We start from the raw sequence: 133,281 nt of genomic DNA on the forward strand, positions 1-133,281 counted from the left end.
TACCTGGCTTTGCACTCCCACAGATCTTCTGTCTGCTTGGAAAGCCTATGCTGCTAGTCCTCATTGAGGTGCTTCTGCTGAGCCTCCTTCTCAGTCGTCAGATCTAATTTGAACTGAGCTGTTTTGCCAACTCTTTCTAATGGTGGCTGCTTAGTTCCAACAACTGCTACCTGTTGGGGCCCTAAGGAACCCAGGTGGGCAGGCAAGGAGTGGCTGGGAGGGGAGGGGCAAGTAGGGGCTGGTGACATCGACAGCTACTTGTTTTTACTAGCAGTGTCTGAAACTCTATTCGGGTGTTTCTACTAGCAACATTCTTTCTCTCTAGCTGTACATTCTGCTGCACTACTTTCTGTCTCCCACCAGAGATACCCCTAACAACCCTGGTCATTTTGATTTGTTTTATCATAAAATGCTATTATTATCTCAATCTGACTCCGTCCTCTGCCTACAGTCAAGTACTGCTCAGTAGTCTCCTTTAGTTTAGAGCAGGGGAGTCATATTGGCGGCCCGCAGGCCTGATGGTCACGCACAGGCCACGCCCATCCCAGCTCCGTGAAGGGGGAAAGCATCACGAAATATCACGTGATGGCATTGTGATGCGGCGTGTTTGACACCTGTGGTCTAGAGCTTTGCTTCTAACCCTGCCTGCCAGATATTTTAGATATTCTAAAATATGAGCCGTGGTGGCTCAGTGGTTAGAGTGCAGTACTGCAGGCTACTTCTGCTGCCTGCCAGCTGCCTTCAGTTTGGCAATTCGAATCTCACCAGGCTCAAGGTTGACTCAGCCTTCCATCCTTCGGAGGTGAGTAAAATGAGGACCCAGATTGTTGGGGGACAAGAGGCTGACTCTCTAAACCACTTAGAGAGGGCTGTAAAAGCACTTAGACTTCTATACTGCTAGTGCTATTCTATATATATCCCCTTCTTTTGTACTTTGTTTTTAAAATTAACTGTGATTTCTGTATTCTCATGTTGGCCTATGACCGAATAAAGAAAAACCTAACCATATGTTTCCCAACCTTGGCAACTTTCAGTTGTGTGGACTTCAACTCCCCAAATTCCCATCAGTGGACAAGCTGGCTCTGGAATTCTGGGATTTGAAGTCCACATGCCAGGAAATGAACAAGGCTGGAAATATTAGTCTAGCCACATCACCAGATGCATCACGCCTGCTGAAGTTGTACCAAGACAGCTTCGCATGTGGGAACCCATGCCACCCCATTTTGAAACCTCCATATCAGTGGTGGCATTCAGCCGGTTTGGACCGGTTCGGGTGAACTGGTAGTGGCGACCTGCGGTTGAGGGTGGACCCCCCACCTGCCCCGACTCTATGCCGTCCTATTTAGCCATGGTTTGTAAGCCACACGCACGAGCAAAGTGCATGCGTTGGAGGCCGTGCACATGCGGGGAAGGTGTGTGCGTGAATAAAATGTGCGCCCGCGTTCATATTTTTGGTGTGCGGCAAACCGGTGGTAAAAATATGAGAAACCCACCTCTGCCCCATATCGCTGAGTTCGGTGTTACTCTCTGCTTGCGAGCAACCCAGCGCCTCCCGTTCTGCTTACTGGGCAGGAATACAGAAAACGCTTGGAGGGAGATGAAAGCGTTGGATCTGCTTTTGCATGAAATCTTACTCCGATGAAACTATGACACTTAAAGAATTGTAACGCTGATCTGTCTCTTTCAGAGAGAGTGGATTTAAGTTGCAGTGGGTTGATGACACTCATGCCCTCGGGATCTTTTCCAGTTTGGCAGCAGGTAATTCTGTTTGTCTGTCTGCCTGTCTGTCTGTGTGTACATGCACATATCTTTCCCTTTAGTGCGCAAACTAAAAGCCTGCCGTTGCTTCCTATTTAATGGGTTTGAACATTGGGCACTATCTAATAAAATGAAATTCAAAGGTGAAAATTGAATTGAATTGAATTTATTGCACTTATATGCCGCCCTTTTCCCCGGAGGGGACTCAGGGCGGCTCACAATCCAAGTCAGGGAAGGGGATACAGATAAGGGATAAAAAGACAAACAAAACAATACACAATTTAAAAGCACACAACAACCATACCATTCAAGTGGGGGGGGGGGCAAAAGCTCTTTAGAGTAAGGTTCTACATTTAGGCAAGAAAAACAAAATGCACAGGTACAGTGTACGTGGTACTTTGCTCAACAGTAGTAACTGTGAGAGGGATCTTGGAGTCCTAGTGGACAACCATTTAAATATGAGCCAGCAGTGTGTAGCAACTGCCAAAAAAGCCAACACAGTTCTAGGCTGCATAAACAGAGGGATAGAATCAAGATCACATGAAGTGTTAATCCCACTTTATAATGCCTTGATAAGGCCATACTTAGAATACAGCATTCAGTTTTGGTCGCCACGATTTAGAAAAGATGTGGAGACTCTAGAAAGAGTGCAGAGAAGAGCAACAAAGATGATTAGGGGACTGGAAACTAAAACATACGATGAATGGTTGCAGGAACTGGGTAGGTCTAGTTTAATGAAAAGAAGGACTAGGGGAGACATGATAGCAGTCTTCCAATATCTCAGGGGTTGCCACAAAGAAGAGGGAGTCAAACTATTTTCTGAGGGTAGAACAAGAAGCAATGGGTGGAAACTAATCAAGGAGAGAAGCAACTTAGAACTCAGGAGAAATTTCCTGACAGTTAGAACAATAAATCAATGGAACAGAAGTTGTCTCCAGAAGTTGTGAATGCCCCAACACTGGAAGTCTTTAAGAAGAAGTTGGATAGCCATTTGTCTGAGATGGTGTAGGGTTTCCTGCCTAGGCAAGGGGTTGGACTAGAAGACCTCCAAGGTCCCTTCCAACTCTGCTATTGTACTGTATTGTATTCGATGTTGATGTGTTATCCTCCCATCTCCCTCTGCAAATTGGGTTGTAAGAACTACTTAAGCCATCATACACATTAAGTGTGTTGGTAAAGCCACACTTGGAATACTATGTCCAGTTCTGGCAACTGTGATATAAAAAAGACGTCAATACTTTAGAACAGGGGCGTCAAACTCAAGGTCCGTGGGCCACATCTGGGGCGCAGGGGGATTAGATCTGGCCCGCGGAGCCGCCCTGGAAACAACAGACTGGCCCACAGTGTGCTTGCCCTAGGCCCCCAGATCTGTTTTTGCTGTCAGAGGGCTGCAGGAGACCGTCGCAGCTGAAAATGGGGCCTGCTTCATTTTTGCTGGGCCCGGGAGGGTCCTGAGCTTCGTTTTCACTGGCAAAGTGCTAGCCAAACAAAGTCCTAGCAAAATTGAACCCCACCCCCAGCTCCACCTGGGGTCACCACAGGTGCCCCTAACACGAGTGACATTGAGCTGGCCACACCCACCCTGGCCATGCTCCCATGGCCAGGCCAACCTTCCCCCAGAGGTGGGTTGCTCCTGGTTCGGCCCGGTTCAGCCGAACCGGTAGCGGAACTCAGGCCTGGGTTGCAGAACCGGCAGCGACCTAGGCCTGCCATGCCCCCGAACCCGTTCCCACGCTGCCACTGGGCTGCCACCCTTTTGGTTTTTAGTGATTGTGCGTGCGCAGTTCACTGTAAATTGTGCTGCGCCTGCGCAAAGAACAATTTACATTGAACAATGCACTCACGCGCAGCATGCATCAGGTGGGCTGGGGGAGGGGGTTGCAAACCTGTAATAAAGCTGGCAGCAACCCACCCCTGCCTTCCCCCCGAGGTCAAACACAACCCTCATGTGGCCCTCAGTGAAATTGAGTTTGACACCCTTGGTCTAGAACAGACTTTTCAGACACAAGGCCTGTGGGCCAGATCCTGGGTATTCTTGGGCTACTGCAAGTGAATGCCCAGGTTCCTGGGAACAGGGAAAGGCCCTGTACTTTTATCACCCCCCAAGACAACCTCTAATAACTCTCTTAAATGAGACCGACCTGGAGCATTGAGCTCAAAAGTATCTACTGTGAATTGGTATCTCGAAGGATTCTCTCTCATTTTTCAGCATCTCAAGCCCTGGAACAGAACTATACCTCTGTCAAAATTCGGCCCCTGATCCATGGAACGAGACAGTCGAAAATCAAGGCACTTCAGCGACCAAGTAAGATATGTAACTGGTTTGGCATGTCTCCTCCTAAAAGCAGTGGGAGACTTGTTTGACTTCTGTGCAACTAGAGGTGGCTTTGTGTCACCTTCCTTCTAAATTCTAGCGATGACTTCCCAGCACTAGGAAAGTTCTTGTGGGAGAATAGAATAGAATGGAATGGAGTAAGAACAGGAACAGGACAGAACAACAGAACAGAACAGAACATTTTTTTATTGGCCAAGTGTGATTAGACACACAGGAAATTTGTCTTCGGTGCATATGCTTTCAGTGTAGATAAAAAAATTACATTCACCAAGAATCATAAGATACAGTGCTTAAAGATAGTCTTAGGACACTAAATAAGTAATCAAATTATACTAGAAAACTAAATAAAACAGTATAAACCATAAAGATACAAGCAACAGGTCATAAGTGGGAGAAGATAAGTAATAGGAAGGAAGAGAAGAATAATAGTAATACAGTCTTAGTAAATAGTTTGACAGTGTCGTGGGAATTAGCTGTTCAGCAGAGTGATGGCATTCGGGAAAAAACTATCCTTGTATCTAGTTGTTCTGGTTGTGTCTAGTTGCAGTGCCCTAGAGCAGCGTTTGGTTAGATGGGCCAAAGGAAGGACCAATCTCTCTCTTTTTCCTTTGTTTGGTTTCTGTGTGCAAAAGAGGAAAGCACCTTTTCCACCTGTCATTTCTAGAAGGTAATGATTTAAAAATAATTTTGCTAATAAACTCGTGTCCTGCATTTGAGATGTTGGTGTCTCCGGTAATTTCACAGGTGGCACAGAAACAAAGATGGCTAAGAAACTTCTGAAGAGGCTAACAATTTTTCTGGCTGTCTCACATCTAGAATATTTGGAAAGTAGCTAGGTCTTGTTTAGTTTAGGGAAACAGTTAAGTTGGGATTTGTTGAGAGTATCTATGGTAATAATAGTGAGTGATGCGGTGGCCTAGAGGTGGAGATCTTGCCTCACAATCAGGAGGCTGTGAGTTCAATCCTAGGTAGAGGCAGATATTTCTCTCTCTGGGCACAATAAGAATTTATCTGCTGAATAAAACTCCGTATTGGCGACAGGAAGGGCATCTGGCCAGTAAACACTTTGCTAGCTTCATTCAGTTGACCAGACTTCCCCCCTCAAAGGATTATGGGGGTCATTAAAAGAAGATGATGATCGATTATCATAATAGGGTAAAACCGCTTCAGAAAGGCTACTTACTTTTAGCATCCTGGGAAGCAGTCTTCACTGCTATATAAATGAACTGTGTGTGAAAGTTTAAAATGTCATGGCTCTTCCTTTTGAAACTGATGTCTGGAAGAACGACTGTAGTTTAACATCAAGATTTGAAGAACTTTTTTGATATATATTTGTTGATAAATATAACAACGAGAAGATGTTGTAAGAAAATAGATTAACAGAGTTGGAAGGGACCTGGTAGGTCATCTAGTCCAACTCCCTGTCCAAGCAGGAGACCTTACAACACCATTTCTGACAGATGGCAGTCCAGTCTCTTCTTGAAAGCCTCCAGTGATGAAGCTCCCACGACTTCCAAAGGAAAGCTGATATGATAAGGTTTTAGGTTTAGGTTTTATTCAACTTGTATGCCGCCCTATTCCCGAAGGGACTCAGGGCGGCTAACAAAACCGGAAGGGAAGGGAACAATACAAAAGGAAGAACAAAGACAGACAACAATACAGAACCAGTTTAAAAGGTCTCAACAGACACATCAATTCGAGTGGGGATGGTACTCAGCAGCCCCAGGCCTGCCGGAACAGCCAGGTCTTGATGGCTTTATGGAAAGCCTGAAGGGTAGGGAGGGTCCGAATCTCCACGGGGATATCGTTCCAGAGGACCGGAGCAGCCACAGAGAAGGCCCTCCTCCGGGTGGTCGACAATCGGCATTGGCCGGCAGATGGAATTTGGAGGAGGCCTAATCTGTGGGATCTAATAGGTCTTTGGGAGGTAATTGGCAGGAGGTGGTCTCTCAAGTACCCAGGTCCAATATCATGAAGGGCTTTATAAGTGACGACTAGCACCTTGAAGCGTATCCGGAGACCAATAGGCAGCCAGTGCAGCTCGCGGAGGATAGGTGTAAGGTGGGTGTACCGAGATGCACCCACAATCGCTCGCGCGGCTGCATTCTGGACTAGCTGAAGTCTCCGAACACTCTTCAAGGGCTGCCCCATGTAGAGCGCACTATAAACTACGACTTGTTGGCAGTGTGATTGGTGACCAAACAAGAATCAAATTTGAATCTCGTTCTAATTTGGTCGGTTACGACTGAATTGAAACAAGCCGTAATTCATTGCATTAATGGTATAGTGGCAAACTGTAGCTTGCTGAAAAGCGTATGATTAATTTGCTTTAGAACCGAATGGGGGGAAATATATGAACCCAAAGTTCACTCAGCTTGTTCATGTAGCTCAGTGGTTCCCAAACTTGGCAACTTTAAGACTTGTGGACTTCAACTCCCAGAATTCTCCAGCCAGCTCTGAATTCTGGGAGTTGAAGTCCACAAGTCTTAAAGTTGCCAAGATGGGAACCACTGATGTAGCTGGAAGTGACGATATAATTTATAAAGTCCTCTACGTTTAGATTAGATCTGATCTACGTGATTAAATAAAATGATTTAGGGCTTTAGGCCAGGCTTCCTAAAGCGGCTCCTCCAATTCTTTTCCAATTCTTCTATTCCTTCTCTGCCATCTTTCTCTCTTTTTCCCCCCTTCCCCAGAGCTCCTTCAGCTGGCTAAAGAAAGACCCCAGACAGATACAGCAGTAGCCCGACGACTAGTAACCAGAGCCTTAGGATTACAGCGCAAATACCAGCAGAATTCCGGCTGCCAAGGATTGGAATCGGCAACCACCAACCTGCCAGATTAAAAACCAGAGTGGTTTGAAGTGACTTGGGGTGGCATTAAAACAATGTATACAACCGTGTGATGACGGCGGGTCTCATCTGTTCTTTTTTTTTTTTTTTTGATTGTGTTGGTGTTATTGTTGTTGTTGTTTTGAAGTAGAGATAGGCCGGTGGGGAATAATCACAACTTTATGTGCGTTGTGTTAGAACTGGAAAATTCCCACGCTGGATGGGAAGTTAATCCGTGGGAATTGACGAATGGGACGGAGGCTGATCCCGGAAGGCCCCACAAGAGGGCGCTGTAGCCTAAGAGAAGGGAAGTTCGCCCGCCAACTCAAAGGATTGACAGAAACACCTTGATTGAACACCTTTGTTGGCATGGAAGCGATAGGGCCGATTAGTTTTCAAAAACCTGTTTTCAAAACCGCTCTGCAAAAGTTGGCTGGAAAAACTCAGCATCTCATTGCCGTCGAGAGACAGAATTAAAATTCTTTCAACTGGCATCAAACGTTCTCCTGTCCTCCTCGTGCCTTTTGTCTGTCCTCCCAAACCCGCCGTCCCTTTCAAAGCTCGGGTTACTCTCAGGTTACAAGCTGGAGACAGGGAAATTCTTTGGCCGGGAAGAACATACCGTAGCTTTTGATCAATTGGTCGAATCAATCGCTCGGGTTTCATAACCCACCGAAGAAGCCAGTGGATGCCTTGCCCGGTGTCAGCTTCCAAATACATTTGAGAAACGGCACGTTGGGATTCTTGCGGATTCGAGTTTTGGATTCCCAAGAGATCCTTCAGAGTAAGCAGGGTTGGGATGCAGCTCCTTCAAGCGGAGGTCCTTTTTCCCCGGGGACTTGGGACGGTTCCTGTAGCTCCCGCTTGACTTCAGGAGGATGGCGAAAGTTCTAGAAGCGGGCAACAGTAGCTTCTCGGTGCCCTCTGAAAGCAAGTTCTTGGGACTGAAAGTGCTGCACAGTCCTAGGCCCTTGATGCTCAACCTATGGCACGCCTGCCCGAAGTGGCACACGGAGCCCTTTCACCTGGCACGCATGGCGTTGGCCGTTCCTCTTCTGGGTTTCGGGAGCGCATGCAAGTGTACCAATCAGCTGGTCTTTGTGTGTGCAGCAGTGCCGGAAACCAGAAGAGCTGGTCTTCCATTTTCTGGCATGAGCATGCGTGCCGGGCCAGCTGATCAGCGGAAGTAGGTTTTGCGGGGGGCGCATGCCCCCTGGGCAACTCCTTTTCCCTGATTGTGGCCCAGACACATTCGCGTGCTCAGTTTTTAAGCACTTGGAGCTGCGCGCATGCGTGCTCCCTTTTTAGCATTCATTGCAGAAAGGGTTCACTATTACTGCCCCAGGTGGTAGGAAAAGCAACAGAAAAAAACGGAGGACTGAAATGTAGTTAATGCCCTCTAGCCATTTCCCTCCTGTAAACCATGCAATGGCTTAGATCAAGCATGTCAAACTTGATTTCATTGAGGGCCGCATCAGGGTTGTGTTTGATCTCGAAGTGCAGGGTGTGTGTGTGTGTGTGTGTGTGTTCAGGGTGTATGCGGCCAGTTCAACATCACTCCTGTGATGTTGAAGTGCTGGCAGGACTTTCCTCAGACCCTCCCTCCCTCATTATAACCTACCTTCCTTCCTTTTCTTTTTCCTTCCCTCTTCATTCTCCTTTCTTCTTCCTTCCCCTCTTTCCTTATCTTTCCTTCCTTGCCCTCTTCCCATCTTTTTCTTTGTCTTTCCTCTTTCCCTTTCTCCTTTCCTATCCTTTCTTGGATGCTCAGATGCAAAAGGGAAAACATTACTCTTTTTTGTTTTGCTTTTAGTTTGTTTTGCTAGCCCTCTGCCAGCGAAAACTGACCGGGGGGGGGGGCATGTCCCCCCCCCACTCCATTTTCAGCCTGCAGCCCTCTGCCAGCTAAAACTGACCCTGGGGGTGGGGATGCAGCCCTCCGAGCTACATTATTGCTGGCAGTGGCACTGCGGTTCGGTCCTTTTCTGTTTTTAGGGCAGTCCCATGGGCCAGAACTAAGCACCTCACGGACCAGATCCAGGCCACGGTCTTTGAGTTTGATACCCCTGGCTTAGATGAAGTGGATGAATTGATATTGCAGGATGCAGTCTGGATTGATCACCAGGATCAGAGGTTTCACAATAGAATAGAATAGAATAGAATAGAATAGAATAGAATAACAGTTGGAAGGGACCTTGGAGGTCTTCTAGTCCAACCCCCTGCTTAGGCAGGAAACCCTACACCACTTCAGACAAATGGTTATCCAGCATCTTCTTAAAGTCTTCCAGTGTTGGGGCATTCAAAACTTCTGGAGGCAAGCTGTTCCACTGATTAATTGTTCTAACTTCCAAGAAATTTCTCCTCAGTTCTAAGTTGCTTCTCTCCTTGATTAGTTCCCACCCATTGCTGCTGCTTCTACCCTCAGGTACTTTGGAGAATAGCTTGACTCCCTCTTCTTTGTGGCAGCCCCTGAGATATTGGAACATTGCTGTCATGTCTCCCCTAGTGCTTCTTTTCATTAAACTAGACATACCCTGTTCCTGCAACCGTTCTGCATATGTTTTAGTCTCCAGTCCCCTAATCATCATTGTTGCTCTTCTCTGCACTCTTTCTAGAGTCTCCACATCTTTTCTACATGGTGGCGACCAAAACTGGATGCAGGTTTAGTCTTCCAAATCTCTGTAGTCCATCCTTAGGAAAAATCTCTACCGAAATGTAGAGAGTAGAAGACAGAGAGAGAGAGTAGAACTTCTGCTATAACACATTCCAGTGGAGAGACGTTCCCTGAGGATAGACTCCAACATTAGTCCTAATTAAAAGTAAAATTTTGTTTACTTTCTCAAAACAGTTGCATGGTCCAATCACGGTGGGATCCGGCAACTGGGTAGCATCACTCCGCCTTCTTCCAACCAGTTGTGAGAATGTATTTTGTTTTGGCTACAGAAACCCCTCTATCTTAAATCTGCCCCTCCATATCCCTCAGCCTCAGTGTAGCAACACTGAAGCGGTAAAAATGGCTTCAGTCAGGTCAGCTTCAGGATTGACACCAGTGGTGAAATTCAACATTTTTTACTACCGGTTCTGTGGGTATGGCTTGGTGAGTGTGGCAGGGAAGGATACTGCAAAATCCCCATTCTCTTCCCACTCCTGGGAGAAGGATACTGCAAAATCCCCATTCCCTCCCCATTCTGGTGCCAGCCAGAGATGGTATTTGCTGGTTCTCCGAACTACTCAAAATTTCCTCTTACCTTTTCTTCAGAACCTGTCAGAACCTGCTGAATTTCACCCCTGGTTGACACCTACAGCTGCAAGTTTCTATTTTCAAATTCATGTGGTGGAATGACTTCCCAGCCCTCTCATGCTGGACTACAGGTCTAATTAGATTATGCGTCTAATTAGATTATGTGTCTAATTAGATTATGTGTGAAAAGACTGAAGACACTAAATCATTCATCTGCAGAAGCCAATGACTTGTTTACAGACTCCATTGTTCATTTGTTTTTACAAAAATTAAAATGGTTAACATCTAAGCTGAAATGCTCAGTGATTTGCTCAAATCCTCTTTTGTTTGCTACATTTGGGAACTTAGAAAAATTGAGTTGGGATACTGCTTTGGCCTGTGATGGGCATTCAGTGGTGGGTGAAGACTTACCACCGTTCTAAGAGATGTGGTTTTTCCACTCCACTGGCCAAATCAAGATACTTTTCAGTCTGGATTTTGCTGAGAGTGGTCGTGATTTTGGAGCGTTGCAGAATTAGCACGCTATCATATGCATCTTTTTCTAAGGCCTTGTTACAAGCTTTAAGAGCTATGTTCCTTGGTCAAACTAAATCTGAGTTTCTCCAGTCAAATTAATGGCTGGACAAAAAAAAATGATTCTCAGCCAAAAAGGACATCATTTGCTTATATGTTTATTCCTATTAATGCAAGTAGGTTGAAGTCAAAATTCAGGTGGATGCATCTCTCCCTCTTTGCTGTACCCATTTGGTGTTCTGACGTAGGTTTCACCAAATCACGAAACTGACTCTTTGTCCTGAAAAAGCCTCTTTAATTTGGTTAATGTGAATTCCTAGAATTCACATCCAGCAAAGTCCTGGCAAACAATCTTTCAAGAGTAAATTGCAACCACAGACCTTATCAGTCCTTGGATGGTTGCTAGGCCGATATCTTCCAGACACAACGCTGTACAAGGAAATAGTTGGCAAGGAGACTCTCAGATAAGCAAATCTTCCCACTAATAATACAAACTAATGGTCTCCTGCAACCCCCCCTTTTCACTCCTATTTATTCCCTATGGGAGGGGCCGTTCAGTATCTCCTTGTGCCTTTACTCCTGAGTTGACCCCTGTTCCTTAATTGTTCCCTTCTCCTGGCAGCTCTGCGCGTGCACACACCGGGAACAGGCTCCAGCTGTTCTTCTGCCCCACTGATCTCTGACTCCAAAGGCAACTGATAACTGTCGCACGGCCCTGGTCCCATCTCTACCGCCGACCCTCATCAGAGCCTTCCCCAGACTCCAGGACTGGCCCATGTTCCTCCCCAACCTCCTCACTGCCCGAGTCTGCCACCAGCTCTTCTGGCCATTGGCGGGCCACAACAGTAGGAGTGGCCTCACTGTTTGATTTGTAGAAAGCCACACTGAAGGGCGGTATTGCTAGTAAATGTGATTGTAGCTACCTCAAGGTATTAGGTCCCCAATACAGGTATGCAATATACCTCCTCTAACATTTCAGGACCTTATCTCTTCCCTCCCCCTTTACAACCCCTTGCATCTCTAGGATAAAACCTGAGTAAAAGGGGAGGTTTTTGAACAAACGTTGCTTGAACCCATCCATTCAGAAGAAATTGAATTTGTTGGAGGAGAATTATTTGTGGAATGAGGATCCTTGGTGCTCTCCAAGCTGAGTTGTTTTCTTGCAGATGTTTCATTACTAAACTAGGTAACATCAGCGCACTGCAAGAAAAGAACCCGGCTCAGAGAGCATCAAGGATCTCTCAGATTGGATTTGTCGCAGAAAGTGCAACCTTTTACTAACCATGCTTGACATGGGGAGAGCGAGAGAGAGCAAGGATGAAGGCTGCAAAATGGAGTGGTTAGTTTTCAGGAAGGAAGATTAGTATTGTGGCCCGCCAGTAGATTCGGACAGTGAGGAGTTTGGGGAGGAACAATGGCCAGTCCTGGAGTCTGGGGAAGGCTCGGATGAGGGCTCTGTGTCAGAGGCAGAGAGGGGGCCAAGGCCGTCTTACAGTTATCAGCTGCCTTCAGAGTCAGACATCAGTGAGGCAGAAGAACAGCTGGAGCCTTTTCCCAGTGTGTGCATGTGCAGAGTTGCCAGACAAAAGAAACAGCTAAGGAACAGGGTTTGACTTGGGAGGAAGACCACAAGTGGACAGTGAATGGCCCCTCGCATAGGGAATAAAAGAGGAGCGAAAGGGGAGTGGAGTTTGCAGGAGACAATTAGTTCATTCCTGCATTCTTGTCAAGTATTGCGGCGTCTGAAAGATATCGTCCTGGCCACTCTCTAAGCCTGATAAAGGTCAGTCATTGTGAACTATCTTGGAAGACTGTTTGACGGGACTTTGCTGGAGAGGAATTCACTGTAAATTAAATAAAAGGGGTTTATTGGGATGAGGACTCGGTTTTGCGCTGCTGGGGAAGCCTAGGTCAGAAGAATTAGATTAGTTTTACTAATGTAGAATGAACACTGCCGTTTTCATCTGTCTCCCATTAGGGGAAAAAACATGGCAGGAAACTTCTCTCCAACATCCGTAGTCCTGGTCAGAGAAGACTTGAAGAAGGCTTAGCGCCACATGTTCTTCTCCTCTGTACTATCAAGGCAAAGAGCCACCAATATATTTCTCCCCTTCAGGTTGCCTGCTACCTGTTGTAAACCAATGTTGGACGCCCAGTAAAAATCGTGTTTCCAGATTTCTCAGCCTGGTTTGTTGCTGTAAGAGAGGTTTTTGTTTTGTCATGGTTGTTCTGTGCCCCAATTACTGCCACAACAGTGAGAGGACCCAGGTCATAGTAGCTGTTGGCAGTGCATGCTGCAGGATATTGGTGTTGTTGATTGTGGTGTTTTTCCTCAGCTGCTGTGCATTTTAATCTTCGTATTTATGGCACCATTGCTATTGTTCATCACCCAGTCATTTGTTGAGATGGGTGGCTATACAAGTTGATCAGATAAATAAATAACTACATTTGTATTAGGTATGAGTGTGAGCTCTAGGAAACAAGGCATGTAGCCCATGATATCTGGCATATTAGAGCAGGGATAAGGGAGGGAGGGAGGAAGGGAGGGAGGGAAGGAACGGAGGGAGGGAAGGAACGGAGGCAGGGAAGGAAAGAGGGTGGAAGGAAGAGAGGGAGGGAGGAGGGAAGGAAGAGAGGAACAGGTAGGGAGGAAAGGAAGGAAGAAAAGGGAGAGTGGAAAAAGAGATGAAGGCAGAAATGGAGGGAAGGAATGGAGGGAGGGAAGTAAAGAGGGTGGAAGGAACAGAGGGAAGGAAGAGGAAGGAAGAGAGGAACAGGGAGGGAGGAAAGGAAAGAAGAAAAGGAAGGATGGAAGAAGAGTTGAAGGCAGAAGGGGAAGGGAGGGAGGGAGGGAAAAAGGAACAGAGGGAGAGAGGAGAGGAGGGGCTAGTTCAAACATGGTTTTATGAATAGGCAATTAGCCTTGCTATGCCCATTGTGTGGTAGAGAGATCTGTTGTGGAGAAAACCAGTTCTGAAAGTTTGTTAGTGCTTTTTAAAAGAAAGTAGACCAACGGTCAGCATAACTTCAGTTTATTCATACAACATTTATACCTGTGCAAAATACCATTTTAAAATTCCTCTTAGCTTATCCTCCCAACCAACGTGTCTGGACCAGTTCTCATTTGACAAGTAAAAGAATCAGCGGAGCGAGCAAGAAAAAGGGAGCGGGTGGCTATTAAAAGGGGAAAAAAAGGAAAAATTCACAGTGTCCCTGATCAAGAAGAGTTGCGTGAACGTGGTTTGCCATAAATCTCCACAGTACTGGACGAGACACTCTTTGATAACATGGTTCACCTCTCCAGTTACAGATTTATTTATTTATTGCCTTTCGTAAGGTAGCCAAGGAATGAGTTTTCAAGAAAGGAAGGCTTTAAATCGTTTTATGTTTTATCTTTATGCTTTAGATCAAGGGTGTCAAGCTCAATTTCATTGAGGGCTGCATCAGGGTTGTGCTTGACCTCGGGGCGGGGTGGAGGAGCTGAGGTGGGTGTGGCCAGGGTGGGCGTGGCCAGCTCGACGTCATTCCTGTCGGGGGCGTCTGTGGTGGACTGAGCGTCTGCCAGTGAAAACAGACTCCCGAGCTCCGTTTTTGGCTGCCACGGCCTCCTGCAACCCTCTGGCAGAGGGTTGCAGGAGGCCATGTAAGCCAAGAACAGAGCTCAGGAGTCCATTTTTGTTGGCAGAAGCACCACGGGCCGGTCCTTCGATGTTTTCAGGCAGCCCCATGGGCCAGATCTACTGCATTTTTCAGAGTATAAGATGCTCTGAAGTATAAGACGAACCTAACTTTTGGGAAGCAAAACAAGGGGGAAAAATCTGCTTCTGTCTCCCAGCAATTTGCCTCCTTGCAAAAAAACAGCAAACAGTACAGACAATATACACTTTAGTGTTACATTTCAGACTATACTTGTGTAGATGCTGTTAAAATTGATGTGGCTTTCTGGAGGTACAGTTATTCTTTGCTATTTAAAAGAAGATGCAATAGCACTGGGCCTCTTCAGATCAAGCATTTATTTTAAAAACTTCTTCATTTTGTTAAGCTGTCTAGAACAATAATAAAGCAGTCTTGAAAAAAATAAGTCTAATAAATTGAACATTCTATAGACATTTATGGTTATTGACATCTTGCAGCAAACAGCCTGATTAGCACAAGAAAAAAAATCTGCTTTTGCCTCTTAGCCATTTGCCTTGTGAAACAAACAGCAAGTTTCACTTTCAATTTAAGCCTGCCTCATGATCATCAACTGTTTCAGGCTGCAAGGATTGCTATAGCCTATTGCAGCCTCCGCAAGCCCCATTTTCCCCGTTTGCGGTGAGGCGGTAAATTCAATTTTATCAATTCAATTCAATTTATTAGATTTATAGGCCGCCCAATCCCGGAGGAATTGCTGGGAGGCAGAGGTCAAAGGGTGGGGGATGGTGGGTAGGTGGGCTAGATTCAGTGTATAAGACACACCCAAATTTTCAACCCCTTAGGGGGGGAAAGGTGCGTCTTATACTCCAAAAAATATGGTAAGTACCCCGTGGGCTGGATCTGGGCCCCAGCCCTTGAGTTTGACACCCCTGCTTTAGATACATTGAATTCCTTCTCTCTTATAGTGCTCAAATATGGTAGGTTTAAAGTCTTCATGCAGCAATAGCTAGTAACGTCTGTGGTCAGAGACAAACTATCCTTAGTCACTGATGCTTAAAAGAAACAATAAATTTCACCTTTGAACCTCCAAAAACATCTCTGATTATTATTATTATTTTAGAAGCAAAATGCTGGTGCTCTGATCCCCTGCAGCAAATGTAGTTTGATTTTTCAGTTGCCCCTTTTGTACAGGATCCTAAAATCGAACCCTTGCGGGGTGTTTTTTTTAAAAAGAATCATATGGAAGTACTGTATACAAACTCTCTCTCTTTTCTTTAAACATAAGAAACCAAAAAATATTCAAGTAGGAATGGTTTTCTGGAGTAATTGTTTGACCTCAAACAAACAGAGGCAAACGTGCTTAGCACCACCATACCAGAAGTAGTATTCAGCAGGTTCTGACCAGTTCTGGAGAACTGGTAGCAGAAATTTTGAGTAGTTCAGAGAACCGGCAAATGTTACCTCTGACTGCCCCCCCACCATCTATTACCTGCCTCCCGAGAACCCAGCTAATCGGGAGAGAATGAGGATTTTGCAGTATCCTTCCCCTGGACTGGGGAAGAAATGGAGATTTTACAGTATCCTTCCTCTGGAGTGAGGTGGGAATGGAGATTTTACAGTATCCTTCCCCTGGAGTGGGGTGGGAATGGAGATTTAGCAGTATCCTTCCCCTGGAGTGGGGTGGGAATGGAGATTTTACAGTATCCTTCCCCTGGACTGGGGAGGAAATTGAGATTTTACAGTATCCTTCCTCTGGAGTGGGGAGGGAATGGAGATTTAGCAGTATTCTTCCTCTGGACTGAGGTGGGAATGGAGATTTTACTGTATCCTTCCCATGGAGTGAAGTGGGAATGGAGATTTTACAGTATCCTTCCCATGGAGTGTGGTGGGAATGGAGATTTTACAGTATCCTTCCCATGGAGTGTGGTGGGAATGGAGATTTAGCAGTATCCTTCCCCTGGAGTGGGGTGGGAATGGAGATTTTACAGTATCCTTCCCCTGGAGTGGGGTGGAAATGGAGATTTAGCAGTATTCTTCCTCTGGAGTGAGGTGGGAATGGAGATGTTACCGTATCCTTCCCATGGAGTGAAGTGGGAATGGAGATTTTACAGTATCCTTCCCATGGAGTGTGGTGGGAATGGAGATTTTTCAGTATCCTTCCTATGGAGTGTGGTGGGAATGGATATTTAGCAGTATCCTTCCCCTGGAGTGGGGTGGGAATGGAGATTTAGCAGTATCCTTCCTCTGGAGTGCAGTGGGAATGGACATTTTGCAGTATCCTTCCTCTGGAGTGCAGTGGGAATGGAGATTTAGCAGTATCCTTCCTCTGGAGTGCAGTGGGAATGGACATTTTGCAGTATCCTTCCACTGGAGTGGGGTGGGAATGGAGATTTTACAGTATCCTTCCACTGGACTGGGGAGGAAATGGAGATTTTACAGTATCCTTCCCCTGGAGTGGGGAGGGAATGGAGATTTAGCAGTATCCTTCCTCTAGAAAGGGGAGGGAATGGAGATTTAGCAGTATCCTTCCCCTGGAGTGGGGTGGGAATGGAGATTTAGCAGTATTCTTCCTCTGGACTGCAGTGGGAATGGACATTTTGCAGTATCCTTCCCCTGGACTGGGGAGGAAATGGAGATTTTACAGTAACCTTCCCCTGGAGTTGGGTGGGAATGGAGATTTTACAGTATCCTTCCCCTGGACTGGGGAGGAAATGGAGATTTTACAGTATCCTTCCCCTGGAGTGGGGAGGGAATGGAGATTTTACAGTATCCTTCCTCTGGAGAGGGGAGGGAATGGAAATTTAGCAGTATTCTTCCCCTGGAGTGGGATGGGAATGGAGATTTGACAGTATCCTTCCCCTGGAGTGGGGAGGGAATGGAAATTTAGCAGTATCCTTCCCCTGGAGTGGGATGGGAATGGAGATTTGACAGTATCCTTCCCCTGGAGTGGGGTGGGAATGGAGATTTAGCAGTATCTTTCCTCTGGAGTCGGATGGGAATGGAGATTTTACAGTATCCTTCCCCTGGAGTTGAGTGGGAATGGGCATTTTGCATTATCCTTCCCCTTGGGTGGGGTGTGAATGGAGATTTCCCTGGAGTGGGGTGGGAATGGAGATTTTACAGTAACCATCCCCTGGAGTGGAGTGGGAATGGAGATTTCCCTGGAGTGGGGAGGGAATGGGGATTTTGTAGTATCCTTCCCCTGCCAAACCTACCTAGCCACGCCCACCAAGCCACACCCACAGAACTGGTAGTAAAAAAATGTGAACCCCACCACTGCCCCATACATTTACTAAAGCAAGGGTTGTCATCAAAATGTCAAGATGGTTACAATCACAATGGTTGGGAGTTGTCCCCTTGATTTTTGGAATCCCTTCAAGGACTCTCATGTAAAATGTGTCCTAAGACATTTATTTTTTTTATTCTTACAAGATATCGTAGGATGGTTTGCTGTAATGAATGGGGAAGAGGTCTATCATGGGAAAATCTTGGTGTAATTGATGTATTACTTAATATTGACAGGAAGGAAATATGTGTTGGTGGCACGGACAGAAAAGAGATGGATAAGGCAGGGCAGGTGAACAGCTTACTGCAGGGATGTCAAACTCAATTTCATTGAGGGCCACATCAGAGTTGTTTGACTTTGGGGGGTTGGGTGGGGCATGGCCAGGATGGATGTGGCCAGCTCGACATCACTTGTGTTGGGGGCGCCTATGGTCGCCGGAGCGCTCTGCCAACGAAAATGGAGCACGCAGCCCTCCATACCTCCATTTTTGCTGGCAGAAGCAACGCGGACTGGTCCTTCGCTGTTCCCAGGGGGGTGGGCACTGCGGGCCAGATCTAAGCACCCACTGAGCCAGATCCGCCCCGCGGCCTTGAGTTTGACACCTCTGGTTTAATGTGTTTCAAAAGAAATTCACATTCTCGTGTTTTTTTTTTTTAAACCAAGATGGAAGTTACGATGGTTTCACCTCCCCCCCCACACAAAAATCAAATATCACCCGTGTTCTTGGTAATGTCAGCAGGCTGAAGAAAGGTCACCTCCCACCAGTGGCATAGAGTCCGATGTTTGAACGTCCGCGAGACAAACGACCAAGGCTGAAAGAGAAGTCCTCCAAAAAGGTAACTCTTGAGCAACAAACCCCCTTGCGAGTTGCCTGTCAGGTGCCTCTTGGGACGCTGCGGTGGACCAAAAGGGTGGCGGTGAGAGTTTGCCAGGGTTGACGTACGTGGGGGGGGAAGCAAAGTCGTACAGCTAGTGCAAAACTTTCCTTCTCTTGGAATGGTGTGAAATTTTGAGTCTGCCGCTGCGGTCTCCTCCTGCTGAACGTTGCGAAGTAGGTTTGTAGTAACACCCTTCAAAAATAATTTACAGAGCTAACATGAAACGTTCATGGTTGGTTGCTTGATAACTTCAGTTTTCGGAGCAGTGGTTAGGGAAATCATGGGAAAAGCCCCTCCTTTTTTTTCTTTTTTTTTCTTTTCTTCCTTTATATTAAACAGAGGGCCTACAGTTAAAACACCTGATTGTTCCAAAGTCCACTGAAGTTTTCTTTCTGGTCTGGTTCATAGTAAGAGTTGGCTGTGAGAAGGAGAAAAAAAGTGAAGAGTCAAATAGTACAGTCCACTCGGATAGCTATGGGCAAAAGGTGAAAAACTACAGGTGTTCCTCAACCTACTGTAGGAAGTTAGCACCCACCCCTCTCCTAGAAAAATGAAATATCCTGGGAAAAGGCAGAATATTATATTTACCTGGATAAGAAATGGAGAAACATGCTTTTAGGTAGGAAACAGACTCACTCTTAAGAGCCCCCATCTTTCTCAATGGGCCATTAAAACGCTTCTACATAATAAATATCTCCCCCTTCAGCTCCAGGGTGATGGGATTAAGGCATGATAGTATTAGCCCTTTACCCATCTCACCACAGGGCACCTGGGAAGAAGCAATGCTGAACCAAACTTGGACTCAAGACACCTTACAGAGTTGCCTCTGCATGGCCCCATGGGAGTCTGACAACCAATCAGAATACAAGGTCAAAGGCCAGAGAAGGCATAAAACCAGTGACTTTCAGCATCTCTGCCCCTTTCTCTTCTTCACCCAACATCTGGAAGCATCTGATCCCCCTTTTCTGTTCAGGAGCTCAAACCATGTGATCCTGTCCACCATTAAACCACCTTTCCAAGCAGCCTCCAAGTTTCCATTCCTTTTCCCCACTTGGAACTGAACCCAGAAGGACATTTCTTCCAACACTACAACCACAGTTGGGGACAGAATTTCCATTGGAGTCATGCCCGATTTTTATGACCTTTTTTGCCCTTGACGTTAAACAAATAAATGCAGTTGTTAAGTGAAACAAGCAGGGGAATGTCCAGATAATGCTGATTTTTAACTTTGCTTTTCAAAACAGATGAATTTCCTAGCTGGCATTTGAGACTTTTTGATACATGATGGGGTTCCTGGAAATTTATCCCAAAAACCCCCAAACCCTTGCAGGATTCCAGGATGACCTTTTAAATGGAAGTTTCAGAAACCAATGAACCAACTCTAATCTGATCACAAAATTGTCATAGTTTAACAAATGAACAATTAAATGAATGGGATGTTTAAGTAAAAATTTTAAAAAAATCTTTTTCTTACACTGTTTTGATACAAGCGATTCTATTATTGTAGAGGACTACAGAGACGGCTTGAAAGAAGGAGCATGAGGGCAATTTTATAAACAACACCAGCATAGCCTTGAGAAAGGTGGGGTGAGAAAGAAACTCTAGACTGCTCTGTCTTGATTCTCTTTGGTACAAGAGAGACAGAGACAAAGATAGACAGAGACAGACAGAGAGAGACAGACACATACACACATACACACATACACAGAAACTGAGAAGCAGATAAACATGGAGAAACAGAGAGACAGAGAAAGACAGAGAGAGAGAGAGAGAGAAAGACACAGAGAGAGAGACTGAGAAGCAGATAAACATGGAGAAACAGAGAGACAGAAAGAGAGAGAGAGAGAGAAAGACAGAGAGACAGAGAGAGAGAGAGACTGAGAAGCAGATAAACATGGAGAAACAGAGAGAGAGAGGCAGAGAGAGAGAAAAAGAGGCACACAAACTGAGAGATGGATATACCACATACAGAGAGAGAGACACTCAGAGAGAGGCAGAGAGAGAGACATAGAGAGAGAAAGAGAGAGAGAGAGAGAGAAAGAAACACACACTGAGAAGCAGATAAACACACACACATAGAGAGATAGAGACGCAGAGAGAGAGAGAGACGCAGAGAGAGAGAGGCAGAGAGACAGAGAAAGAGAGAGAGAGAGAGAGAGAGAGAGAGAAAGAAACACTGAGAAGCAGATAAACAGAGAGGGAGAGAGAGAGAGAGACGCAGAGAGAGAGAAAAAGAGGTACACAAACTGAGAGACGGATATACCACACACAGGAAGAGAGAGAGAGAGAGACACGCAGAGAGAGACACACACACAGAGACACACAGAAAGACACACATTCACACAGAGAGAGGCAGAAAGGGAGGAGAAAGTTTGTCAGGCTTTCAAGATCCTACAACTGTCGAGTTTTGATAGGGTTACTACGGTCTGTTTCCTGATCTTGAAGAGCTGAGAACTATTTCATGGATACAAAGCTTATCTCTGCAAGTACTTGTTTAAAAAGAATAAAAGTAAAGTAAAAGCCAAACTTACCTATATGGCAGTTAAACACCCACACACGTAGTGACCCGTACCTGACTTTACAAAGCATAACGTTGTTGGAGTAATCAGACTCTGCCACTTCAAAGTTGGGATTAACAATGATCTGGATAAAGATAACAGGAATGTTAGTGTGATTTAATCGGAGATACGTATAATGGTGATTTGGTGTGTGTAAGAAAAGTTACTTTGATCATGCAGTTGAAGCCCCATCTCTTTTTACACCTCACACCTGAAAAGGGGAGACTTTGATTACCTATCGCTAGCAAACAATTTTCTAGCACAAGCTGATGCAGTCATTGTATTTACTGGAGCTGAAATAGCCCAAGACAGTGGTTCTCACCTTTATTTTTGCCTTTCATAATAATCTTAATAATAATAATCTTAACAACAACAACATGAGATAATAATAAAAATGAGAAGGTGAAGTTTTTGTGGGACTTTTGAATACAAACGGATCGTCATTTGGAGCACAATATGTCAGATATCACAGTTGTAGAGGGCTGAAGTGTACAGTTTATTGATGTCGCTGTTCCAAGAGATGCCAGAGTTGAAGAAAAAGAACTAGAAAAAATGAAATATCGCGACCTGGCCATCGAAACTACACGGCTATGGATGAAGCATGTCACAGTGATACCCATTGTCATTGGGGCACTTGGCACCATGTCCAAGAATTTTACAAGATACATCCACAAATTGCAGCTTCCTGCAATAACACCAGCAGAACTGCAAAAAACTACACTACTTGGAACATCTTATATTTTAAGAAGGTCCTTGGTTGATACCTAGGATGCTGTCAGCAAGCCGTATCAACTATTAGCACCAGTCACTGGTATTTGCAATGCATTTTTGAATGTTCAGTTGGCTGAGATTCATGTTTAATGAATAAAGTATATAATAATAATATCTATATTAAAAAGGCTGTAGGTATGTACTGTATATATGTTGCAGCATAACTCTGGAGTGCTTCAAGCAATTTGAACCAAACTTGGTATACAGATGACTTATCCTCTGGAAACAAATATTTTGTGTGTGTGTGTGTGTGTGTGTGTGTGTGTGTGTGCGTGTGTGTGTGTGTGTATTCCAGCATAACTCTGGAGCGCCTCGAGGTGATATTCTGCCGGTTCTTACCGGTTCAGGCAAACAGGTAGCAGCGGCGGCGGCTGGAGACTCTGCTCACCTGCCTCAACATAATGCGCGACCTTCTGCTCACATTTGTGAGCTGGTAGCAAAGGTAAGTGAATCCCACCACTGACTAGGAGGCAAATCAATGTGACTGACACAGTTACTGTATTCTGAGGATATACTTCCAAGCATATTAAGGTACAGGTAGGCCTCAATTTACAACCACAGTTCAGCCCAAAATTTCTGTTGTTAAGTGAGTTTTGCCCCATTTTGCCACCTTTCTTGCCGTAGTTGTTAAGTGAATCACTGCAGCTGATTAGTAACCCAGATGTTAAGTGAATAGCAACAGCACTTAGAGTTATATACAATGCTTTTACAGCCCTCTCTAAGTGGTTTAGAGTCAACCTCTTGCCCTCAACAATCTGGGTCCTCCTTTTACCCACCTCAGAAGGATGGAAGGCTAAATCAACCTTGAGCCTGGTGAGATTCGAACTGCCAAACTGCAGGCAACTGGCAGGCAGCAGAAGTAGCCTGCAATACTGTACTCTCACCACTGCACCACCATGGCTCTGAAATCTGGCTTCCTCATTGACTTTGCTTGTCAGAAAGTTGCAAAAGGGGACCATGTGACTCCGGGATGCTGCAACCGTCAAAAGTATGAATCAGTTGCCTGAATTTTGATTGCACGATCATGACAGTGCTGCAACTGTGAAAAATGACCACATGTCACTTTTTTTCAGTGCTGCTGTAAATGTGAACGGTCATGAAATGAACTGTTGTAAGTCGAGGACTACCTGTAGTCAACTGGCTGGCAAAGAGAGAGGCTGGGTTACTTATATCCTGCAAACATGGCCTAGGGCAGGGGTCGGCAACCTGCGGCTCTGGAGCCACATGTGGCTCTTTCATCCTTCTGCTGTGGCTCCCTTTTGCAGGTCCGCTCCACAATTGATAGGGCTTTCGATTAGGACAGGTAGAGGAAAAAGGACGCCACGCTAGGAGAAGACTCTATGGTGGGAGAACCAGACTTCTGGTCAGCAGAGGAAAAAGGATGCCGTGCTAGGAGGAGACTCTATGGTGGGAGAACCAGACTTCCAGTTGGCTCCAGAATTGAATGGGGCTTCCTATTAGGACCTTTCTGGCTCTTTGAGTGTTTATGGTTGCTGACCCCTGGCCTAGGGTTACCGTTCACGGGCAGAATCATAGCTTACCCGGAAGATGTAGTCTCCTTGTTTAAGATCAGTAACGTCAATCCACTGGCAATCAATATCATGCCGATACACATCATAGCATCCGACGGAGATCCCTTGCTCTCCAAAGTTTGCACAGTTATACTGCTTCTGCATTCCTAAGAAGGAAGTCAGTGCAAAGATATGGTAGTATCAATGTTTTGGTTGGTCTTTTAACTAAACAACAATAAGAGATATGAGCTATGGATAATGCTTTAGATGAGCATACTGACAGGAACATAGGCTTTGCAGCTGGAAACCCACTTCTGTGCAAGGATCAATGGTCCCCATTTTTAAAATTATGGGACGTTTCAGGTTAACAGAGTTGGGAGGGACCTTGTAGGTCATCTAGTCCAACCCTCTGTCCAAGCAAGAGTCCCTACACCATTTCTGACAGATGGCAGTCCAGTCTTTTCTTGAAAGCTCCCAGGGATGAAGCTCCCACAACTTCTGAAGGCAACTTCTGTTCCATGGGTTGATTGCTCTCACTGTCAGAAAATTCCTCCTTATTTCCAGGTTGAATCTCTCCTGGATCAGTTTCCATCCATTGTGCCTTGTCTGGCCTTCAGGTGCTTTGAAAATAGCTTGACCCACTCTTCTCTGTGGCAGCCCCTCAAATATTGGAAGACTGCTATCATGTCTCCCTGGTCCTTCTCTTCACTAGACTAGCCATGCCTAGTTCCTGCAACCGTTTATCGTATGTTTTAGTCTCCAGTCCCCTGATAAAACCCCTAAAAGTTGCCTGTCATGTCTTTTTTTATTTCCTGAAGGATGAAGCGTATCATGTAAGTAGCCCAAAGGTGCTTCTTCAAAAAGGCAACAGGACTTTTTTGGCTTTTGAAGAATGAGCTGAAGAAGCTTCTTGGATGAGAAGAAAACATTTTCAAATGAATCCCCCTCCCAAGAAAAACCAGTTGCTTTTTTTGGGGGGGGATAGCACCTTTGGAACAATCATAACCCAGATAATTGAGAATCTACCTAGACATAGCAAGCAATTAAATATCCTGTTTAATGGTATCACCAAGAAGGGGTTACACAATGGCAGTTGACTTGGGGGGAGACGTTGTGATGGCGAACCTTTTTCACCTCGGGAGCCAAAAGCACTCATGTGTGAGCTATCACACACGCTAACGTGCCCACCCCCATAATTTAATGCCCCCTGTGCCATGCCCCCTGTGCATGCATGAGTGTAACGCCCCCTGCTGCCCTGAGCATGCACGCACGGCTTTCTTGGACCCTGGGGAGGGTAAAATCAGCCTTCTTCCACCCCCCGGAGGCCTTCCGGAGGCTGGAAACGGCCTGCTTTCTGACTTCCGGTGGGCCTAGTAGGTTCGTTTTTTGCCTTCCCCAGACTACAGAGGCTTTCTAGGAGCCTGGGGAGGGCGAAAAACAGCCCAACACACAAACCAGAAGTTCGGAAACAGACTTCTGGGTTGCCCATTGGGCCGTTTTTCTCCCTTCGGAGGGCAAAAAACAGCCCAAAGCGCAAACTGGAAGTTCGTTCCTGAATTTGCAGGAAACGGCCAAAAATCAAGGCTGACAGGGCAATGCTTCACGTTCCCTAGGAAATGACTCCGCGTGCCACCTGTGCCATAGGTTCGCCATCACGGCCTTAGATTTTCCTCACTTCAATGGAGATATACTAAATCAGATTAGCCCACCATCCTGATTTAACATAAAGCACTTTCCTATATCCTCAGCAGAGATGGGTTGCTCCCAGTTCGGTCCAATTCAGTCAGAGTGGTAGTGGCATTCAGGCCTGGGTTGCAGAACTGGCAGAGACCCAGGCCTGCCACTCCCCTGAACCAGTTTCCTCACCAGTTCCCTGATGGCCGCCATTTTGTTTTTTAGTGACTGCGCCAGAGGTTGGTTCCTATCGGTTCGGACCGGCTCGGCAGAGTAGGTAGTAACTTGGTCAGCCACGTCCCCGAACCAGTTCTCTCAATGATGCTGTATGTTCCTCCATCTTGTTTCCAATTTTTTTTACTACTGCACATGCCTGAAGCGTGTCCCCGAGTGAACCAGCAGTAACAGAAGCCGGAACCCACCCCTGGGCTGTGCATGCGCAGTTCACTGTAAATTGTTCTGTGCATGCACAAAGAACAATTTACATTGAATAGCGCATGCGCGTGGGTTGCAAACCGGTAGCGGTCCATAGAAATGAGTGGCTAGAAGTAATATTTTCTTCAGTCTGAAGGGGAATGTATCATCTTTAAAGATTTATTCCCAGGAATGTCCTGGACTCTCAAGAGCGTTCTTCAACCAGATTTATGGATAGGTTAAACAAAGTATGGTGGAAAGTTGGTTCTCCATTTGATTTTAATAGCAATAGCCATAGTACTCAAAATTATATACCGCTTCACAGTGCTTTTTACAGCCCTCTCTAAACGGTTACACAGTCAGCCTATTGCCCCCAACAATCTGGCTCCTCATTTTACCCACTTTGGAAGGATAGAAGGCTGAGTCAACCTTGAGCCTGGTGAGATTTGGACTGCCAAATTGCAGTCAGCAGAAGTAGCCTGCAGTACTGCACTCTAACTACTGTACCACTGTGGTTCATAATGGTCACGGAGACTCAGCCTTCAACATACAGTATTTTCTATGCTGATGTTATGATGGAAAACAGCTGGGCAGTGGAGGGATTCAATTTTTTTTACTATCAGTTCTGTGGGAGTGACTTGGTGGGTGTCCGGTGACTTAGTGGGCATGGCGTGGTGGGCATGGCAGGGGAAGGATGCTGCAAAATCCACATTCCCTCCCAATCAGCTGGGACTCGGGAGGCAGAGAATAGGTGGGGGCGGGGCCAGCCAGAGGTGGTATTTATCGGTTCTCCGAACTACTCAAAATTTCTGCTACTGGTTCTCCAGAACTGGTCAGAAGCTGCTGAATCCCACCTCTGCATCTGGGGATTAAGGAGTGCTAATCACTGCCATAATTATCAATGCACTGAAATAAGGTTGGAAACACATGTACCGTCTAGGCAGTCAGTGTCCTCCAGGCAAAAGCTGGCTTTGTGGCCTTCGGCAACTTGTGTCCAGTTGCTATCCAACAGATCGTAGTGGGCAAAGACTTCCATGCTGTGGTAATGCCTGTGAAAGCCAGAAAGAAAGCAAATTGCTGAAGGTTGTCAACAAAGCTTTGATGTGTAAACTCAGCATTGATTATGTTAACTGGTTGGATAATGAAACGTCTGCAAGAAAACTACCAAGCTCAGAGAGCACCAACCCCCCCCCACCAAAAACCCTGAGTTACAACTATTGTTTTCTATCGATAAACTCAGCTCTCTGGGGTTTAGTTAGGAAGTCATGGTTAAGGCTGGTGAATCTAGACATTATCTTTATAGAATCAAAGCATATCCGATTGTTGTTGGTTTGAGACATACCAGAATGACAATTTATCATGACTGTGGTATCTCCCCTACCATCTATGTATACAGGGAATTAATTTTTTTGCTAAAATACTATATTAGCCTATCTGGAAGCCTTAGCCACTGCTCATCCAAATTTACTACTGGTTAACCCAGGGGTTGTCAACTTAAACATTCAAAGAGCCACAAAGGTCCTAACTGGAAGCCTCCCGTTCAATTCTGAAGCCAACCGTTCAATTCTGAAGCCATCATAGAGTCTCCTCCAGTGTGACATCCTTTTTCCTCTATCTGTCCTAACCAAAAGCCCTATCAATTGTGGAGCTGACCGGCAACAGGGAGCTGCAGCAGAGGGATGAAAGAGCCACATGTGGCTCCAGAGCCACAGCTTGCTGACTCCTGGGTTAACCATAAATGCTTTTCATTCAGGTGAAAACACCTCCCAAATGTGACTATTTACTGGATGAATTCCAGCTTGGTGAGTCTAGAAGAAGGAAATAAATACCATATGGAACACAGTTTTGGGGGAATCCTTTTATTTTGTCCCAAGCAATAATATAATTGAATTCATGTGATTTTATAGTCTCAAGTCCATTCCTGTCAACCTCTAGCTGTCTTCAAAAACTGAGAGAATTATGCCTTAGAACAGTGTTTCTTAACTGTGGCAACTTTAATATGTGTGGACCTCAATTCCCAAAATGCTGGTTGGGGAACTCTAGGAGTTGAAATCCACATATATTGAAGTTGCCACATTGAGAAATGCTGCCTCATGAGATTCTTTGGCCTAATGGGCAAGATGATACAGAGCACGGGTGTCAAACTCGCCATGTCATGTTGCCATCACATGATGTTTCGCGATGTTTTTCCCATTCGCGGAGCTGGGGTGGGCCTGCATGTGACGCATCTGGGCAGCAGGCTGCCAGTTTAACACCCCTGATATAGAGAATGGGTCAAGAACCTTAATATATGGAAGATACAGCTCTTGGGCGAGGGGGGGCAGATGTCGTGACGATATGATGTGCTATCTTGGAGCTCCAAGATCGCCATCGATATCTCTGCCGCTGGACAGTCCTTTTGGATCTAAACCATCCCATAGAGATCGTGATAGAGAAGGGCACATCCTGTTGATCTCAGGGACATTGCAAATTCCCTGATTGATCCAGTAGAAGCTCTTTCTTTCGGTGACAGAGAAGCAGCCATTGAAGCTGCTGAAGTTGGGACAGCTCCAGAATGGAAGGAAAGCAGGAGAGAAAGTGTGTTGAATTGGTGAGATAAATTTTGTTATTAGAGAAGAGATCACCCAAAAAAACCAAGATACAGCTCTTTAAAAGCAGGAACATAGGTCTTTTAAATTAAAGGAGTGGTTTGGTGACCTGAGATGGAGCTCTTGCCTCACAATCAGGAAGCTGTGGGTCTGATCCTGGGTACAATGAGAATATATCTGCTGAACAAAACTCCGTATTGGTGACAGGAAAAGCATCCAGCCATTAAACACACTGCTAGCTCCATTCAATTGCCCAGACTCCACTGCACAAGGAATTAGGCAGTTGTTAAAAGATGATGATAGGTTTTTTAAATGAATGCTCGATGGAATTGATAAAAGCCAATAAATCTAGTCTCAGTTTCCACAAAAGTGGAAAAAGTGCCTGCTAAAGTTGCAATTGTCTTGCTCAGAAATGTATTTTTCTTGAAGCTCAATTCATAATTTGGGAATAAACTTAACCCAGCAGTGCTCCACAACACCCTAGATCAAACTAAACAATGAACTCACTTCCAGGGAGATAATCCAGCTGCAGGTACAGTACTCGGTGGGAGGCCTAATTCAAAGATTTAGTTAAGCTTTAAAAGTTTATATAGCTTGAGGGTTGATGACTTGAAGAGCCATCTGCTCCTATTTATCCTGCCTGGCCTTCTTTTCATCGACATAGATTTTAGCAGATGGTTACAAAGGGACCCCCATCTCTTTAAAGTGATGTTCATTGCAACCTGTTTCCCCCCCTCATCTGATACTTGAATGTTTGAAATAGGACTTCAGCTAAATGTGGGACTCTAGAACTGAGCTATGGTTCCTTGCCCAAAACAAAACTATTGTGTGACTATCAATAGGTATTCCTAGTCATTCAGGATATAATTGTCCCAAAGGTGTTTTCTCAAAAGGCCACCGGACTTTCTTTGTTTTTTCTTTGATCCTGAGGGTACAGATAAACCCACAAGTGGCCTCAACAACTCTCAGAAAGAATGCTAATGACCAGATGACTGCAAGGAATATAAATCCTTCCATCCTCCACCACTCAGTCAGAACTGACAAAGATTCTTGGATGAGAAGTGAAACGTCTTCAAGGAAAAAGAAAGTCCAGTTGCCTTTGAAAAAGCACCTTTAGGGCATAAAAAAGGTAAAGGTTCCCCTCGCACATATGTGCTAGTTGTTCCCGGCTCTAGTGGACGGTGCTCATCTCTATTTCAAAGCGGAAGAGCCAGCTCTGTCCAAAGACGTCTCCGTGGTCATGTGGCTAGCATGACTAAATACCAAAGGTGCACGGAACGCTCTTACCTTCCCAACAAAGGCGGTTCCTATTTTTCTACTTGCCTTTTTACATGCTTTCAAACTGTCAGGTTGGCAGAAGCTGGGACAAGTAGCGGAAGCTCAATCCGTTACACGGTGCTAGGGATTTGAACCTTTCTGATCGACAGGTTCAGCATCTTAGCCCCTGAGCCACCATGTCCCATATTGTATGAATATTTGATCCTTTTTGATCAACATGGAATTTATGCTTGCATGGGTGGGTTCATAGGCATCAGGTACATTGTAATCAGCTTTTCTGTCAAATATTGAAAGAGATTCTGGCATCTTGGATGAGGTTTTAATTTTGAATTTGTGCAACAGCCACGATGAATGCCCAGAGAATGTGAACGGCACACTTGCGTGTGCAAAAAACAAGCGTAGAATCAGAAAACAAGCTCATCCTGGTATAAGTTGTGGGAAACTAAGGAACTGCAAGGCAGAGTTAGTTAGCTGATTTGCACCTGAGAAAATAAACCACCAAGGACACTGAACACCTGGAATTCAGTATGGGGAGGTGAGACATTGATCTGTTTATTCTACTTGCATGTGGGGGAAAGCATTCAGATTGCAGTAGAATGCACTCGTGGGCTTGTTGAGTATGACTTTGAACCAATGGCCAACGGTATTTTAATTCAACCTAAGAACTCTTTTTTTTTCCTTGCAGGTCTGTGTTGGTGGTCCTGCATGAGTTGTGTCAACCTTCAGTGGCTTTCCCTTTTTTCCTCCTTCCCATTCTACAAAAGCGAAGATAGAAAGCAAGACTTGCCTGTGGCATTCGTGCCAGATCCAAGCGTGGCGGCCCGTTTTGGGACGGAAGTCAGCCTGCCCGTTATTATGGATCTGGGAGGAGAAGCGGAAGAGTCTCCTGTAACCTGAGGTCACCGAGGTATTGACCGCAGAGGAGGCCAGGCAATTCTCCTCCATGGCGCACTGTAGCACATGCATGGGCCGATCCTCCAGATAGGACGTTTGTTCTACTTCCTTGGCGTTGAGGACGAGATCAGCCGCAGCTGCAGACATGAATAGAGAATAAGGACTTTGCTTTTATTATTTCCGCTGGAGGATTTATAGGCTGCCTTGAAATATGGAAGGTTTCCCAAGAAAACATTTCAAGACTGGTGTGCATCCTAAGATAGGGTTAAGACTCCTATCAGAGTTGCTTCTATTTATGGAAGTTGATGCCTAATGCTATGGCAGAGAGATGTGATATGGACCACTAGTGGGATTCAATTTTTTTTTACTACCAGTTCCATTGGCGTGGCTTGGTAGGCATGGCTTGGTGGGCGTGGCAGGAGAAGGATACTGTAAAATCTCCATTCCCTCCCGATCAGCTGGGACTTGGGAGGCAGAGAATAGATGGGGGTGGGGCCAGTTAGAGGTTATATTTACTGGTTCTCCGAACTATTTAAAATTTCTCCTACCGGTTCTTCAGAACTGGTCAGAACTTGCTGAATACCACCTCTGATATGCACACATTATTATCGGAGGAAGACACCAGCAAAGTGTTTTTATATTATTATCAAGATATCTATCTGGATTTAGCCACTGTGGCGCAGTGGTTAGAGTGCATTACTGTAGGCTACGTCTGCTGATGGCTGCCTGCAGTATGGCAGTTCAAATCCCACCAGGCTCAAGGTTGACTCAGCCTTCCATCCTTCCAAGGTGGGTAAAATGAGGACCCAGATTGTTAAGGGCAAGAGGCTGACTCTGTAAATGGCTTAGAGAGGGCTATAAAGCACTTTGAAGCAATATACCATGTTTCCCCAAAAGTAAGACAGGGTCTTATTTTCTTTTGACCCCCGAAATAAGCAATTAGCCTTAATTTCAGGGAGGTCTTATTATGTTTGAGGTGCAGGAGGTGGCGAACAGGGTCACCTCATGGCTGCTGCTGTGTTGCAATATTTTTTGGGGAGGGCTTATTTTAGCGCATGCACTCAAAAGCCCGATTGGGCTTATTATCCAGGGAGGTCTTATTTTCAGGAAAATAGGGTATAAGTCTAAGTGCTATTGCTTTTGTGTCCTTGTGACATCAGGAGAGAAGCTCAGCTTAAGGAAGTCTTTACGTTAATTCAGATCGCAGTAGAATACATTTGCTGGGGCAAATAGCAGCACTTGGCTCACTTTGGCTGAGCAGAGAAAGCTTGAGAGGTTAGATCTTGTTAGAACTAGAATGGGAAAGCTATGATCCCATCTGGAAAATTGAAGCTGTAAAGTAGGCAATGGTAGATCTTTTCCATTAAGTAAACCACATGGACACAGGACAGCCAGGGATTAGAAACGTGAAGCATTTTTGAGTTTACAATCAGATTTCTCCCTGAAATACTGAACATAGAACATGGAATTACAGGGCTAGAAAAGACCTCAGAGGCCTTCTAATCCAGCCCCCTGCTCAAGGCAAGAGAACTCATACCATCCCCGTCAAATCCAGTCTATTTTTGAAAAGTTCCAGTGATGGAGAACCCACAACTCCAGGAGAAAAGCTATTCCATGGATTAATCGTTCATTATTGACCAATTAACTGAAGATTCTTTACTTGAACATAATTGATTGGTTTCAAAACAGATTTGTTATGCTCACTACGTCACAATAACCAAGGTTATGTAGCATTCACCCTCGTTAAACCCAACAAATCGCTAAAAACATGAACACGCTTGACTGCGGTTTAGATAAACTGGGCTCTAGATGTGAGCTAAGGAAGCCGAAGTGCTTACTTTCTGTGCAGGAAACACCAGCTGAATGGCGTCCGCCTCCCTTGGGGCAGGAGACTTTGGCATCATGAGGGCAGTGTAACAAAGACATTTCCACCCCGGAGCATTTCATCCCACTCATGACCACGTTGTCTGCATCACTGCTTCCATACCAATACCAGGTCTCCTAGTGAGAAATACCAAAGAAAGGAAGGTGATTAAGTATCGATGCTTTGCAGTATTGATGGGCTGGCTGCTAAAGCAAGGTCATGGCACACACTTGAAAGTAAATCAGGAAGACTGGAATTGCGGGGTGGGGTTGGGATGTCTGTCAGGCAAGAACAAAGAATGCTGATCAACAGGAAATATGCATGTGTAAAGCCTATAGCAATTATGGGTAGTTAGAAAGTTGACAAAAATAACAAGGATTAGACAACTTGCAGACCTCAGCCAAGAGATGGTCTGCAGCAAATGAAATGTCTATTAGATAACTCCTGGAGCATTCATTAGGCTTAGGAATGGGACAGCTATAGACCAATAGAACAAATTGTAGAATTATTGCTAAAATGTTTATTAGAGGATATTTCTTATTATTTCACCTTGTTCTGTCTTCTCCTTTAGTGAAATAGCAATAGCAGTTAGACTTATATACCGCTTCATAGGGCTTTCAGCCCTCTCTAAGCAGTTTACAGAGTCAGCATATTGCCCACACAGTCTGGGTCCTCATTTCACCCACCTCGGAAGGATGGAAGGCTGAGTCAACCTTGAGCCGGTGAGATTTGAACCGAGGAACTGCAGCTAGCAGTCAGCTGAAGTGGCTTGCAGTACTGCACTCTAACCACTGCGCCACCTCGGCTCTCAATGTATAAAGCTTCCTTAATCTTTTGTTCTGGGTACTTGGCCTTTCGACCAGGAGCCCTCTTCCTTAGAGTACTCCAATAAAAAGCCATCAGAAAACCTGCACCTCATGTCTACCGTCCATCATTGCCTTCGACACCAGGCTCAGGCCTGAATTGGGAACAATAGTATGTCTTAAATCATTTGTCAGGTTCCGAAGGGTTAAGGAAAACAACCAAACACAGAGACGGTTTGAAAATGCCGTTTATCTTCCTCCAGCACGAACTGGCCAACAAAGCACTAAGGCAATGAATAAATGGTCAGAGCTGACAGCCGGTGGTCCCCTCCACCTTTTATACTTTATTTGATATTTAGGCTAAATGCTCACACACCCATCACCTCGTCACCCAGAGTGAAAACCACCTGGCAATCAGTTATGGGTTGTTCTCAGTCAGTTATCAGTTATGGAGAGTTCTCAGCTGGATTGCATGTGGAGGAGGCAGATCCCCAGCTGGTGAGCACAATTCCTGGCAGCTTCCACTGCTTACCCGCCAGAGCTGACACCACATTTCGCACTTCAGTAACCACTGGAATGGCTGAATTTTAGTTTTGTTTTGCTCAGCCTGGGGGCCTAATGACCAGCTCATTGCACAGTCTTCTTATTTTTTCAGTATCAAACTCATCACGTCATGTTGCCACCACATGACGTTTTGTGAGGTTTCCCCCCTTCACGGAGCTGGGATGGGCGTGGCCTGCGTGTGACTCATCCGCCCACAGGCCACCAGTTTGACACCTCTTGCTTAGGAGAATTCCTGATTTAAAGGCCAGGATTCAAAAATTCAAATTCAGGTTTCCTGTCTACTCTGGAGCAGGCCATCCTTTCCTTCTTTTATTGAGGAAGAGTCTTTAGTGATGTGACCAAAAGAAGGTGAAATGATCCGAAGTAAAACAAATGCAAGTAATGTAAAGCAACATATGAGACGTAATAAAACAAGGGAAATTGAAGCAAATGGTCCAGCACAGTTGAGTTTGTCCAGACAACCCTCTAAAGTTAAAGCTAAGCCTCAAACCTTGTAATACTTAGCCCTAACGGTGGAACAGAACTTGGCAATCTTCCTGGAAATCTTCAATAAAAGGTCTGAAAGTATAAGGCGAACAATTTATAGGTTCTGGCCAAACAACACAGCCAGGAAGAAATGGATATATGAAAGCTGCATACCAAGAATCATAAAGAAGCAGCAGCGTAAAAATGTGAACCACTAATTCAGTAGCCCATTCTGGACATGTATGACAGCACTCACAATATGGAATATTGTCAAAACCTTCCCTACAACTGGCAGGTTTTTTAAAACATTAATAAGGTATCCCAGCAATTGTAGTGGTTGACTGACAACTGATAAAATGTCCAGGAGATGATTTTGTAAACAGCTGCTCCATTATCAGAGGAAAAATCGGCTTCCTTGTCTGTTGGAAAGAAGCATCTTAGATAGAAAGACAGAAAATGCCCTAATGCAGGGGTGTCAAACTCAAGGCCTGTGGGCTGGATCCAGCCCATGGGGTGCTTAGATCTGGCCCACAGGGCCGGTCTGGAGACAGCAAAGGACCAGCCCGAGATGCCTCTGCCACAGAAAATGGAGCTGGGAAGGGCTGTGTGTGCAAAACAAACTAAAAACAAAAGGAAAGGAGAAATTTCCCCTTTTGCATTTGAGCATGCAATAAGGGACAGGAAAGGAGAAAGGGAAAGAGGAAAGGCAAAGAAAAATAAGGAAAAAGGGGAAGAGAGCAAGGAAGGAAAATAAGGAAAGAGGGGAAGGAAGAATGAAGAGGGAAAGAAAGAAGGAAGGAAAGAAGGAAGGAAAGTAGGAAGGAAGGAAGGAAGGAAGGAAGATTATAATGAAAGGGAGGGAGGGTCTCAGGGAAGTCCTGCCTTAGCACTTGACCAACACAGGTATCCCCGACATGAGTCCTGTGTCACACCCACCATGGCCACACCCTGGCCCTCTGAGGTCAAACACAACTCTGATGCGGCCCGCAATGAAATCCAGTTTGACATCCCTGCCCTAATGCATGGGGAATAAACTCATTCTAAATTGAGAATAGCATGGTTGCTGGCATTCTTGCAACTTTGTCCCTTTCGTTTCAATAAATCTTGTTAAAGAAGTCTTTGTGCGCATATGACCTAAAATGATTGGCTGAGTCCGATCCTAACTACAATGGAGAAGCAAAGCAGAATGGCTTTTGACCAAGGTAGACTCTGCTTCTTAGTGAACATTTTATGAGAAAAGCGATGTTCAGAATCCAAACCAGGGTTTAGCTGTTCTAGAAAGTTATACTATGTTCCCTAAGATTCCAGCTGGTTAGTGCAATATTTTAATCAGGGCACAAAAAAGTTTTGGTAGAGGGATGCGCTTGGCTTTTGAGGCTTAGCATAAATAATATGATTACTGTATTCTTATGCCAATAATTTGACCGATTGAGAATGACTACTTAGCCAAGTTCTGCACTGTTTTTTAAACTTCAAATTATCAATGATATCATCAACGACTGGATAGGAAGGCAACATGACTTTTGATCCATCTTTGCAATAACATTTGGAAGTCAGGAAGCATTTCTGATTGGCTAAAGAACCATAAAATTTGGTTTAATAGAACTGAAAATTGTTCCTAGTAGAGATTGTAAATTCCTTCCCTGTCTTGCTGATGTATTTACGATACACACTTTATGCAAGATTCAACCCAATTTAAAAGACTTCCAGGACTGAAAAAGGACCAATCTACTTTTTCAGAAATGGAACTCCCTCCCTTTCAATGGTGGTTCCATCACAAGTCTTCTAATAGCTCCTTAAGCTCCCTGCCTTTAGGTCTAATCAATAGAACAATTAATGATTGGGAGTGACAGATGATTGCCTATTCCAAACCAGCTTTGCTAGTAAAATTGCTAAGGGTTCCAGATGGTAGAACTCCTAATGCCTGTGAGTCCCTTGGACTGCACGACAATCAAACCGGTCAGTCCTAGAGGAGATCAACCCTGACTGCTCTTTAGAAGGCCAGACTCAAATACTTTGGCCACCTAATGAGAAGGAAGGACTCACTGGAGAAGAGCCTCATGCTGGGAACGATGGAGGGCAAAAGAAGAAGAGGACAACAGAGAAGGAGGTGGCTGGATGGAGTTATCGAAGCAGTAGGCATGAACTTCAATGGACTCCAGAGGATGGTAGAGGACAGGAAGGCCTGGAGGAATGTTGTCCATGGGTCGGACATGACTTTGCAACTAACAACAACAACAACCAGATGATGGTACACAGGAAAATGAGATGACAAACACTGCAGTCCTTATCCTACTTCTACATGCTCCTGGCTTTGCATCTAGGGCATGACAGATGCAATCTGCAGACCTGGTCCACCTTTACTTCTTGCTTGGTGTTGAAGGCCCACCCAACATATAGTCAAAATTCAAGGGAAGTTTTGGAGAAGCCTTCAAGCAATACACACCATCTTGCAGCTTGCATATTTTTGACCTAACAGGAAGCAACTCTTTAGACCTTGCATCACCAGATTACCTATTTCTCTGCCAATCTCTCCCCTCCCCTCTCTAAATCCATCCACACTGGCTTGTAATGAGAATGAATTAACCGAATTATGAGTCAATTAGAATGGCATTTTCCTGAGCTCCCAGAGCAACTGAGGCCTGGCCTCTTTCCCGGAAAATACATAACTGCTCAATAATCAGCAAATCAAACTGCTTGGAAATCCCCACCCCCACCCCCACCCCCTCCTCCTGAGTCATGCAAGAACCAAGGATCTGGTCTACTGCGAGTGAATGCCTTTTCCATCAGCAGTTGCCCTGTCCTGAGCATAGGACTGACCAGCTTGGTATCTGCATGTTAGGATCTTTCACCATCTTCTTTTAATGACCCCATAATCTCTTGCGGGGTGGAGTCTGGGCAACTGAATGGAGGTGAGTGTTTACTGGCCGGTTGCTCTTCCTGTTGCCAATGCAGAGTTATATTCAGCAGATAAATTCTCATCATGTCCCAAGAGAGAAATATCTGCCTCTACCTAGGATCAAACTCACAGCCTCTTGATTGTGAGGCGAGAGCTCCACCTCTAGGCCACCGCAACAGTGGTGGGTTCCTACCGGTTCGAACCGGTAGTGACTTGGTGGCCTGGGTCGCTGGAACCGGGAGCGACTCAGGCCTGCCACGTCCCCAAACTGGTTCTCCAGGCAGCAACTATGGCATCACCATCTTCTTTTTTACTTCTGCGCATGCGCAGAGCAATTTTTTATTGCTCTGTGCATGTGTGCGCATTAAGTGCGTGGTGCTTCCATGAGCGAACCGGCAGTAGAGACTGCTGGAACCCACCACTGCACTGCCCCACTCTTGGTAGGATCTTTCATGCTAGAGGATCATTCCAACATTGAACCTGTCAAGTTGACCTTAAATTTGGAGAAGCATATTTACTCTGAACTAGCTATGGGTAAGGACCTTTTGGAGACTCGATTGGCTCCATCACAAACTCTGGAAAATCATACAGGTGATGATCGGTGAAAATCAGTGCAGAGAATCACTCTTAGTATCATCATTTCTCTCGGCAGTCTCTTGACAAATTAATTTATTGCAAAGTGCATTGATTTGAGATTGGCTGGCGTGTGTTATGTCCAAGCTCCAATTCTCAGTGCGGTCGAGTTCCATGATCAATCTATCTGCTTAATCTGTTTTGAGACAGAATTTTTGCCATGATCGTATTGTTACCCACCTAAATAATCCCTTGCTAGATTTCTGCATCTGGAAGTAAGTTCGAACCCCTGCTCCATGACCATGCTGGACTTTTAACCCCATAGTTAATGAGCTTTTCTCTTGGAAATAAAGTGGAGAATGAAGATGCCTGCTTTGGAAGATGCGGTGAAGATCAAGAATCTAGTCACACAGCACATCTTGGAAATGGTTCAGTGGTGGTAGTGGTGGTGGAATCCTGAATGTTATTATTCATTTATTTATTCTGCACATGATTGTAGCCAGGAGACTACAATGCTAATGCAGAGTAGTAATTTAGCTGCCTAAAACTACTAGCCCTGTTTGCTTCATGCTCATACACTATCCAAGGTGAGTCACAGCTGACCAGCTAGCTCCACATTAGAAAGAAAGACAAGCAGCTTTCCTGCAGCATCATGCAGGGCCTTCTCCCTCTCCTAAAGTCACCTGTTGCACCTGGGAAGGTCCAGTGCCAGGAGGATTTTAACTGCAGGAAGTGCCGGCTTATCCCCCACCAAAGTGGTATGGTACCTATTTATCTACTTGCATGTAGCATGCTTTCAAATTGCTAGGTGGAAAGAAGCTGAAGCAGTGACGGAAGCTCACCCTGCCATGCAGTGTGTTGTGGCCCGCCAGTGGCCAGCAGAGCTGGCGGCAGATTCAGACAGTGAGGAGGTTGGGGAGGAACATGGGCAAGTCTTGGAGAAGGCTCTAATGAGGGCACTGAGTTGGAGGCAGAGAGGGGGCCAGAGCTGTATGCCAGCTATTAGCTGCCTTCAGGGTCACACATCATTGAGGCAGACAAACAGCTGGAGCTGTTCCCAGTGTGCACATGCGCAGAGCTGCCAGATGAAGGGAACAGCTAAAGAACAGGGGTCGACTTGGGAGTAAGGCCACAGGTGGACGATGAATGGCCCCTCCCATAGGGAATAAAAGATGAGTGAAAAGGGAGTGGAGTTTGCAGGAGACGATTAGTTCGCTTAATTGGTTCCTGACTCTCTGAGGCTCCTTGCCAAGTTTTGCAGATATCAGCCTGGCAGCTCTCCAAGCCAGATAAGGTCTGTGACTGTAAATCCTCCCTTGAAAGACTTTGCTGGCTGTGAATGAGCAGCATTCACAGGAAATTAATAAAAGGGGTTTTTGTTAGGACAAGGAGTTCGCTTCATGCTCTTGGGAAGCCTCGGTCAGAGCACCGTGCTGTGCTCGAACTGCTGAAGGAAAGGCCATCTCCAGCATCATTAAGCCACTGAGCCACTGCATCACCTAATCCTAAATATGTTAACACTTCAATATAACCAGATGTATAAAAACCAGGCAAGAGAAACAGCAGATTAGTAATGACTGTCCAGTGTTCAGAATCTCTTCTTCATATGCTACCTAAGGAAAATGCTGCTAAGGTCCTAAAAAACAGGAAGTCCCTTGCATCAGGCAGAACCTCATTAAAAATCCCTTCTTGGCATGCAAACCTCCACAAGGTAAGTCTGTTCCATCTATACAGAGGGGCTGTATGCTCCATGAGGTGGGGGGGACAGCCTGGAGCAAACACAAGGACCTCTGTTCCCAAAATAAGCAGATCCAGGGCAAGGAAATGCCTTCTTCCATCAAACAGCATAAGGACCGCTAATGTCAACACGGCAGAGAGATTCGAAACGGGGGGGGGGGGGCATTCGTTGGACATAGTAGTCCTCACCTCCTGAACCAAAAATCGGCTGCTATACAAGAAAATAAACCAGACCTCTGGGCTGGCCCCTTTTAGTGGAGCTGAACTTGCAAGAGGCAAGATTTCCTTTTACTGCTCTCCCCTTTTGGCTTGTGTTCTGGCCCAACCTATTTCCTGGGAAAAAGCTGAAAGAGGAGACAAAGTGAGTCACAACAAGTCCCAGGTCAAGCATGGAGATCCTCATGGAAAAAAAATACATTTCCCAACCATTTTCTGCAGGGAGCTATTTTCCTATGAAACGGAAGTGCTCTCTCTTTCCTGCCACCAAGTTATCACTCACTCACTCCTTCACTCACTCACCCTCCCTCCCTCCCTCCCTCCCTCCCTCCCTACTTATCACCCATCCATCTATCCATCCATCCATCCATCCATCCATCCATCCATCCATCCATCCATCCATCCATCCATATCATCTATCTATGTATGTATCTATGTATGTATCTATGTATGTATGTATGTATGTATGTATGTATGTATGTATGTATGTATGTATCTATCTGTCTATCTATCTATCTATCTATCTATCTATCTATCTATCTATCTATCTATCTATCTATCTATCTATCTATCTACTATCTATCTATCTTCTATCTATCTATCTATCTATCTATCTATCTATCTATCATCTATCTACTATCTATCTATCTATCTATCTATCTATCTATCTATCTATCTATCTATCTATCTATCTATCTATCTATCTATCTATCTATCTACCTACCTACCTACCTACCTACCTACCTACCTACCTATCTATCTCTATCATCTACCTACCTACCTACCTACCTACCTACCTACCTACCTACCTATCATACATACATACATACATACAGACAGACAGACAGACAGACAGACAGACAGACAGACAGACACACAATACCACCTTGAGGCGCTCCAGAGTTATGCTGGAATACACACACACACACACACACACACACGTATGTATGTATGTATGTATGTATGTATGTATGTATGTATGTATGTATATATATCTCCCTCTCATATGGCTTGTCCTTTATAGACTTTTCCAGACAGCAGTGTTAGCTCTTTCCTTTCTTTAATCTTTTACTTATAAAAAGAATTAGCTTGGCAAAAAGATGGAGATTGGGATGTATCCAGTGATGGGGTTCAAATAATTTAACAACCGGTTGTCTGCCCTGATGACCAGCTTGTTAGGCAGGGCAAGGTGGTCATGTGGGTGTGGCCAACTCAACATCGCTGATGTTGATGGGCGCTTCGTCTTAGCTGTGACAATGTAATAAGGGTTAACAGGAGAGGCAGTTTCTGTAAGCAGGGCAATAAAGATTAGGCTAGAAACAACACCAGAATGTTTCCTTCCTGCCCTCTTTACAGGATTAGCCCTGTAGTGCGGAAAAAACAAAAGGAGATTTCTTCCAACAACTGGTTCTCCCAACTGCTTAGAAAGTTAACAACGGGTTCTCCCGAATAGGTGTGAACCAGCTGAATCCCATCACTGGATCTATCTGCAGGATCCACATAATTGCAGTGGTTCTCAACCTGTGGTCACAGGGGGTCCCTGAAAGCTTGGAAAAGATGTCTTGATTTAAATCTTGAATTAAGTCTTGAGGAGGGGGTCTGTGGCCATGGCCTGTGGCCACAAAAGATATTTAAAGGAGTCTGTGGTGAAGGAAAGAGTGAGACCCACTGATGTAAGGCATCAAAATTGACCACAGTAAGCCAGCAGGAATAGGACTTCAGATATAATTGCTATGTCAGCAGGGCTGCCTAACGAATTTACAGCCGAAGATACTGTGTGGAGAAGATAACCTCTCCAGCTGTACCCTCTGAAATATGCGTGGTCCATTTCTCAACGATTGCAAATGATGTCATCTTAAATATCTTTCCAGGTCCTTCGATTTGTAACTTTACTTTCCTTCTTGCTCCCTAGCTACTGTGCTGTGTGGTTTCAGCCACAACTGCTTGGCTTAACAAGAGCGATGAATCGTGGGTTTTTTTTTTTTTTTGGCGCAACAGACATTTGTGGCTTAATGTGGGCCTCCAGAATGTTGGATGTCCAGAACGAAGACTAAATCAATTGAATGGAAAAGTAATTCAAATCAAATGGAATTCAATAGTGTAGTTGAAAGTTTTCACCTCCTTTCTGTCACATTAAATGGTACAATTCAAGGCTACCTTAAAATTAAGGGAGGTGTTAACAATAGCAATAGCAGTTAGACTTATATACCCCTTCATAGGGCTTTCAGCCCTCTCTAAGCGGTTTACAGAGTCAGCATATTGCCCCCAACAACAATCCGGGTCCTCATTTTACCCACCTCGGAAGGATGGAAGGCTGAGTCAACCCTGAGCCGGTGAGATTTGAACAGCTGAACTGCAGAACTGCAGTCAGCTGAAGTAGCCTGCAGTGCTGCATTTAACCACTGCGCCACCTCGGCTCTCAGGGGTGTTCAGGGGTGAAATGCTACCAATTTGCACTGGTCCGTGCGAACCAGTAGGGATGATTGTCATTGGTTCTGTGAACCAGTAATAAAAAATACTTCGGAGGATCGCGCAACTCAACTTTTTATCTGCTTTTTAAAGCAGTTTTTTCCTGCCTATTTGCCTGAACTGGCAGGGAAAAAATGCTTTAAAAAGTGTGTGTGTGTGTGTGTGTGTGTGTGTGGCAGGGGGGGGGGAAGAAAGCTTCCAACAATCGTGTGGATCAGCTGTGAGCTGCACAATCTTTGGAAGCTTTCCCCCCTACTTTTTAAAGCAATTTTTCCCTGTCTATTCGCCCAAGCCGGCTGGAAAAAAATGCTTTAAAAAGGTTCTCACACATGGCACAACTGAACCTTTTTTTCACTTGTTAAAGCATTTTTTTACTATCTATTTGCCTGAACTGGTAGTAAAAAACTGCTTCAAAAAGTGACGATTGCACAGATCAGCTGTGAGCCGCGCGATCACTGGAAACTCTCCGCTAAGGAACAGCTAAGGAACAAGGGCCAACTTGGGAGTAAAGGCATAGGTGGACGATGAATTGCCCCTCCCAAGTGAAATAAAAGAGGAGCAAAAGGGGAGTGGACTTTGTAGGAGACAATTAGTTCACTTAATTGGTTCGTGACTCTCTGAGACTCCTTGCCAGGTTTTGCAGAAATCGGCCTGGCAGCTCTCCAAGCCAGATAAGGTCTGTGACCGTAAATCCTCCCTTGAAAGACTTTGCTGACTGTGAATGCGCAGAATTCACAGTCGATTAATAAAAGGGACTTTTGTCGGGACCAGAAATTTGCTTCAGGCTCTCGGGAAGCCTCAATCAGAACACATATCTCTTCAAAGGAGACAGGAAGGGAAGGAAGGAAGTAGAATACACAGAAATATGGGGAGAAGGATGGAAGGCTAAAGCAGAGGGAAGCAGGACAGACACAAAAGAAAGTTGTATATGATGCCAAGAAAACAAGGAATGTGTTTGTTGTAAATTGGGATTCAGTCAATCCTGGCCTGAATACTGAAAGAATATATCTTTGGATAAGAACTTCTGAAGAGCAATAAATAACAATGAGCATTTGTTTGCACCCATGGAATTAAAACAACCCTGTACCTGGAAAGCATGGCTAGCATAGCCAAGATTTAGCTGGCGACAAACCACCATGGCGTCCATTATATCCCATCCTTCACCGCAGATGGATCCCCATATGAGTGTGCCGTTGTGTTCCTGGAGAATTTCCACAATGCCTTCGTGGTGGGTGCGGCCGCCACTCAAGCGTATCTGCAGAGGACAATTGACAGCTATGAAGGTTATGGTGATTGCCACACTCCAATTTCATCCCCAAAAAGAGACAGAAAGTTGCTGGCAGAATTCTCGGGCCACCACAGGTGCCCCAAACATGAGAGATGTTGAGCTGGCTATGCCCAACTTGTCCATGCCCACCCTAGTTCTCCAAGGTCAAACACAACCCTGATACAATTCTCAATGAAATCGAGTTTCACATCTGATATTCCTCAGATGTAAAGGTAAAGTTTTTCCTCATACATATGTGCTAGTCATTCTCGACTCTAGGGGGCAGTGCTCATCGCTGTTTCAAAACTGAAGAGCCAATGCTGCCCAAAGACGTCTTTGTGGTCATGTGGTTGCCATGACTAAACACCGAAGGTGCATGGAATGCTGTTACCTTCCCACCAAAGGTGGTTTCTGTTTTTCTACTTGCATTTTTATATGCTTTTGAACTGCTAGGTTGGCAGAAGCTGGGACAAATAACAGGAGCTCACTGCATTACGCGGCGCTAGGGATTTGAACCACCAAACAGTTGACCTTTATGATCAACAAGCTCAGTGTCTTAGCCACTGAGCCACCACATCCTCAGATGTACTGAATTATAATTCAATGTCCCTAAGCTACTAGGATAGGATGTGAACTGTAGTCCATCAAGAAGTCATCAAGTTGTGGTTGGGGGTCTCAAACTGAGGTTACATGGCCTCAAACCATGTAACAATTAATGTAATTAATTAATTTATTAATAATATAATAATGTAATTTATTTATTTAATGTAATTAATTAAAAACATGTAACAATTAAGTAATGCCTGAGCAGAAACTCAAAGTGATATTTAAGGCGGATTAATTGTTTTAATGACGGTGTTAGGAAGAAGCTTGGTAAAAACTAGGAAGCGAATTATTTGGAGAAAAGCTGGGATGTTTCTCAAATTATGTTGCGTTCATGGATTTTAAGAGAACCCAGATGTTAAACTGAATGGAACACATGGAGTTTGGCCATGTCCTGGGATGTAAATCTTACAAATTCCCTGAGCTGCCTGCCAGGATGGACTCTGAGCCAGCAGTCTGAAGATGACCTCAATATGGAGGGTTGAGGAAAAGGGCCTCCTGTTTCAAAACCAAATTCAGTAAACATTTTAAGAAGTATCCAAAAAGTCTGATTCATGTGAGCCTTTTCAGGTCACAGCAGCTATTTGAGGAGCTTGCTTGTGTTTTTGGTCCTCTAACAACTGTTTGTGTGTTGCACTTTATACGGTTTTAGCTCTGTTTGCACATGGGTTTACAAATATTACAATGTGCTCAAAGTTGAATTTGACCCCAGGGGTTAGGAGCTGATGTCACAAGCAGTGATCATGCTACCAAGACATAAAAACAAGCCACATCAAAAGACCTTAGCTCTGTTGCTCTGTTTAATGGTAAGGCCAGCCTTACGTGAAGACCACCGCTACTTCTACTATCACTGCTACTATAGCAATTAACTCCCCTCGTTGTCTACGGCAGAGATGTCAAACTCAATTCCATTGAGGGCCGCATCAGGGCTGTGGTTGCTCTTGGGGGGCAGATCAGTGGTGGGTTCCAGCCAGTACGGCCTGGTACGGTTGTACTGGTAGTAGTCGGGAGCAGTGGCCACTGTACCAGTATGTTGGCTCATTTGGCCCACCCACCCACGTTCCATACCTGTTTTTGAAGCAACCGGGCCAATTGTGCATGCACGCACAGTGTGCGGCACCTGCATGACCCCCGATGAGCAGCTGGGTGTCGCAAGGGCGGTGGAGTGTGCATGCACAGTGCACATCAGGCGCGTGCACAAACAGACCATGAGCAGCTTACTGGTAGCGACGGTAAGAGCAACCCACCACTGGGCCAGATGGACATGGCCGACTGGATAGGCGTGGCCAGTTTGACGCCACTCATTGGGAGTGGCCAACTGAGTGGGTGTGGCCAGTTGGGTAGACTGGGCCAAAACTAAGCTGGCTCAATATTTCCTCTTTGTACTGGGTAGACCAGGCCGAAGCAATGCAGGTGGACTGGGCCGAAGTAATATGGGCTGGCTCCTTACATTTTCCAGTACAGCCCTGGGTGGATCTGATCACATCTGGCCTTGAGTTTGACACGCCTGGTCTACGAAGAATCTATGCGGCCCTACAGAGCTCTGTTTTTGCTGTCAGAGGGTTGCAGGAGGCTGTCGCAGCCAAAAATGGAGCGCGGGAGCCCATTTTCACTGGCAGAGCACTTGGGTGCCCCCAACATGAGTAACATTGAGCCGGCCATGCCCACCTCAGCCATACACCCTTGCCCCCCCCCCAAGATCAAACACAACCCTGATTCAGCCCTCAATGAAATCAAGGTGACACCCCTGATCTAAGTTATGGCTGTCGCAAAGAAGATTTTTCTAATAGGCCACCGGATTTTCTTATTTTTTTTCTTTGAAAACAGAAACTTCTCCTCCTCCAAGAAGCTTCTTCAGTTCAGAACTGAACTGAAGAAGTTCTCCAGAATTGAAGAGCTTCTTGGATGAGAAGCAAAATGTTTTCAAAGAAAAAAAATCAAGAAAATCCAGTTGCCTTTAGGAAAAAGCACCTTAGGGTCAACTCTCCTCATTATGTTTTTGCACTAACAACACTGTGGGGTAGGCTGGTCTTAGAGATTGTGGCTGGCCCAAGCTAAATCAAAAATCTCAAAAGTAGTACAGATTGTATGTTTGTTGGTGGTGTCTTGATCTGAAGGGGATAAAAGTAAGAATGATATTTACATGTTCCAGCTCTTATGATGAAGTGCACAGTGCATTTTAGAGGTGAAGGAGAGGGGGAGGAAAAAGAAGGAAGAAGGGAGGAGGAGGAGGAAGAAGGAGAAGAATTCTCCCATTACTCCCACTATGAAAGGTGTCAATGATCTCACCTGGTTTTGGAAGCCCATCGCTGGGATGTTGCATCTCACACTAGCATCTTCTTCATGGGTGCAGCTTCTGATGTCCTTGTTGAATTTACAGTCCGTAATAGACTTTTCAAACCCTGTGCAGTCCAGTTCATTGAGATGGATAGGACCAATGCCTTTAAAAAGAAAGGGAACATTCATAAGCTCATTTCTCCACAATAAGTCAGAAGAGGGAAGTACATATATAATTTACATGTTCTGATGGAAACTATCCCACTTTGGTGACTATAGCAGTTAAAGTCAGCATATCATATCAACATATGAGCCAGCCGTGTGCAGTAGCTGCCAAAAAAGCCAACACAGTTCTAGGCTGCATAAGCAGAAGGATAGAATCAAGATCATGTGAAGTGTTAATACCACTTTATAAGGCCTTGGTAAGGCCACACTTGGAATACTGCATCCAGTTTTGGTTGCCACTATGTAAAAAAAGATGCTGAGACTCTAGAAAGAGTGCAGAGAAGAACAACAAAGATGATTAGGGGACAGGAGGCTAAAACATATGATGAACAGTTGCAGGTACTCGGCATGGCTAGTCTAGTGAAGACAACCAGGGGAGACAGGATAGCAGTCTTCCAATACCTCAGGCGTTGCCACAAAGAAAAGGGAGTCAAACTATTGACTCCAAAGCACCTGAGAACAAGAAGCAACAGATGGAAACTAATCAAGGAGAGAAGCAACTTAGAATTAAGGAGAAATTTCCTGACAGTTAGAACAATGAATCAGTGGAACTCCTTGCCTCCAGAAGTTGTGAATGCTCCAACATTAGAAGATTTTAAGAAGAAATTAGACAATCATTTGTTGAAGTGGTGTAGGGTTTCCTGCCTAAGCAGGAGTTGGACTAGGAGACCTCCAGTCCCTTCCAACCCTGTTATTCTATTCTATTCTATTTTATTCTATTCTATTCTATTCTATTCTATTCTATTCTATTCTATTCTATTCTATTCTATTCTATTCTATTCTATTCCATTCCATTCCATTCCATTCCATTCCATTCCATTCTATATCTGCATAGTTCTTCAATTAGGAAATGTGCAGATCTTACAATCCCCCCCCCTTTCAGAGAGTAAAACATATTACGTCATTAAAGCCAATGTTGTTGTTGTGTTGTTTTGTTCCCTCCTGCTTTTTCATTCTGCTTAATAAAACCTTTCCCCCTAGAGATCTGTCCTAAGAGTATCACTGCATCTGGAGAAAATCAGATGAAGAAAGTGTATTAAGAATTCATAAACCGTCTAGAGAGATTCTCAATTCAACCAAAGAAGCTTGGATGAGAAGCTAAAAGTTTTCAAAAAACCAAGAAAATCCAGTTGCTTTTGGAAAAAAAAAGCACCTTTTGGACAATTCATAGACTGGACATCTAAATTGTCCAGATCCCCTCCAGATAGAGGCCCAGGAAACTTCCGAGTTAAAAATATCCAGGGCTTTAATAAAGCTTTTCTACAGTTAATTTTGTTTTTATTCTTTGAGATACTGTTTCCAATATTTTTCTTTTCTTTCTTTCAATTGTTAGAAGCAGAACAGAGGCCAATTTTACATTTCTCCACCATTTCTTAAATTTCTTTTGGAGAATTGGAAGCAAATACAGTATATGCAACTGGCATTTTTGACTCTTTTTGCCCACAAGCCTGACATTTCAATTGGGATAAGGATAATCCTTCATAGGACTGCCGAAAGATTGCAAATAAACATGGATTATTGGAAGATTTCTAACATTATTTTTTTTACTTTTGCAAGAAAGCCGAGGTTTATAAAAGGATTTCCAAGGAATCTTTGAACTTAAATGGACATTTATGGCACTACAAAAATAGAATAAAATTTCACGACCGGTAGAATGGCTTATGGTTGCCTTTTGTAATGCACCCCAGTGAAACAAGCTCTTAAACTCTAGCTCTGTTCCCAAATCTAGGGTTTAAGTAAACAATGGATCTCTGATGGGATGTCAGTCTAGTAGAGCTGGTGTTACCAAAGGTGCTTTTCCAAGAGGCAACTGGACTTTCTGGTTCTTCTTTGAAGACATTTTGCTTCTCATCCAAGAAGCTTCTTCAGCTTTTGGATGAAAAGCAAAGGCTGAAGAAGCTTCTTGGGTAAGAAGCCAAACGTCTTCAAAGAAAAACCAGAAAGTCCAGTTGCCTCTTGGAAAAGCACCTTTGGTAACACCAGCTCTACTAGACTGACATCCCATCAGAGATCCATTGTTGCCCCTTGAAAAAGCAACTATGGGACAACCATGACCTGGATGATGGAGAATCTCCATAGACATAGAGCTGGTATTGTTTCTCCATGCATTTGTTTTGCATTGTTTTGTATTATATTCTTTTAAGTTGTTTCATGTTGAACATTGTCCAAAGTTGGGATGAAACTGGACAGCCTAAAGCTTCCCATCGCACATATGTGCTAATTGTTCCACCCTCCTCTCCTTCCGTCTTTCTTCTTTCCCCCATCTTCTTCTCATTCTCTCCTCCTCTCTCCCTTTCTTTTTCTGTTGTTATAGGTGTCTCTTTCAAATCTCAGTTTATGTTTTCTTGGGATGGTATTTACGCAAACCCAACTATAGTTTAGTATCATTTCTTATTCCCTTACCTTCGCTAATCTATCCTAACTATGTTTTCTCCCCCTTTGTATCTTGTCTGTTCATGCTATTCTATGTGCTTGAACAGACTGATATCTAAATGAAACTTTCCAAAGTTTCTCCAAGTCTCAAGAACAAAGTTTAAATGGAAAAAGTTAATTTTGTTGCTGTTCTCATTAAGCAGTCACCTACATTTCCCCAAACAATATTTTTTTTCTAAAGCAGACAAGGAAAAAAATGCAAACATATTTTTCTAGAGGTGGTAACTTCTGCTTCATTAATATACTTCAGAGCAATGCTAGCTGTTTTTTCCTAGCAATCTCCAATTTTCAGTAAAGACAACACAACCAAAACTGAAGCAGTCTTTCAAAATGCCTAGCTTCTACTTGTCTAATGTGCCAACCTGCTCCAGCCCCATCACGTTGCAGTGAGGTTTTTTTTCATGTGATGCGAACACTTCCATAGCGGTAGCCACAATTAAATATATATTAGGGCCCTCTCTGTGCCATTTGGCTGTAAGCTCACATTTTTAAGATTCCAGAGAGCTGCAATGTGTGTCTCATACATAAGTTATTTTCCTCTTCTTTCCCCAAACCACACCGTTTGAGAGTCACTTTACTGTTTATTTTAGACTCCTTGACTCTTTTGTGCCATGAAAAAAGAATTCTTTTTTCCCCAGTATTCAGCCGGGGTGAATTCTATACGTTTAATGTTAAATTTATTTGATACTTGTATCACCCCCCCCCTTTTTTTTGTACACCAATCTTTTTTCTTTTGTTATTAGTGCTGGATGTGTTACTTTTTTCTATTTTGTATTTTAGTTTTGTTAATAAAACAAAATAAATGTATTTTTTTAAAAAGCTTAAATCTTAGATACTGGAATTGATGGATTATTACACCATTCTAAGTTATATCAGCTTTCCCAAGAGTTAGAGCAGGAGTGTCAAACTTGATTTCATTGAGAGCTGCATCACAGTTGTGTTTGACTTTGGGAGATTAGGGGAGGTGTGGCCAGGATGGGCGTGGCCACCTTGACATCACTCGTTGAGGCTCTGTTTTCAGCCGCAACGGCCTCCCACGGCTCCATTTTTGCTGGCAGAGGGCTGCAGGAAGCCATTGCAGCTGAAAACAGATCTTGAGAGAGCTACGTGCAGCTCTCCCAAGCTCCATTTTTGCTGGCAGAGGTACCGGCAGCTGGTCCTTCGCAGCTGGTCCCAGGCGGCCCCACGGGCCAGATCTAAGCACCCCGTGGGCTGGACCTGGCCTATGGGCCTTGAATCTGACATCCCTGAGTTCAGTGGCGGGCTCCTACCACTTCGGCCTGGTTCAACTGAACCGGTAGTGATATGGCAGCCTGAGTCAGTGGAACCTGCAGTGACTCAGGCCTGCCACACCCCTGAACTGGTTCCTCGGTTGCCGTTGTCACCATTGCCATCTTGTTTTTGAGTTCTGCGCATGTGCAGAACAATTTTAATTGAACTGTGCATGTGTGCAAAGCGCACCCACGAGCGAACCGGCAGTAAAGCCAGCCAGAACTCATCCCTGCCTGAGTTAGATGGATTGTTTTACCTATCAAACAACCCTTTCCTAAACCTGAAGATATTAATGATAATATTATGGGATTTTCTGCATATAAAGCATGGGCTCAGCTCTTAGCCTCTTCATCTTCATTACTCCTTCATCCTTTCTAATAATTCCCTAATTTTAAACATGCTTACCTTGTCCAAGTCTTGCACCCAAGATAGCCTCCTTGGCCGTTCCAAAGCCCAATTCTCGGCAGGCCACACTGGCTGAAGATAGGTCCCACCCGTCATCACAAATGGTTCCCCATTCTCCGTTCATCAACACTTCGAGCCGGCCTTCTCCAACCTGGGCTCCGCCCTTTAGCCTCACTAGAAGGTGCTAAAAAGGAATGGGGAAATCTTCTATTACTCAGGGATGTAACAGTCAGAGGCAATTTCTGTTTATCTGGTTGGCTATTTTAAAGTTAACTCATCCACATAAATGTACCTTCTGGCACGAATCACAGAGAGCATAAAGATAGAACTCGACTTACAACCATAAGAGCCATGGTAGCCCAGTGGTTAGAATACAGCACTGCAGGCTACTTCTGCTGACTGCTGACTGCCGGCTGCCTGCAATTTGGCAGTTCAAATCTCACCAGGCTCAAGGTTGACTCAGCCTCCCATCCTTCCAAGGTGGGTAAAATGAGGACCCAGATTGTTGGGGACAAGAGGCTTGGTAAACTGCTTAGAGAGGACTGTAAAGCACCATGAAGCGGTATATAAGTCTAAGCGCTATCATATGAACACTTTTTGCGACCTTCTGAGATGCAAAGTCAATAGGGAAGCCAGATTTGCTTAACAACAGTGTTACTAACTTAACAATTGCAGTGATTAACAACTGTGACACAAAAGGTCGTAAAATGGGGCAATATTCACATAACAAATGTTTCACTTAGCAACAAAAATGTGGGGCTCAATTGTGGTCGTAAGTGTACCCTACAATCTATGAACAAACCCAAATACCTCATTAGAGCCACCAACATCACACTTGGAATCTCAAGATCTTAATAATAATCTTAAACTTATTAACAATATTTTAATAATTAATAATATTAATAATCTTATTAATAGGAAGAATTAAAGGTCTCTGGGTAAATAATTGTATTACATAACAGAGTTATTATATAATAAGAATCAGGATCTACCACAGTATCTCAATCGGGAGTCTTTCAGTTGGTTCCCAATCCCAGATCCAGCCAACCGAAATGGTACCATGAAGTCTATGTTGTGGTTTCTATTGTTGTTACCAACTCAAGGAGTCGTATGTGGCAATTTTCAGCTTTTAAATTATGAGTGCAGATCCACGGCATCCAAAAACGGTGCTAACTCAGAAATAGTTGGCAGCATCAACTATCCATCTACATTAAAAATAAATAAGTCTTTCTCGTTTTTGTTTTGCTGTCACGGCGGGCTAATAAGCTACAAAACCATCCTTACATAAAGTTCAGGAATTCTAAGGCACAACTGTCAACATTTTCATTTACATAATAGGAAAGTTGTCCGTTTGGAAGAACACAAAGCAAAAGTCAGTTGGCTTGAACAAAAGAATTTGGAATGAGAATTAGGCAATGTTTTGCCAAGAGCTTCAGCCCTTCCAGCAATAAATTAAGCTTGTGCAGTTCTGGAACTCCCAAACATCCTGAGTTAAAGCAGGGAGAAATTATAAACAAGGCTCTGCACAGAATATAATTCTTAGCCTTTTCCAGGTAAATATGAGCCACTGAGCAACTGTGTTTGAAAAATAAATGCAACATTTTTAAGAGGGATGGTGGTGCCTTGAAAATATTGCTAGTGTTCCTTGAGGAAGAGGAGGAAATATAAATATACGCCTTGGAATGCTGAACTTTGGAAAATTAGAATCTGCAGGGGAGAGAATGTTTTGGGCATTATGAATTATTTGGAATTGGGAGAAAAGCTGTTTATGACTGGCTCTTAAATGTCTCCTCTTTAAAGTCGCAAAACATTTTCACAATGTTTTTTTTAATGTGGTCATCTTATTTAGGAATTCCATACTGCACATTAGCAAAAAAAAAGAGGAGAAGGTGAAAGAACATGGGGCAGACTCAGAAAAATAGAGACACAACATTAAAGACACATTACAACAACAATAATAACAATTTGTATCTTCCTTGGTGGAAGAAGAGGAGGAGGAGGAGAAGGAGAAGAAGAGGAAAGAGGAGAAGGAGAAGAGTAGGAGGAGGAAGAAGAGGAGAAGAAGAAGAGGAGGAGGAGGATAAGGAGAAGAAGGGGAAAGAGAAGGAGGAGGAGAATAAGAATGAGGAGGAGGAGCTTATTTAGGAGAAAAGGCAAACTTATCATTAAATGAACATTGTTTGCATTTTATGAGATGGAATTTACTGATCCAGCATTAAAGGTGTTGGAATTCATACACAAAAAAGGCAAGTTAAGAAATAGGGTTTCTACTATTGGTATACATCACAAAGTATTGTGAAGAATACTATCTTGTACAAACTTAATGGGTGCCTTATCCTACCAATGGATTCTAGCCAGTTATGTTCACAGTTCTGTAAATAATGACCATATATGGACAAAGAATTCATGATTAGCTAGGATATTTTATCCCAATAGAATTTGGTCCCTGAATGAGCAGATTTTTGCTCACTTTTGGAGCTAAGGAGTAGCTGAGTAAACTTACCATAATGACACTATGCAGTGTCCAACTTATTTGACATCTTTTCCTAAGAATATTTAAAATGCAAAGGTTTGTGATTTCAATAATAAGGCCACATAGACCTCTAGCTAACCTACAATTCTCAAAGTTAGCAAACGAGAATTAACTCTAGACTAACCAGATTCATCAGACCACTCTGTAGACTGAGTGCTATCATTTTTCAAAATTTAGGTGGCCAAGATTGAATAAGATCAGCAAACTACAGAAGACTTTTGTGTCCTAGTCTGAAATCTTTTGAGATAGCAATAGCAATAGCAGTTAGACTTATATACCGCTTCATAGGGCTTTCAGCCCTCTCTAAGCGGTTTACAGAGTCAGCATATTGCCCCCAACAACAATCCGGGTCCTCATTTTACCCACCTCAGAAGGATGGAAGGCTGAGTCAACTCTGAGCCGGTGAGATTTGAACAGCTGAACTGCAGAACTGCAGTCAGCTGAAGTAGCCTGCAGTGCTGCATTTAACCACTGCGTCTCACGTGGGACATGTGAAATCTCAAGGGATACGAACCGTTTCACATTGGTAAATGTTTACCAAATATTTAAATTTTAAAATTTGCTTTCCTGCTAATATTTGCATTGAAGGAAGGCACTATGGCAAGCCATTAACACAATTAGTACTTTATTTGTCCTTAGCAGATTGCTTTCCAGGTTATTCTTGTGATCAAGGATTGAAGTAGGGTGAAGGCCTCTCTCTGCTCAATCTGTTGAGACAGAGCAATACAAGATGATATCACAACCAGGATCGCTCAAGTGTATGAGTTGCTTCCAAGAAATTATTGTGTTAATGTAATGATCCCAAAAGTTTTTCCTAATTAAAATTCCTGATGAACATGACCACTGCTGAAAATTTTGGGAAGTCCTTGAAACCAGTGGGTACTTATGTTGAGCAAAAAGTGGGTTAAACCATCTAGCTAAGATCAATTAGTGTTTTGCTAAAATCAAACATATTAGAAATTCTGTTTTATATAAAGCATTACAGAGAAAACAGTACAGTCACCATGTGCTTTACTGCTCAATTATATTACTGTAACAGGAAACTCTCCTCAGAACATAAAGAACCCATAGATTATAACCATAGATGCACACTAAACACTGCCATCTATTGGCTAACATAATTCTGCAGTTGTTGTAAAACAAAATACAGCCTAACGTGTATTCCAACAAAAAAAATATGTTCAATTTCCTACTAAGTCATGAAGCTCATTGGGTGTGATTTTATATCTTCCAGTCAACTTCATTTCACACGTCTTTAAGAAGATAAACTAGGAGGAACCATGAACGTAGCTGCTCTTCTTGGAGAAAAGATGGGAAATGAATGTGATAAATAAGGAATACTTCACACATTGTCAAGCATTGGATCCAGGCTGATGCAATGAAATGGTGAAAGGGAATCAAGGCTATACTTTCCTTAATATTCAGATTCAGATTCAGATTCAGATCAAGATGCTCAACCTTGGAAATGATCCTAAAGTTTGTTTGAATGGTTCACAGCTAGCAATACGCTCCATAGCAAATTCAAGTTCTCTATCAGACCAAGGAGAATTTCTTCCACTTACCTGAGAACGGAAAGCTTTGCCGAAGCCACTGTGGCTGCCTGGGGCAAACGCTAGTCCAGGGCTACAGCTTACCACTGCAGGGATCCCATTCTCGCAGGTAACGTTCCCACCAAAGGTCATGAGCCTATCGCCCATTTTGCAGTTAAAGAGATGTGATTCAGTGCCTTTGCAATTCACAGAATAAGCCCAGTATCTATGCTTTCTTCTGCTTGCTGATGTCCTGGAAGAGAAGGAAGAATACCACAATTGTTAAGATTCCACCACTAAGGAAATAGTTATAGCACTCAGACTTATATACAGCTTTACAGTGCTTTACCCTCTCTAAGCAGTTTACTTTGTGTTTTAATTATTTCGTGAGGATTGTTTGAGTGAGAGTTTGGGTATGACTGATTCGGAGGACCTGCCGGGGTATGCGGGGGTCATCGGGGTGGTTGGGGGGACCACAACCACGGGTGAGGGTCGGAGCATTGCGGTCATGACAGGGAGAGGCAGATATGGCGGGGACTTTAGGGCAGGCCATCATCGGGGAAGGAGGGCTCGCTGTGTCATAGAGATCCCTCCTTCCGGCCCTAGGAGTCCCACTCCAAGGTCAGATGGCGCGGGTGTTCAGGACCCTGGTCTCAGGCTGCTGTCGCTAAATGCCAGGTCTGTTGTTCATAAGGCCCCCCTCATCCGGGACTTGATAACTGATGAGGGCGCAGACCTGGCATGTATTACTGAAACATGGCTGGGCCCTGAGGGAGGAGTCCCCCTCGTCGAGATGTGCCCAGCCGGATTTCAGGTGCTACACCAGCCGAGAGCCCAGTGAAGGGGTGGCGGTGTGGCTATTGTAGTCCGGGAGTCTTTAGTACCTCGTAGGATCCCTGCTCCGGAGCTTGTCGGGTGTGAGTCCCTGCTAGTGAAGTTGGACCTCAAGGGTCAAGTGGGTTTGCTGCTTACGTACCTGCCTCCCAACTACGTTGCAGCAGCCCTCCCCTCGCTCCTCGAGTCAGTAGCCGAGCTAGCGGTTGAGTTCCCTAGACTTATAGTTCTGGGGGACTTTAACTTGCCTTCGCTCGGTGAACACTCTGATGGAGCGCAGGAGTTCATGGCTTCCATGACAGCCATGGGCTTGACTCAAGTAATTCGAGGCCCAACTCACTTAGCGGGTCACACGCTTGACCTCGTATTCCTCTCGGAGCAGTGGAGTTACGATCTTGGTCTGAGGGGTAATGAGATCATACCCCTGTCGTGGTCAGACCACTACCTACTGAGGCTAGACTTCCGGAGGCCAAACCCCCACCGTAGGGAGGAGGAACCGACCAGCTGGTTCCGCCCCAAGCGACTGATGGATCCTGTTAGGTTTCAGACGGAGCTTGGGGTTATTCCTGATACCCTCGCCCACAGTTCGGCGGAGACCCTCGTCGCTGCCTGGCACTCGGCAGCTTCGGAGTCTCTAGACCGGATTGCGCCGCTACGGCCCCTCCGGGTCAGCGGCCCCCGGAGGCCTCCTTGGTTTACTGAGGAGCTCCGGGAGGTAAAGCGCCGGAGGAGACGCCTAGAGCACTCGTGGAGGTCCGATAGGTCCGAGTCGAAACGGGCACTTTTGACAGCATGCACCAAGGAGTATATTCGGACCTTAAGAACAACAAAAAGAACATACATTGCCTCCTTGGTAGCGTCCGCCGAGTCCCGCCCAGCCGCCCTGTTTAGGATAACCCGCTCCCTCCTAAATAGGAGGGAGACGGGGGACTCCTTACAGGGTAAGGCTGAGGAGTATGTCCAGTTCTTGGCGGACAAAGTTGCCCGGTTTCGAGCGGACCTGGACTCCACCCCAGTAGATCCAGCCGAGACACAAGGAGAAAACTTGGCAAACCATCTCTGGGTTGAGTTTCAGGAAGTTGCCTCTGGGGATGTGGACAAGGCTATGCGAGCTGTGAGTGCCTCCACCTGCATACTGGACCCGTGTCCCTCCTGGCTGGTTGCCAACAGCAGTGAGGTCACACGAGGCTGGATCCAGGCGGTTGTTACCGCTTCTCTTCGGGAGGGGTACTTTCCCACCGCGCTTAAGACAGCGGTGGTGAGACCCCTCCTGAAGAAGCCGTCTCTGGATCCAGCTGTTCTTAATAACTATCGTCCAGTCTCCAACCTCCCCTTTGTAGGGAAGGTTGTTGAGAAGGTGGTGGCTCTCCAGCTTCAGCGTACCTTGGAGGAAGCTAACTATCTTGACCCCTTCCAGTCTGGCTTCAGACCCGGCTACAGCACAGAAACCGCTTTGGTCGCATTGACTGATGATCTCTGGAGAGCTAGGGATGGAGGCCATGCTTCCATCCTAGTTCTCCTGGACCTCTCAGCGGCTTTCGATACCATCGACCATGGTATCCTTCTGCGACGACTGCGGGAGATAGGGGTGGGCGGCACTGTCTTGCAGTGGTTCTCCTCCTATCTCTCGGACAGGTCGCAGTCGGTGTTAGTGGGGGGGCAGAGATCGTCCCTGAGGCCCCTAACTTATGGGGTGCCGCAGGGGTCGGTCCTATCCCCCCTACTATTCAACATTTACATGAAACCGCTGGGCGAGATCATCCGAAGGCACGGGATAAAATATCACCAATATGCGGACGATACACAGTTGTATCTGTCCGCCCCGTGCCAACTCAATGAAGCGGTGGACGTGATGAACCGGGGACTGGAAGCCGTTAAAGACTGGATGAGAGCAAACAAGCTGATACTCAACCCAGACAAGACCGAGTGGCTGTTGTGTTTCCCTCCCAAAAATTTGACCACCACACCATCACTCAGGCTGGGGGGACAAAATTTAAACCCCTCAGAAAGGGCCCGCAACTTGGGAGTCCTCCTGGATTCACAGCTAACTTTTGACCACCATCTCTCAGCTGTGACCAGGGGGGCATTTGCCCAGGTTCGCCTGGTGCGCCAGTTGCGGCCCTACCTGAATCGGGAGGCCCTCACAACAGTCACTCGAGCCCTTGTGATCTCTAGGCTGGAATACTGTAATGTGCTCTACATGGGGCTGCCCTTGAAGAGCATCCGAAGACTACAGCTAGTCCAGAATGCGGCCGCGCGAGTGATCGTGGGCGCACCACGGTTCGCCCACATAACACCGATCCTCCGTGAGCTGCACTGGCTACCTGTTGGTCTCCGGGTGCACTTCAAGGTCCTACTCACCACCTATAAAGCGCTCCATGGTAGTGGATCTGGCTATTTGAGAGACCGCCTTCTGCCAATTACCTCCCTGCGTCCCATCAGATCGCATAGAGTTGGCCTCCTCCGTATTCCATCCGCCAGTCAGTGCCGACTGGCGACTACTCGGAGGAGAGCCTTCTCTGTTGCGGCTCCGACACTATGGAACAATCTCCCCGTGGAGATTCGTACCCTCACCACCGTCCAGGCCTTCCGCACAGCCCTCAAGAACTGGCTAACCCGTCAGGCCTGGGGATAATCTTATTTCGCCCCTCCCGAATGCTGAGTGAATGTTGAGTTTTATTGTCTAATTTACTTTGTGCACATTTCTTTTTTCGTATTGTCCTACACTCCCCTTCCTTTTTGATTGTAAGCCGCCCTGAGTCCCCTCAGGGAAAAGGGCGGCCTATAAATAAATAAAACAACAAACAACAACAACAACAACAACAGAGTCAGTATGTTACACCCTACAATCTGGGTCTTCATTTTATCCACCTCGGAAGGATGGAAGGCTGAGTCAACCTTGAGCCTGGTGAGATTTGAACTGCCAAATTGCAGGCAGCTGGCAGTCAGAAGTAGTCTGCAGCACTGCACTTCAATGCCACCGAAATAATGGAGAAAACCTATCATTGACCAGAAGCAGTTGTTTGTTTGCTTGGAGGCCAGGACATCCTCGCATCCAGGCCAAATGAGTTCTCACAACCAAGCAGGCAAACATAATAAGGTCTAGGACAACTCGCTATGGCCAACTCATCTTGGCCAACTTGCCACAGGACAATAGTTAACACTAACATTGAAGAAACAGTGGAATAGAACCATTAAAGAAGGGATGCCAAAGGAGGGACAAAAAGAAATGTGAATGACAAAAATTAAAATTATTTTAAATTTATTTTAAATAATTAAATTGAATGGTTGATTCGCCCCGCAACGAGTTGTTCCATGGTGGGTTAGCCGTGGCGAGTTGCACTGCAGAGAGTTGGCCATGATGAGTTGGCCATGCCAAGTTGGCTGTGATGGGTTGTCCCAAGCATAATAATCTGAAAACCTGTGTAGCCTTTTCTTAGATTGCAACGTATGTCAAAAGAAGGAAATGGATCACTACTTGAATGACCTGCATGTGTTTATTATCAGGCCAGATCAGGCTATTTGGATAGTATATTCATATCCAACTGGTTTGCAAAAGAAATAAAGGAAACACTAAACAGTACAAATGAAGTCAGCAAACTAGTCAACATGTTTACTTTCTGTCATGAGGCTGGAAAAGCAAAGAGTAATAATCTACTCAGTTTGTCTACCATTTAATCAAAATCCCACCTTGTCTGCAATAAGTCAAACGTTTGGAACTGTACCAAAGAAAGCCAGTTTGGTCTAGTTAAGGCACTAAATTAGAAACCAGGGGATGGTGAGTTCCAGTCCCATCTTATGCACAGAGGTCAGCTGAGAGACTCTCAGCCCAATTCACTTCAAAGGATTGTGTCAGGGTTCCAACAGATGCCCTAATTAAATTATGTGCCTCAAGCCAAGCTTCAAAAGAAATCCAGTTACCTATTAGGAGCAACATGTCACCCAAGTGAAGCCAGTTTTGACCCCACATCATTTATGGCCCAATTCTGACCATGTTTCCCCCCTCCGCCCAGGTTGTGTCATAAATCACATTCTCCAATAGAGCACTTTCACAGGCTGTAGAGATCACACCCCTCCACCTGTTGCAGGTAACCTGCGAGACAGCCTTGAGAAAGATATGTATGGAATGTGCTTCTGGTTGTGGCTGCCATACTGCTCCATCAGTGTCATTTCCCCCACTTATGACAACTTGAGAGCAGGCCAGGGATGCTTCATGAGATGACAGGTTGTTGTTGGAAAATAGGAGGAGGAAGTAGCATTAAGTATGTTCATCACTACAGTTATTTCTAAAACCATAAAGGAAGGATATAAATAAATGAAATAAAAAATTTAAGTGAGTCAAGTTCTACTTTTCAGTACTCCTTAAGGGAAAAAATGTATAATCTTATGGCAGGAATTTGTGATTTATGTCAATGTGAAGGTAATTTGATTGTGAGTAACATGTCAAGAGCTACAAAAGGATGGGACATGTACCTGGCAGAAGGATGATTGCATCTTGTACACAATGTTATCAATGGCACAAATAATATAATTTGCATCCATTGCATAATAATACCTGTGATATTACTAACTCTCCTAGTGCATGCGCACCCACCCTCCCCCCCCACACACACCAAAGAGCCAGAAACTGGTTTTGGGGGTGCATTTTAAGGGGAGAAATGGTTATCTCGGACCCCCATCAGTTTTGAGATACAGGCAGTCTTTGACTTACAACCACAATCGAGCCCAAAATTTATGTTGCTAAGTGAGAGAGTTGTTAGGTTAGAGTTTTGCCCCAAGTTATGATCTTTCTTGCCCCCATTGTTAAGTGAATCAATGCAGTTCTTTAATTAGAAACACGGTTGTTAAGTGAATCTCGCTTCCCCACTGACTTTGCTTGTCAGAAGGTCACAAAAAGGGATCACATGACCCCAGGACATTGCAAACCATCATAAATATGAGTCATGTTTATAAAGTGTCTAAATTTTGATCCCATGATCATGGAGATGTTGCAATAGGTGTAAGTGTGAAGAACAGTCCTAATTCACTTTTTTTCAGTGGCATAAAAGTGTTGTGGCCCACCAGCGGCCAGTGGAGCTGGCAGCAGATTCGGAGAGCGAGGAGATTGGGGAGGAACATGGGGCAGTCCTGGAGTTTGGGGAAGGCTCCGATGAGGACTCTGTGTGGGAGTCAGAGAGGGGGCCAGGGCCATCTGACAGTTATCAGCTGCCTTCAGAGTCAGACATCAGTGAGGCAGACGAACAGCTGGAGCCTGTTCCCAGTGTGCACATCCGCAGAGTTGCAAGCGGAAGGGAACAGCTAAAGAACAGGGGTCGACTTGAGAGTAAGGCCAGAAGTGGGCAGTGAATGGCCCCTCCCAGAGGAAATAAAAGAGGAGCAAAAGGGGAGGGGTGTTTGCAGGAGACAATTAATTCATTCCTGCATTATTGCAAAGTATTGTGGTATCTGAAAGATATCGGCCTGGCCACTCTCCAAACCTGATATAGTTCGGTAATTGTGAACTATCTTGAAAGACTGTGGGGGAGGAAAGACTTTGCTGGAGAGGAATTCACTGTAAATTAAATAAAAGGGGTTTATCGGGACGAGGGCTCGGCTTCGTGCTGCTGGGGAAGCCTAGGTCAGAACAAGAAGTTTGGTCACTAAATGAACTGATGTAAGTTGAAGACTCCCTGTACCAGGCCTCCCTACTCCTCCTCTAAGATTAACCAATGAATCACGCTGTCTGTTTTGATGGAGAAAAAAAATCAACTGAGGAACAATCCCTTTGGCTTATCTGCTAGTTTAGAACAGAACCTTTTATGGCCTCACTGCTAAAACCCTCAAGGATTACGCTCAAGAGGTAAAGGAAATCCTTCGTGCCACATTATGGATAATTTAGGCAATCCTTTCCTTCCACCGGCCTCTAAGTCCTTGAGATAAGATTGGAAGGAAAGAGAGAAATTAACTTTTCCCTTCCACCAGTCTGAAAACCGAAGCCAGATCTCCAAGTATGTCTGGAAAAGGAATTCAGTCAAAGACTGTCAACAACTTTGGGAAGCTCAACGGATTAATAGGAACCATTTGAAAGGAAGATATTTGCCCTGCTTGCCCATAATATCTGTGGCATACGGTGTGGCAATCTTTCGTACAATTCCCGGACACGAGGGAGACGGGAATAAATCACAATGGATTACTCTGTGTCAAAATCAACAATTATTTTGTTAGGGGAGGAAAGAAGACGGTCTTAATTTAGAACCGGTACATCAAATCCACTTGGGTGATTTTGAAATCACCCCAAGGATTAAATATGGCATCAATATTATAAGTCGGCAGACTTGGAAGTAATGCAAGCACTGTTAATGTAATGGTTACATTAACAGACTCTAGGAAATCTAAAAAATACTTCTCTCTTCTTTCGACTTTACAGTCCAAGAAACTTGGGGAGGGGGGTCCTTCTGAGACATTTACTAGACCCCTAGCTTAGCTGCCTATTATTTGTTGCAGAAACTTAGCACTCACCCCTCTCCTAGAAGAATGAAATATTTTAGGAAATATTGAAAAGGCAGAATATTATATTTCCCTTAAGGAGAAATGGAGAAACATTCTCTTGGAGACAGAAAGCAGCCCCCACTTTTCTTAACAGCAGATGTCCCAACTTAAGAGCTTATTGAAAGAAGCCAAGTATCTAGGTAGCTTTATTCATAGGCAAAGCAAATACTACAGGCCGAAATCCATTCAAGATAGGATATTGTGAAACAAAGGCAGCATGGTAGGACTCGAGATCCAAACCAGTCATTAACCCATTTTAGGAATTGCCCAACACTGTTTCAGAAAACAATCTCCATCATTGCTTCATCTCAGTTGTACGACCCCTAGCAAACTTCAACCAAACCTGGGAGCTCAGACAACCTATAGAATCCGTTATGATCCCCACATAACATAACCTACAACAGCCAATAGAGTACATGTTCTTGCACAAGAACAGGAAGCTCAAGTGCAAAGCCCCCCCAAAACCCCCGCTCTCAATCCGCTCTCAACTCCATGTGGTCGGCTGCCCAGAATCCATGTGGTTCTGCTTCATCAATAAACCATCTTTCCAATCAGCCACCATGTTTCCAGTGTCTTTCTCCCAGCTTGGAACTGAACCAGATGGATGTTTTTTCCCACACTGTCCATTGCCTGAACTTCTGGCTCCTCTCCTCCTCCATTCTCCCAAGGTCATTCTCACAGATCATCAACAAGTCGACCATTCTTGATTTATAGGGAGCATTTTAGCAAAGTCATGTTGCAACTGCAGTGATAAGAGTCAGTGAATAAGAAAAGGAGAAGAAAGGAGAGAAGCAATCTGGAACTAAGGAGAAATTTCCTGGCAGAGAGAATAATTAACCAGAAGTTGTGGGTGCTCCATTGCTGGAGGCTTTTAAGAAGAGATTGGGCAGCCATTTGTCTGGAACAGTATAGGGCAGTGATGGCCAACCTTTTTGTCAAGATGTGCCAAAACCAGAGGGAGTGGGGGGTCATGTGCAAGCATACTCACACCCATAATGCAATGCCTCCCCTCTGCACATGTGTGCACAACCCCCCCACCCGCATGCTCGCAGGCCTCACTGAAGCCTCTGGACTTCTGGGAGGCGCATGGGGGTGTTTTTTGCCCTCTGCAGGCTTCAATGGCCCAATGGGCAATCTGGAAGTTCATCCCCGAACTTCCGGTGGGCCCCATTGGGCCGGTTTCTCCTTACCTAGGCTTCAGGGAAGCCTCTGGAGGGCAAAAAATAGCCCAACATGCAAACCGGAAGTTCGGGAATGGACTTCCGGGTTACCTGTTGGATCGTTTTTCTCCCTCTGGAGGCTTCCCTGAAGTCTCCCAAAGGCAAAAAACAGGCGAAAATCAAGATCGAAAATCAGCCTGCCAGCACGAGCTGACAGGACAATGTGTTACATGCCCTCAGAAATGGCTCTGCATGTCACCTGTGGCATGTGTGCCATAAGTTCACCATCACAGGTATAGGGTTTCCTGCTTGAGAAGGGGGTTGGACTAGAAGACCTCCAAGGTCCCTTCCAACTCTATTATTCTGTTAACTTCTGGCTTTTTTTTCAAGAGTATGCTGAACATTGTAAAACTTCTATAAATTCTGTAAATTCATTTAATTCCATATTAAACGACTTAAAAATTTAGAAATGATTTTTTTAAAAAAAGATTTAAAAGCTATGCAAAATGCAATTGAGGGGTTATAAGAGTTAAGGGAAACTCTAAATTAGTTCAGTTGTGTCTTGCTAAAAAAACAATTCCTATCCAATTTCAAGTTGTAAGTAGTGAGTCAATCTTTTTTTTTTTTTTTGGTCAAAGCTTATAAGTAATGCTGGCATTCAACTACATCTATGAGTGAAACTCACAAAGCCTTCTACTTTAGATATTTAATTCTTGGCTCATGAGTAGTCGAGTAGCTATTACAGATCCAAAACTTTTAGATCAGAAATAGAATGCTTCTGAACATCAGAGAGGAAAAAAATGCTTTCTCATAATGTGCTAAGATATTGGTTTTCACTTAGCATGGTGTGCAAATACTACCGTGTTTTAAATCAAACTCTGATTAAGCATAATGTATGGAGTCAATCAACATGGGGGCATTTCCCCCCAAACTGGCCACCCCAACTGGAAATTTGAGGAAACACAATCCCCAAATATCAGATGTTTTATCGAATATCAGAAGTTGTGTTTCTCAAATTTTCCTAGAGAATACTCTAGGAAAAATGCTCAGAAAAATACATTCTAGACCAATGAGATCCCCATTTTACTTCCTGGGATGACAGAAATAAACATTTTCTAGCAGATTAACAGAGTTGGCAGGGACCTTGTAGGTCATCTAGTCCAACCCCCCATGCAAGCAAGAGACCCTACACATTTCTGACGGATGGCAGTCCATTCTCTCCTTGAAAGCTTCCAGGAATGAAGCTTCCACAACTTCCAAAGGCAACTTCTGTTCCATTGAATATAGAATAACAGAATTGGAAGGGACCTTATAGGTCATCCAGGGATGAAGGCGCCACAACTTCCAAAGGCAACTTCTGTTCCATGGGTTGATTGTTCTCCCTGTCAGAAAATTCCTCCTTATTTCCAGGTTGAATCTCTCCTTGTTCAATTGGCAGTCCTTGACTTACCACCACAATTGAGTCCCAGATTTCTGTTGCTAAGAGAGACAGTTGTTAAGGGAGTTTTGCCCCATTTTATGACCTTTCTTACCCCAGTTGTTAAGTGAATCACTGCAGTTGTTAAATTAGTAACACGGCTGTTAAGTGAATTTGGCTTCTCCAAATTCACACAACCCCGGTCATAAACACAGGCCTGTTGTCAAGTGTCCTAGTTTTGATCATGCAACCACAGGGATGCTGCAATGGTCATAAGCATGAAAAATGATCATGTCACTTCTTTCAGTGCTGTTATAACTCTGAACAGTTACTAAACAAACTGTTGTAAGTCAAGAACTAGGTGTACTTGATTACCAGCAATTCAGAGCTGGTGGTATTAATGTATTTAAGTCTATTCAACAAGACCATTAGAATAGAATAAGAGAGTTGGAAGGGGCCTTGAAGGTCTTCTAGTCCAACCCCCTGCTTAAGCAGGAAACCCTACACCACTACAGACAAAGGGATATCCAATCTCTTCTTAAAAACCTCCAGTGCTGGAGCATTTACAACCTCTGGAGACAAGTTGTTCCACTGATTTAACTATTAGGAAATTTCGCCTTAGTTCTAAGTTGCTTTTCTCCTTGATTAATTTCCATCCATTGCTTCTTGTCCTACCCTCAGGTGCTTTGGAGAATAGCTTCCCTCTTCTTTGTGGCAGTCCCTGAGATATTGGAAGACTGCTATCATGTCACCCTTAGACCTTCTTTCCATTAAACTAGACATACCCATTCTTACCCTTTTCTGCCTCTAGAACAGCATAGTTGTCTGAGCTCAAGAAAACAGCAGAAAAGCAAATGACCAGATTTTCCAACTTGATTTCCTCCCCCCTCCACTTTAACAAATTGTCCTCCGAGCAGAAATAAGGAGCAAATTTGGCAGCAAGGATCGGGATGAACTAAGCTGTTTACTTTAGCCAAAGGTCCCATCTGTGAATCATTTCTGCCTGCCCCCAACAAGAGGCTCTACAGCTTCACACGGGTGACCTCAGCACCTAAATGCTGTGGTTCCAGTTTTTAAAAAATGTAAACCCTCAGCTTGGCAGGAAAATCTGCCTTATTTTCTTTTTTCATAGACTGCCTACAGAAGTATGAAGCCAGCTTATTGGAAGGGAGCCACAGCTGCAGACTGGCTTCCCAGTTGCAGCACCGCAATGTGAGTGGAAGATCCCATTTGTGGATAGAGCAATTTATGACGGCATGGTGTAGAAGGAGACCAGAGGGATGAGAGACAGATGAACAGGGCCTCCAAAGAGTCACGTGTAAAAAGAACTCGATCTGAGTGACTGGCGAAGATGTGAATGGAAGCTTTCCTTCCCTTGAGTATACCGGTAGTTCTGGACTTCCAACCACAATCACGCCCAACATTTCTGTTGCTAAGTGAGACTTTTGTTAAGTAAATCATGGCAACAAATCAAGGAGAGAAGCAACTTGGAACTAAGGAGAAATTTCCTGACATTGAGAGCAATGAATCGGTGGAACGACTTGCTTCTAGAAGTTGTGGATGCTCCAACACTGGAAGTTTTTAAGAAGAGATTGGACAACAATTTGTCTGAAGTGCTGTAGGGTTTCCTGCCCAAGCAGGAGGTTGGACTAGAAGACCTCCAAGGTCTCTTCCAATTGTCAATTCATGTCCTGTTCTGTCCTGTCCTGTCCCGTCCCATCCCATCCCATCCCATCCCATCCCATCCCATCCCATCCCATCCCATCCCATCCTATCCTATCCTATCCACTGAATGTGCTGTGCTGTAAGCTTTATTATTCTTAGCCAGTACTATCAGTGGTTGAGTTGATTAACTGGAATTACAGAGTTTGTAGTCCAACTTATCCAGAAGGTGCCAACATTAAGGAAAGTAGAATTAAGTAATTAATTACTTTAATTAATTAACTTAATTAGGTTTTTAAGAAGAGATTGGACACCCATGTGCCTGAAATGGGATAAAGTTTCCTTCCTGAGCAGGGGGTTGGACTAGAAGACCTCCAAGGTCCCTTCGAACTGTCTTGTCCTATCCTATCCTATCCTATCCTGCCCTGTCCTATCCTCTTCGAATGTGTTGTGCTGCAAGCTTTATTACTCTTAGCCAGTACTATCACTGATGAGTTGATTAGCCAAACCGATAGTGGAATTCAAGCCTGGGTTGCAGAAACGGCAGCGACCCAGCCCTGCCACGTCCCCAAACCGCTTCCCTCCCTGCCGCTGGGCTGCCACCATTTTGGTTTTTAGTGACAGTGCATGCGCAGTTCACTGTAAATTGTTCTGCACATGCATGAAGAACAATTTACATTGACCAGCGCACACTCGTGCTGTGAAGTGATAGTAAAACCAGCAGCAACCCATCCCTGGTCATAAGTCACCTTTTCAGTGCCGTTGGAATGTCAAAGAGTCACTAAATGAACTGTTATAAGGACTATGTGTATATCGGGTGGGTGGGTTCCTGCCAGTTCTAACCTCTTCTATAGAAGAGGTTCCACAAATCTACAGGGTCGTTTAGAACCGGTTCCAGCTCCCTCCCCCCTCCCGTCCACACATCATCAAGATGAAGAGCGAAAGGAGGAATTCTGGGAGTTGAAGTCCACAAGTCTTAAAGGGGTCAAGTTTGAACACCCCTGGGGTTTTTTCTAAAGGGTTAGGGGTGCAAGGGTCTTGTAACATGACAGCTTTAAGACTTGCGTGCTTCAAATACCAGAGTTTCTGAGCCAACATTTTGGTTGCTAAGCAAGAGCATTGTTAAGTGAGTTTCACCACATTTTACACGTTGATCACACCCACCAAGCACATGGCTGACAAGCCACTCCCACCCGGTCACATGGCCAGCAAGCCACTCCCACAAAGCAGGCCACACCTACAGAAGAGGTTCTAAAAAAAATTGAAACCCACCACTGCTGTATATGAATCTACAACAGCAAGTTTTTTAAAGAAGGAAAGGAGATGCTACTGGTTGACTTGCAACAGAAAGAAGCTTATAAATTCCTTTGCTGGGTTTTGAAACTGAGTAGCTTTGGATCAGCTGCTAAGGAGGGTTAGGGTGAAAATATTGATTGTCCTTTTTTTGCTTTCAACAAGTGCTTTTTCTCTATCTTCTGCAGCACGCAACTGGAAAATTACAGAAGATTTTGTCGACGTTACTCTGCAAACAATACATAAAGTAGAAGAAACAAAGCATGTATATTTACAGGAGCTGACAATAACTAAGCCAGCTTGGATAATCTCAAAAGTCTAAACATTGGCAGGTCTGGAAATCTGACAGCTGTAGCATAGCCTGGGAAATATAAATAGGTTGCAAAATGGAAATGGCAAACCACATCACCAAGCAGGGAAGAAAACTTCACAGCATGTTTGTGAAGTCATCAGAAGTCAATTTATTTAAGGCTTTGACTTTCCCGGGAGCCAATAAATAGTTTGGTGCATATTCCTGGGATTAGGTAAAGGTAAAGGTTCCCCTCACGCATATGTGCTAGTCGTTCCTGACTCTGAGGGTCGGTGCTCATCTCCGTTTCATAGCCAATGAGCCAGGGCTGTCCGAAGAAGTCTCCGTGGTCATGTGGCCAGCAGGACTAAATGCTGAAGGTGCATGGAGTGCTGTTACCTTCCCACCAAAGGTGGTCCCTATTTTTCTACTTGCATTTTTATGTGCTTTCGAACTGCTAGGTTGGCAGAAGCTGGGACAAGTAACGGGAGCTCAATCCGTTACACGGCACTAAGGATTCGAACTGCCGACCTTTCTTAAGAGCCGAGGTGGCGCAGTGGTTAAATGTAGCACTGCAGGCTACTTCAGCTGACCGCAGTTCTGCAGTTCGGCTGTTCAAATCTCACCAGCTCAGGGTTGATTCAGCCTTCCATCCAGGGGTGGGTTTCTCACCCCGTTCCAACCGGTTTGGTTGGAACGGGGCCGGTGGCATCCTTGTGCACGCGCGCAGTGCACGCATGCGTACTAACATCTGTGTGATGCTCCAGCTGCTCCTGGAGGATCGCGCAGGCGCTGTATGCGTCCTGCGCATGCGTGGAAGCGCAGAACTCATCAAAACCGGGTAAGGAGCGCGGGCGGGTGGGTGGGCCCTTCGCCGTTCCCGGAAGTTACTTACTTCCGGGTTCGCCGACCAACCGGTTCCCGGGGACCGCCGCAAACCGGTTGAAACCCACCCCTGCTTCCATCCTTCCGAGGTGGGTAAAATGAGGACCCGGATTGTTGTTGGGGGCAATATGCTGACTCTGTAAACTGCTTAGAGAGGGCTGAAAGCCCTATGAAGCGGTATTTAAGTCTAACTGCTATTGCTATTGCTATTCTTATTGACAAACTCAGCATCTTAACCACTGAGCCAACGTGTCTCTTTACTCCTGGGATTATACAATAGCAATAGCACTTAGACTTATATACTTCTTCAGAGTGCGTTACAGCCCTAAGCAATTTACAGAGTCAGCCTATTGACCCCAACAATCTGGGTCCTCATTTTACCAACCTTTGAAGAATAGAAGGTTGAGTCAACCTTGAGCCAGTGAGAATTGAACTGTCGAACTGCTGGCGGCTGGCAGTCAGCAGACTTCGCCTACAATACTGTATTCTAACCACTGCGCCACAACAATGCAATGCAGATAGTCCTCGACTTACAACAGTTCATTTAGTGACTGTTCAAAGTTACAACAGCATTGAAAAAAGTGATATAAGCATTTTTCATACTTTTGACCTTTGTAGCATCTCTGTGGTTACATGATCAAAATTTGGCCACTTGGCAACTGACTTATATTTATGATGGTTGCAGTGTCCCGTGGTCTTGTGGTCACCTTTGGTGACCTTCTGACAAGCAAAGTCATTGGGGAAGCCAGATTCGCCTAACAATCGTGTTACTAACTTAACAACTGCAATTCAACTTTTACTGAAGATCTTTCTCTTACCAAACTGTTTGCAACACTTGTATTACCGTATTTTTCAGAGTATAAGACGCACCAAGGTTTTGTAGAGGCAAATAAAAAAAAGTTTTTGTACTCTGCAAATCTCCCCAAAATGGCCCTTTTTCATGAAAACGGGCCCTTCCCCCCCCCCCAAAAAAGGGCATGGATAGCTTTTAGGAGGCTTATAGAAGGCTCCTAGGAGCTAGGGGGGGGCAAAATTGACCCAAAAACGGCCCTTTATTTCCTCATTTCTGCCCTCCTCAGCCCCCAGGAGCATTCTGAAACCTTCCTAAAAGCTATGCACGGCCATTTTGGTTAAGGGGGGGCGGGGTTTCAGGAGGCCAAAAATGCTGTATTCAGTGTATAAGAACACATCCAAATTTTCAGCCTCTTTATACTCCGAAAAATACGGTAGTTTGGATGAAGCATACTTTAAAAGTGTTTGATCTTATTGGGACTAGATCAGAACTGTAACTATGACAGAAGGGGGACAGGAACTAAATGTAACCTAAACATAATAAGGGTTGAATGAAATTTTAATTATTTCAAATTCAGTATTATCCTGCCCCCCATCCATCTCTTCGGAAACATTCCTGGAAGACCAAGTGTGCTTCTCACCACAAATAATGTTGTGTATTGGCCTTAGCAACAGTTGCTGAGACGCAATGCTCCGTTTTGGAAACATCTAAGAGATTTCATGTTGTTTCTGCTGGCCAGGTGAAAATTTCATTTGTCTAAATTGGGCTGTCTTGACATGATCCTCTGTGCAGATGGCCACTGTGGCACTGTGTGAGTATGGTGGGGCTGGCTGCGGTTAGGTGAAGGAGATGTGCTGCCATAGCAACACACAAACACAAACCCAGAGGAGCTGGAGATGGATGCCACCAGGTGGAGAAGGGTGCAGAGGTGACCCCTATAGGTGGGATTGGTGCTGCGGGCATGTGTGCATCAGTGGTGGGGTTCAACAATTTTTACTACCGGCTCTGTGGGCGTGATTTGGCTTGGTGGGCATGGCTTGCTGGCCGTGGCAGGGGAAGGATACTGCAAAATCCCCATTTTCTCCCAATAAGCTGGGACTTGGGAGACAGAAAATAGATGGGGGCGGGGCCAGCCAGAGGTGGTATTTTCTGGTTCTCCAGAACTGGTCAGAACCTGCTGAATCCCACCTCTGGTGTGCATACTTGCTACATATCAAGGGTGGGTTCTGGCTTCTGCTACTGCTGGTTCACTCAAGGACGCACTTCATGCGCAAGCACAGTAGTAAAAAAGAAGAAGCTTCTGCACATTTTTCTACTTGCAAGGAGGAGCGGGAATCTGCTGTGCCACTCAATTTAGGAAATCCTGCTTTCTTGCTAATATAAATCGCACAGCACAGCTGATCATCGGAAAAACTGGTTTGCCTGAACCAGAAGCTTTTTATTTTACTACCGGTTCGGGTGAACAGCTGGTATCTTTGCTACCAGTTCGGTAGCAGTCTGAACCAGTCCAAACTGGTAGCGTTTCACCTCTGCTCTGTGGCCAGGCTCCTCTGAAGAACAAGTCTAAGTGATTACCTATGTGATGCTCAACCTTTCCTGACAGCTTCCCCATTGACTTCACTTTTATGAAGCCAAGAGCGAAGTTTGCAAACGGTGGTCATGCCTCTACAAGACACCGCAACTATCATAAGTGCAAATACTGGATTGCAATCATGTGAATGTGGTGATGTTGGGATGGTTGGAATTTGGAGATGGGTTATAAGTCCTCCTCATGCAGCACAATCATAACTTCAAACAGTTGCAGAATGAGTGGACATTAACCTAAAAGATAAAGTTTCCCTTCGCACATATGTGTTAGGCGCTCCTGACTCTAGGGGGCGGTGCTCATCTCAGTTTCAAAGCCGAAGAGCCAGCGCTGTCCAAAGACATCCCCATGGTCATGTGGCCAGCATGACTAAACACCAAAGGCGCATGGAATGCTATTACCTTCCCACCAAAGGTGGTTCCTATTTTTCTACTTGCATTTTTTAACATGCTTTCTAACGGCTAGGTTGGCAGAAGCTGGGACATGTAATGGGAGCTCACTCCGTTACGCGGCACTAGGGATTCGAACTGCTGAACTGCCGACCTTTCTGATCGACAAGCTCAACATCTTAGCTGCTGAGCCACTGCATCCCCGGGCATTAACCTACTGCAGGACTAACTGTATTATTGGTGACGACCATTTAAACCATCGCTTTTCCTTGTAAGCTTCTCTGGGAATTTGTTTGAGTTGAAGAAAAGGAGATGAATGAATCACGCTGACAGGATGTAGCCATTTTCCTACTTTCAACTGACCAAAATGACCCCACTGAAGAGAGGAAAGACTTAGTCACCAAGCCTGAGGCCCCGTTCCCTCAGGACAGGCAGCTGAGGCTCAACTCACAGAGCAGATAACCAGATTTATTCTGAGTGAGCAGTTGAGCAGGCCATTCCACCCCACCAAAATCAGCAACCAGCTCAAACAAATATAAGCAGGGTGGAGACCAGAGATCCCAAGAAATCCAGAACATTGGTATAGACATGTGATCATTTCTCTCCCCACGTGTAAAACAAAACACACCAGGCCATCTGGAATCACTTCCACACCAATGGTTTGTCAATATATTATACAATAAAAACCCAGGATGGTCTTAAGAAATCCACTCTGATGCGGTTTTTAAGAATTCCATTCCATAAACCTCCTCCTTTCTCCCCCCCCCCCACAACTTCATTTTAATTTCATCATTTTTCACTAACGAAGTATTTGAAACTTGGCTGGCCAGTGAAATCCTGCAAAGAGGAGACACTAGGAAAAAAGAATCCTTCATGGAAACTTGAAGAGCAAGCATGGAAAGCGGAAGACTTGGTACCTTCAGACCTTATTCCATCTTTGGTCAGGACAAACGGTTCAAATTATGTTGCTCAAGAGAATATGCTTCACAGCTGTCCGAAGGCCTCTTTTTGTCAAAAACGATGAAGGAAATTAAGAGTTGAAGCTCTTCAGATGTTGACAACAAAACACACAGAAACTACCAGAATTTTTCCAACTCCTATTTGGAAAGGGCTGCTTCCAAATAGATCTGCATATGTACCATATTTTTCAGAGTATAAGACACATTCTCTTCCCCCCTAAAAGGGGGTGAAAATTTGGGTGTATCTTATACACTGAATTTAGCCCCACCCACCCGCTGGCTCCCACCCTTTGGCATCTGCCTCCCATCAAATTGCCTCCTTGAAGCAAACAGCAAACAGCCTGTTTCAGTTTCAGCTTCAGCACAGCCTCCGCATCCTATTTTTGGCCTCTGCACGCCCATTTTCGGCCTCCGTGCACCCCGTTTTCCACCCATTCTGATCCCTGCCACCCAAAACAGGTGGAAAATGAGGCGCGTGGAGGCAGCAATAGGCTATGGCAATCCATGTATCCTGAAACAGCTGATCGTCGGGAGGCTGAGCCAACTGACAAACAGCTGCTTGTGCTAATCAGGCTGTGCTGAAACTGAAACGGGTAGTTTGCTGTTTGCTGCAAGGAGGCAAATTGCTGGGAGGCAGAGATAATTTTTTATACTTATACTCCGAAAAATACAGTATTCTTGAAGTTTAAGACTGTAACTATCCCTTAGACAAGTGCCTCTTACTTGTAGGCTTTGACATTGTATTTCTTCTCCGATGGAAATCCAAACATGCCGCAGACAACACGGGAATTTTTGTTGGTCCAGTTTTTGTCGCAGATCTGTTTCCAAGTGCCCCCTTCTTTGATCTCCACGTAACCCTCCGTTACAGGGATGCGTTTGCGAGAGGCTGAAAAGACGGCACGTATTCGGACATCTTCTACTTTGATGTTTGTGTTCTAAGGAATGAAAGGAAGATAAAGAGTTTCTTTTTTAGGCACAGGCCAGTGGAAAATGCCAGAGGGGAGACAAATATCCTTTAAACCAGGGGTATCAAACTCAAGGCCTAGGGGGACCGGACCAGCCCATGGGGTGCTTAGATCTGGCCCGCGGTGCCCCTGCCAGTGAAAACGGAAACTTGGGAAGGCCACTTGCAGCCGTCAGAGGCTCCGTTTTTGACCATGATAGCCTTCTGCAGCCTTCTGTCAGTGAAAACGGAGCTCGGAGGAATGTACGGGCTCCTTTTTTGCTGGCAGAGGGCTGCAGGAGGCCCTTGCAGGCTGAAAATGGAACCCAGGTGGGTTGTCCATGGCCTCCCTGAGCTCTGTTTTCACTGGCAGAGGGCTACAGGAGGCTGTGGCGGCCAAAACAGAGCCCAGGCGGACTGAGTGACATCAAGCTGGCGACTCCCCCTGACCACTCTCTCTGGCCATCAAGGTCAAACACAACCCTGATGCAGCCCTCAATGAAATCGAGTTTGACACCCGTAATTTAAACCAGCCAGCCAACCAACCAACCAAAGGTGGTATTCAGCAGGTTCTGACCAGTTCTGGAGAACTGGTAGCAGAAATTTTGAGTAGTTCGGAGAACCAGTAAATATCACCTCTGGCTGGCCCCACCCTCATCTATTCTCTGCCTCCCAAGTCCCAGCTGATCGGGAGGAAATAGGGATTTTGCAGTATCCTTCCCCTGGAGTGGGGTGGGAATGGAGATTTTACGGTATCCTTCCCCTGTCATGCCACCAAGCCACACCCACCATGTCATGCCATGTCACGCCACACCCACCAAGCCACTTCCACAGAACTGGGAGTAAAAAAAATTGAACCCCACCACTGCAACCAACCCATCAAGCAACTCCCAAAAATATAGAGTTGTGAAAAGCTGCACAGTATTGTGGCATAGCGCTTCAAAGAAGTCGCTAGATGTCTTTGAACAAATCACTTCCTCTGAACCCAACCTTCGCTTCTCCATTTTTCCCCTTTGCATTTTATTGTAACACCTTTGCTTATTGTGAGTCATTGAGAATCAAGTGACATACATGTATAAATAAATAAATAAATAAATCTAGAAGGAACCAAATATCACAGATGGATTAATCAAACCTGTGCGCTAAAATCAGTCAAATTCTTTCCAGTAACGCTGGACAGAAAATTGGGGTCCTCCAAAGGTTTAAGAATTTAACACCAATTAACAGAGTTGCAAGGGACATCATGGGTCATCTAGTCCAACCCCCCGTCCAAGCAGGAGACTCTACACCATTTCTAACACATGGCAGTCCAGTCTCTTTTGAAAGCCTGCAGGGAAGCCTGCAGAGTGGTGCTAACCATTCCACTTGTTGAGTCATGACTTCAGTTGCCACAACTATCTTGGGAGTCATTGTTTAGCAACCTTTGAGGGTCACAGCTCCCCGCCCTTCACACTTGTGGTTTCATCTCGCTAGAGGGAGAAAAATTTCATCTGAGATTTTCTAAGACTCCTGTGCTTTGCTTGGAAGAACAGCATGGAGTGCTGAAACGATGAGTGGGGATGAGTCACAAAAAGCGAGGTATTTCCATATTCCTGCCTACGTGAGATTTCCAGAATAGCCAATCCCACAGGGTTTTCTTTCAGGGAAGACTGAGCAGACTCGGAAAAAATGTTATTTGCTGCATCAATAAGTAGCTAAAAAGGAAACTAATTCCAGAGAAGGCTTATGTACATTTTTAAAAGCTGCTTCTTTGTCTCTACCACTCAGCAAATTCATGTTTCTATTTCATGACCTCAGGACTGTGGAATTTTTCTCTTCCCATTTTTAAATGCAATACCTCCAAAGGGCAAAAGGGTTTGAAACACTTATTATAGACAATCTTTATTTATATATATAAAACATTTCAACCAAACCTGGTACACAGATGACTTAATCTCTGGGATGGGTGTGTGCTCTGTTAAGATACAGCCTGTTGTGCCTTAAAATGGCTTCTACTCTACTGCCGTAAAATGCCCTTCACATCCTGGACATAAATTGTTTCAACTTCTACCCTCAAAACGACACTATAGGGGACTGCACAGCAGAACAACTAGACACAAGGACAGTTTTTCCCCAAACGCCATCACTCTGCTAAACAACTAATTCCCCCACCACTGTCAAATTATTCACTAAGGCTGCACTACTGTTAATCTTCTCATCGTTCCTATAACTCATCTCCTCCCACTTATGATTGCAGGACTGTAACTTTGTTGCTTGTATCCTTACAATTTATATTGATATTGATTGTTTCCTGATTGCTTATTTGTACCCTATGACTATCATTATGATTCTTGACGAAGGTATCTTGTCTTTTTATGTACACTGAGAACATATGAACCAAAGACAAATTCCTTGTGTGTCCAATCACACGTAGCCAATAAAGAATTCTATTCTAAACACTTTTACTTAATTTTGGGTAATTTATCCACGTTTGGCAAGTACTGGGCTTAACAGACCCAATCCTTCACACAGTTTACCCATCCTCCCTGTTATTTGTTCTTCTCTGCTCTCCTTCCTGGTCGTCTGCATCTTTCCGGTGTTTGACCAAAACTGGACAAAAATGTACCAATGCAGCTTAAAGCATAAAGCAGAGCTGTTACTTCCTGTAATCTCAGTATTACAACATTGGTGCCATCCAAAAATGCCCTTGGCTCTGTTGGCAGCTGCCCACATTGCTGGCTCATGCTTCATGTGTCGTTTACCAGAACAGATGCTAGAAAAGAAATTAGCACGCAAAGCTCAAAAGTATTTGCAACTCCAGCCATCCGCTATAATCTTTCTCTCTGTGTAAGCATATGGATTTTGCAGCCTGGGAGGGCTACTGTTCTGCTTGGACAAGCCAACATATGGAGTGAGAAAAAGCCAAGGAAAAACACAACTTAGTTTGGGTGTCGAAGAGCAGCTGCTGTATCATGAGGTCTGATGAGCTGACTTGGCTGCTCTCCAGGGCTGGTGTGGGGAGATTTGAAGTCAGTAGTCCCATTGGTGCAGTGAGATACCTAAGTATCGGGGACCTGAGCCAGGGGAGACACGCTCTTCTCACTGGGATGTGCTTCAAAAATTGGAGAGAGAGAGAGAGAGAGAGAGAGCAAGAAGGAGCAGGGGAAGGAGAGTAGAGTAAATTTTTGTGGCTGGAGTGAACGGACAAGCTGGAGAGAAGTTGGAGAGTAAAGTGAAGTGAATTGTGTATTGCAACACATACTCACTGCAGCTAGGATTGCTTTCGCACAAAACTGGGGGGGGAAATCAATACACTCGCAGATGAAGCAATAATTAGAAAAGTACTCGAATGTGCAGAGATGGACAAAATAACAATAGAACTAAAAGAAAGAGAAGAATTGGATTTTTATAAAATATGGAATAGAATTTATAAGTGGCTAGAAAACAGAAGCCAAAACAGAAAGTAGAGAATGTAAATATAATGGTGATATAAATAATTAATATTATTATAAGTGTTAGTCCTGCTGTTGTTATATTATAGGACGATGTAAAAGCAATAGGAATGCAGAATGGAGAACTATAAAGGCTAAACATGAAAGCCGATACAGAAGGCGGTATAATTACTTTACATTGTTGTGTATGTTTTGTGTTTGGTTTTTTTCTTGTTGTGTTTTTCTTTCTGTTTTTAAAGATTAAAACGTTCAATAAAAACTATTTTTAAAAAAAGAATTGTGTATTGCAACTGTCGGTTCCTGCTTGAGGACAGGAGAAGAACAGCTTCCATGGAATAAGGGAAGATCCAGAGGGACAAGCTCCACCCAAACCCTGAGGGGGGAAAGAGACCTTTGCCCAAGATCCTGGAGAGGATGGAGAGAATCAACTGCTTGTACAGAATCGGTGATTGAAGAGAGTGGAAGAAAACTGGGCAGACAATCCTTCTACTAATGGAGAAGAAGGTGAGCGGCTGCAAACTCTGATGGACTTATATCTAAAGGTAAAGGTTTCCACTGTCCAGTCATGTCCAACTCTACAGCATGGTGCTCATCTCCATTTCTTAGCTGAGGGACCCAGCATTGTCTGAAGATGCTTCTGGGGTCATGTGGCCAGTACCAGAGGTGGTATTCAACCAGTTTGGACCATTTCACCCAAACCAGTAGCAGAAATGGTGGACGGGCCTGCCCATCCACCCCGGCTCTTAGACACGTTTTTGAAGCCAGGCGCATGTGTGGAAGGTGCACGCATGAGCAAAGCACATGTGCGGAAGGCCGGGCGCATGTGTGGAAGGGCCAGCCATGAACCAGTGGTAACAAAGTGTGAAACCCACTGTTGGTCAGCATGACTATACACTGAGGCACACAGAACCCTGTTACCTTCCTACCGAAGTGGTACCTATTTATCTACTCACATTTGCATGTTTTAGGTTGACAGGAGCTGGGCAAGGGGCTGAACCCACCCTGTTGCCATCCTTGAATCCAGGCTGTCAATAGACAAGCTCAGCATCTTTAACCACTGAGCCATAAGCCCCCACCGGAAATATATCTACTGAGCTTTTACAGTTGACTCCAGACCTCCTAATCCCTGGTTCAACAGTTCAACCACAATACTTCACTGCTTCTCTGCTTGAAGCTACAATGCACAGATATTTGGACCATTACTATGTTAACTGCAGTGGGGAAAACAAGATTTCACATAACATCCTTTCTGCTTTTTTCCAATTCTCAAGATTTTTTGCAGTGACTCATGTTATTTTTTTCTCATGGGGTATTTCCAGCAGTCGGGCAATAACCTCATTGTTTAAGGTTCCCATCATAGATATTGTATAATTCACATAGATTTTCTAATAATTGTACATGGAATTGGGGAGTGGAGGAATTAGAGGGGGAAAAATGAAATTTAGGAGGAAAAGATAACTTCTCACCATAACAAGATTATCCCACTGACTTGGGATATGAGCAGGGGTGGGATTCAAAAATGTTAGTAACTGGTTCTCTACCCAGTTGCTGGGTGGGCGTGGCTTACTTGGCCTCCTGCACCACATTGGGGGGAGGTGTTCGCCCTCCCCAGACTCTGGAGGCTTTTCCCGAGCCTCCAGGAGCGTGAAAATGGCCTCCCCCGAGCTCCGGAGGCTGAAAACAGGTCCATTTCTGAACTTCCGGTAGGCCCCTTTTTTTTACCCCCCCCCCAAGAGGCTCCCACACTTACCTGGCATGATGAACAGGCTGCATGGAGACTCTTGGGAGGGCAGGGCAAGATGGGCAGGGCCAGCCAACCGTTACAACAACCAGTTCAGGGAACCAGATGTAAAATTAACATACGATTTGCCCAAATCAGTGTGAATCAGCTGAATCCCACCCCTGGATGTGAATTGCCTACATGTTCCCACCACATTGTGTAAGCTACTACTAATACATTTGGCAACTGATAACTCTCTATGGTATTTTTACTGATACCATGCCTGAAAGGTTGGTGATTTATGGATTTCTAAATGACTAAGGCATGGGTTATGGGAAGAAGAGATATTTGCTGTAATCTTATCGGGATTGAAGAGTTATTAAGTTTATTTATACTTGGGATGAGGATAGAAAGTCACTTTTTAAATATTTCTTTTCTTTTTCTTTGCACCCTTTGTTCTCTCTACTGCTCAGTTTTCTCTGAGTTTATTTTGTATTTGCTTTCATTATTGTAATTACAATTCCCAATAAAAATATTTTAAAAGGACTTCTAATGAATTTTATCAGCTCCATGCATTTTAGCAGAAAGGCCCATTTAAGACTGCATCCCTTTTTCTCCTTTGCTGCTTCATAACCTGGTATTTGTATCCCTTGAAGTAATAGTCTCTATCTTTTTGTGTAGTGTTACGTAGACTAAAGTGTGAATACTTAATCCTGAACAAAAACCTTTAACATCAAAAGAACAGTCAAGCAACATGTAGCCTATTTCTGAGACAACATGAAAGGAAGCAATGGAAAAACCATCTCCCTCTCTGATGTCATCAGTAACTGAGTTTTTACTGGAAGTCTAACATTTATTAAGGATAATTTCCACGAATTATTCTGAATTTACAGCTTGCATTAAGTAATAATCTTTGGTTTATTAGTTCAATTTTATAATATGGCGTGAACTAGCCATTTGTCAAGCAAGGTTTATGGCAGTATATTTTGCAAAAGAAGCCAAAGCTGGTTTATTCCACAAACCGTAATTAAACCAAATGCAGCTTACTGCAAGATGTGACTCCTGCTAGCTACTGACCTTGGCTGACTGAATAAAAACTCTTGGATTGAATAAAAAGCGATGGCTGACTCAGTTGGCAGTAAATTGTTCCTCTTTCAGTGCAAGATTCAATTAAAATTGTGGCTCAAAAGTTCTCCTTGAAAAGGACATTCCTTTCCAACTGTGAGAAAGAAACATGGGTGATCTATTCAGATGTTGGCTACAATGCACAGAACATGCAAGACTAAAAGAAAAGCAAATATACTTTTTCCTTTGGAAGTATGACATTTTCTTTGGGCAAATCTGTGTAATCAGTAATTGAATACAGTATTTTTTTTCTTTTTCTTATCTAACCCTCCTTCTTTCTGTGTTTATCTTACCAGTATCTTTCTATTCGAAGGAAAGAGAGGGAGGGAGGGAGGGAGGGAGAGAGAAAGAGAGATAGAGAGAGAAACTAGAGTTACTAAGAATAATTTCCATGAATTATTCTGAATTTACAGTTTGCATTAAGTAATAATCTTTGGTTTATTAGTTTCATTTTACAATATGGTGTGAACTAGCCATTTGTCAAGAAAGATTTATGAGTATATTTTGCAAAAGAAGCCAAAACTGGTTTATTCCACAAACCATAATTAAACCAAATGCAGCTTACTGTAAGATGTGACTCCTGCTAGCTTCTGACCTTGACTGACTGAATAAAAACTCTTGGATTGAATAAAAAGCGATGACTGACACAGTTGGCAGTAAATTGTTCCTCTAGTCCAACACCACCACCCGCTGCTCAAGCAGGAGACCCCTATATCATTGGAGACAAATGGCTGTCCAGTCTCTTCTTGTAAACCTCCAATGATGGAACACCCACAATTCTCATTGTCAGGAAATTTGTCCTTAGTTTAGGTTGAATCTCTCTTTGATAAGTTTTGACCTGTTATTTCTTGTCCTTCCCTAGGTTGCTTTTAATTTCTGTGACTGCCCCACAAGTACTAATAGATTGCTATCAGGTCACCCTTAGTCCTTCTTTTGTTAGACTAGATATACCAAGTTTATACTTATGTATAGTCTGAGAGAGGGGGGGGAGAATAAGAGAGAGAGAGAGAGAAAGAAAGAAAGAAAGAAAGAAAGAAAGAAAGAAAGAAAGAAAGAAAGAAAGAGAGAGAGAGAAAGAAAGAAAGAGAGAGAGAGAGAGAAAGAAAGAGAGAGACAGAGACACAGAGAGAGAGAAAGAGAGAGGGAGAATGAGAGAGAGGGAGAGGGAGGGAGAGAGAGAGAGAGAGAGAGAGAGAGAGAGAGAGGGAGAGAGAGACAGCATTTCATGAGCTACTTTTTCTCTTAATCCAAAGTTTCTCAGCCAGCTGTGTGGAGAAATTGGGAAACTTTCCCTGAATATGAGGGGAGAACAAATATGAAGTCATTTTTTGATCAAGTATGCTAAGACAAATAAACTGATCATGACAACAAAGCATTTTCTTCTGTCCAAGATTGGAACAGTCTCTTTGGCGTGCAGTGACTAAATACTGTTTTGCACTATTCTGCATTATTTACATTCAAATGGCAGAGGACTCATTTATCTCTTGATTTCGGTTTATGGAAAGTTTGTTCCTACCCCAGTCAACAGTACTTTAACCCCAGATAGTTTTCAGTTGTTATTTTATGTTTACAGAAGTGGCAGTTATTATCAACGGAATTACATGATATTTAAGTCTGCAAAATTCAGAAGAACGCCTCTGAACCTATAAATATCCTCAGAAAATGGTGGTTGGATCCAAATTTTGGATGGAATAATTGGTGGGATTTAAGATATAAAAGTTTGATAGCTTCTTGGGTTTCATCCCAAGCCTGGCCACAAAACATTCACTGTTTCCTTGTCTATTTTTCCCAATAGATTTTTTTTCTTCTTCTGAAATCCTGGGATCCCCCCATTCCTTTTAATAGAATTAGAAAGCATGTTTCAGGAGAGCTTCTCAGATTTCCTACCAACTGTGAGTTAAAACAATCACTGAATTTTGAGGCACTGCCAAGCCTTTAGGAAGTTTGAGTAATACTAAAAAAGGCATCATTAACAGGCCTTTGAGCTGAAAAACTCATAATATATAAAGAAAAAGTAGTTATTTCCCCCCACTGACAGTGGGCAAATGGAAAAGTGAGTTGGGTAGAAAGCCAAAGGAAATAAAAGATAATCAGACACTGTTTTAGACATGTCATGAGCTCATGGCAATCAGGGAATGTTGTGGTAAATTCCCCGACTTTAAAAAACTACAATACAATGGTCTCAAATATAAGAAAAAAGAAAACACTTCAATTCAGCTCCATATGATCACATCACTGGAGTTTCCTTGGCAACTATCTACTGCCTTCTCCTACTTCTTAATCTATTGCCTTCTTCTGTGGGCGTGGGTTGGTGGGCTGGTTATGTGGTCATGTGACATGGACTCAGTTCGACATGCAAAAATTTTTGTGTGCATGTGCTTGCTTCGCATGTGCTCATGCCAAACACAGGCTCCACGTGCACATTTGCCCGTAAAAAGTTATGCGCATGCGCACGTTAGGAAAGGAAAAATAAATTTTTGCAATGAAGATTGTTCTGCACCTGCGCAGAACAGAACATCAAGATGGTGCCGCCGCTGATAGAACCGGTTCGGGAGCGTGGCAAGCTGAGTTACTACCTACTCGGCTGAACTGGTCCGAACTGGTAAGAAACCACCTCTGGTGGGCATGGCTATGTGATCATGTGACTGTGGGCATGGCCAGGTTGTCATGTGACTGGGTGGGTGTGGCCAATTTTGCCAGGGAGCAGGGGGTTGGACTAGATGATTTCTGAGGTGCCTTCCAGTCCTGGATTGCTGTGCTGTTTCTAAGTTTTGTTTTAAATCCCCCAGAATAACTCTTAGCTTTAGAATTTCATGGCCTTCCGCTAATCAATCTGTTTAGATTTCAGTGATCAGAAACACTTGGCAAGGATCTATCGCTTGCTGTAATATGTCAAACATTAGGATTCATTTGACAAGTAGGATTATAATACAAAATGTGCTATGACTATTTCTTCACTAATGACCTCACCAAAATGACATAAAGTCTGTATTCATTATTTTAACTTTGACACAAGTGTAGTTGATGCCTTCAGAAATGGTTTAGGTGTGAAAAGGATCACAGGCAGGTAGAAAGAGATTATTATTAGACAATTAGCCCATATGGATTTGATCCAGAGTTAGCTATAATCAGACTATAGTTTTTGTCCTCAGTGGGATGCATTTAAGCTTGATTCAGAATGGACAATGTTTGTTTGAAAAAGCAGATATCAATATAACTTCAGATAACTCATGAGGTTCATAAATGTATTGTGATATTGACTATATTGTTAACGGATTAGATATCTTGTTTTTGAATTAGATGGTTTAATGTTTTAACTGTTCTAATGCTTTTTTATGTTTATATTGTTTTAACCTGTTTTTAACATTTTATTATATATATTTGAATTGTGAGCTGCCCAGAGTTATTTGCTGAGGTGGGCAATCAATCCATCAAACCAACAAATCAAACTTATTTCACTTGAAAATCTTATCTTCCCTAATGCTTGTGGTCACATTTCAATAATACACTGATTTCAGTTGCACTTATAATATAGATAGTCCTTGAATTATGACCAACATTTCTATTGCTAAAGGAGACATTTGTTAAGTGAGTTTTGTTCCATTTTACAACCCTTTTTGCCACAGTTCTTAACTGAATCACTGCAGTTGTTAAATTAGTAACATGGTTGTTAAGTGGATCTGGTTTCCCCCTTCACTTTGCTTGTCAGAAGGTTACAAAAGTTAAAAAGTTGACCCCAGAAAGTCATAAATATGAGTCAGCTGCCCACATGCCCACATGGAGATTCTGCAACGGTTATAAGTGTGAAAAATGGTCAGAAGACACTTGTTCAATGTTATTGTAATTTTGAATGGTAACTAAATTAACTGCTATAAGTCAATACATTACCTGTATTGTACCATTTTTTAAACTTAATCTATCAAACAAATACCAATGTCCAAAATATCAGCCTTGTAGCAGAAATAGCTATCTTGAATTACTGGCCCTCTTCAAAAGGTTAAGTATGCAGCAAGCACTGACTCTGATCCAACAGGATAACTGCTCAAACTTTGTTTGGCCCTGTTCCTCACATTCTAGTTCTTAGCCAAGTGTTCATTAAGAAGAACTCATTCCTGGCCAGGAGGTTGTATATAGAGATGCTGAGGTCAGGCTTCCTTTGAAATAAAACATATTTTCTACACTGAACTAAAATAAATAATGTTGAGACTCTGGAGAAAGTGCAGAGAAGAGCAACCAGGATGATGAAGGGACTGGAGGCTAAAACATACGATGAACAGTTGCAGGAACTGGGCATGGCTAGCCTAGTGAAGAGAAGGACCAGGGGAGACATGATAGCAGTCTTCCAATATTTGAGGGGCTGCCACAGAGAGGAGGGGGGGTCAAGCTATTCTCCAAAACACCTGAAGGCTAGACAAGGAACAATGGATGGAAATTGAACAAGGAAAGATTCAACCTAGAAATAAGGAGGAACTTTCTGACAGTGAGAACAATCAACCCATGGAACATATGTTGCCTTTGGAAGTTGGGGCATCTTCATCACTTGAGACTTTCAAGAAGAGGCTGGACTGTCATTTGTCAGAAATGGTCTCGGGTCTCCTGGTTGGGTGGCGGGTTGGATTAGATGACCTACAAGGTCCCTTCCAACTTTGGTAATCTGTTAATATTCTCGGGCTCTCTCCTTCAGATCATTTTCTGACCCTTTTCCGATTCCCCCACACTTTGTTTTTTCTCTTTGGGGAAACAGCCCGTCCTTCTTTTAAAACTCTCCCACAAGCCACAATCTAGTTTTCCTTCAAGAAGCTGAAGCATCCAGAGAATGCACTAGCATATACTCTCAATATGTACAGTCTCAGATGAGACAGACATGGCCCCTTAAAAGTGCATCTGTTTGAAAGCTCCAACATTGGTCGGAGTAGACATCCTAATCTTTGGACACAGAATTCCTTTCTTCTTTTTGATGCATTCCCTGCGCGCATGGCATTTTTTTCTGGCAGTACCTCTGGCACCAGGAATGCTAAACTTTTGAGTTTGGGGGAAGGGCAGGGGGATCCTGGGAATTCCTCAAGCAGTTTACAGTGACCCTGCACTTGCTAATCCAACTCATAACGATGGCCTCAAAAGTGCTTTTTCAGCAAATAACTGGACTTTCTTGTTTTTTCTTGGAAGATATTTTGCTTTTCATCCAAGAAGCTTCTTCAGTTCTGACTGGATGGTGGAGAATGGAAGGATTTATGTTCCTTGCAGACAGCTCATTAAAAAAGATGCAAATGGCCAACTATCTGCAAGGAATATACATCCTTCCATTCCCCACTATCCTGTCAGAGCTGAAGAAGATTCTTGGATGAGAAGCGAAAAAGTCTTCAAAAGAAAAAACAAGAAAGGCCAGTTGCCTCCTGAAAAAGCCCCTTTGGGACTAAGAATCTCTACAGACATTTAGCTATACAATTTGGGATGAAGACCCTTTGAATGGTGTGGGAGTAGGAATGGATTTCCAGGGGGGAAAATTATAGACTACAGGAACCATTTGCACCACTTAGGTAACCCTGAGGACACAGGTAAACGTCCAAGTGCTTCAAGGACCCTCTAAAAGGATGCAAATGACCAGCTGTCTGCAAGGAGTATAAACCCTTCCATTCTCCACCATCCAGTCAATGCTGAAGAAGCTTCTTGGATGTGAAGGAAAAATGTCTTCAAAAGAAAAACCAAGAAAGTTCAGTTGCCTCTTGAAAAAGCACCTTTGGGACAACCATGACCTGGATGATGGAGAATCTCCACAGACTTTTAACTGATGCTATGGGGCTGCACTCTTTGGTGGCCCAGCTTGCACAGCCAATCCAACCTCCAGAAGTGAACCAAGCACAAGAACTATGAAAGAGCAGGGCTTCCTCATCAGAATACCAAGTATTTTGGCCCACTGAAACTAGACATCCAAAATATTGGGCACTCCTGAGACCACAAACACAATAAATCGCCTTTACGTTGGTTATTGGGACAAGAGATCATTAGATTGACCAGGGATCCATCAAGACATTGCTTATGTCTTTAAAGTCTAGTCTTAGTTCATTGAAATACAGAACAAGAGAGATGGAAAGGACCTCTAGTCCAGGGGTCTCCAACCTTGGAACTTTAAGACTTGTCTACTTCAACTCCCAGAATTCCTAAGCCAGAAAACTCAGCCAGTAAAGCAAAGCAAAGCTGGCTGAGGAATTCTGGGAGTTGAGTCCACAAGTCTTAAAGTTGCCAAGGTTGGAGACTTCTGGACTAGTCCACCCTCTGCTCAGTCAGGAGACCCTACACCAGTGGTAGTCAACCTGGACCCTACTGCCCACTAGTAGGCGTTCAAGCTTTCATGGTGGGCGGTAGGGATTTGCTGTAACTCTGCTTTATAAATTTTATAAAGTAAAGTTACTTCCTTACTTTATAAATCACCATTACTGTGGAACCGGTGGGTGGTTAGAAAAAATTACTACTAACAGAGATATAAAAGTGGGCGGTAGGTATAAAAAGGTTGACTACCCCTGCCCTACACCATTCCAGACAAATGGCTCTCCAATCTCTTCTTAAAAACCTCCAGTGATGGAGCACCCACACCTTCCGGAGGCTATCAAAGGTCCATAACTTCTCAGCTCAGCTGGTGAGGACCTATGAAATGTATCATGCACATTCCAACAGCGCAGCAGTCTAAAAAGAAACATTCTCGGCATGTGAGGCCCCAGACAAATGCAAACATGGCAGGAAGCAAAGCTGAGAAAAGAAGGGGAATGCCAGTAGCAGTCAGCTGTTCAAACGAAAGATTATGAATAAGGTATCTATGCACAACAGAGAGACGCATAGAGACACAGTCTATAGATTAGGGAAAGTCTAGTCCACATTGGGGCAACATTCTGTTCGGTTCATATTACCCAACGCGTCATTTAAAACAGTCTGCAATTTGGATGGTTTAGAGTTTCTCCTTCAAATTCCAAAAGATTTGTGGGCCCTATCTGGCGGATTTCCTCTCATCAGCAGCTCTATAGCAGTGGGTTCCTCCTGGTTCGGACCAGTTTGGCTGAACGGATAGTGGTTTGGTGGCCTTGGTCACTGGGACCAGCAGCAGAAACCCAGGCATGTCACGCCCCTGAACCGGTTCTCTGGGTGGTGTCATAGGGGCCGCCATCTTGTTTTTCTCTTCTGCACCTGTGCAGAACAATTTTTATTGCATTTTATTGCACAGCATGCCTATGAACAAACCGGTAGTAGTGCCTGCCAGAACCCACACCTGCTCTACAGGATTCATAATGGACATGTTCATTAAGATAAGGCTGGATCGGCTCACAATGTGGTCGGATCTGGTTCACAGGGGCATCCTGGAAAATGTAAGGGGCTGGTCTGCGTTGCTTCGGCCCAGTCTACCCAATGCGAAGAGGAAACATGCCGGCAGTTTGGGGAGTTATGTCAAGCTGGCCATGCTCACCCAGTTGGCCATGTACGCCCAGCCCCCTGAGGTCAACCACAGCCTTGATGTGGCCCTCAACGGAATTGAGTTTGACCCTCCCTGGCCTATGAGGTGGTTTAAATTTTGACAGATCAACATATGGATTTGCCTTCTACTGAATTAAAGAACTGGCCAGCTTGGTTCAGTGCTGTCCCTGCTTAGATTGACAGTGACTGAGATGGATCAAAAACAAAAGACCTTCAGAAGATTGAACAGGAATTAGATTTGGAGGCCTTGGTGTGCAAAGTGAGCTCCTTAGCACCAGATTACATCTTCCCTTTGCACAAAATAGTCTATGACCACCATCTTCTCCCTGTGGGACTTGTCTTCTCTGAAGCCACAAAAACTTTGCAATGCAAGGACGTTAAGGAGATCATTTTAAGCAAGAAGGAGAAAGTCTCTCTTACCGCAGATGATGGCCTTATCCCACCCCTGTAGGATAGTAATTAAACATGTTTAAACCAGTGGTGAAATTCAATTTTTTTAACTACCGGTTCTCTGGGCGTGGCTTGGTGGGCATGGCAGGGGAAGGATACTGCAAAATCTCCATTTCCCCCAATCAGCTGGGACTTGGGAGGCAAAGAATAGATGTGGGCAGGGCCAGCCAGAGGTGGTATTTGTCGGTTCTCTGAGCTACTCAAAATTTCCGCTACTGGTTCTCCAGAATCTGTCAGAACCTGCTGAATTTCACCCCTAGTTTAAACTCTGTATGCTAATTGGTCGCACACTATTACTGATTGATCCAATTGGACTTTCTGGTTTTTCTTTGAAGACCTTTCTCATCTTCTCCAAGAAGCTTTTTCAGCTCTGACTGGATGGTGGGGAAAGGCCGAAGAAGCTTCTTGGAGGAGAAGCGAAACGTCTTCAAAGAACAACCAGAAAGTCCAGTTGCCTCTTGAAAAAGCACCTTTGGGACAACCATGACCTGGATGACTGAGAACCTCCACGGATATTACTGCTTTGAGTTTTTCATTCTTATCTCCTAATGAAGCTGAAGATGCTGAAAAAGAGCCACATTGCTTCCGGGCAGAAAACCACAGTAGTGTAAATGATCTGATCTTTGTCCACTGAGACACCCATAGAACATCATTTGTGGGATTGCAGAACTATCCGAGTGGACTTACTAAAGCCCAGCAGATGGCCTTAAGAGGAGGATCTTAATGATCCAATTAATGATATACAACTACTTAATTTCATCATTGGAAAAGCATCCAAACCTGGCAGGATATTTTCACTGCAGTTAAACATTTGCTCCAAGAATCACGCAAAGTTGGGCTGGAAAGATTCTACACCAGAGGTGTTAAAGTCAAGGCCCTTGGGCTAGATCCAGCCAGAGGTGGTAATTCAGCAGGTTCTGACCAGTTCTGGAGAACCGGTAGTGGAAATTTTGAGTAGTTTGGAGAACCAGTAAATACCACCTCTGACTGGCCACGCCTGCACCTATTCTCTGCCTCCTGAGTCCCAGCTGATTGGGAGGAAATGGGGATTTTGCAGTAACCTTCCCCTGGAGTGGGGAGGGAATGGGGATTTTATAGTATCCTTCCCCTGCCACGCCCACAAAGCCACACCCACAGAACTGGTAGTAAAAAAATTTGAATCCCACCACTGCACCATAGATCTACTAAAGGAAGGGTTGTCATCAAAACGTCAAAATGGTTACAATCACAATGGTTGGGAGTTGTCCCTTGATTTTTGGAACCCCTTCAAGCCTCTGGAGCCCAAGAAGGGCAAAAATGCCCCTCTCCGCTGTGCTGCAGGGGCTGACTAGACCACACCCACAATGGCCACGCCCACCCAGCAACCGGGCAGAGAACTCCTTGCTAAAACTTTTAAAGTCTACCCCTCAGGTCCACAAGTCTTAAAGTTGCCAAGGTTGGACAACTCTCTTTTAGGAGAGATACGACTTCCCTCATAGTAACTATCAGAAGCTAATCTCACTCTTTCTCCTTCCATTCCATAAGGCCCTTTGGTGACAAGCTTGGATGCCACACCATGGTTGAAAAACAGGCAACTGTGGTCAAATGATGGAATTAGGAATCTCCTCATTTCAGAGGCAGACAGTTTATGGAGATCCATGGGCTTTGAGAGCTATTCCAGTAGAACATGGGGAGTGTACAGGTAGTCCTCATCTTACGACCACAATGGAGCCCAAAATTTCTGCTGTTAAGTGAGACATTTGTAAAGTGAGTTTTGTCCCATTTTACGACTTTTCTTGTCTCAGTTGCTAAGTGAATCACTGCAGTTGATAAGTTAGTAACATGGTTGTTAAGTGAATCTGGCTTCCCCATTGACTTCGCTTGTCAGAAGGTTGCAAAAGCAGATCGCATGACCTTGGGACACTGCAACGATCATAAATATGAACCAGTTGCCAAGCCTCTGAATACCCCTGGGAATGCTGGAATGGGTCATAACTGTGAAAAATGGTCATGTAATTTTTTCACTCCCATTGTAACTATCAATTAAATATAAGCCAAGAGTGTGCGGGGGCAGCTAAAAAAAGCCAACACAATTCTAAATTGCATTAGGAGAGGGATACAATTAAGATCAAGGGAAGTACTAATACCACCCCATAAAGCCCTAGTAAGACCACACCTAGAGTACTGCACCTAGACCAGTTTTGGTCACCACACTATAAAAAAGACGTTGAGACTTTCGAAAAAGTGCAGAGAAGAGCAACCCAGATGATGAGGGGACTGGAGGCTAAAACATACGATTAGCGGTTGTAGGAACTGGGCATGTATGGTTCAGTGAAGTGAAGGACCAGGGGAGACATGATAGCAGTCTTCCAATATTTGAGGGGCTACCACAAGAGAAGGGGGTGGTGGTCAAGCTCTTCTCCAAAGCACCTGAAGGCCAGACAAAGAATAATGGATGGAAACTGAACAAGGAGAAATTCAATCTGGAAATAGGGAGAAACTTTCTGACAATGGAACAGAAGTTGCTTTCAGAAGTGGTGGGAGCTTCATCACTGGAGACTTTCAGAAAGGCATTGGGCTGCCATTTGTCAGAAATGGTATAGGGTCTACTTGGGCAGGAGGATGGACTAGATGACCTACAAGGTCTCTTCCAACTCTGTTAATCTGTATCTGTATCTCAAGCTACCTGTAGTGGCAAAGTTTAGTGTGTTAATTAAATAAATAGCACATAGATCAGAAACATTTGGCATAATTAAATTTGTGGCTCTTGTTTGGATGGCATATTCTCTATAGCAAAATGCAGAAAATGGAAGTATTTATATCAACCTGGCTTTAGCATAGGAGAAGGGCTTCGATGCATGCCACCTGCCCACACACAATTTTTCCACTCATCGAGTGAGAACTGATGCTAAAATCCAAAGCCACAAAAACGTTGTGTGTGCACAGGGGCTTGTTACAGCTCGTAGCATGGGCTATATCAAATAGAAGAGGGTAAAGTCAACATGAAATATTTTTAAAGGAATGTTTGAGGTGATTCTTTGAAAGAAATCTTCTATGAGCAGCTGTATGTTTTTCTTTTCATACAAGAAATGAGCTATTTCCTACTGCCATTTCATTGCTGGCTATCATGGCAAAATTGTAATTATATACTACATTAAACTAAACTTGCTGGACCACGCTGAGTGGCTGTAAAAGAGCTTGCATTCAAATTTTGTCTGGGATGCAAACTCTGATAGTTCATCTAAGAGTGCAGAGAGAAGAAGCAAGAATGCAAAGAAGAGAAACAAAGATGTTTAGGGGACTGGAGGCTAAAAGATATAAAGAACGGTTGCTGGAATTGGGTATGTCTAGTTTGATGAAAAGAAGGACCAGGCGTGACACGATAGCAGTGTTCCAATATCTCATATCTTTGTTGCCACAAAGAAGAGGAGGTCAGCCTATTCTCCAAAGTACCTGAAGGCAGGACAAGAAGCAATCAATGGAAAGTAATCAAGGTAGAGAAATAACCTAGAACTAAGGAGGAATTTCCTGACAGTTACAACAATTAATCAGTGGAACTGCTTGCCACCAGAAGTTGTGGGTGCTCCATCACTGGAAGTTTTTAAGAAGAGATTGGACAACCATTTGTCTGAAACGCTATAGGGTTTCCTGCCTAAGCAGAGGGTTGGACTAGAAGACCTCCAAAGTCCCTTCCAGCTATTCTATTCTATTCTATTCTATTCATTTTCAAATGTGTTGTGCTGTAAGCTTTATTATTCTTAGCCAGTACTATCGGTGGTTGAGTTGATTAACTGGAATTACAGAGTTTGTAGTCCAACTTATCCAGAAGGTGCCGACATTAAGGAATTGTTTCAGCTACCAGATGATCTTTGCTTGGTTCAAAATTTGCTTAAACGTTTAAAGGAGAGTTCCCTAGCTCTCACAATTGTGGGAAGAAACACAAGTCCAATTCTCAAATGGTGCTTCTTTGGATTCACGTACTTTATTTTGTTTTGGGTTTATGTTACAGGCAGTCCTCGACTTATGACCACAATCAAGCCCCACATTTTTGTTGCTAAGTGAAACATTTGTCAAGTGAGTTTTGCCCCATTTTATGACTCTGTGTGCCACAGTTGTGAAGTGAATCACTGCAGTTGTTAAGTTAGTAACACGGTTGCTAAGTGCATCTGTTTTTCCCATGGACTTAGCTTATCAGAAGGCCCCCAAAGGGACATTGCAACGGTCATAAAAATGAGTCATTTGCCAAGTGTCTAACTTTTGATCACATGACTATGAGGATGTGCACTGGTTGTGTGAAAAATGGACATAAGTCACCTTTTTTCCAGTGCAGTTGTAACTGTTTTTTTTAAGGTTCCAAAGGTTTTATTTCTTTTAAAAAACACAAATATTTCATCATTCGTCAATCATTAAAACATTGAAGTACAATTTTTTTTGTATGCCCCTCCCTTCCTCCCTCCACCCCCCAACCCCCCTCCTCCTCCCCCCCCCCCGACTTCCCAGAACCCGTACACGGTATGGATTTTTAACTAACACAGTCTAAAATCTATTGAGAAAAAAGAAATAAAGAAATTAATGACATTCTACATTGACCTTAGCTTCTTCTTACTGAACTAACTTTAAACAATTTAAATCATTTCTGATCTTAAGCATAGGCTAACTGGAATTTCTTGGTCCCGTATTTATTTTGTATATAGTCAATCCATTTTTTCCAGTCTCGTTTATATCTCTCATTTGAGTGATCTTTAAGATATGCCGATATTTTAGCCATCTCGGCTAAGTTTGTGACTTTCAATGTCCATTCTTGGATTGTAGGCAAGTCTTCCTTCTTCCAATATTGCGCCACCAACAGTTTTGCTGCAGTTATTAGGTGCAGAATCAAGTTAGTCTCTACCACTGTAAAGTCAGTACATATACCTAGTAAAAATAACTGAGGAGTAAACTTTATCCTTCTTTTAAAAATATTTTGCATAACCCACCATATTTTTATCCAGAATGCCTTAACCTTTTGGCAGGTCCACCATATATGATAATATGTAGCATCGAGAGAACCACACCTCCAACATTTAGGCTGTACATTCGGATACATAGAAGCCAACTTTTTAGGATCTAAATGCCATCTATAAAACATCTTGTAAAAATTTTCTCTCAGATTTTGAGCTTGTGTAAATTTCACATTTCTTACCCAGATTCTTTCCCATGTATCCAACATTATTGGTTCTTCAATATTTTGAACCCATTTTATCATACAATCTTTAACTAATTCTGTTTCCGAATCCATCTGTATTAATACATTATATATCCTCTTTATATGCATTAAACTTTGATCTCTTATTTGTTTAAACAAGTTATCCTCAACTTGGATAAAACCATTTTTTTGATCTATTTTCCACCTAGCCTGTAATTGCCCATACTGGAACCATGTTTGAACTACCTTCTCCTCTTTTGATACCTCTAAAGATTTTAATTGTAATACCCCCCTTTCCGAGGTAAGAAGCTGTCTGTAAGTAATTCTGTCCTGTTTTTGTGCTATATTCATATTTTCAATTGCGTGTCTAGGAATTGCCCACATGGGTATCTTGTCATTTAATTTATATTGGTATTTTTTCCAAACCCACAGTAAAGCATTTCTTAAAATATGACTTTTAAAATTCTTATCCAATTTTTTGTTGAATAACAGGTAAGCATGCCAACCAAATACCAGATCGTGTCCCTCAATATTCAATATTCTATCATTGGTTAAATGAGTCCAATCACTAATTACAGATAATGCCACTGCATCATAATATAGTTTTAAATTAGGTAGTTTCAATCCTCCACTCTCACGTACATCGTGCATTATTTTCATCTTTACCCTCGGCTTCTTTCCTGCCCATACAAATTTGTTGATACCCTTCTGCCATTCTAAAAGGTTCGCATCTTTTTTAAGTATAGGTAACATTTGGAAAAGAAATAAAATTTTTGGTAAAATGTTCATTTTCACTGCCGCTATCCTACCCAGCAAAGATAAGTGCAATTTCTCCCATTTTTTCATCTCCGTCTGTATACTATGCCAAAGTGGTTCATAATTATGCTTATATAATTTCCCATTTGAAGTTAAAATGTTAACTCCAAGATATTTGACTTTTTTAACTACCTCACATCCTAGCATCACTCCTAATTCTTCCTTTTGTTTAATATTCATATTTATAGCTAATATTTTGGTTTTCCTAAATTTATTTTAAAGCCAGACACTTGACCATATTGATTAATCGTATTCATTAAAACCATACTGGATTCCTGCGGTTGTAACTTTGAATGGTCACTAAATGAAGTGTTGTAACTCAAGGATTACCTGTATTAGCATTCACCATGTGGAAGGGCCCATCTAGAGCCCTGGTGGTGCAGTAGTTAAAATGCAGTACACAGCAGGCGACTTCTGCTGACTGCTAGCTGACTGCAGTTCAAGCGGTTCGATTCTCACCGGCTCAAGGTTGACTTAGTCTTCCATTCTCTCATGGTCGGAGCAAGATTCTTGGGGGCCATATGCATAAGCAAAAAACAAGATGGCATCACCTGCGTCACCACCCAGAGAACCAGTTCGGGGACCTGGCAGTCGGAGTTACTACCTACTCTGCCAAACCGGTCCGAACCAGTAGGAACTCACCTCTGGTGAAATGGTATATAAGTGCTATTGCTATTGAATCAGCCTTCCATCCTTCCGAAGTGGGTCAAATGAGGACACAGATTGTTGGCGGCAATATGCGGACTCTGTAAACTGCTTAGAGAGGGCTATGAAGCACTCTAAAGAGGCATATAAGTCTAAGTGCTATTTGCTATTGCTATCTGATCTTGTTTGAGCTCTGCAGCCTAAGCTCATTGACTAAGAAGGTTCAGGCCTAGTTGGTGCTTGGATGGAAGGTCACCAAAGATGCTATATCTGCAGGCTAGAATGGAAAAATCAGGGGGGGGGATCCCAAAAGAAAATAACAAGCCACTTACTGTATATCTTGTTGCCAAGGAAACTCCATGTGTGAATCCATGAACTCATGGGAGATTGAATTCAAGAAAGTCATGGGAGATAGAAACAGGTAAAACTTTTTATAGGGCAAGGAGTCCATCAAATGGAGACAGAAAGCTATAAACGTAGCAAAGAGATGTTTTATAGGTCAAGATTTGGTGGACATAATTTAAAAATTATGGCATCTTAATAGTGGAATCTTTACTCCATGAAATCTTGACTGGTGCTTAATTTCAGTTGTCCCTTTGCAAAATCTGCTCTTTCCCTTAAACCGTTGAAACTAGGGGTCTTCAAAGTTGGCATCTTTAAGACTGATGGACTTCAATTCCCAGAATTCCCCAGCCAGTATGGAATTCTGAGAGTTGAAGTTCACAAGTTTTAAAGGTGCCAAGTTTGGAGACTCCTGATTTAAACCATTTAATTTGAAATAGCTTACGAAGGAAGGAAGGGAGGGAGGGAGGGAGGGAGGGAGGGAGGGAGGAGAGAGAGGGAGGGAAGGAGGGAGGAAAGAAGGAAGGAAGATATTATTAGAAGTTAGTCCAAGATCAAGAATGTAAGTACATTTTTGTTGTGTTCTTATCCGCGTATTTTGCTTTTACATTTTTTTCCTTTCACTGCATTGTGTAACTGAAATAAAAATATTTTTGCTTCCCTTAGTAAATATCTAACAAATTAGATTTCTTGGAAAATTATGTGGTTCTATTGAAAAATTCATTTGCAAGTGAAGCCAATGGTATTCCAAAAGAACTGAATTTACATCTCTTTCTTCCCGAACCTTCAGAAATAAAAAGCCAGACAAATAAATTTCCACTGAAATATGTACCACTGCGATGAACTGATAATATAGTCACAAAATAATGAAGAGCAACAATTAAGCAACGGCCTCTTCAGGTCTGGTCTGCAGAGAGTCAGTTTTTCCATTAAGGGCAGAATCCCTACAGCGTCCAGGAAAGAGTTGTTTTTGATCCACATGCTGATACACATCGAGCATCTGTGGGATATTGGACAGCTTCACACTATCTGCTGAGAAAACAACGCCTTCCAGGGCATCGCTCCCGAAGTGTGGAAGGAATGAGGCCATTTTAGACACGGACAAAAACAAGGGAGAAGAACTGCTGTGGCTGGCCAGATTGGAGGAAATTATTCTGCGGCTGCACAGTTGCAAATAAATAATAATTATTTTTGCTTCCTTTTCAATGAAAATCCAGCATCATTCCTGAAATTTGGAAACTTGAGGCTTTGGAAAAAGTGCAAAGTAGGGCAACTAAGGATGAGTAAAGGCCTGGAGACTAAAACATATGAAGAATGGCTGCAGGATTTGGGTTTGGTTAGTTTAGACCAGAGGTCAGCAAACTGCAGCTCTGGAGCCGCATGTGGCTCTTTTCTCCCTCTGCTGTGGCTCCATCACCTGTCGGTGCCACAATATTGAGAGGAGTTTCCAGTGGGGGGGAGGGGAAGAGAAGCACAGTGCGCCAGGAGAAGACTCTATGGCAAGGGGAGGGTTTTCCAGTTGTCTCCACAATTGATAGGGCTCTTGGTTATGACAGGTAGAGGAAAAAGTATGCTGCGCTAGGAGGAGACTCTATGGTGGGGGAACTGAACTTCCGGTCAGCTCCAGAATTGAACCAGGGGCTTCTGGTTAGGACCTTTGTTGATCCCTGTGTTTTTTTTTCTGTGGGATACGGGTGCAAATGGTTCTTTGAGTGTTTAAGTTTTCCGACTCCTGGTCTAGACGAACCTATGGCACGCATGCCAGAGGTGGCACACAGAGCCAACTCTGCTGGCATGCGCACCATCACCCCATCACCCCATGTCAGATCTCCGTGGCATTTCTTTTATGAGATTCTGTTTCCCTGCAAATGGCAAAACAGAAGCTCATGAGAGAAAAAGATCTTACCTATTATTGCACTGCTGGTGTTGGGATGCCCGTCCTCCTGCTGGCCAGCTGGTCATCGGGTCTCTGCTGAGCACATGCACATGTCTGTGCATTTGCACATTCATGTATGTCTGTGCATGCGCACATTTGTGCATGTCTGTGCACGCACACATTCACACACACGTGTGCACATTTTAGTTTGGGCATGCGCGCAGGCGCAGTTTGGGCACTCAGTGCCTAAAAGGTTTGCCATCACTGGTCTAAGAGGAAAGAAGAACGGAGAGAAACATTATAGCAGAATTCCAGCATTTGCGAGGTTGTCACAGAGAGAAGGAAGTCAACTTATTCTCCAGAGCACCAGAAGTTAAGACAAGAAACAATGGATAGAAACTAATCAAGGAGAGAAGCAATTTGGAATTGAGGAGAAGCTTCCTAACAGTGAGGACAATTAACCAGTGGAACAGAAGTTGCCTTCAGAAATCTTGGGTGTTCCATCACTGGAGGTTTTTGAGAAGAAACTAGACAGCCACTTATCTGAAATGGTATAGGAACTCCTGCTTGAGCAGGAGGCTGGACTAAAAGACCTCCAAGGTCCCTTCCAGCTCTATCCTGATTCAGATATTTGCTTCCATAGAAAAGAGATGTTGGAGATGTTCAGGTTGCTTAACTGACCTTGGCTGATCTTAAAAAAATATGTTGGGTTGATCTATTTAGGATTCAGATGAGGGACCACCAACAAAGTTCAGAATGTCAGGTTAGACAAGGAAGTCAACACTTACTTACACACACATAAACACACACACACACACACACACACCTAATACAATCTTGGAAGATTTGTTTACTATTGGCAGGAAAGCATCATGGAATCACGCTTAATGGAGATTTTCTTTATTTTGTATTGACTAATTATTGGGCTGAGAATCACAATTTTAAGCATGGAATAGCGCTCTGAACAAACACAAATTTGTGTTTGTTTAGAGCTACAAGTCCAGTCTACTAAAGCTTAATGTTAATCTTTAAGCTTAAGGAGAATGACTGGACCAAACTCACCCAGCTGCTTTCATGGCTAAAGGGCGAACTAGAACTCACAGTCTCCTAGTTTTTATCTGGGCGCCTTAGCTACAAGACCAAACTCGCTGTCCAAGATGTTCAATTATTTGATGGTATTTTGACAGTCTGTTTTAGCTACCGTAGGTTTCTGGTTTTGTGTGTTCGTGCGCAATATGTTGTGCACCCGAAGATGTTTCATTTTGTTTTGTAAATAATTCCACCCAGGGCTGGGATTCAGCCGATTCGCACCAATTCGCCGAACCAGTTGTTGCAAGGACTGGCTGGCCACACCCATCCCACCCCATCCCATCCTCCCAGGAGTCTCTACACAGCCCGTTCATCATACCAGGTAAGTGCAGGGCCCATACAGAGGCCCTGGGAGGATGAAAAATGGCCCTCCTGGAAGTCCGGAAATGGGCCCATTTCTGGCCTCTGGAGCCCAGGGGAGGTTGTTTTTACCCTCCTGGAGGCTCAGGGAAAGCCTCCGGAGTCTGGGGAGGGTGAAAACTGGACCTATTAAAAGTACCGGAAGTCCCAAAATGAACTTGTTTCTGGCCTCCGGAACCTGGAGGAGGCCATTTTCGCCCTTACAGAGGCTCGAGGAAAACCTCCGGAGTCTGAGGAGGGCATAAATGCAGCCCACCCCACTGTGTTGCAGTTGGCCAAGTAGGCCATGCCCACCATGGCCACGCCCACCCAGCAACCTGGCAGAGAATTTAAACAAACTCATCCTATTCCTCCCATACATTTTTATCCTCTTGCATTAGCAGAATGCTAAAGCCAGAAATAAGCCCAACAGGGGAAATAAACAGGAGGCAAGAAAGAATTAAGACATTCTCCTTTGAGCCACAAAGTCCTCTTTGTAAATGTCCATCTTATATTACTATTACTCTGAAAGCAAAGTTTACAACACATGTTTGTTAAGCTAGCCAAGGTCGGGGGTGGGGGTGGGGGTGGAGAAACCCTAATAAAATCAGGAATATGAACTGAGCTGTAGAGAGTGTCAACTTGGGGATATTTTTTTTCACTTGGTTTCCAAGCTACCTCCATATGAGATACAAAATTAAGAAAACATGGGCGCAACAGTGTGATAATTTAGCCAAGTTTTTTGCTTCTACACAATCTTCCTACACAAAGCAATTTCCTTCTTTCTTGTTTTCCCTCCCCCTAGATTTGATGGTTTGGACAACTTCCTTGGAAGAGTTAGTTAGGTTACTTTCAACTAATTTAATCATCAGTCAGGGAAAGCGTGGCCTTGAATTAACTCAATACCCCTTGAACCTTTTTACAAAGGGATAGAACTGGTAGAGAGTGATTCATGGCTGAAACATCCTTGAGTGAGCTAACCTCTGTCTAGACTGGTCCAAGTTTCCCCCACATTTTGCTTTGAGAATTAAAATCTGACCCTGGAAAAACTGATGACTGCAAAAACTATCCCAAATATTCAGTGTCTCCTCCTTCAGGCACTAAGCTATCCTTGTTAAGACAACTGCTGGAATTACAAAGAAGGAAAAAGCTCATTCAAGAGAAGATACACCACATTCTATCTCTACTCGCTGGTGATGTGTGTTTTTCTTAAATGCCGGATCACAAAAGATGCATGTTGGAAACTCAGAACAAAGAACAGTAGCATATATCTTGAGGGGTTATTTTTTTCCTGTGAACCCACACGCATTTTTTTGAGCAGAAAGAATACTGCTAAACTGAGTTGAACAGATGGAAACTTACCAAGGAGAGATCCAACCTAGAAGTAAGGAGAGATTTCCTAACAGGAAGAACAATTAATCAGTGGAACAGCTTATCTCCTGGAGTTGTGAGTGCTCCAATCCCTGGAGGTTTTTAAGAAGGGACTGGACCGTTGATAGGATTCAAATAATTTAACAACCAGTTCAGCCAGGTGGGCTGTCATGGGAGGCATGGCCCAACCTGGCCCTGGGCGAACTGGTTGTTGAATTACCATACAAACTCACCAGCGAGTGGTGGGATATGACCAGTACGCCCCGGTATGGGTGTACCGGTGCCTGCTGGGAGCACCAGGTACTGTTCCGGTACAGTGCTCTGGAGTGCTCACCCGCCCTCTTTACCTGTATTTGAGCCGATTGGGGCTTACGAGCACTCGCACAGAGTGTATGCTCCGCCGAGTATCTGGGGCATTGCAGAGCCATTGCGGAGTTGTTGTGGAGCGTCGCGGGGGTAAGTACGCATGTGCGTGATGCGCGCATGATGCACGTGTGCATGTGGTGGACGCCCGGCCCCATTACACCGTACCATTTGCAACGGGATCCGGAACCCACCACTGATGCACACACACTATCAAAGTGGATCTTAGGCACTGTGCTATGCTGCAATGGAGAAATGGGCAATGGAGTAGCTGGCACGAGGGAAGGAGGAGGAGGAGGGAGAAAAAAGAGGGAAAGCGGCCTTATTCTTCCCTCATGCCAGCTGCTCCATTGCCCATTTCTCCACTGCAGCGCAATGCAGTGCCCAGGATCCACTTTGATAGGGGGAGGGATTTAACAACCGCTTCACATGAACCGGTGCAAACTGGCTGAATTCCACCACTGGACTGGACAAACCATTTGTCTGTATTGATTGAGTGGGCTAGAGGACCTATAAAGTCCCATACAACTCTGTTATTCTGTTATCGAACTGAATCAAATTGAATCACAGGGCTGGAAGGGATCTTGGAGGTCTTCTAGTCTAACCCCCTGTACAAGGCAGGACTCTTTATATCATCCTGGATCTTTCACACTCCTAGATGCTGATTGGGTAACCTTTCGGGCAATCACAAACCAGGTTTCTTCCATCTGACCATGAAGCTATAGAGAATCTGATTTGATAGTCCTTTTGGGATCGTTATGGAGATGTAACCAACCAGATGTCAGACCTGGAAGCCATCTTTTACATTTGGGCCTTCAGGTCTGCCACAATTTCTACTGTGGAAAAATGGGAGGGGGGAATTATATGGAGTATGGTGAGATATAGTCAAAATAACATTCTTTTCTCAGCGAATCAAGACCATCTTGATCTGCAGCTGTGATGGGGTGACTGGGAGGTATCTCCAGTTTTGGATGGTGCCTGATTGGACCATGTCCCACACGAGTATTGTTGGGCTGGCCATGCCCCCTGGCCACTCTCCTGCCCCCAAGGTCAAACACATCCCTGATGCAACCCTCAATGAATTCGAGTTTGACATTCCTGTCCTAAAGTCAGGTGCAATTTCAGCTAACAATCACCTGGCTTAGGAATGGACATTTTTTTTGTCCCAATTGGTTTTATAAATTGAGCACCACCTGTATATCACATATAACAGTGAGGGTGAACCTTTTAGAGACCGAGCGCCCAAACTGCAAGCCCAAACCCACTTATTTATCACAAAGTGCCAACACGGCAATTTAACCTGAATAATGAGGTTTTACTACCTAAAATAATGATAAACAAGGCAGAGTTCAGCTAATTGTTCCAGGAAATAACATGATAAATATATTTTTATGCCCCTTCATTTTTTTCTGCTTTTGAAATATTACGTTTAGCAACAATAAAAAAGAAAAACATTTGTAATATTATTTCTCTCTATCCCTCCCTCTCTCTCTCCCTCTCTTTCTCTCTCTCTCTTTCTTTTCCTCCCTCTCTCTCTTCCCCTCTCTTTCTCTCTCTCTCTCCCTCCCTTTTCCTCCCTCTCTTCCCCTCTTTCTCTCTCTCTTTCTCTCTCTCTTTTCCTCCCTCTCTCTTTCCTCCTCCCTCCCTCTCTCTTTCTCTCTGTCTCTTTTCCTCCTTCTCTCTTCCCCTCTTTCTCTCTCTCTCTCTCTTTCTCTCCCTCCCTCTCTATATCTCCCTCCCTCCTTACTCTCTCTCTCCTCCCATGGGAGAAATGTGATGGAACTGGACTGGGGCTATGGCATGTGTGCCCACAAAGAGGGCTCAAAGTACCACCTCTGTAGACATGTGTAAGTCACCACCACTGACTTATAAGGTTTGACATTGCAATGCTAGCATCCCCAAGAAAAGGAAGAAGGTCCCTTTTGAATACTTGGCAAACTTCCACAGCAGGGGTACAGTGTAAATCTCTATTTACCCCACAACATATTCTGCATTCTTCCATGATTACTTCATGATTACTTCAGGGCTGCTGTAAAAAGAAGCAGGGCTTTTTCTGTTGTCTGATCGAGAGAGCTAATCCTACTTATCTGCTTTAGAAAATGGCAATGATTTCAAGAATCCCTGTAGGGCGAGATTTGATCCCTCTAAGGAAGGTGGAAGGCAGAGAGTCCACACTACTCAATATCTTTCACATTGCATTGCGTCCATCAAACGTCAGACCACCAAAGATGTGGATGAATTGAATTGAAGCATCAGGGTCAAAAATTAATTCTTTAAAAATTAAATTCTACAAAACACAAGTCTGATACTGGATTTAATTTAACCAGGTCATCATTTCTGAATTATAATGATGCAGAGAGACATCCAGAGTTAGGGTTTATCTCAGAGGTCTTCAAACTTGGCAACTTTAAGACTTGTGGACTTCAACTCCCAAAATTCTCCAGCCAGCTATTGCCAAGTTTGGGGACTCCTGGTTTAGTTCTTCGTTGTTTATTCAAATTGGGGGTCTTTATTATGTCGGCTGCTTTTTTTTTGTTTGTTTCTTTAGTTCTTCTATTTTGTTACTTGATATTTTTCTTGGTCGGACTTTAAGGTGATCAAAACAGAACATAGTAAAATACAATGAAAACAGAACATAAAATGGATGCATCTTTGTGCTTCTCTCCCTCGCTTATTTTACACTTAGCAAATGCTCTCCTCGGTGTTTATTTGTGCTTCCACACATATTTCTCTTTACCAGGAGGTTAGTTTCAGCGGCAGGATGCAGGTGAAATACCAAGTTGTCTATAACTGATCTTGAAAAGCTAAGCAGAATCAAAGCAGTAAAATGAGGCACACGTCTCTCCATCAAGGTCAGGTTCCTGATTCTCTAACCCAGGGGTGTTAAACTCAATTTGGGTTGTGTTTAATTTTGGGAGGCTGGGGGCGGGGACAGGATAGGTGTGGCCAACTTGATATCACTTGTGCCGGAGGCACCTGTGATGTCCCGAGAGCTCTGCAAGCAAAAAGGGAGCTTGGAAGGGCTGCCTGCCACCTTCCTGATCTCCATTTTTGCTGGCAGAGTTGCAGGAGGCTGTTGCAGCCAAAAACGGAGCTCGGGAGGGTCACGTGCAGTCCTCCTGATCTCTATTTTTGCTGGCAGAGGCATCGTGGGCTAGTCCTTTGCTGTTTCCAGGGTGGCCCCGCGGGCCAGATCTAAGCACCTCACGGGCCACATCTGGCCCATGGGTTTTGAGTTTGACACCCCTGCTTTAACCCAAGAAAGCTCCATGGATCAGTGGTGAGTTCTGGGCAATACGGCCTGGTATGGGGGTACCAGTAGTAGCCGGGAGCAGCTGCCACCATACCGGAACAGTGGGTTTGGCCTGCCCGCCCACCCATGTTCCTTACCGCTTTTTGATGCAAATGGGCCAATTGCGCATGAATACACAGTGTGCTGTGCCTGCTCGACCTCCGCTGAGCAGCTGAGTGTTGCTGGGCAGTGACATGCACAGGTACATGTGGTGCACATGCCCACCAAGGACGACCGCCCCGTTGCAACTGGTACACTGGAGCCCACTACTGCCATGGATGTGTCTAGGTACTCACCAGGGCTCAAATTTCCTTTGGCGTGAGATTCAGGGTTTTTTATGCAAAAGTCAGGCAGTCCCAATAAAGGTACTGAAAAGCTTTTTACCTCAACTCCTGCAGCTGCCGGCATTAGCCAATGCCAATGAATGAATGGAGAAGATGCCAGTTTCAGCACAAGAGTAAACACTTGCTACTCCCAACTTTGCTTACCTCGATTTGATTGAGCAGAGGATCCTCAAATCTGAAGCCAGGGATCCTCTTTTCACTGCAGAGCACACTCACATCCTCGGTGTGCTTGCAGTCTGACACACCCCATCCGTTGGAGGTACATTGGGCTATCGATGACTCTCTGCCAGTGCAGTAGAGGTTGTCCAACCAGATGGTGCCTACAGAGGAAGAGGAGCAAAGGTCTCTTTTAGGAGGTCCACTCTCCACTTTGTAGAGCAGAAAGAATTTCATAAGATTGAGCTCTGCAGCCAACTATAGCAAGGTACCAGTCTCTTCGAACTCTTGACTCCTTTAGAACGAAGAAGAGAACAGGTTAACCAATGGAAAGTAGCCACACAGCTAAGCATTAGAGATTATATCTTTATGTAACACTAGCAGCTGGATACCCGGGCTTTGTGACAAAAATATGTGACCAGGCTGCGCAGGAGAAATTCGGTTCACAATCTGTTGGCTCAGTGGTGGTTGGTGATTGAAACACATAAGGGAATATCGCTCCTGCTGCCTTGAGTCCGGAAGCAGTTCTATAGGTGGAAGGCGTAGACATTTTGGTGAGGTACCAACGTTTAGTACTGTAAGGAGCCCAGACCGCTCCTCGTGAAGGAGTGGAATCTCTGCCAGTTTGAACTGAGGTAATGGAATGTGAGGCAACTGGCAGTTGGAACAGAGTTCTTTTCAGGTGGGGAGGGGGAGTAGAATGTCAGACTCCTTAGCATTAGAATGTGTTAATTACTCTATAAGAAATACTAATGATCTGGTAGTCGTTTCAAAAAATCCTTTCTTAGCAAGCACCTAGAAACCAAAAGGAACATACGTGCCAACTTTCAAGTTTGTAGGCTTTATGGTTCTGGAGATTTCATGATGTGATGAGTGAGTGGTACTTGCTTTTTATATATACAGAAGATTTGAAAAATCTTCTATATATAACTGCTGTCATTTTCCTTCTTTTTAAATGCCCCGCTTCCTCCTAATGTCAGCCTTATAAGGAAGTCCAAACAAGAAGCCCATCCAGGAGTACTAACTCCTGTTTTTATTGTGAGGATACATTAACAGAAACTTGCAAGTCTCAAAGTACATTTTCCCAGGGATGGGTTCCTGCCAGTTCTAACTTCTTCAATAGAAGAGGTTCCACAAATCTACCGTACTGTGCAATAGTGTGCACACATACAATTTTGGCACACCTTTACAAAAAGGTTCATCATCAGTGATCAACCATATCTTACCAAAATAATTTGAGTCTTTGCAAAAGGGACAAGGGAATAAACACGCCACCCTGTATTAACAGGCCCCTTTCTCTGGCTGATGCTTGCTAATAGGGATCAGAAAAACAAACAAACAAACAAGCAAACAAATCATTGTTCGGCATCTCACCTTCTCCTTTGCCATATTTGGAGCCAGGGAACCAGGATATAGCTTCCACATAGCCCAATTGCCTGCAGAACACATTGGCCGAGTGGATGGAGAAATCGTCATCACAAATGGTGCCCCATTGGTTGTTATAATAGACTTCTGCTCGCCCTTCGTTGTGCTTCCTCTTGGCTCCTGCCAACCGGACCTGAATAACAGGTTGGGAATCTTCTTGATGCTGGGCAAGGATCAGGTGGTCCAGGCACACAAAGAAGAAGAAGAAAAGGATCGAATGGTAGTTCGGGAACCTTGCCATTGAGAATGTGAAGTTCTCTTTGGAGACGAGTCTTAAGTTCAATTGAAGATCAGAAGGTTGGCTGTATGGTTTGCTGGAAGGAAAGAAATGAAGGAGGTACTTGAGAAATAAGGTAGAGGCTTAGGGGTATATCAACGTTCTACATTCTACATAGGAATGATTGTGTCTGTCATCTGCACCTATATAACAGGTCTGGCTCTGCAACCCAACAAGACAGACACAGACCTCAACAGATAATTAGAACTGCAGAAGAAACAATTGCTACCAATCTGCCTTCCATTGAGGACCTGTATATTGCACAAGTCAAAAAGAAGGCTGTGAAAATAACTACAGACCCCTCACATCCTGGACATAAATTGTTTCAACTTCTACCCTCAAAACGACACTATAGGACACTGCACACCAGAACAACTAGACACAAGAACAGTTTTCCCCCGAACGGAATCATTCTGCTAAACAACTAATTCTGCAACACTGTCAATTATTTACTAAGACTGTATTACTATTGTTCTTCTCATCCTTCCTAGTACCTATCTCTTCTCACTTATGACTACAACCATGTTGCTTGTATCTTTACAATTTATATTGTTTTACTTGTTTCCTAGTAGGATTTGATTGCTGATTAGTAACCTATGATTATCACTAAGTGTTGTATATTATGATTCTTGATGAATGTCTCTTTATGTATGCTGAGAGCTTATGCACCGAAGACAAATTCTTTGTATGTCCAATCACACTTGGGCAATAAAAAAATTCTATTCTATTCTATTCTATTCACCTTGGAGATCCAATTCAAAATGGATTTGATAGAAACCCAAATGTATTCCAAACCAAATGACAGATGAGATGGATTTGATCGTCCAGATCAGATTGGAGGCTTCCAAACTGAGTTGGAGAAGTGTAGCAAAATGATCCCTTTTCACTCATAGAATTTAATCCTTAAATGCTGTAAGCTACTTGGTTCACCCAGGAGTGATTTGGGCTGCTATATAACTTCATTTAATAAACAAAGAAACAAATAATTGCCTTCAAATCTGATGGATCTGCTAAACAGAATCCAGATTCCATAGAAGGATGGGGTGGAAATCAGAAACGATGTTTGGTAGCAACTTATGCCTGATTTTCACACGCTCCCACTGATTTTTCCATTAGAGGTAGTCCTTGACTTACAACACTTCATTTAGTGATAGTTCGAAGTTATAACAGCCCTGGAAAAAATGATCTATGCTTTTTCAAACTTAGTAAGTAACCCCATAGTCATCTGATCAAAATTGAGATGCTTGGCAACTGACTAATATTTATGATGGTTGCAGGGTCCTGGGGTCATGCGATCCCCTTTTGCGACCTTCTGACAAGCAAAGTCAATGGGGAAGCCAGATTCATTTTACAGCCCTGTTACTAACCTAGCAACTGCAGTGATTCACTTAACAACTCTGGCACAAAAGGTCGTAAAAGGGGGCAAAACTCACTTAGCAACTGTCTCGCTTAGCAACAGAAATTTTGGGCTCAATTGTGGTCGTAAGTCGAGGATGATCTATATTGCCATTATTTGCCATTACCAACTTTTGCAGCAAGTAATGACAAACCAACAGCTATGGCCCAGAAACTGTGGGTCTTATACAGCATTGGTTTTATGGCTCAAGGAACACATTGAACTGCTAGATTTATCTAGCAATAGGATTCTGTATCGCTTCACAGTGCTTTATAGCTCGCTCTAAACGGTTTACAGAGTCAGCATATTTCCCTCAACAATCTGGGTCCTTATTTTACTGATCTTGGAAGGATAGAAGGCTGAGTCAACCTGAGATAGATATTTAGATAGATAGATGATAGATAGATAGATAGATAGATAGATAGATAGATGATAGATGGATGGATGGATGGATGGATGGATGGATGGATGGATGGATGGATGATAGGTAGGTAGGTAGGTAGGTAGGTAGGTAGGTAGGTAGGTAGGTAGATAGATAGATAGATAGATAGATAGATAGATAGATAGATAGATAGATAGATAGATGATAGAAAGAAAAATAGACAGGAGAGAGAGGGGGGGAGGGAGGGAGAGGGAGAGGGAGGGAGAGGGAGGGAGGAAGCGCAATAGTAATAGCACATAGACTTCTATATCGCTTCACAGTGCTTTACAGCCCTCTCTAAGTGGTTTACAGAGGCAGCATATTTTCCCCAATAATCTGGGTCCTCATTTCACTGACTTTGGAAGAATGGAAGGCTGAGTCAAATTGAGCCGGTCAGAATCGAACTGCTGGTTATGGGTAGAGTTAGCTGCAATACTGCATTTTAACCACTGTGCCACCATGGCTCAAATGCAATTCATCTTAGAAAGAAATACTATCTTTTCATCCGCTGGATGAAATGCAGAATAATTTCTTCTACCTTCCCTATCCGAGAAAGAGATACAAAAATGCAGCCTCTGCATGTTTATTTTTATGCTAAATCCGGCATGAGCTTTGGCTGTGTCAGGCATGGCAGATTGCTGAGAGAATTATTTTGAGAAATTGGAAGAGTATTCCTATTCTGGACATTAAGGATGACCTTTGGGAGATGGGTCATTTATCCATTTCTGAAAAGGCATTTTTTCCCTCCTAATCAAAAAATGATGGCACATGTTTCCTTTTGGCCCATTCAACATAAAGGTAAAGGTTTTTCCGCACATGCGTGCTAATCGTTCCCATCTTCAAAGACAAACCAGAAAGTCCAGTTGCCTCTTGAAAAAGCAACTTTGGGACAACCATGACGTGGATGACGGAGAATTTCCATACACAGAAAGCTGTTATTGTTTTTCCATGCATTTGTTTTGCATTGTTTTGTATTATATTCTTTTAAGTTGTTACATGTTGAACACTATCCAAAGTTGGGATGAAACTAGACAGCCTTAAAGTAAAGATAAAGGTAAAGGTTCCCCTTGCACATATGTGCTAGTCATTCCCGACTCTAGGGGGCGGTGCTCATCTCCGTTTCTAAGCCGAAGAGCCGGTGCTGCCTGAAGATGTCTCTGTGGTCATGTGGCCAGCATGACTAAATGCTGAATGCACATGGAACGCTGTTACCTTCCACCAAAGGTGGTCCCTACTTTTCTACTAGCATTTTTTATGCTAGTTTCGAACTGCTACATTGGCAGAAGCTGGGACAAGTAACGGGAGCTCACTCTGTTACATGGCACTAGGGATTTGAATCGCCAAACTGCCAAACTTCTGATCAACAAGCTCAGAGTCTTAGCCACTGAGCCTTAACCATTCAACATGCAATAAGACTGAGTGGCTGTTATGTTTCCCTCCCAAAAATTTGGTCAATATCCCATCACTCAGGCTGGGGGGTGAAAATCTACGCCCCTCAGACAGGGCTCACAACTTGGGGGTCCTCCTGGATCCACAGCTGACCTTAAAACACCATTTGTCGGCTGTGACCAGGGGGCATTTGCCCAGGTTCGCCTGGTGCACCAGTTGCATCCCTACCTGGACCGGGAGGCGCTCGCAACAGTCACTCACGCCCTCGTGACCTCAAGACTGGACTACTGCAATGCGCTCTACATGGGGCAGCCCTTGAAGAGTATTTGGAGACTTCAACTCGTCCAGAACGCAGCCGCACGAGCGATTGTGGGTGCACCTCGGTACACCCACGTTACACCTATCCTCCGCAAGCTGTACTGGTTACCGATCAGTCTCCGGATACGCTTCAAGGTGCTAGTCATAACTTATAAAGCCCTTCATGGTATTGGATCTGGGTACTTGAGAGACCGCCTGCTGCCAATTACCTCCCACAGACCCATTAGATCTCACAGGGTTGGCCTCCTCCGGGTTCCATCTACCAGCCAATGCCATCTGGCTACTACCCGGGGGAGGGCCTTCTCTGTGGCAGCTCCGGCCCTCTGGAATGAACTCCCCGCAGGGATTCGGACCCTCACCTTTCTCCAGGCCTTCCGAAAAGCCGTTAAAACCTGGCTTTGCCGGCAGGCCTGGGGGTGATGAGTTCCTTCCCCTCTCGACTTGTATGGTTGTGCGACTCTTGCTTATTTTAATTATTTGTATTTCGTTTTTATGTTCCCCTTTTCCCCTTTTGAATTGTTCGCCGCCCTGAGTCCTCCCGGAGAAGGGCGGCATATAAATAATAAAATTCAATTCAATTCAATAAGCCAAAAACTGTTATTGCACCTGACTGGGAGGCGAGATAGCTGTGAGAAGGGCATATTGGCTGCTGTCCCTTTTTAACCTCTGGTCTCTCTGCAAACTTCTTTAACCGGTGTCTGGAACTCTTTGGTCATTTTTGTCTGTTTTCCTGTGAGTCATGCTTTCTATAGAAGAAGAGTGAAATGCCAGATCTTGTACAGGGAGAATAACCCAGGCTCTGTTTATGGTAAAGATTTCCCCTTCTCCAAATACAAACCCACCCACCCCCTGTCACAATGCATATTTCTATTACTGCACGTCTGGTTTTTTAACTATCCTTAATGCAAACAAAAGACTCGGCAGAATCTGCTCTCTGCTTCCCCTTGTCCAGAAAGCAGTTTAGCAGACGGTTCTTTCTAGACCCTCAAGCCCAGCCAACAAGTTGATTGATGTTTGAGACTGGCTGTCAAAACCGCATAGCTCCTTTCCCTAATTCAGCGGGGAAGCGTTTAAGGCGAGAGAATCAAAACTGCGAGTTAAACTCCACCAATCCCTTGTGTCACTCTCCGTGCAAGCTGCACATGCAGCAGTCTGGAAAGCCACGTGTGGGGAACGGCCTCCATGGGAAGGGAAGCCAAGAAGCAGTGCAAGAAGCCCACCACTTCTAATTTCCTAGAACAGCATAACTTTTCCTGGCCTTGTCAGTGGGCAACACAGAGGGACGGATGTATTCTGCGCACAAACGCACTTCCAGGAAAGACAAGTCTCCCAAACCGAGCATTGGTTGTGACGCGGATGGGGGAGAGGGGAGAGAGGGTCACACAGGGAAAGGAAGAAAGTCTAATTTCTTTGGCTAAGCATTACTTTATTTAGATTTTATTCTCATGGTCAATTCCTTTTAAATTAATCAACAGTCATAAGAGCAAGAATGGCCAACCTTAAATAATAGCTTTCTCTCTACCACTAATTGTAGGTGCTCCATCACTGGAGGTTGTCAAGAAGAGAACTGGATAGCCATCTGTCTGGAATTGGTTTTCTGCTTAATCAGGGGACTGGACTAGAAGATCTCCAAGGTCCCTTCCAACTCTGTTATTCTGTATACTTTTTAAAAAAGGCATTCCACTAGGAATGTCCATCCAAAGAAAACTAAACCTGAGTAAGCATTTTAGCCCTGTGTACCTCATCTCTCAGAAAAGTAAAGGAACATTTGCCATAATAGATATAGGGCCAAGAGGTTTCCACAAATGCATTTAACAAATCCACTTTGTTTTTTGTTATCATAGAAACAGGAGTACATGCTGGAAATCCATTAGAATAGATCTTCTCCCTCTGCTTCTGGAGATGATTAATCCAGCATAATAGCTATTCAAGTTGACATGGAAAAAAAAGTTTAGGTCTTCACAATGATTGTCCCGGTAAACACCAACCCAATAAATCCAGTCCCCTTTACTGAGCCAACATTTTATCCATAATGAAAAAGCTGAGTGTAGAAATGTAATTTAAGCGGAGAATATGTCATAACATCACAGACCAGATTTCACTCCTGGCTCCCGCAACTAGGACTGGATTTTTCATAAATAGCATTGGACAGCGTGGCAAGATTGTCTTTTCCTAATCCAAAGAGCAACATAGCAATTTTAAGCCTAGGTGCTATCTGCACAGATAAACAGCAACCTCCTCTCTTTTTGTTAAAATAATTTCAAAAGCGTTTTTTAAAAAAAATCCTCATCATGTCTTTCTTTGGGATTGAAAGACATCAAAGCAACAAATCATGCAAGAGCAAGGAATGTTTTAAAAACACGTTAAGGCAAAAAAACCATGAAGACCATTGTTGGAATCCTGAAAAGTCTGGTTGAACTACCCGGAACATAGGAAGTTGGATCATACTCCAAATAATACAGTAATATTAATACAAATGGTGCCAAATCCATTGAGGGGTGAGGCAAATCCCCCCTCATAATGAAAAAGAGAAGATGAACTCTTCCCCCATGGTGGGAAAATTGCCTAATAAAGAATAAGGAGTGAGGAGGTTATTTCTAGCCACTGGATGTGACTCCTCCATCTGCTTGGAAGGGATTATTTGATCATCCTTCTTATAGCCGCCATATGGAAAACCCATATGGAATTTGGGGGGAGAGCTCTATTTAGCCTAAGATGGACATTTTTGGTTACTGTTGTTTCCTAATGATGCACATCAAGAGAGGAAGTTTAAACCACTTGGCTTGATTTGTTGACATATGTTGGAATGGAATTGAATCTAAGCTATTCCTGGAGAAGTCTTGGGAGTCCAACTCAACAAATGGTTCTCTATCTGATATACTTACAGGAAATTATCCTTGGAATCTAGTAAAGACAACAATCCAAAGGCTATACAGTCATGGGATCAATAGAATATCTGAAACTTTGGACAACTAGATTTTGTAGATAAGGGGGAAGCTTTCAGATGCCATCGTGTATTATTTCTCTTACACCAAAAAGTGCTCTGTTATTCTAGCTCTGCCAAGAACAACTACTGTTTCTTTAGTCGAGTGACGAGTCTTATCTGGATGGCATTGCTGATGATCATCCCAAAGCTTCCATAGCAGTATATAAGCAATCTGGAATGATTTAGAAAAGTAGCCAGGGTCAAAGCAATAAATGGTTACTAACAAAGGAGAATATTGAGTAAATGCTTAGATAGGAGAGCATCAACACTAGGAAAAGTGTGAAATAAATCTATATTTCAGAATGAAATCAAAGGCTCAGAATGAAATCAATGGCTAACAAAGGACATGTTCATGAAAAGCCAAGAGTAAGGCTCGATTTGAAGGAGACAGTGTTTTAATTGCAAAAATGGACACACACACATCCATACACACTCGATTTATAGAATGACAAGAAGGGCCCTGGGTCCAACAATAAAACCAACTTTTAGTACCATTCAGGTTACTGAGCCCTCCTGGCTGAGAGTATTGAGCATCTAAGTGTGTTGAAAGCACTATAATAAGATAGAATAACAGAGTTGGAAGAGATCTTGGAGGTCTTCTAGTCCAACCCCCTGCTCAAGGAAGAAGCTCTATACCATTTCAGACCAATGCTTGTCCAGGCTCTTCTTAGAAACATCCAGTGTTGCAGCACCCACAGCGTCTGGAGGCAAGCGGTTCCACTGATTAAGGTAGTCCAGACAAGAAGCACAAACTAGCTTTCATTTGGTCAGCTGCATCTTGCAAGATTGAAAGTATATCCTCTTCTCTGACTCTCCTTAAAACTAAGGAGAATTCATTCTGAAGTGCTTTCCATACCTTCCCGCCTTCTAAGGCAGAGCTGTCAAAGTCAAGCGCGGCTTAGATCTGATGCGCAGGAGGGGCTGGCCTGGGAATATCAAAGCAGAATATCTGTGCCAGCCAAAATGGCCCGTTTTCTGCATCTATGGCCTCCTGCAGCACTCTGCTGGTTAAAAATACCTCTGCGTTTGTCAAACACCCTGTGTCCTGACCTAGGCTCCCCCAAACCACGAAGCAGACTCCTTGTCCCGACAAAACTGCTTTTTATTAAGTTACTGTGAATTCCTCTCATTCTCACTGAGCAAAGTCTTTCAAGGGTGGATTTACAGTCACAGACCTTATCTTGCTTGGAGAGTTGCCAGGCCAATATCTTCAAAACTCAACACTATACAAGAAAGTAGTTGGTAAGGTGTCTCAGAGAGTCACGAACCAATTAAGCAAACTAATTGTCTCCTGCAAACTCCACTCCCCTTTCGCTCCTCTTTATTCCCTGTGGGAGGGGCCATCCACCATCCACCTGTGCCTTTACTCCTGAGTCAGCCCTTGTTCCTTAGCTGTTCCCTTCTCCTGTCAGCTCTGCACATGTACACACAAGTTCTTCTGCCCCACTGATGTCCAACTCCAAAAGCAGCCGATAATTGTCAGACGGCCCTGGCCCCCTCTCTGCCTCCGACACAGAGCCCTCATTGGAGCCTTCCCCAGACTCCAGGACTGGCTCTTGTTCCTCCCCAACCTCCTCACTGCCCGAATCTGCTGCCAGATCTGCTGGCCACTGGTGGGCCACACCACCACCATGACCATGACTGTATCAAACGCCCACCATGGCCACCCTACCACTGTCCCTGGCCCTCCGAGGTCAAACACAACCCCTGATGGGGCCCTCAATGAAATATAGTTTGACACTCCTGTTCTAAGGTATCTTTTAAACGCCAGATGCCCTGTCCGCAGCTCTCCTTCTTGTCTGCTGATGTCCTTTTCACATGCCCTACTCCAATACTGTAGGGCATGTGTTGAAGTTTTATGCTATAGATTGCAAAAGTCCACAAGATGTTTTCCTGCCCTTAATTTCATTAGTTGTTGGGATTCTTGCAAGATTTCAGGCAGAATGAAAAACCAGCCTCTTGCAAGGTTTGGCTACCTCTCAGAATTCCAGCCAACCAGCAATCAAATGGCCAGGTGCCAAGTTCTTCCTCTCCTTTAGTAAAATCTACTTTTCTGACAGTGAGAACAATCAACCAGTGGAACAGAAATTGCCTCCAGAAGTTGTGGGAGCTTCATCACTGGAGGCTTTCAAGAAGAGATTGGACTGCCATTTGTCAGAAATGGTGTAGGGTCTCCTGCTTGAGTGAGGGGTTGGACTAGATGACCTACAAGATCCCTTCCTAATCTGTTAATCTAATGTAATCTACTATTTCCATGCTCAGTCTGCTCCAATTTATAGGTAACCCTCGAATTACGACCATGATTGGGATGGAACTTCCATCGCCAAGCAGTGTGGTTGTTGTTGAGGTGTTGCCCACTTTCACAACCTTTTCCCACTGTGGTTGTTAAGCAAATCACACGGTCGCTAAGCACATCCAGCTTTCCTCTCCCATCGATTTTGCTTGTTGGAAACCAGCTGGGAAAGTTGCAAATGGCAATTACATGACCCAGAGGTTTTGCAAGCGTCCTAAATACATTGCCAGGCACCCAAATTCCAATCGCCTGACCACAGGGATGCTATGACAGTCGTAATGCAAGGATTGGTCCCAAGTCCCTTTTTTTTTGGTAGTGTTGCATTTCAGTCAGGGAAAAAATAGTTGTAAGTTGAGGACTACTTGTAATTACAGTGAGAGGTTGCACAGTGGCTGCATTTTTCTCATCGCTAAGTTAGTGGTTTCCAGATGTTATTGCTCTGGCAACTGTGCGGAGAATTGAACCGATAAGATTACCTAACCTGCCAATCAACTGCCTGCAAATAGAATAGCAAAGCTCCGAGATCACCAAGACCCCACATATTCTCCCCCCGAGTTCCATTCCCCAAATAAAATTATGAAAAGAAGAGACTCGGCTGTTCTTTTTATTTTAAATAAACCTTTCAGTCCATTCCATATATTTATTTCTGAATTGTTCACTGGAAAACTGTGTTCGCCATCTGGGAAAGTGGAGAGCAAAATTTCAGACAAAAAAATATAACCCCAACCCTCCCTAAACAGTGACTAGCTTCTCGCCACTAAACTAAGCGTAACTCCTGTTTAATAGGCAGAACTGCAGTATTCATGCACCATATTATAAATCATATTACTTCATGAGATGTCCTGGACTCTCACAATACACTAAACCAGGGATCACCAACCCTTTGGACCCCAGGGACCACTAAATTCATAGTTTTAAATCCCACGGACCACTAACATGAATTTTTCAAAAGATAAATAATGTTTAGTGCAATATAAAAAATGCAAATATTTTTTCTTTGGACCACCAAAATTTTCTCACGGACCACCAGTGGTCCACAAAACACCAGTTGGTGACCACTGCACTAAACCACAAACTACCTAACCTTCTTTTAGGCGAATCTTTCTACAAATTCACAGATTGAGTTTCCTCCATTCCAAACAATTTTCATGTATGTCTATTTACAAGTAATTCTTGGCTAGTACATCGAGGTTTACTAAATCCCGGGTAAATGGAGATAGGGTTTCAGCTAAAACAGTTAGCATTTTCATCACCTGCCATCCCTCTAAGCTGTGAAATGCCTTTTCTCCTATAGATCTAAGAACCTTGCAAGATAGACTATTGCTCTACCGCTAATTTCTTTGATGTCAAGGTTCAAAGCAACGATTACGTGGCATCGAATATCCCTAATCCAGCATTACTGCCATGTGGATTAGAACATCTGGGCTCCAGTGTGTGCTAGACGGATTCTGAACTTTGGCTTTCCAAATTGAAGTGGATGGTAAGGAAGACAGATGCCAACTATATCTTGGCTCAAGTTGTCTGCAAGAGCAACTGTTTCCTTCCCTCTCAATGCACACAAATATACTGACCCATTTTTAGCAGCAGACACAGATTGGACTCATAGAATCATAGGGCTGGGAAGGACCTTGGAGGTCTTCTATTCCAATCCCCTGCCCAAATCAGGAAGCTTATACCACCCAGGACAAATGGTTGTCCAATCTTTTCTTGAAAACTTCCAATAATGAAATACCCACAACAACAGGAGGCAAACTGTTCCATTGCTCTTCATTTCATGCTACCCTCTAATCTTTTCGCTCCAGGCCCTTTGATAAGTTAAAATATTGCCTGCTTGTTCATTTTTCTTATGGCCATGGAATCACATTTGTTTTTCCCATTAATATTTCCTTTGCCCTCAAAAAAAAATTCAAGGGAACTTGATAGGTAGGTAGGTAGGTAGGTAGGTAGGTAGGTAGGCAGGCAGGCAGGCAAGCAGGCAGGCAGGCAGGCAGGCAGGCAGGCAGGCAGGCAGGCAGGCAGGCAGGCAGGCAGGCAGGCAGGCAGGCAGGCAGGCAGGCATTGGTCTTTCTTTCCATCCCAGATCTATCTATTCCTGGAGCTGGACTATTAAATTGAACAGATTATTTAATGGCTCTAATGGAAGGATAACTTTCTCCACCTCTTCCAAAACCCCACAAATAGACCTAGGCACATGGAACCATACAGGAGGACCCCAGGAAGTTTTAAAGTAGATAAAGAGAATCTAGAAGTGCTGTTGATTCACAGCTGAACGTGGATTAATGAGGGGAGTGAGGAGGAGAAGGAAAGATCAAAGGTGATCTTTCCGATCCTCGTTCCTCTAAATCAGAGGTCTTCAAACTTGGCAACTTTAAGACTTGTGGATTTCAACTCCCAGAATTCTCCAGCCAGCATAAAGTTGCCAAGTTTGGGGACCTCCTATTCTACATCCTGAAAATCAAGTAACCAAGAAACCCACAAACTACTTGAAACTAAACCAGACAAGGACCTTCTCTCTCAGCATCCTCTATCCCAGTGTTTTTCAACCTTGGCAACTTGAAGATGTCTGGACTTCAACTCCCAGAATTCCCCAGCCAGCGAATGCTGGCTGGGGAATTCTGGGAGTTGAAGTCCAGACATCTTCAAGTTGCCAAGGTTGAAAAACACTGCTCTATCCCACCCTTCCCCAACACAGGGATTTCTAGTCTGTCTGTTGGACTCTACTTCTCGTCATCTTCCGGTCCTATCGTCCGTCTGTCCATCCCCATTTCTGTCTACTGTCATGAAAGAACTTTCCAAAGTTTTAAGCAAAACTTTTTCAGTCCAGCCCCACATGAGATTGCAGCGGGAGTTCAACCCAGGACTTGAGCTCTTCAGAGGCTGGGCAAGCCCACTGCTGAGCTATGAGTCCTGTATGCTCGTCTCTGTTAGTTTGGGGGGGGGGGCAGCACAGAAAGGGGGCAAAAAACCCTGGAAGGGAGGGAGAGAAAAAACCAGGAGAAAGAAGAAACGAAAAGAAGGACATCAATTGTAAGCATCAACCCAATTTTACACACACACACTCCTCCCTCCCTCCCTCCCTCCCTCCCTCCCTCTCTTTCTCTCTGTGTGTGTCTCTCTCTCTTTCTGTGTGTGTGTTTGTGTGTGTGTGTCTGTTTCTCGATCTGTGTGTGTGTGTCTGTCTGTCTGTCTCTGTCTCTCTCTGTGTGTCTCTGTCTCTAGCTCTCTCTCTCTCCCTCCCTCTCTCTCTCTCTCCCTCCCTCCCTCTCTCTCTCTCTCTGTCTTTCTGTCTCTTTCTCTCTGTGTGTGTGTCTCTGTCTCTGTCTCTCTCTGTCTCTCTCTTTCTTTCTCCTTCCCTCTCTCTCTCTCTCTCTGTGTGTGTGTGTGTGCCTGTGTGTGTGTGTGTGTGTCTGTCTGTCTCTCTCTGTCTCTCTGTCTCTCTCTGTCTCTCTCTTTCTCTCTCCTTCCCTCTCTCTCTCTCTCTGTACCTCTGTCTCTCTCTGTGTGTGTGTCTGTCTCTTTCTCTCTCTCTCTCTGTCCGAATCGTTCTGTCTTTTTTAGCGCAATCGCTCCTGCCTTACCTATCGTGGTTCGGAGCTTTGAGGAAAGCAATTCGCTGGCCGACAGCGCTTCTCCTTGACCGAGTCTGGGAAGAGAAGTCTGGTTTAGCATATTTCACAGGACATCTCCTCCCAAACCCCTCCCAGGGCCCACCCCCTCCGCACTCAGCCGCCGAGGCTGAAATGGGCGAGATATTCCCAATTTATTTATTTATTTTTCGTTTTGTAATCTGATACTATTTTTGTGGATACCCAGAGCCTTCCTGCTCAGAAGCATGGAGAGAAGGCAGTCAGCCAAGGGGAGGGGAGAGGGGTCGCAAACAACTTTCCATGGGACTTGGATTATAAACAGAAAAATCTGCTTTTTTTTCTGTTGCTTTGGATGGACAATATTTGCAGTTTTCTCCTCAGGAGAAGGCATAGCTCTGTCCTTTTTAATTGGAATCCATCTAAACCAGTGTTTGAGGGATCCTTTATTTGGTTTATTTTTTATTCATTTAATTTGTCACTCATGTACAAGATAACAGGAGTAAGAATAAACACGAATAAGAACACGGGAAATGGGTATGAATAAATGGGGATAGTAGGACAGGGACTTAGGCACAATGATGCGCTTCTGGCAGATGTTTCATTACCCAAACTAGGTAATATCCTCAAGCACAAAGAGCACCAAGGACCATTTCAACCCTGAGCTACAAATATCCACCTTTATTGAAATCAGTTTTTTTGTCTCAAAGTGTGGTCTGAAGATTCCTGGGGAGGGGGGGGGAATCCCCCAAGACCCTTCTGTGAAATCAAAACTGTTTGCCAGCCTATGCTGGTGGGAAAAAATAGCACAATGTTAAAATCCCATCGAAGAATTGTGAGAAGGGTTGGTGGCAATTTTAATTTTAATATAGATTTACAGATTAACAGAGTTGGAAGGGACCTTGTAGTCCAACCCACTGTCCAGGCAGGAGACCCATCACCATTTCTGACAGATGGCAGTCCAGTCTCTTCTTGAAAGCTTCTAGTGATGAAGCCCCCACAACTTTTGAAGGCAACTTCTGTTCCATTGGTTGATTGTTCTCACTGTCAGAAAGTTCCTCCTTGTTTCTAGGTTGAATCTCTCCTTGATAGGTTTCCATCCATTATTCCTTGTCTGGCCTTCAGGTGCTTTGGAGACTAGCTTGACCCCTTCCTCTCTGTGGCAGCCCCTCAAATATTGGAAGACTGCTATCATGTCTCCCCTGGTCTTTCTCTTCACTAGACTAGCCAGGCCCAGTTCCTGTAACCATTCATTGTTTGTTTTAGCCTCCAATGTCAATATCACCCAAAGAGCAGGGTCTTTTGGGGTCCTTCATAATTTTTAAAAGTGGGAAGGCTTCCTGAGGAGAAAATAAAATTAAGAAATGCTGTGGTACAATATTGGACTATAACTCCTGTCGATTCTGGTCCAGGCTGGTGAAGCAGTTAGGAGTTACAGCCCAGCACGCCTGGAGACCCAAAGACGCAGAGAGGGGCCAGTGGACCCTAAAGTTAAGGTGTTTTGGAAATCTCAGGGATGTGCATTTAGTTAATTTCTTTCTTCCCGCCGATTTTCAGCATTCCTGCGATATGGATCTCATTCTTCTCTTCACTGAAGGGAAGCAGAAGAAGATGGTTATATTCACATAATATAAATATCGGTGGAGGTTCTCCATCATCCAGGTCATGGTTGTCCCAAAGGTGCTTTTTCAAGAGGCAACTGGACTTTCTTGATATTTCTTTGAAAACGTTTTGCTTCTCCTCCAAGAAGCTTCATCTCCATTTCTTAAGCCGGAATTGTCTGAGGAGATGTTTCCATGGTCATATGGACAGCATGACATCATACCATTGTTTGGAGACATTTCCACAGGCAGGTGGCCAGCATAACATGCAGCAGCACAGACCATATGACAAAACATGGAACACGGTTGCCTTCCCACATGCCTATATATTTGGTACTTGTTCATCAACTTGCATTTACATGCTTTCAAATGTAAGGTTGGCAGGAGCTGATACGAGTGACAGGAACTCTCTCCATCTCGTGGCACTCAGTTCTTGAACTGCCAAGCTGTAAACCTTCAATGGTGTAAGACTCAGCATCTTAATCGCTGCATCACCACATCCTGATAGACCCATTCATAAAAACATAGCCCAGTGGGCAAAAGAGGGTCATAATCTTCCAAACACCATTTGGTGGTGAATAATTTAACAGGTGACCCATTTGTTTCAGCTACAGCCTAGTGGGAAAAAGCCCATAGGGCAGGGTGTCAAACTCAAGGCCCAGGAACCGGAGCAGGCCCGCGGGATGCTTAGATTTGGCCCACAAGGCTACCCTGGAAATAGCAAAGGACCGGCCCGCGGTGCCTCTGCCAGTGAAGACGGAGCTCGTTAGGCTGCATGCAGCCCTCCCAGGCTCTGTTTTCACTGTCAGAGGATTGCAGGAGGCCATCGCAGTTGAAAACGGAGCTCAGGAGCCTGTTTTCACTGGCAGAATGCTCGGGCCACCACAGCCTCCCTGACTCAAGTGACGTCATGCTGGCCATGCACACCCCGGTCCATCGAGGTCAAGGAGAACCGCGATGCGGCCCTCAATGAAATCGAGTTTGACACCCCTGCCATAGGAAGAGTGCCTTTGAGCAAACTTCACCTTGGTTGCCAAGCGGTGAATGTTGGCTGCAGGATGGAATCAGAGAAGAGCAGTCAAAAAAACTCCGCTCAGGCATGCTAGGTAAGATGGCAGGTCAGCTAAGGATAAGGCACCCAAATCCTTGCCAACAGGATTCCTTGTTTTCTGGGTTCAATGAATGATTCTCATAGAAATGAAGTGCCCGAGGGGAAGTTGCCAATCTCATCATAAGCAGCTCCTTTTTCAAGACACAGAGACCAATGCAAAACCCCGGGAAATTCTAAAACTGCCCCTTTTTTCTACCACTAACAACCAATCCCAGAGATTCAACCCTCTTGGGAATCCCACAGATCTTTCTGATGTTACATTCCAACCTCCTATCTGAAAAGAAAATGGGGGAGAAATCAGATCTGAAGACTGGAGGTAGGTGGAGGGGGAAAGCATATTTTACAACCCATGTCCAGATCATGTTTGAAGGAGGTCAGTGATGGCTAAGCTTTTTGTCATTGCACGCCGAAAGCACACTCGACTCCCCTTGTACACCCTGCACACCCAGCGCATGTTTGCATGAGCCCCCCATGTGACCCCATCACCCTGCGCATGCGACCTTCCCCCACGCCCCATTTTGGGCTTAGCAGGCCTCCCTGCAGCCTCTTGGGATCAAAAACAGGCCGTTAACCCTAACCCCCTGCCACGCTCTCCAAGACACCCACGTATGTGCGCATGACTCTTCACTTATGCGCTCGCATCTCCTGCATGCAGCCTCCGCCCCCCTCTCCCGTGCACATGTTGGCTGGTGGGAGGTGCACGCACATGAGCTGTAGAGCTGAGCTGGGGCGACAGCTCGGGTGCCCGCAAAGAGGGCTCCGCAGGCCACCTGTGTCACACGTGTCACGGGAAGATGTCGTGGAAGCCTTTCCAAAAAGAGCTTCCGAGCACCCTTTAAAATGACTTCTTAGTTGTGGCAGAGTTCACGAGAAGTCGGAAGCTTGCAACTATTTAAGAAGAAAGCAAGCAGATGTGAAAATCTGTGTTGGGAGGTTTTGTGGACCTCTTATGAAAGTTCGTTCTGAGGAGAGTCGTTTCAGCTCGGTGGCAGAATTTATTCTGTTCAGGAGTTTAATTTCCCTTTAATCCTGGGAATATCCTATTAAAGTAATCACGATAAACCATCTTTTTTTCTGACAGAGATATGAGGTAGACCTCGACTAACAACAGTTTGCTTAGTGACTGTTTGAAGTTAGAGGAGATATGATAGCGTGTTCCAATATCTCAGGGGTTGCCACAAAGAAGAGGGAGTCAAGCTATTCTCCAGGGCACCTGAGGGCACAATGGGTGGAAACTAATCGAGGAGAGAAGCAACTTATAACTGAGGAAAAATTTCCTGACAGTTAGAACAATGAATCAGTGGAACAACTTGCCTCCAGAAGTTGTGAATGCCCCAACACTGGAAGTCTTTAAGAAGATGTTGGATAGACATTTGTCTGAAGTGATGTAGAGTTTCCTGCCTAGGCAGGGGGGTTGGACAAGAAGATCTCCAAGGTCCTTCCAACTCTGTTATTCTATATTCTAAGTTACAACGGCACTGGAAAAAGTGACTTACAAATATTTTTCACACTTCTGACTGTTGCAATATCCCCATGGTGACGTGATTTACATTCGGATGTTTAACAACTGAGTCATATTTGCAACAGTTGCAGTGTCCTGGGGTTCTGTGATCCCCAGTTGCTACCTTCTGACTAGTAAAGTCAATGGGGAAACCAGGTGTTACTTAAGAACATTTGATACTAATTTAAAAACTGCAATGATTCATTTAACCACGGTGGCAAGAGAAGTCTTAAAATGGGGCAAAACTCACTTAACCAATTTCTTACTTAGCAACAGAAATTTTGGACTCAATAGTCAACATTTCCAGACAGACAGCTGTATGAATTTTTTTATACTCAAGAAAGAGAACAGTCATTTAGTTACCTTAGAGATTGACATGTTAATAGGACAGAAGCTGTGGTGAATCTCAATTTGCAGAGAAAGGAGGAGGAGGAGGAGGAGGAGGAGGAGGAGGAGGAGGAGGAGGAGGAGGAGGAGGAGGAGGAGGAGGAGGAGGAGGAGGAGAAAAAGAAGAAGGAGAAGAAGAGGAGGAGGAGGAGGAGGAGGAGGAGGAGGAGGAAAAAAAAAGAAAGAAAAAGAAAAGAAAAGAAAGGATGAGATGAGATGGTCTATGATCAACAATAGCCAAGACACTTTTGCCTGGATGAGCTGGTGAACCCATATGTAGCATGATTTTAGGGCTCAAACCTTTGTCCAATTCATGAAAAATTGGAATCTCCAATTAAGTGGAGATTCCAGAACCCAAAATTATTGCAGGGTCATATTTCTTTTCATCTGACCAGTTTATTTCTGTTTGTCATTGTATTTATTTTTGCCTTGGTCTCACCAGAGGTGTCCTTCAAAAGTCATATATGCCTTTCTTTCTCCCAAATCTTATCAATGAGCAGGATCTTTCTTCAAAGATAAAAATATAATGAAGCTCTATTGCTGAGGTATACTTTTAGCGAGACATCACGGTTAGAGAGGAGGAACATGGAAAAGAACACTTGTAGAAGAAAAAGCACAATATTAAGGGTTGTGTGAAACATCTCTTTGAATTTCATTTCCTAATTCATGGGTCAGGAAATACATATATCAATCAGTCCATAATTCATTATTACCTGATAACAGAATTCATTTCTGATTTGAACAGTCTTCAGAACAATGTGTCATTTTTTAAAAAAAATTTAGGAACCTGATTAAAGCTTGAAGGTCAACTTCATCAGCCAAATTGTGCAATGGTCAGAAGAGAAACGTGTGTCTTAACTGGATTTTTGACCCAAAAAAGGGGGCAAATTTGCAGTTGAAGATGCCTGCAGATTTCTGAACCTTTAAGAATCTTGGAATTAGAGATTGTAATCAGAGATGGGCTACTCCGGGTTCACCCAGTTCGGGCAATCCTCTAGCAAAGATTCTGCAGTTTAGTGAACCCTGAAATCTCACTCCTGGCTGGCCCTGCCCACCCCATCCCTCCCCTGCCCACCCCATCCCTCCCCTCCCAAGAGTCTCCACACAGCCCATTTTTGATGCCGGGTAAGTGTAAGGCCTGGGCTGAGGTTCAGTGATGATGAAAACCGTGACTCCCGGGTGCTCCGGAAAGCAGGAAATGGGCCCGTTTCTGGCCTCCAGAGAGCCTCTGGAGCCCGGAGAAGGTGAAAACGGTCCCTTCCCACCCCGTTGTGGTGCAGGAGGCTGAGTAGGCCACGCCCACCATGGCCACGCCCACCCAACAACCGGGCAGAGAACCCATTGCTAAAATTTTTGAAGCCTACTCCTGATTGTAATTAACAGCTCGGCATCAGGGATGTCTTGCACTGATTTCTCTCTTCACGATTCTATAAATAAGACTGTTTATTTGTTTGTTCGTTTTTAAATTGTGGGTTCTCCAAGGTTAAAATGGGCCAGAAATGGCTAGAAGATCATGATCCCATTATTGGACTTTCTCTATCCAGTTAGCTTTTGCTAACTCGGCATTTCTTTTCCCCAATCCTTAGCTCTTTCCAAAAGCCGGGAAGTGATAATTTAGCAGCCTTTATCTAACTCATCTAGACTCCCTGGAACCACAGATTCAAGGTTTGCATGGGTCGCCACGGTCTTCCTTTCATATTGACTAAAGCAGTTGAATAGCTCCTCCGAGCAAGCTGCTCTCCCTGGAGAGATTGTGAAGGCGATACACTCAGGTGAATCAATTGTAACGCATGGCAAGGCAGACAATCCGGTTCCACCACAAAACGCGGTAGACTAAAGCGCGCTTGACGAAAGCGCGTACCTGACGTCATCACAGCGCGACGAAAACATCACGCTGTGAGCGGTAAAGTTAAAATTAACGCAAAAACCTTACCCTAACCCCCCCAAACCTAACCCTAAACCTAACCCTAAACCTAACCCTTAACCTAACCCTAAACCTAACCCTAACCCTTAACCTAACGCTAAACCTAACGCTAACCCTTAACCTAACCCTAAACCTAACCCTAACGCTTAACGTAACCCTAACCCTAACCCTAACCCTTAACCTAATCCTAAACCTAAACCTAACCCTTACCTTTACGTGAATCGGCTTGCTTTAAAAGCGCTTTTTAAAGTGCCCTTTTTTCTCCGCGGTCGTATTTGTCATGCTGCTGCTGACGTCAGGTATGCGCTTTAATCGGGCGTGCTTTAGTGAACCGCGGTTTTGTCGTGCCACGGACAATCCATCAGCAAAGCGGTTTATTTATTCAGGACATACAGCTGTCCATCTCAAACACACAACTGGGCATTTTACGGCAATTCAAAATGGGATATAAACAGAATGCCATATAAAACATACAAACCCCTTATAAAAACCATGAAACCCAGCTGCAGTCCTTTGTGATTTTCCCTGTCCAAATTGCATTGCCATCAACGTCTGGAGAGATACCATCCCAAGAGGAGAAAGTTGTGCTGATCCGCTCTAGCAAATTGTCTGGTGACACCATACGGATTAGTGTATTTATTTTCACATAATGCTGTGTGGGCTACCGTCTGTTTTACCAAATGTGTGAAGCGCTCTCTTGCTACCTATAGAGAAAAATAAAATAAAATCTAAGATTAGCATTGTCAGATATCGTTAAAGAATTCCAACTAGATAGCTCTAGAAACACTAGATTGAAGCTATATTACAGGGGTGTCAAACTCAAGACCCGGGGACCGGATCTGGCCTGTCAGGTGCTTAGATGTGGTCCGTGGGACCACTCTGGAGACAGTGAAGGGCCAACCCATGGTGCCTCTGGCAGTGAAAATAGGGCTGTATGCGGCCCTCCCAAGCTTCATTTTTGCTGGCATTGCAGGAAGCTGTCGCAACCTAAAACAGAGCTTGGGAGCTCATTTTCACTAGCAGAGTGCTCAGGCCACCTCAGGTGTCCTCCACAAGAGTAACACTGAGCTGGCCATGCCCACCCTGACCACGCCTACCCTGGCCACACCCACCCCGGTCACCAAGGTCAAACACAACCCTGATGCCTTCAATGAAATTGAGTTTGACACCCCTGCTATAACATGACTAATTCTTCACTGTCATCTAGTTCAAGGATCTCCAACCTTGGCAGCTTTAAGACTTATGGACTGCAACTCCTAGAGTTCTTCAGCCAGTTGGCTGACAAATTCGGGGGGCTGCAGTCCCCAAGTCTTAAAGTTGCCAAGGTTGGAGATCCCTGATCTAGTTAACCCTGCAAACAATCTGGGCATCCAGTTAATGATGGGGGTGCCTTAAAAAAAAAGAAACATTATGGCCCCATGAAATGTATGAAAGATAAGAGGTAATTTACTTATTGATTACAACCATCCATTAGAAATTGTGGGTCTTGATGCAGATTGTGGTATTGGGTGAAACATTGTTGTATCTATAGGAACGGGAATGGAATCTCTTGATGCGTTTAAACGCAGCTCCAATGTACATCTGTTTCACATCTGAGTGGCTAAAGAATGGTTGACTATCCTCTTCTTAAGGGCCCTTTAAATTGTATTTTGGCTGCTGGAGTTGAAGCCACAGCAATTTAAAATGACACCATATTAACTTAAGCAGCTCATGATGCTGCTAATTCCTAGCCAAAGTGGGATCTTGTGCATCAGCAAACACCAGTCATTGTCTAAGGCTATAAAACTCCCACAAAGGGCCAGGCCCCACAGAGCAGGGGAAGGATGGGAGTGGAGGAATGGCAAGTGAAGGGTTGAGCTAATGAGACAGCCGAGCAAGTGATGGTTTTTTATGGGAATCCCGTCCTCATCTCGCTAAAGATGAGTGTCCTGAACATTTGAGTCTCTCTCTCTCTCTCGTTTCTGGTGTTTGATTCCTGATTTCAACAAGCTTGCTGACTCATCAGTCTGTGCAATGCTGGATGCAGAAGGATGGCCTCAGATAAGTCGTTATTTCTCTGGGTCCTGTTTCAAATTGTAAAAACTCATCCTGGAATTTTGAATTTCAAAGGATGGCTAAAGCTTATACGTCCGTTCCAATCTACGGAATGAGTTGAGTTGGAGGGTACATGAAGCCTTAAAAAAAAAGGCACCAGGGGTGAAAATCAGCAGGTTCTGATCAGTTTTGGAGAGCCGGTAGGAGAAATTTTGAGTAGTTCAGAGAACCGGCAAATACCACCTCAGGCTGGCCCCAGAGTGGGGTGGGAATGGAGATTTTACAGTATCCTTCCCCTGGAGTGCGTGGGAATGGGGATTTTGCAGTATCCTTCCCCAGGAGTGGGGTGGGAATGGGGATTTTACAGTATCCTTCCCCAAGAGTGGGTGGGAATGGGGATTTTGCAGTATCCTTCCCCAAGAGTGGGGTGGGAATGGGGATTTTGCAGTATCCTTCCCCAGGAGTGGGGAGGGAATGGGGATTTTACAGTATCCTTCCCCAAGAGTGGGTGGGAATGGGGATTTTGCAGTATCCTTCCCCAGGAGTGGGGTGGGAATGGAGATTTTACAGAATCCTTCCCCAGGAGTGGAGAGGGAATGGGGATTTTGCAGAAGCCTTCCCCTGCCATGCCCACCAAGCCACGCCCACAGAACCGGTAGTAAAAAAAAATGAATTTCACCACTGAAAGGCAGCCTTGCTGCTCATGTGAATTGAGTTTTTTAGAAGACCATAGGGTAGTTTCTCGATCGTGTTTAGGCTTAATCTCAAGCCGGAACATTGTGTGAAGGAAGAAAGAAAAAAAGGATGCCTTTGAAATAATCTGGCTGGGGTATTGTATTCTTTGTCAACGTAACCTTCTAGATGTAGATATGAAAAGTTGGCTCAAGATCTTTGTCCCGGTTTGAGCAGAGACATTTCTGCAAATCATATGGGATGAGACAAAAGCATCACTAGCGGGAACAGAAATTCTTCACACAATGAGATGTGGCAACGGCAATTGGCAAGGAAGGCATGTTGTTTTGTGCTTGAACTCCGTTGCCCTAAGCCTGGCATTGTTAAGCTGAGCACTGTGCGCACTTGCGTTAATGTACCTTGATTTAGGAACTTATTTATTTTAAAAAACTGGGCCAACTCAAGATATTGTGCCCCGAAAGGTGGAATCCTGTGATTGCAATGTTGTGCTGTTATAATTGGGGCTTCATTGTTGTGGCAGATGTTGACACCTTTTCAGGTGAGCAAACGTAAGTGCTACCAAATGTATACACAGTTTTGTTTTTTTCATGATCCTTTACCTGCTTGTAGCATATATTATGGTTATCATAAAAGCTAGACCTCTCTGAAGCTGTTGGCTTGTGCAATTTGACAACCGAAGCCACGCAAATGGGAAATACACAAGGCTTTTGTATTACGTTTTGTAAAATATTATTTGCATTAATAGAAGGATAGAATCAAGGCCATGTGAAGTTCTAGTAGTGCTTTACAAAGCTTTAGTAAGAGCACACTTGGAATATTGCATCCAGTTCTGGTCACCACAATACAAAGTGCAGAGAAGAGCAACAAGGATGATTAGGGGATTAGAGGCTAAACATGTGAAGAATGGTTACAGGAATTGGGTAGAACTAATCTAATGAAAAGAAGGACTAGGAATGACATGATAGCAGCATTCCAATATTTGAGGGGCTCCTACAAAGACGAGAGGGTCAAATAATTTTCCAAGCACTGAAAGGCAAGACAGGAAACAATGGAAACCAAAGGGAGAAGCAATCGCCACCTTGGGAGAGCCAAGGTGGCGCAGTGGTTAAATGCAGCACTGCAGGCTACTGCTAGATCAGCAGGTCAGCGGTTCAAATCTCACCGGCTCAGGGTTGACTCAGCCTTCCATCCTTCCGAGGTGGGTAAAATGAGGACCCAGATTGTTGGGGGCAATATGCTGACTCTCTGTAAACCGCTTAGAGAGGCCTGGAAGGCCTATGAAGCGGTATATAAGTCTACTGCTATTGCTATTGCTATTGCAATCTAGAACTAAGGAGAAATTTACTAATGGTGAGAGCAATCAACCAATGGAATAGCTCCATCACTGGAGGCTTTGAAAAAGAAATTGGACAACCATTTGGCTGAAATTGTATAGTGTAGTGATGGCTAACCACGTCCATAATGCAATAGCAATAGCAGTTAGACTTATATACCGCTTCATAGGGCTTTCAGCCCTCTCTAAGCAGTTTAGAGTCAGCATATTGCCCCCAACAACAATCCGGGTCCTCATTTTACCCACCTCGGAAGGATGGAAGGCTGAGTCAACCCTGAGCCGGTGAGATTTGAACAGCTGGACTGCAAAACTGCAGTCAGCTGATGTAGCCTGCAGTGCTGCATTTAACCACTGCGCCACCTCTGCTCTTATGTGCCCCCCTCCCCATGCACACATTTTAGCAACCCTGCCCGGCTGCTTGGCTTACTCGGTCTCCTGTCCCATGGGAGGGGGGCATTTTTGTCCTCCCCAGACTTTAAAGCAGTGGTTCTCAACCTTCCCAATGCTGTGACCCTTTAAATCAGTTCATGTTGTGGTGACCCCCCAACCATAAAATTGGTGTCTTGGTTCCTAGGACCATCACAAATATGTGTTTTCTGATGGTCTTAGGCGACCCCTGGGAAAGGGTCATTCGACCCTCAAAGGGGTCCCGATCCACAGGTTGAGAACCACTGCTCTAGAGTCTTTCCTTGAGCCTCCAAGAGGGCAAAAATAGCCTTGCCCGAGCTCCGGAGGGCCCTCTGAAGCCGGAAATGGGCCCGTTTCTGGACTCCCGGGAGGCCTGTTTTTTGCCCTCCCAGAGCCTCCATGCAGGCCCTGCACTTACCTGGCATCCAAAACGGGCCGCATGGAGACTCCTGGAACCAAAAACGGAGCACACGCTGCACCCCCATGTGACCCTTGCCACCGCGCATAGACACCCGGTCCCCTGCATCCACACACCCCCACTGCCAGCTCTCTGCGCATGTGCGCGCATCTCCTGCATGCACAGCAGGGACACAAAAATCAGCTGGCTGGCGGAAGATGTGCATGCTTGCGCAGTGGAGCTGAGCTGGGTGAGGCTCACGTGCCCACAGACAGGGGTCTACATGCCACCTGTGCCATGTGTGCCATAGGTTCGCCATCACGAGTATAGGGTCTCCTGTTTGTACTAGAGGACTTCTAAGGTCCCTTCGAACTTTACTAATCTAGAGTTGGATCCTTTACTGATTGAAACTGGGTTTATTTGGGAGAGGCCCTGGTTTGGTCAGCATTCTTGTCTGTGGTCTAAGATTGTAATAAATTGATCGATTGATTTAAAGTTGCCAAGTTTGAAAAACACTGATCTAGAATTTTTAAAACCATTTTGCTAGGATTCCCAGGTATTTCCCCATCCAAGATAAATAAGCAGATCTGGCACTTCTTCTTCTTCTTCTTCTTTTTTTTGGAGTTAGATGTACCCTTTAGCTGGGCCACTTCTCAGATATCTTGACCTCATAGTCTGTAGTAATGAACAAAAATACCTAGGATGGTATAATCACACCAACAGAAGTGATTTCTAAAAGATGAACCAACCTTAGGGTAATAAGTAACAAAGTGAGAAAATATTTGAACTGTATGAGGGATGTGGTAAAAATGTTTTAATTCTTTTAGATGTAATCATTTTACCTTCAGCCAACACTATATTTTAAAATCTGTTTTATACATAAAAGGATTCCTAATTTGTGAGATAAATAGTGTAATATTTCCTCCCAATTCTTTTTTTTTAAATGAAGCTATTGTTGTTGTTGTTGTTGTTAGTTACGAAGTCGTGTCCGACCCATCGAGACCCCATGTACAATGTTCCTCCAGGCATTCCTCTCCTCTACCATCCTCTGGAGTCCATTTAAGCTTACGCCGACTACTTCAGGGACTTCATTCAGCCACCTCATTCTGTTTTCCCTTCTTCTTTTTGCCCTCAATCTTTCCCAGCATGAGGCTCTTTTCCAGGGAGTCCTTCCTTCTCATTAGGTGGCCAAAGTATTTTGAGTTTCATCTTCAGGATCTGGCCTTCTAAAGAGCAGTCAGGGTTGATCTCCTCCAGGATTGACCAGTTTGATCGCCTTGCAGTCCAAGGGACTCATGGGAGTCTTCTCCAGCACCATAGAAATTAAGCCACTAGTTGAACTTTAAAATTAATTTTCAATATTTCCTCATTGGAATTTTTCTCTCTCTATATAAGGAAACAAATATATATGTGAAACAAAAATGAAAATTCGGCTCCAAAGGTATGACTCTTTTTACCAAATGACTAGAAATAGATACCTACAAAATGATGGTGGAAACAACATAGCTGATCAGTTAACTTTAAATATTTCCCAAGCAACGGAATAATACTAATATTTAATTATCTTCTTACACTGGCCACTAGATGGAGAACATATACTATACAGTAAATTCCATCTATTTGATTATAATCTCCTCGTTCAAAATTTAAAATATAAAAGCATTTTTACGATTGAAAAGAACCCAGAGTAAAATTGTTGAATTAGCACTAATCAAAAAGTTGAATTTGATCCATTAAGGATAATCAAAATAGGTCTTCTAAAAAATGTTTGATTTCTTTAAATCTTCTTCCTAGCATTATTCCCGTGCTACGGCAAGGCCCACTTATTTCTTTAAATAACAACTTTTGTTATTTTGTAATATTATTTTGTAAACACTTTTTTCTATATATTTTTTTAGCAAAACTTATAAAAGGATAATCAAGGTAGTGCTGAAGTGTAAACTTAATAGTGCTTTTTTAGGCTCATTTATTAATTTTATTTATTTATTAAATTTGTGTGCCACCCATATTACCTAGATTTACCATGATGATGCAATGGTTAGAATCCAGTATTGTAGGCTAACTCTGTCCACTGTCAGGAGTTCGATCCTGAGTGGATCAGGACTGATTCAGCCTTCTATCTTTCCAAGGTCAGTAAAAAGGGGACCTTGATTGTTGGGGGCAATATGCTGACTCTGTAAACTGCTTAAGGTTAAAGGTAAAGGTTTCCCTGCACATGCGTGCTAGTCATTTCCAGCTGTAGGGGCAATGCTCATCTCCGTTTCTAAGCCAAAGAGCCAGCACTGTCTGAAGATGTCTCCGTGGTCATGTGGCCGGTTATGACTAAAGGCATGTTATCTTCCCACCAAAGGTGGTCCCTATTTTTCTACTTGCATTTCTTACGTGCTTTTGAACTACTAGGTTGGCAGAAGCTGAGACAAATAATGGGACCTATGCGGCACTAGGGATTCAAACCACTGAAGTGCTGACCTTCTGACCGACAAGCTCAGCGTCTTAGCCACTGAGCCACCATGTCCCTTTATACTTTCATATAGTTTGTTACAATTTGTAAAGCAGGCAAGAAGCAAAATCTGTGAACTAAGGCCATGGTCTTTTAAAGTCCTTCTTATTAGGTACAGGTGTTGCAAATTGCATCAGGTTTGGGTAGAGAAAAGGAAGGCTTTTTTTGGACTTTTGCACTGGTACACATTCCCAATTAAAATCAGAAAAACATGAAAGTACCAGCATCTGCTCATTAGAAACTTTGATAAACAGACACAGTTGTAAAGTTGGATCTAAACTGAACCACTTCAAGGTAGGATGGAAAAGATAAAAAAAACAGATGTAGTAACCTAGTCTTCTTTGAACTGCTGGCTTCCAGATGTTTAGGGTCTTAGTTGCCATCTCCAAACTCTGGGTTGTCCAAATGTGCCATTCAAGAAGACTGGATAGCCATTTGTCCAGAATGGCAAAGAGTCACTTCCTTGAGCAGGGGGTTGGACTAGAAGACCCCCAAAGTCCCTTCCAACTCTATTATTCTATGTTCAGCACATCTGAAAGGAACCAGAAGTCAGGAATGGTATCTATAACCATGATAGCGAATCTATGACACCTGTGCCTGAAGTGGCACGTGAAGCCATGTCACCTGGTATGCGCGGCATTGCCTATTCCTCTTCCGGATTTCTGGTGCGCATGTGCATGTGGCTGACCTTTGTGCGTGTGGCAGTGCTGGAAACTGGAAGAACTGGTCTTCCGGCGTGAGCATGCATGCCATCCAGCTGATTGTCATTTGCACATGCACGCTAGAAACCGGAAACCTAGAAGGCCTTATGTGTCCACCAGAAACCGGAAGCTCATTTTCCAGTGCATGCATGCCTCCTGGGCAGCTCCTCTTCTGGGTTGCGGCCCCAACAACTGTGTGAATTGCGGGCAGGTGCTCCATTTTCAGCACTCGGCTAACCGAAAAGGTTAGCCATCACTGCTCTATAATGTTATTAAAATGTTTTCAAAACTGGATATAAAGCGAGGAATCTCCAAATTTCCATTACAGACTTTTTTCCGGGGGAGAAATGTCATGTCCTGACCACTATCCCGTCACACAAGCAGATGGAATAGCATTTCTTTCTCCCTGCTGACAAACGATACACTAATATGCCTGAAACTGACTTGGCCCTGGGAAATATCTATTGAACGGCTTCTTAACCTCGCATTGAAGTCACCAAGTAAGTCTATGTGAACGCATAACATTTGAGGGGCATTTCAGGTAGCCCAGCCCAGCAGAGATTATACTACCTGATGCTTCTCAGGAAACTGAATGAAAAAACTGTTGGGTTTTCAATTCAATTGTATAGATTGTGAGAGATGTGTTTCCGTTTTATTTTTATAGTTATAATGTATGCTGAAGATGGCATTTAATTTCATTGTACGAGGTGCAACAACAATCAAGAAAACTAAATTAAACTAACCTGGCTAACAAGAACATTGCTAAAGGTTAGATGAATGGATTTAGAATTTCATTCTTCCTTACAAGTATGTCTTGTCCATAAGACTTTCAGGAAGAAAATAAAGCTTATTTAGTACAATATTAAATGCAGTCATTGAGGGAGGAGGCTACCTGATCACAAGGCCTGGAAATCCACCTAAAAATTAAAGCATCTTATTGTCTCAACAACGTTGACTTTCACTACTGATAAGAGAATCTCTAGAGAGTATTTGTGTATGTTCCAGCAAACTCTGGAATGCCTTGAGCAATTTCAACTAAACTTGACATACAGATGACTTACTCTCTGGAAAAAAATTCTGTAGGGGTAAGACACCTGTAACTCTCCTCAGGGTGTGTGTTCTCTTAAGATACAGCCTGTTGTGCCATAAAATGGCTTCTACTGTACTGCCATAAAATGCCGAAATGGGAGTTCATGTGTGTGTGTGTGCGGGAAACTGGAAGATGAGCTGCCTGGTGTGAATGCGTGCACCGAGCAGCTGCTCTCCCAGTGTGCACATGTACACAAAGAACAGCTGGCCGGTGCACATGCACACACTGGGAACAAGAAGAGAAGCTGCATGGTGTCTCATGCGCACACCAGAAAGATGATCTTCTGGTTTCCAGTACAGGCATATGCACTGGCCACTTGGCCTTCTGGTTTCTGGCACACATACACATGCAAAGCCTAGTTGGCCACATGATGTGCATGCTGGAAACTGGAAGATCATCTTCCCGGTGCATGCATGCGCAACCGGGCGGCCCGTCTTCCAGTTTCCTGCGCACACGCGCATGAACTCCCATTTCGGCACTCTGGCTCTTAG

At 44.2% G+C, this 133,281-nt stretch overlaps 2 protein-coding genes across 3 annotated transcripts in view; one reads left to right on the top strand and one right to left on the bottom strand.

The window, feature by feature from the left end:
• Positions 1–6,995, top strand: part of R3HCC1 (R3H domain and coiled-coil containing 1) — a 24,660-nt gene extending 17,665 nt beyond the window's left edge. Inside the window, exons 6-8 of the mRNA XM_087706178.1 lie at positions 1,688–1,758; positions 3,968–4,063; positions 6,790–6,995. Of these exons, the coding sequence (XP_087562304.1) occupies positions 1,688–1,758; positions 3,968–4,063; positions 6,790–6,938 (316 nt within the window). The 3' untranslated portion in view covers positions 6,939–6,995. The remainder of the gene's footprint in view (positions 1–1,687; positions 1,759–3,967; positions 4,064–6,789) is intronic.
• A 10,318-nt stretch (positions 6,996–17,313) lies between these two features.
• On the bottom strand, positions 17,314–117,165 carry LOXL2 (lysyl oxidase like 2). Of its 2 annotated transcripts, XM_087706179.1 has the most exons (14): positions 117,105–117,165; positions 104,396–104,760; positions 103,010–103,185; positions 72,818–73,029; positions 54,334–54,553; positions 50,239–50,422; positions 45,916–46,067; positions 42,844–43,011; positions 32,005–32,167; positions 30,060–30,303; positions 26,340–26,455; positions 23,349–23,485; positions 21,010–21,121; positions 17,314–18,896 (listed from the first exon to the last, which is right to left on the bottom strand). In XM_087706179.1, the coding sequence occupies exons 2-14, from the start codon at positions 104,685–104,687 to the stop codon at positions 18,829–18,831; spliced, it is 2,244 nt and encodes a 747-aa protein (XP_087562305.1). In that variant the 5' UTR covers positions 104,688–104,760; positions 117,105–117,165; the 3' UTR covers positions 17,314–18,828. The 2 variants fall into 2 exon arrangements, 1 of the variants encoding a protein (XP_087562305.1); XR_015695558.1 differs by lacking the exon at positions 23,349–23,485 and having other exon boundaries at positions 18,862–18,896.
• Between the last annotated feature and the right edge of the window lie 16,116 nt (positions 117,166–133,281).

This window comes from Thamnophis sirtalis, unplaced genomic scaffold, assembly GCF_051295495.1.
Source record: "Thamnophis sirtalis isolate CommonGarterSnake01/CBP01778 unplaced genomic scaffold, rThaSir2_p1.2 scaffold_2, whole genome shotgun sequence".
NCBI lineage: Eukaryota > Metazoa > Chordata > Lepidosauria > Squamata > Natricidae > Thamnophis > Thamnophis sirtalis.

What these genes read in the sequence shown, in the direction of transcription:
- LOXL2 (XM_087706179.1), bottom strand. Translation starts at nt 104,687, where the DNA reads ATGGCAAGGTTCCCGAACTACCATTCGATCCTTTTCTTCTTCTTCTTT. An exon ending in CAAATATGGCAAAGGAGAAG is followed by an intron (nt 103,186 to 104,395) that starts GTGAGATGCCGA and finishes CTTCCTCTGTAG; the next exon opens with GCACCATCTGGTTGGACAAC. An exon ending in TACAATGTCAAAGCCTACAA is followed by an intron (nt 54,554 to 72,817) that starts GTAAGAGGCACT and finishes CTTCTCTTCCAG; the next exon opens with GACATCAGCAAGCAGAAGAA.